Here is a 142,372-nt window from a genome sequence, read left to right on the forward strand (position 1 = left end):
AGGAGAAAATAACAAAATAATTAAAAACCCTCAGTGCCCCCAGAACTGCTGGTGTCCCTCTGGGGTGCTGTCAACCCTGGCATTTGGGATCAGGATGAGCACAGGGAGAGGGAGCTGCGGGCAGGGAGGGAGGGGCGGAAACGCTGCAGCAGGAGCTGTGATGGGACACGACGAGTTCCCCCAACAATCTGTGCACAGAAACTCCCTGGGATGAATTCCCAGCTCCACATTTACAGCCTTGAAACCCACACTGTAAGGGAAAAGGTTGGGCTATTTTTTGTTTGTTTGCTCATTTTCTGAAGTGGCAGCTTGGATTAGAGCTGATGCCAGGAGGATAAGCACTGAATCCTGGGCTGAATATTTCATTTCCACAGATGCTGACATCAATTTGGTTACAAAGGCACTCTTTTGCTTTTTTGGTTTTGTTTTGTTTTGTGTTGCTTGCAGGCTTTCATTTAGGGGTATTTGTTTATTCTTTTATACAACCTCCTGCTAAATTTTGGGGTGGACAAGGGAAAATATAATTGAGCTCAAAAAAAAATCAACTTGCAAGCAGAATGAGGTACATTACAAGTAAAAACAATCTGAAGAAGAAAAACCCCATTACCTCCTCTTTCCTACAATTTTCATGGCCTTCATGCAAGATCGAGGAGATCTTTGCCCTAATTCATGGCAAAGAGGAGATTTTGCTCCAGCAGCCCCAGAGATGGGGTTCAAATTTGGGCAGAAGGGAGTGGGTCAGGGTAGGTCTTTCAGCTTGTTGTCCCTGCTCCATGACAGGCATCCCTGCTGTCAGAGAGCCCAGCTGGGACACGCTGGGCTCCAGCAATCCCACAGGTGTGCTCCTCTGCCCCTCAGACACTCAGGTGATGCTGCTGGGCCAACAAGCAAAGGGCAGCCAAAGGAAGGAGTGGTGCTGAGCAGCCACAACTCCCTTTTGCTACATTCCAGAGCATCGCTGGAAAACTTCACAGGGGAAATGATGTTTATGCTTCAGTGCAGTGAGCAAAAAGCATCTCATTTCCCTGCTCTGCCATTCAGGCTAAATCCGGCTCTCCCTGACACGGGTCCATTTGGAATTCATCCACTGAACTTATTCTGGATTTCTGCAGCAGCATCTGGGAGTGGAGCACGGAGCCCTATTGATTTATTTATCAAGGCTTCTGTGGGTATGGGATTTGTTCCTGCAGGAGGAGCCTTCCTGCCCGTGCTTTATGCTGGGCTGGGGAGGCCTCAGTGCCCATCCAGGGGGACAGAGCGGTGACAGGGCTGCCCTGTGCCATGGCACTGCCATCCTCCCGTGGCACTGCCAGCTTCCAGAGCCCTTCCCAGGGTTTTTCCTGCCTGGGCTGCCTCTGACGTCGTCGGTGTGAGGTGAGGGAGACACGGAGGATGAAAATAGCACAGCTCTTATCGGCTCTGCTCTGAGCTCTGCTGCCATTTGAACGCCTTTGTTGGGAGAACAAGAGCACAAGCCTTTGCTCTGAGCAGCTCTTTTACCTCCTGGCTGCAGAAACATCTCGGTGCCAGCAATAACAGAGGCCAAGGCACTACAGAGGCACTGTTTGGCTCCTGGGGATGCTCCCAAATACTTTCCAAGCACAGCCCAGTGCTGGTGGCTCAGTTTGAAGGTTTCACTGGACAGCAGTGAGATCAAAGCAGCCAATCCCATCCTTCTGCCCCAATTATTTTGGAGTAAGGGCCAGCCTACACAAGAATTCTCATCAGCCTGCTGTGGTCAGAAGACAGTCTCTGCATCTGAGTCTCTGAGCCTCTGAGTTCCAGTTTCACCTTATTTTTGGGGCCAGTAGCTCCCTCTTTTTCTCCTTCCCTCACTTAGGAAAACAGCCATAAATAGTCCTTCCTACTTGGCAAAAAGTGTCATCTTTGAATGCAATTTTCTCTGCTTTTGTGCAAGCTGGGATCTTAGTTAGACTGGCACATCAGGTTTTCCCTCACAAGCACATTTAGGTGCTTGGTGCTCCAGAGCTTGGGCACATTCAGTCAAACAGCCCAGCTGTACATTGTTGTAGACCATGAGAGTGCCCCCAGTGTCTCCTCATCCCAGCTCTATCCTCCTGCCTTCCCACATTAGACACACAGAATTCCCACAGAACCTAGGGTGATCCTACACTGGGTTTGGTCCCCACTCTCCCTGTGATTTCTGGAAAGTCCCTTTGCCACCCATGGTTGTTTTCAAGCAGGTGACCCGATAATGCTGCTAACCTTTCCTTCTGTGTGCTTGAAGTGGGGCAAAAATAAAAATCCAAGGCTCTTAGGCAAGCATGGTTTGCTTCTCTCTGCCTCTGAGTTTTCCTTCAGGAAGACAGGTTGGAAACCCTCACGCCCTTTAGTTTGGAGTTTGCCTCAGCAACACCCCATTTTACAGCACTTTGAATTGAGGTGTTGCCAAAAAATTCCTTCCCTGCCAGCCCAAGCACATTTCCAGTAAATATCTTCCCCCTGCTCTGGAGACTACAGGAAAGTGAGAGCTGTGTGTATCATAATCTCTCCCCCACAGCACACTGAATGTGGTTTCTTGCTCCAGTTCTTCCCACAGCTTTTTTGGCAGCAACATCTTGAACACATCTGCACCCCCAAAGGGAGGCAGGCCAGGGAGGCTCCAGCTGAGACACCCAGCAGTGCAAATTGCTGCTCACAATTGCTGCTCACGCTCCTGCGTGCCCGGGCAGCTGCACCTAGAGCACCTGGGGACCGAGCCTGCAGCTCGGGTCACACCTGCAGCAGCACAGCAGGGTCTTTGGGGCTTCCCAGCAAGGGAAACGGCCTTCAAGGACTCACATCTCAAACTCTGGCTCGTTTCAAGCCAGATTCCCAGCTCTTTGGGAAGCTTGTGCAGCAACAGAAACCTGAGGCCTGGCGCAGCCTGTCCCAAGCCTGAACTGGGGTCTGCTGAGGGAAGGGCTGGGACTAGCTTCACTAGGAGGTACATGGATGATGCCTTTTGGGGCTACCTGAAAACAGAGGCCAGACAAAATTAGGAGAATAAAAAGCAGTTCTATTTATTGAAGTGCCTTCAGGTTCATTTAGGGTAGACAAAGCCCCCTCAGGGGCTACACACAGGAAGTGGATGACAGGTCAGGGGTTTTCACAGTTTGGTCCATTTGCATATTGGAGGTTAATCTTCCAATTCCATCTTCAGGTAATGAAGGAATTGACCCCAAGTTTGCTTCCCCCAGCTCCCTTTTGTTTCCATTTTTCTGTTCGGAGGCAGTGAGGTGTCCTTGATTGACAGGCCTGGAGAGGAATTGTTATGTCTGCCCCAAAAAGCAGACATGGGAAATGGGAAAGCAGCAGCTCACACTGTGTGTGGACTTTAGAGTTACACACTAAAGAATGGCAGGATTACAAATACATGAAAATATAAAAGCTAAAGTCCTAAGGCATCATGGACAGCCACTCCTGTGCCCAGCTCACGTGGGCTGTGCTGACAGAGCCCAGCCAAGAAGGGGGAAGGGGGAGAGACACACCTGGACCTGGCTCTGGAAATGCTCCTTTTGCTTTCCCAGGGGAGTCTCACCCACGGAGCCACCCCCTGCCCCAGCTCAGGAACCCGAGCCCAGGGCTCAGGATTTGGGGGATGAGCTCCTGTGTCCCACTGTGAGGGAAGCTCTGCCTGTGGGGGAGCTGGGAGGAGCACAGGCAATGGGAGAATAAACCATCCCAACAGCAGGCAGGGTGCTCCCAGTACCTCTGCTCCAATACCTGCAGGCTTCCTCATTGCCCCCTCTTTCCTCTCCCTCCTCAACTCCACGTTCCTGCACTCCCACTAGGATCAGAAGCTATTTTCATGTCTCCTTCCCCTCTTTCTGGCAGTAAATCTCACTGAATTCATGAAAAACCCACAAAAATTGAGCACATTTAGCACATAGCTGCCTGTCTCTGGAGAGCACAGGAGCGAGAGCAGGAGCTGCACCACGGGGTGCTGTGGCAGAGCCCCTGGGACCCCTCCTCCCCTTCCCTGGGGATGGGGCTGCTCTGCTGACGTGCTTGCCTGGCATGAGAAGGTTCATTAGAGGCTTCCTGCAGGCCCTGGTCATGGTGGAGACAGCTCACCCTTCACTCCCTCCCCTCTGCATGTCTGGGGAGGGCCTCACCTCCTCCCAGCCTTTCCAGAGCCATCCCTGCTCCCCAGATGCAGGTGATCACTCCCTGTCACCCACCCAGCCCTGCAGCACCCTGGCAGTCTGTCCTGGAAGGGGGATTCAGGATGGACAGCCTGAGTTTTTGTGGAACTGAGGTGAGGAGCTGTGCAATGCCTGCCCTCCTCCGGCTCCTGCCATGGAGTTGGCAGGGAATTGCTGTCCCACTTCACTCTGAGGGGCTTTCCAGTCCTTCTGTGACTCTCTGCACCCCTGGCTCCCACTCCCGTTGTCCTCCCTGTGCTCTGCACACCCCTCTGACACGATTATCCAGGTTTCTGCCAGCTCTGTTCCCTGCTGGCATCAGCTGGATGGATTTCAGCTCTGGGCCTGAGCTCTCCATCAAAAAGGAAGGGGTTACACATCACCTTGTCAAGAGCCTGGGCCAGGCACGAGCACAAGCAACATTCAGCTGCTTAAAAGATGATTTCAGCAGATGGAAGTGATTCTGCCCAGCTGCCCATCACTGCTGACCACAGCTCTCTGTGAAGCAGAGCTGACAGCGTAAATTTTGGGTGGGAACAGCAACATTTGCTCATCGTGGCAGTCAATGCTTTTCTTTTTGTGGTGCTGTTTCCTCGTTGCCCCTGAATCCTGACCTCACCACTGAGCTGCTCCCTGCTGGGTGCTGACAAAGTAGAGCTGTGTCCTGAGTTGACTATATGATGCTTTTATCCCCAATCGTCTTGTCTTGTTTATACTGAATAATAAGTTTTACACCTTTAAGACTCTCTTCCAGAGAGTGAAGAGGGGAGGATGATGAGCAGGGCTAGCCCTCACAGCCTCTGGGAACGGGTCCTGGATAGTGTAGCACAAAAATACTTATGTGCAGATGATCTCTATATACAGCAGACACGGTGGAAGACCATAGAACAAGAAATCCAACGCCTGAGAAAGATGGCAGTGGCAGAGCTCATTTTCTCAGATGATATAACAACTAGAAATCCAGACCAAGTACCATACACACCTGTAATGTGGAGGAAACTTGTGCGACTTGGGCCATCTGAATACGCTTCTGCCCTAACAATAATAAAGCGGGATGATACATATAAGACTGTACTCGATATGGCGAAGAAGCTTCGAGCGTATGCAAATGCTGTGCATGGCCCAACACATGCCAGAATCGCAGCGGTAAAAACACGTCTGCAGAGATTAGAGGATAAGATTGAGGAGAATCATAAGAAACTCAAAGAAGAAATTAAAGAAGACCTTCTCCAAATCTCAGCAGTACAGATCAGAGGTTCTGGTACCCAACGCAAACGTTCCCCAAATGGAGAAAGAAGGTACATCCCACAAGCTGAGCTATGGTTCTTCCTGCGCGATTGTGGAAAAAACATGAAGAGATGGGATAGAAAGCCAACTGCTGCTCTAGCCCAACGGGTTCGTGAATGAAGACTCAGAGAAAAAGTTCCAAAAGAGAAGCAGCTCCAGTGGCCCGTAACCAAGCTGCCATAAATGAAGATGATGCCAATATTTTTGATCCCCTTGAAGGAACCTCTAAGACATATGTCCAAAGAAAGAAAGATAACCAAGCTTAGAGGGGCCCTGCCTCTAGCCAGGTAGAGGCTAGGAAAAATCGTGTTTTCTAGACGGTGTAGATTCGTTGGCCTAGCACATCGGAACCACAAGAGTATGAAGCTTTAGTCGACACTGGTGCGCAGTGTACCTTAATTCCATCAAGACATGTAGGGACTGGTCAGCAAGACCCATTCACCTTTCAACAGCCCCATCTGGCCGGTGCGTAAATCTAAAAGAAAATAGAGATTGACTGTAGACTACCGTGCATTGAATGAAGTGACTCCACCACTGAGCGCTGCTGTACCAGACATGCTGGAACTCCAGTATAAGCTAGAGTCCAAGACAGCGAAGTGATATGCCACTATCGACATTGCCAATGCATTTTTCTCCATTCCGCTGGCAGCAGAATGCAAGCCTCAGTTTGCCTTCACCTAAAAAAGCATGCAGTACACTTGGAACCAGCTGCCCCAAAGGTGGAAGCACAGTCCTACCATCTGCCATGGACTGATCCAGAGTACACTAGAAAAAAGTGAAGCTCCAAAACATCTGCAATATATTGATGACATCATTGTATGGGAGAAGACAGCAGCAGAAGTGTTTGAGAAAGGAGAGAAAATCATCCAAATTCTCCTGAAAGCCGGCTTTGCCATCAAGAAGAGCAAAGTCAAGGGACCTGCTCAAGAGATCCAGTTTCTGGGAGTCAAGTGGCAAGATGGACGGCGTCAGATTCCCACCGATGTCATCAACAAGATCACAGCAATGTCTCCACCATCCAACAAGAAGGAAACACAAGCTTTCCTAGGTGCCATAGGTTTTTGGAGAATGCACATTCCTGAGTACAGTCAGATCGTGAGCCCTCTCTATCTAGTCACCCGTAAGAAGAACACTTTCCACTGGGGCCCTGAGCAACAACAAGCCTTTGTCCAGATTAAGCAGGAGATCGCTCATGCGGTAGCCCTTGGCCCAGTCAGGACAGGACCAGATGTGAAGAATGTGCTCTACTCTGCAGCCGGGAACCATGGTTTGTCCTGGAGCCTGTGGCAGAAGGTGCCTGGGGAGACTCGAGGCCGACCACTAGGATTTTGGAGTCGAAGCTACAGAGGGTCTGAAGCCAACTATACTCCAACAGAGAAGGAAATTTTAGCAGCCTATGAAGGAGTCCAAGCTGCTTCAAAGGTGATAAGCACTGAAACACAACTCCTCCTGGCACCCCGATTACCAGTACTAGAGTGGATGTTCAGAGCAAAAGTTCCCTCTACCCACCATGCCACCAGTGCTACATGGAGTAAGTAGATTGCTCTCATAACACAGCACACCCGTATTAGAAAACTGAATCGCCCTAAGATTCTAGAAATAATTACAAACTGGCCAAAAAGTGAAAACTTCAGTCTCACTGATGAAGAAGAACAAGAAGTAACACGTGCTAAAAAAGCTCCTCCATATAACCAACTACCAGCAGAAGAAACAAAATACGCTCTTTTCACTAATGGTTCCTATCGCATAGTAAGAATGAATCGAAAGTGGAAAGCAGCTGTATAGAGCCCCACACGACAAGTCGCAAAGGCCACTGAAAGAGAAAGTGAATCAAGCCAACTTGCTGAGCTCAAAGCTGTTCAACTGGCCTTAAACATTGCTGAAAGAAAAAAGTAGCCAAAGCTCTACCTCTACACTGATTCATGAATAGTAGCCAATGCTCTGTGGAAGTAGCTAAAGAAGTGAAAAGAGGCTAATTGGCAGCGTAGAAGAAAACCAATTTAAGCTGCTGAAGAGTAGAAAGACATAGCTGCCAAAGTAAAGAAGCTACCTGTAAAAGTCCGCCATGTAGATGCCCATGTCCCCAAGAGTAAAGCTAATAAAAAGCACAAAAACAATGAGCAAGTAGACCAGGCTTCAAAAATAAGAGTGTCCAAAATAGACCTAGATTAGGAGCACAAGAGAAAGCTATTCCTAGCTCGATAAGCCCATGATGCCTCAGGTCATCAAGGTAGAAATGCCACGTATAAGTGAGCACAAGACCGAGGAGTAGATTTAACCATGGACAATATTTCTCAAGTTATCCATGACTATAAGACGTGTGCTGCCATCAAACAAGCCAAAAGGGTGAAGCCCTTATAGTATAGTAAGCAGTAGTCCAAGTACAAATATAGAGAAGCCTGGCAAATTGACTACATCACACTGCCCCAAACACGCCAAGGCAAGCGCTATGTGCTCACAATGGTAGAAGCCACCACAGGGTGGTTGGAGACCTACCCTGTGCCTCATGCTACGGCCCGTAACACCATCCTGGGCCTTGAAAAACAAGTCCTGTGGAGACATGGTACCCCTGAGAGGATTGAGTCCGACAATGGGACTCATTTCAAAAACAGCCTCATCAACACCTGGGCCAGGGAACATGGCATTGAGTGGGTGTACCATATCCCCCTGGCACAAGGAGTAGGAATCCTCTGGCTGGAATTGCAGCCTGGCCCCACCACCATGTTCAAGACTTTTCTCCAAACATCATTTGTGCCTGAAGAAATCTCCATTCTGATGTTTTGCATGTTGGGGGCCTTAGATTGCTCCTTTTCACTGTTCACTCAAGAAATCCAAGAGGGATTTCCCTTTCCAGGCACAAGAAGCATCCTGGTGATGGGGGCAGCCTCGGGGGTGTGATAATTGCTGCCCACATCTGCCTCAGGACCGCAAACCATGCAGGTGCTGGATGGGGGTGTGGAGAAGGCTGCTGTGATATTCCTTCAGCTGCCCTCTCCAAAAACCAGGCCTCTCCCTGGAAAAGCACCCACTGGTGAAGAAAAGGGCTGCTCTGAGTCACAATTCTTTCACCACACAAAAATAAGCTGCAAAAACAAGCAAACTCCTGAGCAACCACCTCATTCAATTAATCCCCACAGCTGCTGGACCAAAGGTAACCAGGGGAGAGGAAAGCAGGATGATCACATCCCTTTGCAAAGGATTGTTCCCCATGCAGGAAAGACCCCTGCTCCCCTCCCTCTCCAGCTCTGGAAGAATTGCCCACACAGATTTTATTTGGTGTTTTCCACCTCTCTCCTTCATTTCAAATCCCTCAGCTTGCCCCACCTTCTGTGCTGGAAACAAAGCCATAAAAGAAATTGGAAGAGAAAGGGAAAAGACAGCCCACTGATCCCCCAATTAGCACGGAGTGCTTAAACAGTCAGAACTTTGCATTTTAATTGTAATCAGTCCAAACACAAAAAGCTGAAGTGACAAACCCCACAGCTAATTGCAGCTGATTAAATAACTCGCCATCCCAACGCCGCCGTGTGTGTTTCTGGTTTAATTCCTGGCCTCTGGACACAGCCCCACTGATAAAGGCAGTGCTTTATTTTTACTCTCCTCCACCCAAATCAGTTTGCTTCACTGATCCTATTCCAGAGTGATGTCTGCACATCTGAGCTCTTTCCCCTGGTCAAGACCATGTCCTTGGGTGCCAGGGGCATCCCCAGCACTGAAGCTCTGACTGTCTGTGAAGTTAACTTGGGTCTTCAGGTCCATTTTGTCAAATAACGAGTAACTCCAATTAGAGAGATCCCGCTGCCGACCTGGGCCTGTGATTTGCTGGCTGACTGCCTTTGCTATGGAATTTTTTCCTTTTCTCTAATAGAGCTTCTTCTCTTGCAATTCTGCCTTCCATCTCCTTACTGTGACAATTAATTAGGAACAAATTAAATGAGAAAGAAACTCTGTGGACCCAAGAAGAGCTCTCAATCCTTTGTGAAAAGCAGGACACACTGCAGAGCCTCAGCTCAGAGCACAACAGGCACAAACCAAGCCACAAAAACAAACTTCCTGGGAGCTGAGCTCCAGATCCAGCAGTGTGGAGAGAGCACACCAAGAGAGAAGATTCTCAAGAAGCAGCTGTCCCCAAAAAAGGGGAAATCTTCTCTTTCCAGTATTCAGTGTGGACACTTCAGTGTTGGATTTTCTGAGATGCTCAGTCCACTCTTCCCACTCCCTGCACAATATAATGCCCCCTTTAAACCCCTGTGAAAACAGTGACTCTTTCACCAGATCAGATTGCTCAGAGCCCCATCCAACTTGACTTTGAGCACTTCCAGACACCCACAACTTCCCTGGCCAACAGGCTGTCAGGGGACAGCACATCTAAGGGCAGGATCAGGGTGTGAACTTTTAATTGTGAGGCTGGCACATCCTTTTGAAGGTCCTGAGAAAGGTGGGAGAGGCACTGGGAGGAAAAAGAGCTGTGAAAACTGTGTGAGGCCAGCACAGAGCCCTGGAACATGTTTATTAAATGAAACAGCAGAGAAGCAGGCAGGAAGTGTAAGTCTGATGTGACATTACACAGGAAACTCCTCCTGAAGTGGAATCTGAGGGGCAGAATGCCTGGGACCCCAAAATGCTGCTTTGGGGTAATCATGAGCCTACAGAGGAGGAGCTGGCTGCTGAAGGAGGCAGAGGACTGAGGGTTTGATGACCTCTCTGGTGCCCATTGTCCCTGCTGCTTCCTCACAGGAGCTGGAATGAAATGTCAAGTTGGTCTTTAAAGCTTGGAAGCAACGAGGTGCTGTGGCTGCTGTAGAGAGTTCACACAAGGATTTTCTTTGCTTATTGTTGCTTTGTAAATTAGTTCCTTTAATCAAAGTGCTCCTTACCAAAGAACAATTCTTAAAAGCAAAAGTACCAGTGGGAGTGAGGGCTGTGCTCTCCCCTAGCACACATCCCTGTCTGGTGCTGCAGCTGAGGGAGGGGCAGATTACTGCTCTGTGCTCCTCAGGAGGACCAGGGATGCCCAATGTCACCTTGGGGCTGCCCCTTCCCATCCTGCAGGTGCTCCACACCCTCAGGAATAGGTCTGGCATACACTTCAAACATGTCCCATTTCTGGATGTGGGATATCTGGAACTCTTGGTTTAGGACAATGTGTTCAAGGATATCAAAGCCCCAAACTGTGGGCAGTGCTGAACTTTCATTTCCTCCTGTAAGTAGGGCTGTGCTCACGCAAACACTCTATTTTTTGTTAGTCAAAGTGAAGAAGCAATTCTCACAGAAGGGTGGGAGATGAGGAGTGTATGGATTTACACTGAATCAGATATTTCATACAGAAGGCTTAATTCTTTTTTTAGCCCCATAGGAAGAAAAGAAATGAAGAATCTAAGTAGTCTCAGAGAACTGGGGCAGAAGGAAAAATCCTGATCCCACCACAGGCTCTGCAGTTAGTCACACTCAGCTCCCTCCTCTGCCCCAAGGGGTTGGGAGCAGCAGGTCCCACATCTCTGGGGTGGGCAGGGCACAGCAGACTGCTCCATCCCTCCTATTTCCATGGCTCTCCAGCTTCCCTGAGTGCCAGAATGGTCACAGGAGGCAGGGCTGCATCCCCAGAGCGAGTTCTCCAGCAGCAGGTGGGGAGTGGGTTTGACCCTGTGCCTAGGAAAGGACTGGGGAATGGTAGGAGGCAGACAGGCTGCACACCCCCTCTGCTATCCCACTGGCTGCCTTGAGGCCTTTTTGGCCATGGTCAGGGAAATTCCTGACCTGTGGGAACATCATGAGACAGCACCATATGGAAAAGGTGCTGGCCAAGGGAACCTGCTGATCGAGGAAGGAGAGCACCTGCACAGCTCTCCTCCCAGCTCAGGGAAAGGCCCCAGCCTGCTCAGATTTCTCCCTCCCCAGAGCAGCACAGCTCACACACTCATGCACACTGTCACTATGTGCACTACAAGGTCACCACACCTGGGGACAGCTCCTCAAGCCTCTCTGCCAAGGAGCCCAGAAAGAGCTGTTATCTACAAAGAGCTGACACCCAGGCACTGGGCAGTATTGATCTGCAACTGCTGATCAGGCAGGAGGACAGGAGTGCCCTGGGCACAGCTGGGGTGAGGAAGTCAGGCATCCTCTGGCCACTGAAGGGAACCCACTCTGCTTATTTCAGTCCCCTTCCTCGTCTCTTGTTCTGTATTTACAGCAATAATTAATTTCATTAATCAGCCTGAAAGGGGAAATAGAAACCCCATTGTAGTGAATGGATTTCTAGGGACAGAAACCCAAATCCATTACTGGAGCTCCCCATTCATTCATCTCCATTAGCAAATGCCTTTCCCTGCCATTCCAGGCCCTGGCCCCAGCTGCAGTGCCTGCAAGAATTATGTGGGGCATTTAACAAAGTCCCATTTTTCACCAGCTCCTGAAGAAGGCAACACAGCTCTCCCATTTCCACATTTCCCTGTGCAAACCTGAGCCCTGAAGTCCTGGGTACCACAGGGCATGTTTACCTCACCTGAGCAGCCCTGCAGTGAGCTCATGGCTCAGTCCCTGCAGCTGAAATGGGGAGAGCTGGGGTTGAGTTCACAAGAGGTTTCACACCCCAGGGACACAAAAGAGCAAAGACAAATCTCCATGGGCAAGTTTTGGGGGTGAGTACACTGCGGTATTGAAAAAAAATGGACAGATCATTAAACAAAACAAAGGTGTTCAACCCACCAAGGACCCTGGCTCCTGTGACCTGGTTGGCTGCCACTGGTACCAAGTTCTTCCAGCTCCAGTCTTACTCCTATTTATTTATTTTCTAACTACTCTGCATGTCCTTCATTCCATCCATCCAGCCTTTTTCCCCTTTCATTTTTATTTCTGCTCTGTACTTTGCCTTTGTACTATGCATCCATCCTGTTTGCCTTCTGGCTGAAACACTTATCCAGCTGAGGGTTCCCCCTCCTAAGACTTTCCCATCCTCCTGGAAAGCTTACAGAAGTGCTGAGGCTGCAAGCTCCGTCCCTATCAGGAAGATGCATGGAGCAGGTGGGGCTGCTGTCCTGGGACTGTGGGCTGCTCTCAGGTTAATTTGTGAAATTACCTTCAGACTCAGCAGCTGCTGGGGCTGTTAGTACTTCAAGAGAGAAGAAAAATGCTGATGGGAACAGCTGCCTCTATGATTTATAAACCGTACGAGAACATCTAAGCTCTGGAGGGAGCTGCATATGGAAGGGGATTTTCTTGTGAATGACCTTCTTTAAGTAAAAGTACCAGGCACAGGTTTGAAGGGAAATTGCAAAATACTCCCTCAGCAGTGAGAATTTCATCTTCCTTTTGCCTGTCTACACATCAATCCCCTCCCTGCCATGAGGAATGACGATGAAGTGCTGATCTAATTTCCTAATCCTCTTCTGTAAGACACAGTCCACTCACCGCTAAGGTCTGCCAAGATGCTTTTCACTATCCCAGCCCCTCAACATGAACTGGGAACTTTGTGTAGTGGCAGGTAGGACAATGTGTGTGCAAATGTAGGGAGGTGAGGTGATGGTGAAACCTCCTCTTCTGTTTGATCATCAGATCCCAGGATGGTTTGTGTTGGAGGGGACCATCTTGTTCTACCCCCTTCCACTGTCCCAGGTTGCTCCAAACCCTGTCCAGCCTGGCCTGAGACACTTCCAGGGATCCAGGGGCAGCCACAGCTTCTCTGGGCACCCTGTGCCAGGGCCTGCCCACCATCATAGAGAAGAATTTCCTAAAGTTTAAACTTTAAATCCATTATCCTTCCTGACACCCTCCTGTGGACATCCTGTTCATACAATTAGGGCGACCTAAGGTGCACAACAGCTTCTGCCAGCGCAGCACTCACATTGCCACTATGGGTTATGGGAGTTCCTCCCTAACGTGCCCAGCAGATACCTCCTCCTGCCTCCAAGGAATCCAAGGAGATCCATGTGGGCAGTAAATAATGTTGTCTCATTGGGATGCAATGCTATCTCCTCCTTTTGAACCAGAGCAGGAGCAAACTCTTCCAGCAGGAATCTGGGTACCTTCCCCACCAAGACCACAAACACTCTGACTCTGCCATGCTCCAGTGGAGTGGGATCTGCACCAGGGGGTTTGCAGGCCTGCGCTCTACAGTTCTGCATTTTCTGTTTATACCATCCTTGAGTGGTCACTCTTGCTCTGTCCTGAGGCACCCACGTGCTCCAGAATGTGAATCATCTTCGCTGTTTCGTAACGTGAAGCCAGGTGGAAACTTCATCCAACGAAAATGTAAACAAGAGCAGCCCCGTGCTTCTGTGCCACCCTGGCTTGTACTGCATTAATTACACTTGCTCCTTTGTCCAGCCAAGCTGGTCACAAGTGCTGTGCTGAGAGAGTCCAGGAGGAGACAGTCATATTCTCCTGTGGGGATTTGGGGCTGGACACTTATATTTATGTTGCAGGGAAAGAGACCTCAGGAGGTTTTGGACTGGGTACACAAATATTCAGAATCATGAGTTATTTGCCTTTCTCCTTCTTCAAAATCTTGTTTTTGACTTGAAACCTATTACCTCAGTAATAATCATTTAATGACAGATTCTTTTAATTTATCTTCTGGTAGAAGGCTCCAGCAGTCACATTTATGAGAGTCTGTCTCCATGACAGAAACTTACTTTTTGTTTTTAAATGCAAACACAGCCCTGGATTTATTCCCGTGAATCTAAGAACATGTTGTTGTGATTTTCTTTTGAAGAAGGACTTACAACTAGGCTCATGATTAATTCACCAAATTAAATTAAACCAGTTGGCAACTCTGATTTAAAGTTGGCTCATTTTCACACATCTGACTTCAAAATGGCAGAATGGATTTTGCTCAAAGTTTAGTATAAAAAAAAAAGAAAATAATTTGCTTTTGGAAAAGGACTAAAAATATGAAATAATAATAGTGTGTTTCCTCCAATGCTAAGCAGAAGCAGCACCTTGCCAGCAGGTGCACAGCAGGTGAGGGATGTCTTTGCCAGCCCACGGTGGTGTCCAGGTGCAGAGCTGAGATGCCCCAGCAGTTCTGCCCCAGCAGGAGCATGGTCAGTGCTGCTGAGCACAGTGCTGACCTCCTGCCCTGCCCTGCTGTGGAAACCCAGGGCACTAGGAGTATTTCTGTGTCTGCTCTGGGGTGCCCTGACCCCCAGGGGAGCGCTGACTTTGACCTTCATTCATGGAAAAAGTTTCCCAGACTTCAAGATAGACTAGATCCACAAAAGTGTGAAACATATTATAGAGAGCAGTGTAGGTGTGTCACTGGTTGAGAAATTTAGGTTTTGGGATTTTTAGTATGTTGTGGATGGAAGCAGGATGGAGGGCACAGGGTGCTGTCCTGGGTTTCTTCTTCATGTTTCTTCTTCCTCCTTCTTCATGGGTTTGGGAGGCATTTTGTAATTGGGCAGAACAGTCTGCATTGCAGCTCTTTGGGATCAGTTATTGGGTTAAAAGGGAAAATAATCTAGGTGTCCGTTCTTAATGACATAGTTTAGTCTTAAAAGACCTTGTAACAAGAGATAGTTACCCATTTTGTGCCTTGCTGCAGAACTCAGGGTTGTGAGACTGCTTTACTGATAAGAGATAATAAACACCTGAGTCCCAACATGAACTACCTGTCCTAGAGTGACGTTATGATGCTTGTATCCCCAGTCGTGTGTTCTGTTGATGCTGGATTTCATGTTCTGTGCCTTCAAGACTGGCTCTGAAAAGTGAAGTTTTGTGTTGTTATCAGCCTGCTCACTTCCTCACAGTCGGTGGGACACAGAGACGGGGCAGTACCTAGTGCTGCTTTTGCTTTTTGTTCCTGCTTTAGCTTTTTGCTCCTACTTTTGCTTTTGCTTGTTAGTCAGTTTAGCTAGGCAGTCCGAATTTTCCCTGGACTGTTTTTCTTTCCTTTTCTTGGAACCACTGGAGCCTGCTCCGGACTGGCACCTGGGAAGCACCGAGTTTGCACCTTGTGGCTGCAGCAGCCATCCCAGAGGGAGCAGTAACAGAGCGACCACCAGAGAGACTTTCTGAATTTGTCGTCTTTCACAGAGCCGTGAAAGAGCATTGTCATTCGCTGTTGTTCATTTTGTGTGCTGGCAGGTGCTTTGCCTGTTAAATAAACAGGTTCTTTCCACTTCTCTCCGAGGAATCCTTCCTGAACCGGTTGGGGGGAGGGTCCGTGTGGGTTTGCTTTCTGGGGGGGCCCCCTTTGGAGGTTTTCTCCCAAATTTGCCCTGAACCAGGACACTACCATCTCAAGTGCCTTCAATCCAGACGCAGAGAAACTGGTACCCTGCAAACAAACTCCACCTGCAGCACAGCCTGCAAACCCAGGATCTGGCCAAGGCCGCTGTACTGCTGCAGCACCCCGGGGAGGGTTCCTCTGTCTCCCCATGGCAACGGGGAGAGGATTCCAGCTGAAAATGTGCTCATCCTTCCCGGCAAAGCGCGGAGTGAGAGCGTGCACAGCGGGAGCCCGTGGGCGGGTGAGGACGGATGTGCCCCGTGGCACCAGGGATGGGCGCCTGGGCCCTTTCCAAGCTCCCGGCTCTGGATCGCAGTGCCGAGTGCTGGGCTTGCTGCACCCAGCTCTTCCCTCAGCCTTTCTGCTGCACAGCTTTTGGACGTGGTGGGTGAAGAACAGTCTCGTGTTATCGAAAAACAGGGTGCCCCCAACCAGGGCATGACTGGGGTCTGACTGCAAGGCTTTGGAATGCTGAGCACTCGCTTTATTATTCTATACTATATTACATTACAGCTGTGAGAGGAATAGCGGATTTGTCTTTACAAACAAGCTGTGGGTCTGCTGGTAGTTAAAACTATCACTGGGAGATAAAAGAAACAATGGCAAGGATTCCACTGATTGATGAATGCAAAAAGATATTTGCTTTTACAAATAAACTTTAGGTGTGCTGATAAATGAAATTAGACATTGAAAGATGAAAGAAACAATGGGGAAGAAAAACCCCTAAATTTCCTAAGAATTAAAAATTAAAGGGAGGGTTATAGATTAGAGGGAAATCTTCAGCATCAGGTGTTTTGCGAAGTCTGTACCTCTCAAGTACCTCAGCCAATGGGGAAAGAGAGAAGGGAAATGTGGATGGGAAATTGGGATAAAAAAGGAGGCTGTGTCCTCCAAAAATTTGAGATATCCCAGGGGAATGCCCCATGGCCTCTCCCTTTATCCGAATAAAGTAAAAGTACTCCTCTGTCTTCTTTTTGGACATAAACCTCTGCTGTTTGTGGATTAATTTTCCTAGCAACTATATTAAAGAGAGATACTGTACTACACTATATCATACTTACCACTAACTGAAAACCTCATGACTGTCTGCAGACGGACAGTCCACACAGCTTGGACTTGATAGGTTAATTAACATAAACAATCTCTACTAGAATCTAATTACTAAATCCTTTCAGGTAATCAATCTTCTTAACACATTCCACATATGCAAAACACCAGGAGCAGCAAGTAGAGATAAAAATTGTTTTCCTTCTGTGCTTCTCCAGGAAAAAACCTGAGAGAGAGAATTATGTCTCTGTCTGTTCAGAGAATGTGAATGCCACATCGTGTCTGCCTTGTCTGCTGGTATTTATTGTACTGGCTTGCACTTTCTAGTTGTTCTTGCATGTTTACCTGACACCTCTCACTCAGAGACTGCTGCAGATGAACTCTTCTGTTGTCCCACAAGTGCAAGGACAGTGGAAAGGTATGGGGTGATCTTTTTTCCACAGGGTATAGGATCCTGGCTGAAGGCAGACCCTTCCTTGACAAGGTATAATGAGCTTTAGGGAGTTCTTCTAAATCCTGGTCTAGGACCTGCCCTATAAATACACAACACACAAATGAGATAACATTTCACATATAGGCTACAGAGGTGAAGTTTTGATGCTAGAGTTGAGATGACCATACAAACCCACTGACATAAATCATGTTTTTAACCAGGAACTCCTATGGAGACTCCTTCTCCAGCTACAGACTTTGCTTTTATAATTTGTGCCTTCACTGTTGCAAGGCCAGGCTCCTTCACTGTGCCCAGTGTGGTGTCAAGACTCAAGCAAGCTCATTTTCCAAGGCTGGTGCAGACCCTGACAGGATGCTTGTCAGCAATGTCTGTTGCTGGGTTGTTTGTCCCTGAGCACATCAGCTTTGTTTGAAGCAGGGTTTTGGGGGGATTTGGCCACATTTTGGAGGTATTAGTTCTTCAGTTTGATGGAGAAGGAGTCTTCCTCCCTTCAGCAGTCACAGCCTGGGATGCTGAGTGTGTTTGGAGTCGCCTGCCCAAGCAGACCCTGGAGCTGTGGAAAAGCCCTGCCTTCCCACACAGCCTTTTGGTGTGAGAATTGGAATGTCAGAGCTGGCTTTTGGACAGCAATGTGGGCTCTCTCCAGGCTGTTTCTGACTGCACAGCTCTGTTTGGGGGGAAAATCCAGGAGTGAGATTGGAGGTGAAATCCTCTGGCTGGTCCTGCATTTCCCCGGGTGGCAGTAGCACGTGGAACTGTTAATATTTAAACTGTTGACAGTTTAATAACAGCGCCTGGTGGAGGCAGCTGCTGCAGCATCATCCTCCTTTGGAGAAATCTCTTGTCTGGGGGAAGGCTTCAGGATCCAAAGCAAGATGCCAGCACAGAATGCCCAGGCTGCCCCAAAGCAGGCACTGGGGCTGCAGCTGGGCCAAGTTGGTGATTTCTGTTCTCCAGGCTGAGAGTGGCTTGCAAGGACTTTGCAGCACAGAGTCTGTCAGATGACATTTTACAAGACAACTGGCTGGATAATGTTGGCTGGGTTTTTTTTTCCCTTCAAAAATCTGCATTTTGTCAAAAAGCTGTAAAAAAATGTCAAGTTGTGGTGATTCAAATGAAATGCTCTTCAGCTGCCTTGAAATAACAGACTTTATTTCATTTAAGTTTCAGTATCAACTCTGCTCTCAGTTTGTCTCTCTCTGAATTTCCATTCTTCTGCCTTTGCCTGCCTGAAATTAGACAATGAAAATGGTGCTGATACAGATAAAAACATAATTGATTCCTGAAGACAAAATGTTACAAAGACATACCAATAAAAAAAGAAATCTTTTTGACATTGAAGATTTCACACATATTAAAGATATTACTTTTAAATTTCCAAATAACTCTTCCTTTCTTTTTAGAATCTCTAGTCTCTCCCGTATTGAAGAGGTTTTTATTTGCTTTAATGCATGGTAGCTGGCAGAGCAGTGCACTAAACTCTGCCTTGTTGCTCCCTTCCAAACTCTTGGAGGTTGAGCTGCAGAGGCGTTTCCTGCAAATGGAGTTAGGAGAGCTTGGACTGACATTCTTCCATGCTGTTATACAAAGTGATCTTGAGGATTTCTTCTTCCCAGCCTCAAGAAAATTTCCAGGATAAACCAGTCTGACTATGCTTTAATGTCTTTACAAACTCTGCATGTCACTTTGGATATTGTTATTGTGCAACTTAAATGCCCAAACCATTGAAAAGCCAGAGGAACCTGGATACTTTAATCACTTAAGGACTTGTAAAAATGTGGAGCTCTATCACTGTTTGAATATTCAATGTTTCCCAGCACCATTAATGATCTTTAATTGCCTTTTGTTGGGGAGCACAGTCTCTTTATATTCCATCTATGCTTTTGGAGAGGATGAGACCTTCAAGAGTCTGAACACACAAGACTGAGGACCAGATGTCCAACTCCTATGTCAGGTTTCAAATAACTTCACCTTTCAGCAAGCATGGAGTCAGTGCTTTCTGCTGATCCCATATTTGCTTAAAGCTGAAGTTCCACAGGGAATAAAGAGGCAAGAAGAGAAGGCAGTGATGCTCCCAGGGCTTCCCTGCTGCTGGGGCTGCAGCTGCAGCCTCTGAGCTCAGCAGGGCTTCAGGGCTTTTAGAGACAAGAAATGGCCTAATGGCTGGTGAGGAGAGAGGAAAGTTGAATTGGCAGATTTGAAGAAAAGAAGAAAATGGTTTTGTGTTATATATAGACTTCAGTGAAAGAAAATAAAGTCTAAAGACAAAAAGAAAGAAACCTTCATCCCCATTACCTGTGAAATATCAGATTTTTTTTGCTGAGCGGGTGGTGACTTCAGGGGAGAGGAACCAGGACTGGATTTCACATGCTGGGTGCTGAATGTAGTTCCTAGCTTGACTTTTATCCCTGCTTTTCCATCCATCAGCCACACTGATCACACTGGCAGTAGGTCCAGGCTGGGAAGAGCTCTGGACACCGGGATGCCCAGTTAGAGCATTTTAGGCACTGTAAATATTCCTGTTTTCCTGCCTGAGCAGGGGGGAGCAGCAGCTCTCTGCTTCAGGGGTGCAAGGATGGCCCTGTGAGTGGCCAGCACCCTGCCAGCAGCACCCCTGCCATTGCTGGTTTTGTATTTCTAACCTTGCATTTCTGCTCACACCACAGGGGTGTGGAGCAGACCAAGCTGGAGAACAGAGCCTGGGTGGGGAATGGATTTTGGGCTGGTAGCATCCCTTTGCAGCCCAGGGAAGTGGGTATTCAAGGCCAGCTCCCTCCTTTTCCTGCCATCATCACTGACCACAATCCCACCCCTGCCAGCATCCCCCATGTCCCCACAGTCCCTCCATGAGTGACAACAGAGTCCCCCGCCCCCCTGGCTGGACAGGCAGCCTGACTTGAACATCCACAGACCTCTAGATGGCCTTTTGAACTTTCAGAAATAAATTTGGGAGCTAAAGTCTGGTCATTAAATACCTCCATGTCTTGCTGGAAGTGCATCAGTGATTTCTGAAAAAGGTCCTGTCTGTTCAGCATGGCAAAGCCTACAAGGGCTTGAATATTTCACTTGCTTTTGGAAATAGGACTGAAGAGCCCTCGAAAATGAAGAATTCCTGATCTTTGTTCCTCATAGTTAGGGTAAGTCACTCACCTTGAGGTGGAAAAAGAAGTGTGGAATTTATTCTGATTTTCCCCTCTGCCCTAGGCAGTGTCATGGAGCTTGAGCACATTCCAGCTCTTGGTTCAAGCCAGCAGAACACTTGGAAATGCAGAAAACTTTGCTTTGGTCTTAGCAAAGTCCTTGGGACACTCTTTCAGATTAACACAGCTGTGTTTAAAGCTCAGGACAAGTTGGAGTCCTCTCTATGGCAAGGCCTAAAGACAGTGCCTTGAAAATGGAAGCACAGAGAACACTCAGACCAGCAGAGAGGAGTTGATTGTTTCACCTTCAAAGGCTGTATTTTATAAGTGTTACTTTTGTTCTGGGTAGGAAAAAAAAGCGCAAACCCAAAAGGCCAAGAAAGATTCCTAAGCAGTTAATAACCAACAGTGTTCAAGTACATTTATGTCCACATACAGTATTTGTTAAAAAAGAAATATTTTTTTTGTGTTTTAACACCTTTTTTTTCAAAAAAAAAAAAAAAAAGAAAAGAAAAGAAAAAAGAGAGAATAAATTAATGTAATAAATTAATGTACACATTACATTATTTTGGCACTGATATGGACCATTTTTAAAAACATTTGCTGTTAGTATTTATCATTTATCATGTTTGTACAAAATTGTAAACTATTTTCAAGTTTGTTGGTTTTTTTTTTTCACTTTTGTTCATCGTCACCTTTCAAAAACTGTCACTACAGGAACGGAAACACCCCAAACAAAACCCCAAAAGAAAATCAAGGCAGCTGTCCTTGCCCCTCTCCACCCTTCCCCCTGCCCTCCTGCCCACTGTCCCTAGAAGGAGCTGAAGGAGACAGTTTTTGAAAGCACCTGGCAGCAGTTGGTGACCACGTCCTTCCCAGAGCCCTCCTGGCTCCCATGGACACAGCAGAAAGTGCCACCCACCAGTCACACCTTCCCACCTCTAGAGTAGACAAAGATGGCTCTTTAGGTAATTTTATTTTATTTCTTTGTTGCTTTTTTCCTTTTTTTGTTGTTGTTGTTTTTTTTTTTTTTTACAAAAAAATTCTACATCTAAATCACTTTGCTAGAAACATTATTTTTCTTTCCTTTTTTTTCCTTTTTTTTTACATTAGTTAAAGCAGAACCTGCTTTTGTGAAAAAAGACAAGGATCAAGGTCTTATTTCATGCAGAAAATGCAAATTAAAGGTCATAAAAATGGGTGGTTTGTTCTGGGTTTTTTTTTCCTTTTTTTTTTTTTTTTTTTTTTTAATAATGCTGTACAGGATGCAATGCAGCCACTCAGAGTATGTTAAGATGGTTCACAGCAGTCCCTTTGATAGCACACATTGACACTGACATTGATCCTCCTGCCCTCTTGTTGTTCAGCTGTTTGGATTTCAGGCCACAGCAATTATCCCCAGCCAGAGAAGACACTGCAGCTTCTTCGTCTTTGGGAGGGAGATGGATGGGTGCAGCTGGAGAGGATGAGCCAGAAATGGAACAGATTTTCCTGGGAAGATGCCCCAGCCTTGTTTTCGTGTCCTTTTTGGTACAACATCCCTGTAGTGAGCGCACCGTGAGAGGGTGTTTGCCCTCCAGGAACTGGGTTCTCTTTTGGCAGGGGATGTGATTTCACACAAAGACACAATATTATGACGTGCCAGGCAGTAGAAAAAGAAAATAAAAGCAAAACAACCCACCTCACAGACCTCACCACAGCCCTGCCACCTGGGTCACGTGTATCTGCCAGAGGTTGGGATATTTCTGGGTGACTCCAGAGGCTTTCCTTTATCCCCAGTTTTTCCATTTTCTTCTCTAGCACCTAGCTGCTCATCCTCCCAGATAACAGAAACCCTTCTCTCTGCCAACTGCTGAGTCTTTCTAGGGTTTTGCTCCCTCAGAATCTTCCTTTTTGGCCTGCCAAGCACACTGACCCCAGCCCAGTGAAGCTGTCAGGTCCAGGCAGGATTTCAAGGAGATGTGCAGTTGTCAGGTCAGCCCCTGTGCTCAGACTTGAGCAAGACATCGGGCTTTGCTGGGCTGGACCTGTGTGGGTTTAATTTCTGCTTTGCCCATCCCTTTCTTGCTTCAGTGCAAGTGAGATGGGAGAGGGAAAGGTTGCCAATTCCCTTGCTAACCTTGCTAGCCTTGGCAGGGGCTGAAACTCAGGGATTTGTGCCCAGTCTCTACTTGTGAGAGGCTCTGGGACACATCTTCCTTCTGTCTGCCTCAAAACTCAAGTGGCCACAAGGGTGACAAGATCTCTAACAAAAAACAAGATCTCTAACAAAAGCTGCACTAGCAGAAGACCTATTCCTGTCCAAAACAGCCACCGTGGGTCCCCAGCTGTCCCTGAGGCAGGTAGCACAGTGTCCCCAGGCTTTCAGGTTCTGCAGGACACTGTTTCTGGGGAAAAGAGGTTAGAGCATCACCAGCTGTGGCAGCACCAGCTGTCCCACAAGGTGCACCTTGGGCTCCCACCTGACATGTCACAATATTGTGCAGCAGGAGTTCCCTGTTTGCGCCTGCACTGAGACCCTCTGGCCTCGCTGGGAATGGCCATTGCAGGGCTCCAGCCTAGCCAGGGGGTGGTGGTGGGGGAGAAAAGCCCAGCCAAAGGCACCATCCCCTGCAGGTGAAATGAGAGGACTCCCTTACAGCCAGAGCCAAGACAAGCAAGTTCATCCCAGCGTGGAGCAGAGCATCTGTCAGTGCAGGGGCAGTGCCAGCTCCCTGCTCTGCAGGCAAGAGACCAGCCACAGAGAGAAAAGCCTCTGCTAACCTGAGACAGGCTGTTCCTGCTGCTGGAAACCTGGCCACTGCCCTTGCCTGAGGCCCCAAGGGCCATCGGCATCACAACAAAGGCAAGCACAGTTTCCTTCCTTGCTGGCCTGGCTTTTCCCAGCCCATGGATCCCCAAACCTTCCCTGCAGGCTCATCAGCACCAGGGCTGGGCACCATGAGCCGTGTGATGGCACAAACAGCAAAGCACACGCTGGGCAAGGCATGTCCAGAGGGCTGGGAGAGCCAAGGAAAGATCTTTGGTCTTCGTGCCTGGACACTGTCCATCAGACACCCAGCAAGGTTTCCAAAAAAAATGTGGACCCAGCATCTAATTAAGTGAAACAATTAACTCTGGTGCTTCCCCACATCAGAGCACTGAGAGCTGGGAGTCATTAGGTTTCACAGAAGGCGAACCAACACTGTTTAAAACACATAGTGGAAGAGAAATTATCATCCCCTTCAAAAAAATAACGTTACTCACCGCTATACTGTTTCATCCTTTCTGGGGGAAAAGTCTGCCAGCATAAATGCCAAGCTCAGCCTGTGCAAATGATAAAATGTGCATCCCTGGATCATAAATGGCTCTATCACCACGTCTCCTCTCCTCACTTTGTCACACACATATTCAGTATTATTCAGTGAGTGCTTTCTGCCCCTGGCATTGGCAAGTTGTGGCTATCTTAGATGGGGCAGACAGTCATGGTATGGAGCTGGGGAGGGGAGCTTTGGGATGCTGTGGGTCCATTGTCTCAGTGGTGACACTCCCACATTCTGGGAGCAAGGGACTGCACTTTGTGGCAGAGCACAGTGCAGTGTCGGAGCTCGTGCTCACACAAGTCCCCGTTGTTTCCTCTCAGCAAAGCACCTGCCCTTGGCTCCCCCCCAGTGCTGATGGCCTGGCCAGCAGCAGAAAGGGCTATGGGAGCTCTGGGGCTGTTCCGTGTTGATGCACTCCAGCCTTTCTGCTGAAGAATGGCCTTTCCTAAGAGGATTGAGACTCCCCTTAGGTCAGCCTTCCACATCAAGTGTTGGTTTGCTTTGTTTTTTTTTTCTTTCTTTTGGTCTTGCTGCAATAACACAAACAACAGGACATTTATGGGCTACAGCAGAGAAGCCACACTTTCTGCCCCATGGAGGCAAGACTGTCCTCTGCTTTTTCAAAGCACTAAACACAAGGCAGGCAATCCCAGTTCAGGCTCCCACTGCCTTTACTCCATCTGCATTACCCCATTTATCCAAGGGACAGCTGATCCCTTCCTCCCCTCCTCACTACCTCTCCAGCTGCAGTAAGGCGTGGTGCAGGCTGGCTCTGGGAAGAGGCCCTGTGCACAAGAGACTGGGATATAGCACACAGCCTCCTCCTGCTGGCCTCAGGGGTGGTGGGATCAAACACTGAAAAGTTACTTACATAGCATCACTTCCACCTCTACTGCCCACCTCTTCTGTGCTGCACTCACAGGTGGATCAGGGAGCCAGCCCCAAGGTCACCATCCCAGCACCTCTGTGCAGGCACAGGCACAGGCACAGGTCTGCCCTCCAATCCTGTGGGAAAAGTCTGGGGAAATGGTTATAGTAGCCTGAAGGTCAGTGCTTCTTTATTATACTTGTCACCTTTCAGCTGTTCTTTACTTCTGAATGTACAGAACCATTTTTATTTGGTTTACATCAAGACATTAGAAATCAAACAACTTTTTTTCTTTAAAAAAAAAGGAACAAAAGGAAATGAAAAATAAAACCCAACACTATATACATCTTCTCTTCCCCAGTCTCTGCTCCCTTCCCTCCCACCTTCCCACCCTCCCTCCCTCCCTCCCAGCATCTGCGTTAGGTCCTGCTTCCAACACATTGGTTTCACATCTCTCACCCAAACCGTGCCCCATCCCAACTTTCACATCTACTGTAAAGACATCCTGCCCTGCTTGGTAAGCCCAGTCTCCTCTCCCAGAAAGCATTTGGTAACCAGCAGGACGTTTCTTGCCTCGTTGTTTCTGGTGTGACACCAGGCAGGGCTCAGCCGTGCCCCAGCCTGGGGCAGTCACTCCCCTGCACATCTCAGCCCAGCTCCTGCAACTTTGTCTGGATGCATCTGATTGTCCCTGCCCCCAGGGACTGAGCTCTGCTGATGGCCACACACCTGAGTCTCCCTCTTTTCCCTGTTCCTGACCTCCCTGTCCCCCAGAGAGGACAGGCTCTGCTCACCAGGGACTGCTGCCATGGCTGGGCTTCCTGGAGTGCTGCCTGCAGCTGTACCCAGCCTGTCTGACTCAGGGATGTCCCCAGTGCTCCAGTCCCTGCAAACTCGTTGTATTGCACATATATTTTCAAAAGCTCTCTCCTATTTGCTCTGCTTCTGAAGTTACAGCTCTCTCCCACCAAGCACCTTTTCCTCAACCCATCCTCTCCATCAGGATTCCAGTAACCACCTTCCCTAAAGCCGCTGTCCTTTGGTCTGCAGCTCCAGAGGCTTCTCTTCTGTCTGAACACAGCTCAGAGATTTAAACTCCTTCCTCCTCCCCACAACAAAGAGAACAAAACCAGCTCCCTTCCCTACCCCGTATCTCCTCCTGCCAGACCCTCTGGAGCAGATCTGGTCAAACAGCCTGGCCAGATCAGTTCCCTTCCTGGCTCAGTTTCTGGGAAGTGGATGTGCTGTCCATTGGACAGAGGAAGTGCCAAGCCTTGGCAGGTTCCTTACTTATTTGCAAGACATAAGCTGCTGGCGTGGTGTCCGATGTGCATGCAAGAAAGTTGGATGCCATTTAAAACCTACAGTCCTGTTTGTTTCATGCACTGTCAAACTTATCCTATATACACTAGTGGCTGGTTTATGCTTGAAGCCATAAATATAAAGGTTTACATCTTCCTTTTACCTTAGTAACCAAAGCTTTTCTGTCACCTGTGGAATAGCAGGGGTTTGCTAGCAGGGCTTGTTTCCCTCTTCTGCACTTCCTCTCAATGTCTTTTCATCTCTCAACACTCAAGGCAAAGGGGGGATAGGAAGGGGACAGGCAGAATTACAGTCCCAAGGTCCCAGTCACTAAAGGTCCCTGAGTGACAGCACTATACAGTATCAGAAAATGAAGCAATAGAGTTGTGTTGGCCATGTATGTCCTGAGAGAGATTTCATTTCTATTTCTGCTCCTCCTTCTCCTCTTCCACATGCCTTCCCTAGGCTGTTACACATGGAAAAGGTGCAAAACATTCTCCCCCAGCCCAACGCCCTCAGGCAGAATGGAACACCCCTCATGTTCAAATGCTGAAAAGCACAACCCAGCAAGCAGCAGTCCTGCCCCAAGCTACCAACAAACCAAGCCCTGAGCATTGCCTTCTGCGCCACTGCAGCAAAAGCCAGAAGCAGCTCCACTTTGGAAAAGCACTCACAAACACTTTTGATGCCCTTTCCCCTCTGTGAAGAAGAGGAGGGCAGCAGTGGGCACGCCAGATGCAGCATGGAAATCCCCTCCACCTTTCTGGTAACACTCATGCTTGCGATGGCTTGAAACCTCTGAGCCTTGAGTATCAGTAAAATGTCCTGTTTTTCCTTCACTGTGCCCTTTCTGGGTCACTGGAGCTCAAAACAAGACAGGGGTTTGTTGCCTTCCTTAGGGGTGGAGGCAGGCAGCTGTGGAGGGGGGACACGGAGGTGCCACCTCACTTAGTGAGCAGAGCATTCCTAAAGGCCTTCAGCATCCTTCCCTCCCATTTCCTATTCCTCATCTCACTCCCAGGACTCTCTGTTGTTCTCCAGCACTCTGCCCCATCACCAGCAAGTGTAAGGCAGCTCCTGAACTGTGACCAGTCCTGACCACACACTCTTTGGCAAAGATCATTGTGTTGGACCCAAAAGTCCAGGAGTCGGGGTGTACTGACTCTGTGAGTAACACTGACCTGGTAATACCAAGTTAGAAACATTCAAAGAGAGAAACTAGGATGACTCCTGATAAGAAAGAGAGCCCAGCCAACAGAGAACTGAGGCCACAGCACAGGAGTCTGGCTCCCAGCAGGAGAAGAATCTGCTAAGCAGAGCTTTTTTCCCTGGAAAGCTTTTGGATTGTCACTGGGCTCAACCCTGCATTGAAGCTTCAAATATCGAACACAGCCTCCCTGTGCCTGCTCTCCGGTTTCTGGAGGCTGTACCTGCAGGGCACTGGTTGCTCAGGACCCCACTCCCTGTGGGGCTCAGCTCCTGAGAAGCACAGAGCATCCCTGGGGTTTGCACCATCTGTGTGCTGCTGGCCCTGCCAGCCTTTGGGGCCAGCTCAGACAGCTTTCAGGTGCCTAACTCATGGCACACATTTGTCAGGCTTTTACTACAACTGTCAGATTCCTGGAGTTCCTGAGTCATCTTCCTCAGCTTCAGAATTTCTTACCCCACAGCCATTTGTTTTCCCCCCAATCTTAATAGGCTTTTTATAACTGCCTCTTTTTCTCCCCATTTTATCCCTCTGACCACCCTTTACATTGCAAACACATATATAAAGGGTAAATTTTTATATATTTTATTGACTCCCCTTGCAAACTGGACCTGCTGATGGGCAGTCTCCATGTGGGAGCTGCAGCCATGCCATGCTGATATCCACTGACATTCTACTGCTGCTGTCATGAAGCACAACTTCATGACTTCCATTAAAGCATTTAAAAGATATTTCTGAATACAATCACACTAGGAAGTGTAACTTTCTCCACTGGCCAAGCTTTAAATTCCTGCAGATCAGGTAGACAGAACTACCTGATCCTCCAGACTCTTACTCCTTGACAGACCCCTACAGACCATTAACTGTTTGGGGAAAACCCATCCCCAACAGCACTGCTCATGGATGGGGAAACCAGCAGGAGACTGTTCTGCAGGGCAGGGGAGAATCTAAGTCTGATTTAACAATTGTGCTAAAACCTTGGTGAGTCCAGGGAGGCCTGGCCCAAACATGTGCATGCATGAACATGAGAGAGGGGGACAGACACATGGGGAAGGGGGGATGCTCTACTCCTATGCTTCAGATTCTGCATAAGACACATTGCTGATATAAAAATAACAATAATTACTCTGATGAGGCCTGATCCTGCTTCAGCCAAGTCCAGGCAAAACTTTCCCTGACTTCAGTGTTACTGGGTCAGGCCTGAAGTGATTCACATTTTCATAGTACTGTACAGACATAAATTAGTGAATGAAAGATGTGCATCAGGGTCATCTGAAAAACAGGAGTTTCCCTGGTCTCAGAGGATCACTCTGCTCTCCCAAGCAATGGGAATCAAGCAAAAGGAAAGAGAATGCTAGGAGGAAAATAAAAGGATGGTTGGCTAAAGGGCAACGTGGGTGTCCAGGGGTCTGACACAAAAAAACTCTATCAGGTAAGAACAAGGTTCTCATCATTACTCCAGGATTGGCAGAATGACCCTAGCGTTAACGTTTTGCACTTGTGAATTTAACATTTTCATGGCTTTTATTAATAATATAAGGGAGATTATCAATCATCAGTGATTGCCAAAGTGGCCAATAATTCAGTGATTTTCCTGAAAGTCACTGGCTCCTTCGGAAAAGTCTGACCTTGCTGTCCAAGGCCAAGTTCCCCTCCTGTGCCATCCTCAGGAATGCCTGTGGATGGAAGCTGCTGGAGACTCAGGGGCTTCGAAAAGCACCAAGCTCAGCATTTTCACTGCAACCTTCCCCCTGCCCAGCTTTTGGAGACCATCATTTTCCAGCAGGATGATGCTCCATGGACCTCCACCTCATCCTCAGCTTCATCATCTGAAGGAAGGGCACAGGGTGATTTTTTCTACACTCTCTGCATCTTGACAGCCATAAAGTGAGGCCTGGTAGAAGCATCACAGATTAGAGGTTGCCAGCCCACCATTCGCTCCTGAACTTCTTAGGAAAGGGGATCATTATCATTTCCCTATTTTTTTTCATCCTGAAACATAATGAAGTTAAATGATATCCAGCCTTTCCTGAGCCTTGATGCAGGCTATGGTCACTCAGAGGGCTGGAGTGTGGATCCATTGTCTGGCACAAGGAACAGGGAGAGGGGGAATGGATTGAATTTTTAGAGTCTTTCAATTGCTTTTCTCTCCAGGCTCAGTAAGGAAGATGCAGGGTGGGGATAATTAGGAACAACCCCTCCTCTGAGGGCTGAATCAGCTTAGTCTCCTCGAGATCAGCTGCCAGCAGTGACCAGCATCACTGCCCTATTGCTGATCCCCAAATCCCTCTCTTCCCTCAGCAAGTGCCAATTTGCACACTGCCTCCCCAGCTCTGCCTCTGGAGCTGGGACCCCGACCTCCAACCTGGTGAAGCTGCAATGAGCAAACAAACCCCTGCTATTCCCCCCCCCCACCCCCCACTCCCCCCCCCCCCCCCCCCGACAAACACACTGCCAGTTAAATGTCATCTGTGTTCTCTTTCTACAAAAGATATTACAAAAGCCCCCTCCCCAGCCCCCCTCCCCAGAAAACATGCTTGCACACACACATCCATGGACACACGTGCCCACACACACACACACACACACACACAGATGCTCCACACACGCACATTCACACAGGAAAAACAGCTTGCAAACTCCTGAAGGTGGAAAAAGGCATCTTGCAAATGTGCCTTGGTTTTGATAAGTTCCCTCCTCCCCCCCTCCCATAAACCCCATGTTGCCCCTTCCCTCCCAATTAATTGCCTCATCTTCCCCTCCCTTCCCTTCCCAGCTCTTCCAAAATAAATATTCTTTTTATTTGTTGGTTTAAAAGACTCTTTTAGGCTTGTAAGCAAGAGAGAGGGAGAGAGAGAAAAAGAAAAGAAAAGTCTCTTAGCGTGAGAATGAAACCCCATCATCTCAGGAATCTATGAAAGAATAAACATGAAGGGGTTAAAAGCAGTGACAGAAGAAAGATTAAAAAATATATAATAGGACTGAAAAGTGAAAGATGAAATTCAGTAGTGAAATGGAAGTGAGGATAGAGCATGAGTGAGCACAGCCTATCGCCCCCACCAGTTTTTTACTCAATTTCTTTAAATCTCCCCCCCTCTTTTTTTTTTTTTTAACTTTTCTTGGTTTTGGGGTTTTTTTGTGTGTTTTTTCTTTTTTTTCTGTCTTTTTTTCTTTTTTCTTTCTTTCTTTTTTTTTTTTTTTTTTTTACAATGGTGTAAGTCCTTCAGCAGGAAACCAAAATCAAGACAAACACATCCCTCCCTGAAACCAAACCCCCTCCCATACCTTTCTCTCCCTTTACCCCACCCCACACTCCGTGGTTCTACATGTGCTGAAAAGAGAAGAGTAAGCTTAGAATAAATCTAATGAACCATAGGAATAAATGACAATGATAGTAAAGAGTAAAACCCAAACCCAAAAGACCACAACACTCCTGTGTTGTCATTGTCTGAGTGTCTGTCCCTATTATCTCTCTCGGAGGCCGCAGGCATCAATTTACATAGTACAACCAGTAAACAAGGTTGAAGAATCCAAAAGTGATTGGAAAAATGATCCGTGACCACTTGTCAATGGTGCTGACGTCTGTCAGGTCTGGGATTTTGAGCTTCAGCTTGGACGACCGCCGGCGCAGGCGGCAGTTGGCGCGGTTGCGGGCGGCGGCGTGGTGGGTCAGCGGGACGTGGCGGTCCAGGGTCGGGTGGTGGCCAAAGCCATCCCGAGAGGCCAGTGGCTTGCGGAACTGGATTCCTGAGCCTTCGAAGGACATGACAGAGTTTCGAGAGTCGCCCACGCTGCTCATCATGTCCGTGGCCAGCAGCTCGTTGTTCATGTCCAGCGTGCTGAGGAGGATGTTACCGTAAGGGTCAACCTGGAACGGGGAATACAGACACAGAGGTACTGGGTTGTGGCATTCACATTCTCTGGAAAAGTCCCTTCACCCAGGATTTTTCTCCTGGGAAGATGAGAAGCCTCAGAGAAAAGGAAAACAATTCTTATCTCATCTGCTTCTCCTCTGTTTTGCTCCTTTGGAATGTGTTTGGAGATTGTTTCATTGGATTCTAGTGTGAGTTGTTTTGACTCTTTGGCCAACTGGGGCCAAGCTGTGTCGAGACTCTGGAGAGAGTCACAAGGTTTTATTATTATCTTTTAAAATGAGTATTCTTTCTGTATTCTTTAGTATAGTACAGTATCCTTTAATATAATATAGTATTATAAAGTAATAAATTAGCCTTCTGAGAACACGGAGTCAGATTCATCATTCCTGGCTTCGTCAGGACATTTCCCAGAAAATACAATAGCGGGTGTCCTGTGTACCATTAGGGGTGATTCTGAACAGATTTCTGGGGAGCAATACTGTTGGAAATTATATAACTTATAAAAAATTAACTTTAGTCATGGGTTGGTTTGCCTTTGCCAAAGGGGGGTGGAAATTAAGGTTTCTCTTCAAAAGATTCTGTTCACCTAGGGTTTGAGTCTCACTAGGTGAGGCCTCAATCAGCAAAAAGAAGATTCCTAGATTCTGAGAGCTTAATATCTACGGGGTGGAAGTAGTCAGAAGACACATAGGAGATAGAGAGACATTAACAGGTATTAAAGCCCTGGCAGGTTCCCAGTCTGGGACAAGATTAATAAGATAGTCAAAGAATGAGAACCAAAAATAGCATTGAAGGAATCAATAGCCAAGAGGAGATCAAATACTAAGAATTGTGCAGTGCAGAACCAAAGAAAGAGCAATTTCTTTGGGGGGGGGGGGGGGAGGGAGGTGGTTTAACGTGTAAATATGTGAAAATTCTGGTAAAGAATCACATGTGGTTGGAATGATTTCCACTGCACATCCTGGCCAGAATAAAGTAATGCCTTTAATACTTAAAAGATGATCTTGGGGAGTTCCTTTTCTTCCCCAGAGTTTGGTGACTGTACCCCCGATGGGGTCATTTGTGAGCTCTGAACATGCTGCATTTGAGGGTTGTCCTCTGCTGCTGGGATAGAAGGAGCAGCCACCTGTTCTTGCAGCACATTTTTTACTGGGGAAAGTGTGGTTCTGCCAACACAGGAGGACAAAAAGCCACAGAGGGACTTTTGGCTACACCTGCCCCACGCAGGAGGAGGGCTCTGATGCGACTGGATGAGGATGATCAAGGCAAAAAATTCCCAGTAATCACCAGACAAGGAAAATTGGGATTCATCTCTCGTGATGAGCACAAAGGCTGCTCTGCAGCTCACCCAGTGGAGAGCCTGAATTCTCCTGCCACAAGGAAAGGAGAGGACAAACCTGCTCTCTCACCCTCTTCTCCTCATAGCGGTGGCGCTCGTTGTTGGCCTTGCTGACGCGCTCACTCTGCTTCTTCTGCTGCCGGGGCCCTCGCCCGAAGAATATGTAGTTGACAAAAGCATATTCCAGGAGGGCCAGGAACACGAAGACGAAGCAGCCCATGAGATAAACATCAATAGCCTTGACATAGGGGATCTTGGGGAGAGTCTCCCGCAGGTGGGTGTTGATGGTTGTCATGGTAAGCACCGTGGTGACCCCTGTGAGGAGAGGGCAGGCGCTCTGTTACCCACTTGGGATGGTTTCCTGGAATGCTGTCCTCTGCTTCCACATCCCTCCTTCCAGCTGGACAGCCTCAGGAGGGATGGGAGCAGTACAACTGGGAAGGAAGCTGTCGTTATTCTAAGCCCACATGCCCACTCCAAATTGCTGCAGAAAATGATCCAGCAGCAAACAGCTGGAGAAAGTGTCAAAGCTGAGCATCACTAGCATGATGGGGATCAGCATCCCTGTTTCTTTAAGTCCCCCTGATCTTCTCTCTTTCTCTCAGTGTGGTAGGAAACATTCAGTTTTGCTCTTTTTTACCCTCTTCTCCTCACTTTTTTCTCCTTCATGAACTCATCAGGCTTCACTGTGGGCGACTGAATGCCTCAGCATCCTTGGCATCATGAGTTTATAAAACTGCTGTGTCTTTCAAATGCCATGAATTGGAGAAAAAGTGAAGAGATTTCCTTCTCATGGCATTCTCTTTTTTTTGCCTGCCTTGTAGGCTTCTGTCCTTGACCCCATCAGTTCCCACCTTCCTCTCACCAGCTTTACCATTCATTACATCAATTATCGCTTATACACATTCCTCCCATGGTTCTCACACTCTCCTTTTTAGGCCTCCTCACATTTCTTGCATCTTAAATGAGCATTTTGTGAACACTTTTGTCCCCATCTACTCAGTTCCGAAAGCCTGATTCACTATGATTACTCTCACAGCTTCAGTCCTCTTCTTCAGCTTCTTCTCAGACTCCTCCCTTCTCTGGACTGTGCCTCAGACCTGCCTCTTTGACAGCCTTCTGCCAGCTCCAAAAACACGGCAACGAGCCTTCACACTTCTTTTTTGGAGTGGTAACTCTTCCCCTCCAACCCAGTCTTCCTCTGCTTCTCTAGCTGTTCTTACTACCTTGCTGATCTTCTTTTCTCCTTTTTCCCTTCTCTTCTCTCTGTTGGCAGCTCTAATAATCTCCATGACCTTAATTTGCTCCTGTGGTTTCAGCCCCACCTCTACAGTGATGGCTCTCTGTGCACCCTGGACCTCTGCTTGCTCTGCTTCCCCTTCACCCTCGCTGTGCTTTGGTGTCATTCCTGATAAAAGACTGAGAGAACTATTAGCCTTCAGTTGGGTAAACAGAAGGGAGATATATTTGTATACACACAATATGGTCTATATTTAGGCAGTAGTCTAAATATACAGAAATCTGAGGCAAGGAAAGGGAGAATAGAATGTTCTCCATGTCTCCATTAAGAAGTGGATGAATTGCAATGGAGACTTAGGGCAAAGAGGAGCTCTTTGACTGTGCAAGCAGGTAAATCTGGAGATAAAGTGACCAGAGGAGGCTGGGGAGTTTCTTTTTTTTGGAGCTTTTTATGGATAACTTAGGTCAGGAACTGTCAGGAATAGTTTAGAGAGAGCTGTTGCAGTTCTGATCTACAATGTTCTTTTTCTGTCTTCTCTCCAGATGTCAGCAGAAACTCAACAGCTGTGTATCTCACCTCCACCCTCTTGCTTGTGCTTCCACAATGTCTGCCATGGTCTCTTTTTCTTCTCTCTCTGATTACACTCCTGTCAATGCAACTTACACTTTGAATTTACCAATTTCTTCTTCTTCCCTCCCTGCTCCAGCCTCTCCAAGCAGGAAAAGCCAAATCACCCCTTTTATACCTTTCTACAACCCACCCCTCCTCTGAGTCTTCTCAAACTCATTCTCCTAGACCTGCTTGAAGCACCCAGGCTTTGCTGTAAGACCCAGCCTGTACCTGAGCTGCACTGCCTCTCTGAGCCTTGTCCCACTCACAGATCCAACCTGCTCCTCCTGACCTCTCCTACTGCCCTGGAACTTCCCCTCGTGTTGCACAGCCCCATTCTCATATGCCAGCCATCCCCCTTCTTCTGTTCCTCCTTCCAAACCCTCATCTGCCATCCACCCCCACTGCCCTTCTGTTGCTTAAAAGACCTCATTTCCACCCCCCTCTTATAGGAAAACATTCCTATTTAGGGAGCATGTGCCAAAGAAGGACTTGGACTTTAACTGCTGTCCCACATTTGCCTTGGCCATGAAGGTCTTTGTCTGCAGAGAGTGTCTGTATGGGGCCTGAGCTATCAGAAAAACGTGCAATGCCCCTTCCTTTATTTCTTTCGTCTTTTAATCATTCCCATACAACCTTTTGGCTGTCCAGCCTCAGCATTAATCACACAACTGGCCACTCCTGGCACACCTGCTGACAAAGAGGGGCCCAGATTTCTCTTCTCAAGAAAACCAGTGCAAACCAGAGTGAAGGAACTCAGGACATGTCAGGGTCCCACGTTCCTGAGAATCAGTGGCCATCTGCGTTTTTGTTTGGAGAGTTTAAACACACACCCAGGACATTTTTGGTAGGACCTTTACTGATTCAATTAAACAGGCTCCAGTTTGGGAAGTACTAATAAACAAAACCAAAACAAAACAAGTAACACTTCTGACTGAAAATTTAAATTTTTTTCAGAAAAAAAATTTATGTCCATTTGGGATGACGACTTTGACAGACTTGCTTAATTGCTACCTCGTAAAGAAAAGGGATTTTCTTTGTTTCAGCTGATCTCCCTCAAGAAAACAACTCTGAAATACAACAAAAATGTCCATACCCAGTGCCACTCGTGCAGCAGAAGCATCATAGTTGATCCAGAAGGAGACCCAGGACAGGATGGTGATGAGGATGGATGGCATGTAGGTCTGCAGGATGAAGTAACCAATGTTCCTCTTAATCCTGAAACTCAGGGATAAGCGCAGATACGAACCTGCCAGTGAGACATCAAAGGAGGATGTGGTGTGAGAGCAGGGCAAGGCTGGATTTGTGCTAAGAGCTTAGGTTAGGAACTGAAATTTTATTTGGACAAAGTTCTCAAGAGGCAGGAACAATGAAAAATCTCCTGTTTTCTGCAGAGGGTTTTGCAGACTGGTCAGTTTTTGCAAGGGGTCCCTTCAGAATTTGCTCAGTTGCCCCAGAGTATTAAGAAGAAAGGAAACTCTACATAAGTGACATTATTATATCAGCCATCGTGGCAGAATGGCTGTTCAGTGCTGGAATTGCTGTTGTGGTGCCAGCCAATATGATGGAGGCTTACACAGGAGATTTTAACCCTATATTTGGGTGCCACTAGATGATTTTCCAATGTTTTGTGTGCCAGCTCTGCCTCCAAACAGCAATGAAGATCTGAATCATATTTTTCCCATGCTGTTCTAAAAATGGGTTATGGTCAGACTGGGCAAATTCATATGCAAATAGAGTACTGTTAGTTAATCTGAAGGTCTCTTTTTTATTATTTTCCAGTTGTTGCAACTTCTTACTAATCTTTTAGCAAACCTAATGAGGATAGTGAGGACAATAAGTACTTTTTACAGTCCTTCCACTGGAGCAGGCTAATTTTGACAGGGACAAAGCAGTGTCTCTTTCATTGCTGTGAGACAAAGTCCAAATAATTTCTCCTGCCCACCTCTGTCCCTCAGGCAACACAGGAGCCTGAAGTATGGGTTTTCTTGGTAATCCTGGCTGGCAGCTAAAGTAAACAAGAAAACAGCAGTTTTAAACCATCAAGGATATAGACTGGGAAAAAGGAGGTGTTGTTTTCTCACCACCATGTGCCATTTGTATGGCTTGAACACAATATTTCACCAGTCTTTTTTTGACAGGTGTGTGCTGTGCTGTTTTGGCAGTGAACTCCACCTCAGACCAGCAACCAAAATCCAACCCCCTCCAACTTTTCAGCTGGCAGCATGTGAATCGTCCCAGGTATTCTCTTGAAACCTTTTTATTGCCATGTACAGATGGGTTTGCATCATTTCATAGCCCACTTGCTTCTCAATGGATATATTTTCTCCTTACTATTGCACCTACATTAGCTTTGAGACCCAGATGTAAACCACATAAAAAATCAGATGAAGGCTGAGAACCTTCTGAAGAGGTTCTGAGCTCACTCATTATTTTGACTAAGAAATGGGAAAAATTGCAGTGGGGAAAATGATCCTGAAAGTCTTTGAAGAGAAGCAGACATTAAAAAAAAAAAAAAAAAGAAGAAGAAGAAAGAAAAAAATAAAATGAGAAAAAAGCAAAACTGTTGGGTGCAGAAGACACTTTTTTATAGAGGAACCCCAAGGTGAAGCCTAGATCCTGAGTTAGTGCCCCAGCATGTGAACCAGAGGGATTCAGACCAACTGATCAGCAGCAGGCTTGCCCATTCCATGCGTCCCTTCACCAGAGACTCACCAGTGGTGAAGACCACTTCCCTGCTGACCAGCCTCTGCTCGATGATGGTGAACTGGGGCAGCTCCAGCACCTCCATCCCCGTGACAGCAGAGTCATTCCCTTGCCAGAAGAAGACAATGTCATCCACCGTGTAACCATCTGCAGGGAGGAAGGAGCACACAGGGAGAGCTGAGCTGACAGGCTGGACCAGAGGACAATTCCATTTGCACTAAAATGATCTGGAAAAGTATCCAAAAGAAAGCCCACACCAAGCCTAGCCGCTCCTTGCTGATGTACTTTACTTCTTCAGCTCAGCTTGGCAATACAGTCCCCAGGAGAGGAGATAAAACTGGCCAGGACTCCCACTTCTGGCTAGAATTCAGAGCAAAGGTGAGGCATCCAGCCTCGACTTGCACAATGTGATCTCCATGGCTGATATGACAGGGACTTGGGCACCAGGAGCCTCTGTCAAATGCACCAAACGCAGCATTTTGCTTTTTAAAAACTGCCTCCTTTTACCAGGAGGGGGAGACCATACAGTGCAGAGTGGTGGGACTGGGTAAACAGGGCAGCTCGGTATTAAAAATTCCCAGAGAGGAGAAGATCTGTAGCAGCAGTTGAAAAGAAGTTGGAAGATCAGAGCACCTCCCTTTTCTAAGCGCTCTCAGTCAAAATTCAGATCGAAGAAGTGAACAGAGTCTCTGAGGCTGGGGGCTGTTTTACCAAGTGCTGGCTGAGAAGAGCAGTAATGAGAGAAGAGAGGAAGGGGAGCCAGCCTCAAATATTCATCCCTTACATTTCAGGGCCATGGGTTTGCTAACTCAGCCAAGCTTCTTGCTTTAACCCCAAAATATACGCGGCAGGCAGGGCTGCATGGGCTGGAAATGTGACCCCCAAGTGCTCTGGACTCGTGGGGGATGAGGGCCGGGGGATGAAACACCTCACCCACCAGTGCCTGTCCACAGCCCTGCCCTGTCCTTGGGGCAATGATACATCACAGCTTGAAAATCAGATCTCTGTATGTTTTGAAGCCCTTTGGCTGTAGCTGCACGAGGGTGGTCTCAGATTCAGTAAAGCTTCCTGGGAGCAGTAAGAAATGACCAGGCTTTGGTGCAGCTCGGGGCAAGGCTGCCTTCAGAGTGTGAGCCCCACGTGTGCGCACAGACAGCCTGTGTTCAGCACTGCACTGCAGCACAGCAGCCTGCCTTAGCCACCCACCCTGGCAGCACAGGCCATGCCAGGCTCACAGCCACTCAGCAGAGTGCCACCACACCCAGCAGCTGGCATCAGGGCAACGAGGGGCTGTTGAATGCAGCACCGAGGAGAAATTCTTCTTTGGGGGCTAAGGGTTACCCCAGATCAGAGGTGAGCCCTCGAGGACAGTGTGATCCTGAAGCTGCTGAGTGGATAAAGGGCTCAGCAGTCCGCTCTGATCTCACAGCTGACTCTGCTTTGAGCTGCAGGCTGGACTAGAGACACCCCGAGGTGTCCTCCCAAATGGAATTATTTGATGAGTGTGCAGTCTCCAAGCCCACATCCTGCGCTCTCACTCATTACTGCGCTTATTCATGGGTGCCAAAATACAAACCCAATCTTCCAAATGCCATGCCACATCTGCTTCTGATGGAAATCGGCTAAGCCAGGGCTCCTCCTCCTCCCCCAGCTGGCATGTTCCTGCTCCCAGAGTGGCAAACCCTCACACCTTCGAGCCCCCAGGGTTTCAGGACCCTTGGTTATCCTGCTCACACTCCATCTCTGTGCACAGCACCTCTTTTGCATCACTCAGCCCCAAGATGGAACCAGCAGGAAACACCAAATCCCCTCCACTCCTGCTGATTCCAACCCCCTCCCAGCTCAGAAACACTGTGCATGATTTCATGTGGGAATTTATCTGGCTCAGACCCTCAGGCTCCTGTGGTTGTTCCCAATTTCTCCAGGAGGTTCCGGAGCCCTTTCCTCCCAGAGTTCCCCCTCTGCAGAGGTGAGACCAGCCTGGAAACAATTCACCTCTGCACCTCCTTTGCAGTAAACAAACCACACTGAGCTGTTGAGGTTTCTCACTCACTGCACAACATGTGCTCCAGCCCTTGAACCACTTTTCAGCATCTTCCCTCAACCTCTTCCGATTTCTCAGCTTCCTCCCTAAATTTTGGAACCCAAACACAGACAGAGCCCGTTTCCCCATCTCAGTGACATGTTCAGAGGCCAATCAATGCGGAGCTCTGACTCACGGCTCCCCAGGTTTATATAACAGGGCTCTCTCCAGCCCTTCCTGCCAGAGGCACAGAACCTCCGGCCTCCCTCAGCTCTCCGTGTGGCTCCAGCCCCGGGGATGGCCCTGCAGTCCTGCACACAGGCCCAGAGCTCACAGAACTCGGCTGTGTTCAAAGCCCTTCCGGATGGATTCCGATTGGGAAGAATTCAAATGCGCAGCGAGCGAAGCCCCGCACGCTGCTATCTTCATCATCCACAAATTTAACAGCAGTGACTTCAAATTTACTTCCTGATCAGCAATGAAAATGTCAAATTGCAGTAACTAATTTTAGGAGATCTCACAGTTAACTAGCTCTATTCCATTTATTCTATGACCTGCTGGTGCTGGGTACCAATTTTTGTATTTTAATTTTTTTATTATGGCATTATGCAATATGAAATCGAGCATGTTTTTCATGAAGCCATTTTTAAAAAGTGTTTCTAAAGGGAAAGGTTGCTTGGTCTAAAAATAAATGCTTCACTTTGATTTCTAGCTTTAAAGAGAAAACCAAATTTCCATTTTACTTCTAAAAAGTAAACGAACTTTCACAAAGACAAGTTATTTCCATCTGAAATATCGAAAAGTATTGATGTGACGTCTTAAAATGTCAGATTAGCAGTCTGTTTGCAGCCTGCCTCATCAGGTTTTTGTTGGATCCTGGCATGCAGATAGGCAGGGTATACGTGGTTAGGGTTATTTTTGGGGTGGAGGGATGGGATCAACAGGCAGTGCTTATCTCCTACAGGTAAGAGCCCTGAGCTGCTTCCCAAACCCAGCATCCCTGCATCAGAAAAGGGCTTTTTCTCTGAGGTTTGGGTCGGTGTTTTTTTTAAAGTACATTGTTTTTATAATCCAGCCCTGAAAGGACTGATGTTCCAGAGTCAAGGGGAAACAAAGAAAATGGAGCCCTGCAGATTGCAAATGTGCAAGTGTGTAAAAGACAAAAGCTCTGAGGGAGGAAACAACTGGATCTCCTCATCTCGGCCTGGGTCTCAGGAATATTGTGAGGAAATGTAGCTTTGGTGAACAAATTGGCTTGACATGACCCATTAAGAACAAAATCACAACACGGGGAACTGTGGGTAATTCCCTGCCTTCTGTTCGCTTGGTTCTACTGTAAATGGTTCCCAAACTGCTGAGGAGTGGCAGAAATGACATTCTGGCACTCGTGCCTGCAGCAGGACCTCATTTCCATCCCCTGACCCTGCACGGGTAGGATGGGGAAGGCAGTGCCCAGCCAAGGTGCTGTGGGAGCTCCCTGATGGAAGGAGCAGCTCCCAGATCCCTCTCTGATGGAAGGAGCAGCTCCCAGATCCCTCTCTGATGGAAGGAGCAGCTCCCAGATCCCTCCCTGATGGCAGGAGCAGTTCCCAGATAATCCCCCCGAGGCTGCCCCGGGAGCTCTGCTGCCCCTCAGCCCTGGAGGGAGCCTGCCGTGCATTTTTATCAGGGAGAGCTGCACCTCCTCTGCCAGCACAGCTGGAAGAGGATTTCCATGGGCGTCCAGGGAGCATCCAGGCAGGGATGAGGGCTTGGGTGCCACCTCCCACACGGAATGAAGCCAGCCATGAGCCAGGACAGCTTCCCATGGCTTCTTTGAGGCTAAGGGAGGCTTCCCCCACCTTCCTGGGGCTGATTTTAATGCCCAGCCTGCTGCCAGAGCCCCGTTTTCCCGGGAATTTCCCCCATGGGTGAGGAGCCCGGCGCTGTGGCAGCCCTGGGAGGCATCCCCAGGAGCGGGGAGCTGTGGCCGGGGCGGGTGGCATCAGGTGGCACCGCGTGGCAGGGGATGTGCCCGAGGCATACGCACAGCTCTCGATCTCCAGCGTGCAGTTCTGCTGGTCCAGCGGGTACCTCCGCAGGTCCATCATGCAGGCGGCCGTGGTGGTGATCCTGAAAGGGGAAGAGGGACAAAAATGAAAAATAAAAAAAAAGAAAAAAAAAAAAACGGAATGAAGCCAGCCATGAGCCAGGACAGCTTCCCATGGCTTCCTTGAGGCTAAGGGAGGCTTCCCCCACCTTCCTGGGGCTGATTTTAATGCCCAGCCTGCTGCCAGAGCCCCGTTTTCCCGGGAATTTCCCCCATGGGTGAGGAGCCCGGCGCTGTGGCAGCCCTGGGAGGCATCCCCAGGAGCGGGGAGCTGTGGCCGGGGCGGGTGGCATCAGGTGGCACCGCGTGGCAGGGGATGTGCCCGAGGCATACGCACAGCTCTCGATCTCCAGCGTGCAGTTCTGCTGGTCCAGCGGGTACCTCCGCAGGTCCATCATGCAGGCGGCCGTGGTGGTGATCCTGAAAGGGGAAGAGGGACAAAAATGAAATTAAAAAAAAAAATAAAATCTGTTGTGTCTGCTTTTTTCTTAAAAAAAGAGAATAAAAGGAGAAATGAAAGGCATAAGTGAAAGTCAGGCAGCATTTGGGGCCGCTGTTTCCCTGGAAACCAGGGAGATCCGGGGTGGGAGGTGTGCAGGGGGGGGCTGCTGCGGCTCACCCCCAATGGCACGGCACAAACCTCCGTGACTCACGTCAGCAAGGCAGCATCTCTGCTAACGGGGTGGGGAGGGGTCTGTGTGCCCGCTCTGCCTCTCCCTGGAGAGAGACAAAGAGCCCGGGAGCAGGCACAGCTCCGGCTTGGGGGGGAAGAGGGGAGGCTGCCGGCGTGGGTCGGGGAGACAGCCGTGTCCGTGAGGCTGGGCATGGGCTGGCTCCATCGCCCAGCAGTGACCTATTGCTGACGGCATTATCACCCCCCTTTCCTCACAAGCTGCCCCAAACCCCCTAATGACAGCTCCCCTTCCCCGTGCCCCTCCGTCGTGCCCACTTCGGCACTGCCAAAGCCCAAAGCCCAAAGCCCAGAGGGCTCCGGCAGAGCCCTCCCGCTCCACGGCCCCGCTAACGGAGGCACCCGCGCACAAATCATTGCGTGGTCATCAAAGACACTTGGGGGATGTGTGCGGGTGTGTGTGCATCCCCCAAAAAATAAATATGGGGAGAGGACGAGGGTGGGTGCTGCTTTGGGGTGTTGGAGCATGGGGAGGACACAGAGCAGCGCGGTGCCTGCGCTGAGGTTCAGCTGAGGATGCCAGGAGGATCTGTGTGTGCTGTACAGGAATATTGTACGTCTCTGGGATGCGGGATTTTGGGGTGGCATAGATGAGGGCATGAGAGGCAGGGACAGAGTTAACTCCCCAGCATGGCAACAGCGCCCTGGAGTTAACAGGCTGCCCCTGTTTCTCAGATCTATTGCTCCCCTCACCCTTTGATGCAGTCTTCCCGTGCGATGGATGTGTGCAGAGAGGGGGGAGAGATTGCTGCATTCTCCCCCTATTTTTTCAATTAACCATCTGGAAGGCATTAATCAAGCTACACATTTTTTACTATGTAGGCATAACCAGTGAACTGTTAACTAGAAAGCTTTATCTTCTGAGCCCTGTGGCCTGAGAGAGAGAAAAGAGAGGGAAAAAAAAGAAAAACAAGAAAGCAGGGAGGATGAGATGGCGAACCAGTGAAAGAGAAGGAAAAAAAAAAAGAAAAAAGAAAAAGCAAAAAACATCAATGGTAGAAAAAGAGACCAGAAAGGGGGAGAATATGGGTGAAGCTGGACATAAAATTGGAAATGGGGAGGAGGGGGGAAGAAGGGAGGGTAGAAGAAGGCGGAAGAGGGCTGCCCCAGTGGGGGTATCGGGGCAGGGGCTGTGGCGGAGCAGGCTGGCAGCCCCGCAGAGCTGCTGGCTCTTTAAGAAATCTCGTGTGCTAAATTTATCTTCTCTGCTGTCTGTGAAGTCTGTTTGTAGGAGATGAAGCCTTGAGGAGAGCCTTTGCCACTGCCTGCCGTGCTATAAATAGATCCGAAGAGACGAAGGGAATTTATATATATCCTCACTGGGTCTAGATACAACACTGCAACTGCCCTCTCTCCGAGCAGGGGGCCCGGGCGAGCTCTTAACCCTTTCATCTGTAATGCACTTGGGGTGGAGGAGAAAGCTCTGAGGGGGGAGAAGGACAGCAGGACAGGAACAACTTAAAAAATTACCACCGCAGCCTTGCCCTTGCGTGGATTGCTTTCACAGCCTCCCAGCCAGGCAGCTCTAGGAGGGCAGCTGGGAGCACAATGCCTGTCCCACCCTAATCCTGCTGCTGTGCTGGAGTAACTGGGCATTATGGTGGTGGGGGCAAACCAAAAGGGGAGCTGCAACCTTGGCAGGAAAGCCCAAGGTGGAGAGTCCACGGTGGCCGGGCGCAGGGACCAAGGAGCGGGATGAGTCATCCCCCTGTGCTGCGCACAGCATCCACTCCCTGGATTATGCTGCACCCCTGGGAAATCGTGGCCACAAATGCGCTTCCCTGTTTTCCCTAAAGTGTGAGATGCAAAAAATGTATTAAATGAAAATTTTCCACCCCATTTGTGGAGCCCCGCGGGCTAAAACCTTTGCACAGTGTCCATCCCAAAATCGCAGCCTGGCTGGCTGGCTTGGCTGCAGAAAGGACATGCAGGCTGCTCTGCTCACACAGGGACCCTCTCGCCAGGATTTGCTTATCACCTGCAGTGCTGGTTGGAAATGCAGAGCGTGACACAGTGAGAGATGGCTACCACACTCCATGCACCAAACCCTGCTCACGCTGGCAGCTGGCAGAAATCCGCAGCCACGCCAATGATTTTTGCAAGATCACACCAATTTGTATCAGCAGAGATTTACATCAGGGCAGAATTTAGCCCTGTTGATTCAAAAGGAAGGGACAGGTAGGACAGAAAGGAGAAAAACAAGATTAAGAGGACATTTGTCCTCAAAAAGCCAGATAATTTCTTTCTTTGCAATTAAAGGGCAGGTATATCCACACTGTGTGGCTCAGCATCCTCCAGACATACCCCAGTTAGACGCAGATCCCAAACTCTATGATCTGCACATATAAAGCTGCTTGGGCAGGTAAAATTGGAGCCATGTCAGGCTTTGCTGTGGTTTTTGAGCAGAGGTGGCACAGCCATCCACAGCTGTGCCAGCCTGCAGCCACCTGCTCATCCAGAGTGTTTCACCTGCAGTGCCTGCCCAGCCTGGGGACACCAGCACTGCGGGACCACCGGGCATGATGGCCTGGGTGGAACAAGATTCAAGAGGCAGCTGGTCTGGGGCACCAGGTCCAGCTCAGGTCCTGCCTCTGGGCTTCCTAAACCCTGATAAACCAACCCAGCTTGGGGTAGAGCAAGTGGTGTATCCCAGAGAGATGGAGGTGTGTGATTCTTTAGACTTCAGATCTTATGAAGTATCCTGGACACTCTATTCCCTTTGATAGATCCTGCCTGAAGAGTCAACTTTCACCTGCTCCTAGAGGGGCCAAGGAGGGTTTTCTCCAGCTCCTTTGGTGGCTGTGTACCCAGGCAGGTGGGACTCATGGAGGGATGAGAGGCTTCATGCACCTCTCACAGTCAAAGGGGAGCATGAGCAAATCTGTCACCTCAGTGACCTTTTGGGGTCACAGTACATGCTACCTCTGGTCCAGAAGGCCACAGGACTAACCTTTGCCTCATTCTTTCATGGGTATAAATGTATTACGTGGATATACTCTGAGCTGTTGTGTGAAGAGATGGGTTTGCCTGGCACATGGGAGACTGCATGGAGGACAGGACAGGGGGATGGAGGGGGGGTTGACAATCAGGAGCTCCTGTCTCAACAGGCTTAAGAGAAAATCAAGGTGGAAGGAAAGTAAGAGGTGGAAAAATGAGGAGAGATGATGGCATGAGCACAGCTAGAGAAGGCAGGAGTGGAGATGACAGAGAGCAGAGCAGAGAGCACAGGACAGAGCAGCAGGGTAAGGTAAGAGAGGAGGATGATCAGGGGACACACGGGGTAAAGCAGCCTGAAGAGGAAGATCTGGAGGAGAACGAGAGGTTAAAAGAAGGAAAGCAGAGGAGCGGATACTCACTCAGTGAGCAGGGAGATGAGGAGACAGGGAACAAACCATCATCCTGTAAACAGCTCTAGACAGAGCACGCTGCCTCCAGAAGACGTGAGCACAGTGAAAGGGAGCAGGGAGCGCGGGGACCAGAGGGAACGCCAGGGAAGGATGCCACCTTCCCCGTGGCGCTAGCATGAGGCGCTGGCGCCCGGCCAGCCCGCATCTTCTCCCTCCCCCTCCTCCTCTCCTGCTTCTCTACCCACCTCCCTCCCCTTTTAAATTCAGAAATTTGTGTGGTGTGAAATTTCATCTGCTTTGACGGCGATTCACGGAGACACTGCCCGTGGAGGGGAGCGGCTCCCGCGCCGCACGCTCAGCGAAGCGTCCAGCGCCTTCCACACCGGCCCGGCCACCACCACGGCACCCTCCGGCTGCCCTCCCTCCCCCAGTCCCTGCCCACCCCACAGGCCTCGGGGTCAGCCCCTCACAACCTTTACAGCTCCTTCCTCACAATAAAAAAAAAAAAAGCCATTTGTGCCCTTGTCCTTAATTGTTTTTCCTGAGGTCTGTAGGCAGTTGTGCCATCCAAGTAGCCAAAGCCTGACTGCCCTGCTACTCCAGTGCACAGCTGGCAGGCAAACACGGGTCATCTGGGGGAAACTGCTGTGGAGAAAGCACTGCGCATCTCACAAAACAATAAAATAATAAAAAAGGAAAAAAGGGACATGGATGAGATGCTGAGGAACTCAGGCAGGCTGATGGAGATCCCCTTCTCTGCCAGCATTGAGTGGATCAAGCAGAAGGCAAAGCAACATGGATACTTCACCCTGGAAAGTAACCTCGTCCCCAGGAGACGTAGAGACCACCTCTAGAAGAACATCCATGGAGCTCTAAGTCACACAGGGCTAGTTCTGGGTGTCCGATTGTTACAGTGAGGAAAGCTCTGCCCTCTTGAAGCTCATATGGCCAGAGCAGATGCTGGCATGGGGAGGGTGGTGCAACCTCAACTGCTGCTCTGCACCAAGCCTGGCAGCAGCAGAGCATGACCCCACCACAGCTGCAGCTCAAAAGGGAGCACTCGGGCTGCTGCAAACCATCAGTGCTCCACAAATAGTTCAGTTCTCTGACATGAGCACCACCAGCCATTTCATTCCCCCTCTGATCCTCCTCATCACTGTTTACTTATTAATGGCTTCTTCTGTCTTATCTAGAATGATTATATAAGTGCACAGGCATAGAGCAGCATAGAGCTCCAAGCTGCCATTAAACCCTGCGGCGGTCCAGGGTCCCCTTTCCACCTCCTCCTTACCCTGGTGCTGGGCACCTTCAGGGGAGCTGCCCATCCAGCTCCTGCCGCAGCCACATCTCCCTCTGCTGCAGGCTCTGAAAACCCTTGGCCACCCATTCACCCTCTGCATCATCTCCAGAGTGTTGGGAGAGCCACAAGTGTGAGGGGCAAAGGATCACTTCCCAAAAATGTGGCCTGATTGCAAAAGGAGCAAGTCCAGGCTTTCTAAGGAGGATTGAGTAGGAAACAGGATAAGACCATTACCTTTGAGGCATTGCTATACTGAGTGGGGGGCTTTCCCCTTAAAGTTCATCCTCACAAAATAAACTTCTGCATCATGACTGGGTCTGTCCCAGCAAATTAAAAATGCCTGGCACTGTTTTCAGAGGCCAGTGTCAACTGGCATGGAACAGTCTTGGTCTACATTTCAATTTCTACCCCACAGAAAAGGGTCTGGCTGCATGCAGAAATCCTGTTGGGAATGGTCACCAGCCTCTGGTGGGCTCTAAATGGGGATGCCCAAGGGACTGTTTTGGACACAGAGCAAAGCCAGGAAACAAATGACTGTGGAGAACACTGATGTTCAGTGTCCAGGAATATTCCCTGACACCTTTGGCTTGGAAAGGACGCTGACTAAAACTTGGTACGGCTGAGAACAGGAGGGGAAGAGCACAAATCCCCCCACCACTGCCTTTCTAATTCCAGGGGAGACACAGCTGGCAAACACCTCACCCTGTTTCCCCATTATGGATGAAGTGCCACGATGCAGGGACTAACACAAACACTCTCACAGCCAAAGACAAACATTTAAGTTGCTGGTTACAACTTTCTGGATTTCAGATCTCCTGAGAATCTAAAGATGCTTGCATTCCCTCGGGATGCAGACTCCCAAAGCTCACAGCAGTTTGCAGCAATAAGGAGAAGGGATGGAAGCTCAGGTTCTGCAGGACCTATTCAGGCTCGCCCCATGGGGCAAGTTAGACTCCTACGGGAATTCTGGTGACTAAGAGTAGAAAGAGAGGCAAAATTACTGTTTTGCTAAACATGGGAATAAAACCAAAACCGAGTTCTTATTCTGTACATTCTCAAAGTCAGTCATAAAAAAACATGCTGGCAAATGTCACCTTCTGCCTGGCAGTAAGCACAAACTTCCAAGGGCCTGCAGGGATTTATAAACCCGTGGTGAATTTTGCCATTCTTTTAACACAGCCTGATCTTTGCAAACTCCTGGAGGTCATGATTGAACCAAGAGCAAGGCAAGGATATGGAATATTTTCCCCTCATGTCTGTTTGCCTAAAACTGATTCCACAAGCCTTGGCACAAGGCTGCTAAGGTCACTCTGTTTCCAAAAGCATCTGTGCTTGCATAGGCATCCTTTGATAAATAACAGTGTGTACACTGCAGTCAGGTGGGAGAGGAAAAGGAAGTTTTTCTAAACCAGTGCTCAGGGTACCACTCCTCTTACCAACCATTTTTCCACCCTGGCAGAGTGCAAACTGAGCTGCCTTGACTGCAAGGCTTTGTTTTCCTGCCCCTTTATTCCATCCCAAATGCACTGTGCATTTGACCAGCTGCCAGCTGAACTGGGGGACAAGAGAGTGGTGGAACAACTTTGAACAGTTTCTTTCCCTACAGTTGTTTCAGAGGTCAGTGACTTGCACTTAGCAGAGCTATCTCCTTTCAAGAGCATCAGGCTGGCACAAGTTGCATTAATAAAACAGCAAAACTTAAACCTATGGGAGGTGGCAAAGAACAGGCAGAGCCCAGGGACAGGCTTAAGAGTGGTGGCTGGGACAACAATATGCAGGAAGATGAAGAGATGCTGCCAGGGTGAGCTCGGGGCTCAGGGCACACCAGCTGCCTCAGGAGACAGTGGATGCTGCCTGACCTCTGTTTCTGCTAATAAACAACTCAGACTCAGAGGAGATGTAGCACAGGCAGCAATTCCAGCCAGGATGGTGCTTGCCTTTGTTCTTGCAAAGATGCAAGTATGGTAAGGATGGAGGAACAGCTTTGGCTTTGCTGCTTTGTCCTGCTTTAGTAAGCTCCAATTTCTTCCATGGGTTCTAAGATTATTGAGAAATTTCACATTATTAAAACTTTCTTCAAGTGTTTCCTGTTAAATCCATCATCCCAACCCTAGGAGACAAAAATGCAGGAGAGGATCTGTCATTAACCTCAGCTGGAGCTGAGCTCTTAATTAAACCCTGATTTCACCTCACCCACCTAAGGAACTCTGCTCCAACCTCCACATCTTTGTGCTAAGGAGCTGGCCCAAGGCAGGGCTTGGGGGTGGGAGCAGGACAAGGCTCCAGGACCAGCTCCAAGGGGATGGATGCATGGATGGATGAATGGATGGAGGGATGGATGGATGGATGGAGGGATGGATGGATGGATGGATGGAGGGATGGATGATGGATGGATGGATGATGGATGATGGATGATGGATGGATGGATGGATGATGGATGGAGGGATGGATGGATGATGGATGGATGGATGATGGATGGATGATGGAAGGATGGAGGATGGATGGATGTGAGTCCAACTTTTTGCACCCCAGCTGCCACGGGGGAGATTTCTCTTGCCTTTGCCTAACCTGCAGAGGGAGCAGGTAGAGCTCCCAGAGGCAGGGTAGAGCCTGAATCATCTCTCACATTTCCAGAGAAAACTCTCTCAGGGAGGGAAAGGGAAGCAAAAATAGTGAATTTCTTCCCTGCTGGCCTGTGAGATGGGAGAAGAAAATTGCTCAGTGGTCTCAGCACAGAAAAAAGCTCCTCAGTGTTAAAAACTCCTGTCTTAACCCATCAGGCCAGATTCTTGCAGAAAATCAACGAATACCCATGGAGAAAACAAGGATATGGCTGCAGACAGCAGCTCCAAGTGAGACAGGAGCAAAAGAAACCTTTTTAGCTCTCCTACTGGCTGGAGAGCTAAATGACCTCAGGCTGGGATGTGGGGAATGCAACACTGCCAGGGCTGGATCCTGATCAAGGGCCAGATTGGGCATGGGGGCTGTGGAGAAGCCCCCAAGAGGAGCCCCAGCCACGGGGAGCAGGCAGGGCAGGCTCTAGGGTGGCACAGGGGGCTGTGACAGTGTGACAGTGTCCCCAAGGCTGGATGGGCCAGCAGGTGGGATGTCTGACATCACCCTGCTCTGCTCCACAATGCCAGGTGAGCCAGAAGGGATGTCCTGGCTGCTGCCTTGCCCAGCAGCGAGGTCTGGTCCCCACGTGGGTCAGCAGTGAGAGGGCTGGTGGCCCCAGGAGCAGCTGACTGGTGAGAAGTCACCATGGAGGGCAGAAATGAGGTGCTGCCAGAACAGATACACCCAGCATCTCTCAGCTTAAAACGTTTTGAGGTGTTTGAAGCATGGCAATTCTCTCCCTCTTGCTTTAAGGGATTTTTTTTCACTGATGAGAGGGTTCTGCCTCCCCGGGAGAGCATTCCTTGGGCTCGGCACCCCACGGTGCCTTGGCACCTCTGCGTGCTCCTGAACTGACTCATCCCTCAAGCACACCTCGTTACATCACCAGGGCCAGGAATAAAAACCCCCACCTCACACATGCACACGTTCCCCAGCACCACCCCCACCTTCACAGGAGGAGATCCCTCCTTCCCTCCGCACAGGATTCAGCCTCCACCATCAAATTCCTCTGCAGTTTTCCAGTTGCTCAGTTTACACTGCTTGGGCTCTTTGCCAGCCAGGCATCGTCCACGCTGCTCCCTGCCTGCTTCCCAACATCCCAGATTCCCCACCAGCCCAGGCAGGCAGCCTGGCCTCCTCAAATCACCTGCTTTGCCAAAAATCCAGTTCTGCCTCTAATTAGAATGACACCAAACAGCTTCAAGATTTCCCTGAAGGATGCTTTAAAGCTGGTTTCAAATATGATTTCCCAATTACCACATGAGAATTTCAGCATTGTTACAGTGGTTGCTATTTTTAGCTCTCTGAAAACAGACAGCAAAATGCTGGTGACATCAGCACTTGACAAGTGTCGACTTGTTTCACTACCAAATGGATGCTGCATGGTCTGGGCAAGGAAATAAAAATCCCAGACCAATATATAGCTTGAATGTGTGATAATGTAAAGCTTATTGAATATTGGGGCAGGGCTCCAGACAGTGTCTGGAGGTCCAGAGAAAGCCTTGGCAATTCTGTTACTCAAACATCAATGGTGGTTGTAAGAGTGAGAGAAATATTGACCTAAGTGAAACACCAACATGCACTGGCATGGTTTTTCTTAAATGAAAAAAATTCTCCCTAATTTTTTGTTCAAAATTTGATGGAACCGATGCAATTCCTGACCAAAAAATAAATTTTAAAAAGCCACTAGGTGGAAAAATATATAAAATTCAGCCAGTGCTATCCAGATTTTCCTCACTGTTTTATCCACCTCCCTCCACCACCCAGCAGCTTTGTCTTTGTGGGTAGCACCTTCAAGCCTCCCATTCTGTTGCAGGATTTCCACATCATTTTAGCACTCCCCTGTTTCACGCCCTGGGTGAGCATCCCTCCTGTGCTCCACAGGCACTTCTCACTCCAGCAAGGTGTTCAGGGGCCAGGTGAGTGCAGGCACCATGTGCCAGGTTACACCTCCTGCATCCTCCCATCCCACCGGTGCTAGCAGAGCTGGGACTGCCCTCTGGGCTGGCTCTGTTTGGCCTTCTGGGGTTTGTGCCATCTGGTAACTGCTTGGGGAAGGGGGTAGGAAACACCAGTCCTGCATCCCAGCATCGCTGCTGCTGTTTATTCATTCCTTTTGTTGGAGACCTGGCAACCAGCTATTAATGTGAGCCCAGTGGGAATTAATTTCGGAGTAAGCTTTTGTATCGAACGCTTCCCTGAGAAGGAGCTGGATTGCACTTCCTTCAACCATTAATTTGCTAATTCCACCAAAACCAAGAAGAATATGCTTTTCTGACACCCAGCTCTCACAATGGATTACAGGGCTTCATTTACTCGTGCAAACAAGTTATCTGGAGTCTGCTCTTGTTCTCACAGTAGTCAGGAGCTGCTCATGACTTGGGTGTGCCTTCACTTGGACCATGGGGTCTGGTCCAGGGATTGAACCTGGTCCTGCTGGTCCCTGGAATGCTTGCTGAAGGCAAGGCCTGCCAGGATGTCATCCTTCCCTGCTCTCTGACATCAGAGCCTGCTGGAAAAAAATTACTGTTGTGCCACAAATAGCATGATTGAGTCACTTTGCTACAGGATCAGCTCAGAGGAGGGGGAAGCGACTGGCGAGAAGGGAGAGGAGCAGGAGATGTGGGATCTCGCTCGAGGGGAACTGGCAAACAAAGGAAAAGAAACAGGTATTGCCTCCTTTGGCCTTCTGCCATCAGGGTGACTCCATTTCATAAATTCCTCCACAAAATGCAGGGCAAGAACAGGCTCCAGAGCACAGGGTGCACCTGCACCTCTCTTCCTGTTGGCAGGGCAAGCCTGGCTGCATATTTACAGAGAGGAGGGGAGCTCAGGTGAATATTCAGGGACTGTTTTCTTTCTTGCTTACACTTGCAGTGTATTTTTGAGCAGGATCACTGTTATTTGCACCTGGAAAAAACTGGACCTAGTACTTGTGTTTTCAGCAAGAATGCAGGTCCAGGAGTCAGTATAGAAAGCAGCCCTAAAGAAATCCTTTTCCTACCACTGTGAGCAAAGCTAGAGGGGCTTCAAGCATTCAGGGCACCCAGTTTATAACCCCAGTGCTTTCAGCAAGCCATCCTGACCTGAGGTACAGCTGGGAAGAAGCAGCTGCCATTGCTCAGAGCTTCACTTTTGCCATTGTCATTTTCTCCAGGGGCAAATGAGCAGCTTCCAGGAAAACCAGCCAAAAGTTAAACCAACACAGGCAGCTCTTACTGAGGCCCTGGAAATACCGGGCAAACAGCTGTCATTTTCTTTCATTTGGCCTGGGTGCAATTTTCCTCTTCTCTCCCATTTGCACAGGTCATTCCAGGAGCTGGAGTGGGAGGAGCAGGCAGAGTGGCCCAGCTCGAATGCAAACCCTCTAAGGACTTGCACTGCCTATCACCCGTGCTGCTGGGTTCACACTGCTCGTTCTTCAAGCTAAATAGCAGCTGATAAAAATACACCAGCACTTGTACTTGTGCTGTGCAGGTGTGAGCAGAGATTGCCCACCAGCCTGGGGGAGGCAGCTCTGTGCTCAGGTGGGCTGATCAGCAGCAAAGAGCAGCCTGAGCTCAGCAGCACTCTTTGCCCCCTCCTTTCCTGAATTTATACTCCTACCTGCTTCCAAGTCAAAACATCTTCCTGCCTGCCCTTCACTCCTGTTGGGATACAATGAGGAAATCTGGGGGAGGCAGCTGTGGGACTGCTGCAGTCTCTCTGGTGGGTCAGCAAAGCCAGCTCGGGGCTCTCTGACAGGTTCAGCCAAACAACATCACTGGCAGTGGAGAGAGATGGGTGTACCTGTCCTGGGAAGGGAGAGGCACAGCAGGGACAGGGTCACAGAGCGGGTTTCTTGCATCTTTTGCCATCTCTGGGTCTGGAGCAGAAGGCTTCCATTAATTGAAAGGCAAAACCAACCCAGACATGACCCCAGGGACCCCAGGGTGTCCCTCAGCACCAGCAGTGCTGCTGCTCCTTTGTCTTCCCTGGGCTGTGCTGCAGGGAGAGCACAGGGCACCTCTGGCAGGATGATGTTCTGGGCAGCCTCCTGCTTTGCCATGCCTCCACCCAGCCCTACCCTGCCCAAAACAGCCCTGCCACTCAGAGAGGTGTAAAGTAATCCTAAAGTCACACTTTGCCACAGAACACAAGAGCTGAGACTGCATATGGGAAGGGTAGATGTACCCTCTCTGAAGGGGAAAGGTCTTTCCTCTCCCATTCCTCCCCCCTTTCCTTCCCCCTTCCCTCCATCTCTGGGACAAAAGCCCAGAGATGCTATCACAAATATTTGTGGAGGCAGGTCAAAAGAGCCAGCTGTGAATTTGGTAATTGAAAAAAAAAAAAAAAAAAGACAAAAATAAAAAACCTTCACCAAACAAACCCAACAACAACAACAACAACAAAAAAAACAAAAAAAAACAAAAAAAAAAACCAACACCCAAACAAAAAAAAATTACTGAGAATAAAGCAAACAAATACAGTGTTGGAAAAATTGCTTCCTGGATTTTCAGCTACAGCATCCTGCAGCTGCAAATTTGCAGCTTTTCACCCTCTGGCTCTCCATTCATCTTTATTACCTACCCTGGTCCCTTCACATACCCAGACAACAGAGTAAGACCAACCTTTTCTCCCTGCACTTTGCACATGCACAGCAATTTCAAAGGCCTTGGACTTGCCTATGTCAGTTTGTTCCAGACACCACAAAAAATCTCCTCACTGAGGACCATTCTCCTACCAGATATCAATTTTCAAGACTCCATCTTCAGAATTGTTCTAGTAAGCAGATATTTTTCTTGACCTTACACAAACCTATCTTGAACACAAAATTGACTGAAGTGGTTTGACTAAAAGGCTACAGAAATTTAGTCTTGGATACCACAGTAACAAAAGCTCATCTCCATAGCCCAAACTTGCAGAAAATTATAAGCAATTGAAAATGAGTGTTTCAAATGGAAGTGTTATGCAACGTGAATGACAGTGACCTGAAACGCCCAGAGCAGACTATTCCCCTCTCCAACATCCATCTATAGCAGCACAGGAAACGTTAGAGGCCTGAAAGAAACAGCCACACAAAACCGCGTAGCACTTGAGGATCTTTTGGGTCCTTGCCTTGCCAGAATATTTTTAGAGACAGGAGAAGTTCAAATGAGGTGTGGTTTTTGACAGGAGCCGTTAAAGCAAACCCTTGGACTCACCTGAGGCCGTAGAGGACGGTCCCGTCAGGATGGAGGCGGATCATGCGGTTCTTCACCGTCACGCCGTGCAGAAAGGACTTCTTGTCGTTCAGGAAGTAGGTGTCAGGCAGCCACAGCTGGTCAGCCACCCGGTTGTCCAGGGTCAGGTTGAGAGGAAGGTCGTTGTAGGCCAGGCGTTTGTCCCGCCAGCTCTGCTGGAAGTACATGGTGATGGTGTAATCCTGGCGGAGAAACGGGCACACGTCAGCCTGGGGCACTGCAGCTCCAGCCCTTCACCAGCCACTGCCAACACCTCCCCCAATTCCTTGGCACCCAAATGCTTGGGTCCACACCTCCAAAACTTTTTTGTAAGGGTTCTTTTGGGGAGGTTTTTTGTTGTTCTTTGTTGGTGGTGGTGGTTTTTTGTGTTTTGTTTTGGGTTTTTTGTTTTAGTTTTGGTTTTTGGTGGGTTTTTTAAATTTTGTTTTGGTTTGGGGGTTTTTTTCTCTTTCTCTTTTTTTGGAGGGGTGTGTGCTGTGATTTGTTCTGTGAAAATGGGAGCAAGCCCAAGTTTTACAGGGGACAAAATGCCATTACATGTTTTGTCCCCTGTTTCTGCTGTCCTTGCCATTTATGTTTCCAATCAAGAAAAACTGCATCCAACTCCTGCTGTCCCAGCCTGCTGAGAGCTTTTCTGTACCACCAGCAGCAGTTCAGGCTATGGGAGCACCAAAGGGTGCTCAAATTTATGAGGAATAAATTTTAGCCAACAGTGGCTATCCAGCAAAGACTTCCAGGGCTGTTCCCCACTTCCCTCATACAAAGGTGACAAAAATAAAATCCACCCATGTCCAGGCACTGCTCATTAGTTGGTAATAGCCAGCTTTGTTTCAGCAGAAGCTGAGGCTGTTCCAAAGGGCACAGGGAGAGCCTCACCTCGAGGCCAAGGTTGGAAGGTTGGGCCAGGCCAGCCGTGACAAGCCCTGAGCACTTGCCTCCGTATGGCAGCTGAGCTGGGAGTTTGTGGTGGTTCTCAGGAAGGGACATATGGGGACAAAATCTGTCATCAGTGGAGCATGATTCACTGGTAAAGGGGCAGTTCCCTGAAAAATTTCCCATAAATTTGCACATCAGGAGGAAGTTCTTCGTGGAAAGGGGTGTTAAACATTGGAATGGAATGCAGTCCCTATCCCTGGAGGTGTCCAAGGTACAACTGGATGTGGCACTCAAGGTCATGGTCTGGCTGACAAAGCAGGGCTCAGTCACAGGTAGAACTCAATCTTAGAGGTCTTTTCCAGCCTAAATAATTCTGTGATTCCCAACCATCCCCAGCCACCACAATGCCATACAAACCTCCTGCTCCCCTCCTGTCCAACAGAGAAAAGCTGAGACTTAAAACTGTTGCCCACACAAGAATTTTATAGAAGGGAGCAGGAGCTGTTGGTGGCTGAAGCTCTGCAGAAACCAAACCCATTGCTGGGCACAGCCAGGGCACATCCAGAGGCCTCGGATCAGCCTGTGCAGAGGCACAGTGTGGTGCCACACAATAGAACAGCTTCTTCTCCTCAGGTAAACAAGCAGTACAGGAAGGAGTCTTGTACACACCAAGGACAGGAAACATTCTCAGGAAACATTCTCACAACAGGTCTTAAATAGATTGGGAGACAAGATTTTTGGGGTAAACCAGATGGCATTGAAATCTATTGATTGATTAGGGAGTGGGCACAAGTCCTGTTGACAGTGACCTTACAGAAGTCAGAGATTTTTCCCCAAATTATTAAATAAAAAGCATTTTTGCAAATTATCTAGAACAGGTGGGATCACAGACACATTGTCTCTTCTCAAGCAGTCCCTGCAGTACCACAGGAATCCCCTTGACCACATGAATTTGCAGGATGAGCCTTTCTGCTCTGCAAATCCCAGCTCTGTGCGAGGAGCTGGTGAGGATCTTGCTCACGCACCAACATCTGGGCTGAGCACTGAGGCATCTGCCTGTCTTCTCCCACAGACTTCATTCAGAGCCAGGTTTGATTAACACCTCTGAAAACAAGCTCAAATAATCCCACATCATGGATAATTCCAGCTTTTGGGTATCAAACTATGATTCAGAAATCCAGACCCACATGCACATCCGAAAGGTCACGGCGTAAAACTGCGGAGCACACCAGATACAGAGCTATACCTGTCACTTTCTGTGCTGTCTTGAAAAGAACAAAGACACAGTGACAGCTTTCTGGCCAAGGAACTGTTTTTTTCTGCTTTTTAAAGGATTGTAAACTCCTGCCTCAGAAGCCTCACAGTCCATCTCTCAGAGGCACAAATATTCTCATTTCGGTCAGGACCCTGCAAAGGAAGATGTTGTCCTCAGAATCCCTCCCAGGGTGCTTGGGGCTGCACTGCAGTGAGAGCACAGAGGAGCAGAGCACCCAGATTCCTGAATCCCCTTACTCCTGCTGGTAAAAGACTGATCCCCTGCCTGTGGGACACTTGGCTACAGAGGCATCCTTTCCATCCCCCCCTTTGAGAACTCCACCCACACATCTTGGCAAGCTCCTTCACTGACCTGCATTTCCCTAATCCTTGACAGAGCCCTGCAACACCTCACCCCTAACCAGGCCACCCTGCTGTCACTGCAGGCTCCTGCCAGCCTTCAAGCAGCAGCAGGCAAGAGGTGGCACTGATGTCCAGAAGACAAAAAGGGCAAACTGCTTTACAAAGTGAACAATGTACCTTCTAAAACACATCCTCCGTGTTCCCAGGACTGATGGAATAAGTTCAGAGGGGTGCTGACAGAAAAGCCTACGCCCTAGCCATCAGCTAGAGGATGTTCTTCAGGTGCAGAAACCTTCCTGGGGAAGAGCAGCCAGCCCAGCCCAGGGCTGAGCTCTGTTCTCCAGCCTTCCTGGGCTCCTTGGCACAGCAGAATTCTCTGGGCAGCATCATGGAGGTGAGCACTTCATAACCATGGTTCCTGCAGGGCCTCAGGTTTCCCTCAGCCTCTCTCTCTGCTGATTCCTCTGCTCTTCTTGTTCTGCTGCTCTCATCACATTGCTGAGCAGCAGGCAGGATTTCAGGGCAGGTGTCCACCCCACAGTGGGCAGCCCTCCCTGCAGGGACAAGGGGCACTGACGTGGCACAGACAGAACCAAGCCATGGGGAAGAGGGACAGGGCAGGCACAGCTGGGGCTGGAGGCAGCACTGGCAGGGCCCCTCCAGCAGGTGAGGGGCAGAACCCAGGAGAGGAAGCAGTGAGCTTGCCTTCCCCCTCATCCCCCATTTCCTGGCCAGGCAGTTATGGAGTACCCATGTGCCACCCTTACATCACATTCTGGCCAGGATCCAGAGCTGCTGGGACCTTAATCACAGCCTTCCTTCCAGAGCACATGCAGTAATGGCCAAGGGTGACATTGCTCTGCAGAAACAGAATGGCCAGATGGAGCCAAGGCATGCAGGGGTTCACAGGTTCAGGAATCAGAAGCAATGAGCCTGATTTTCCTCCAAGCCTTGGATGACAAGGCCTTTATTGTGGGGTTTTATCTGTCACTGGGCTAATGTGAGGCTTTCCCAAACCTCCCACTAATCCATGACACTCACAAGCCCACTGATGCCATGGATATGACAAAAGCTGGGTTTCCCAGAATCACCAGCTGACAGCAGTTGGCCAATTTACCAGATTCAGTGAAGAACTCTGAATTAAACACACCTGGAGCTCACACACCCCTCCAGCTCTTCCTTCCACCTCACCCCTGAGGCACCTTGGTGGGAGAGCAGAGCTGGATCTCCTGCTGCCTGCCAGGGGTAAGTGAGGGGTTTTCCCTCTGCACACACACACAGTAAGCAGAGTTCTCCATGGGGCTGCTGGAGGAGCAAATGAGAGGTGCAGGAAAATCTCACTTTCCCCTTGTCTCTAAAGGAGAGAGGTGCAGGAAAATCTTTTCCCTTGCCTCTAAACTGGCAGTCTAGACCCTCTCCACCCTGCATCAGGGCAGCTCCAGGAGCAACAAAAATGCTTCCAAATGATGGATCCCACTGGTCTTTGTGGAGGACCACAGAATGCTCAGGAAGGGCCAGAGTCTGGCCATGGCCATCACAGCTGGGACAAGGATGGCAGAGCTTTGTGGGGAGCCCCCACTCACCCTGCCAAGGTAATCTGCACTGGGATAGAAGGTAGGATCCACACTGGAACAGGCACACATGTGCCAGGCCACCCTGTGCAAGCTCCTGCTTCATCTGGTGCCTGCTGGGGGAGAGAGGTGAGGCTGGAAGTAGGGAGGTACCACTCCTCACCAGAAACTCCCTGCAGGTTGCACTGCACTTTGGAAAGTGTTCAGCATGACCCTGGAATTAATTTTTTTAAAAAACAAAGGCTGGGACAGGACAAAGGGAGCTTTAGAAGGGTGGATATGACCAGAAATTGCGAGCCTCTCTTGTTCTCCCTTTTTCCATCCCAAGGGAAAGCAAGCTTTGCAAAGATACCTGCAAACTCTGCCCAGCTGGGCTTTGCCACCAGAGCTGAGCTGGCCACATCAGGCTGCCCTGCCCAGCATCCCACTGGAGCATGCCAGAATGAAGAGCTTTGGCCGGGGGGAAGCTGCTTCAGCCCTGCTGAGGCTCACTGACCTAAAAAGCAGGTGCCTCTTTGCTAAAAGGGCTTGTGTGTTTCAAAGAAGCCTCTCCTCCCTCTCTGCCAGCCCAGCAGATCCCTCAGTTTGTCCCCAGGGTCTGGTACCCAGCAGCTCCCAGCTCCAGCACCACTCCCAGGACTTTCACAGAATCACTGGGTTGGAAGAGACCTTTAAGATCATCAAGTCCAACCCAGCCCCAGCACCTCAGCTAAACCTTGGCACCCAGTGCCACATCCAGGCTTTGTTAAACACACCCAGGGATGGGGACTTCAGCACCTCCCTGGGCAGCCATTCCAGAAATTTATCACTCTTTCTGTAAAAAACTTCAACTCCCTGCAGCATCCCTGAGCTGCCCTCCCATTCCAGCTGTGTGTGGGCAGCTCAGGGCACCACAGCTCTCCTCCTGCAGCCCTGATGGCCCCTGAGCTGCTGGAAAATTGGGGAGCTGCTGAGCCTGGCTGTCCCTGAGGCATCCCTGCACTTGCCTGGCTCTGCTGAGCAGCTCTGTCCAGCTGCCAGCACCAGCCCCCCACGCCCCTGCTCCCAAGGCTTCCAAAGCCTTTCCAGAGCTTTTTTCTCTCTCCTCCTTCCTGCTCAGTGAGGCACACAAGGCAGAGGTGAGACCTGGCAGACATTCATGATGCAGAAGTGCTCCACTGTGAGCAGAGCTCACCTAGAGGGACACAAAAAATACTGCAAAAGGATGAGGAGATTACCTGGGAGCCCCACATGTTGGGATGATGGGGTGTCCTACCAGCTGCTGAGGACAGGAATGCTAAAATCCATCTCCAGATGAGAGGATGTTGATAATTACAGCCTCTCCTGAAGCTCAGCTGAGCCCCCAAAACCAAAGATGGTGTACTCTGTGAGCGGCTGGAGTGTTGACACGGCAGGGGCATGAATGGAGGAAGGTATTTCCTGCAGAACCCCAGAGGCAACAAACTCAGCCAAGCATGCACAGGGATTCCCCAGACTCTCAGAGGACAGGGCAGAGAAGTCTGAGGGAACAGCAGCTGAGTCACAGCAAGAAGGGAAATAAGCTGGCACTATTGCTATGAGTTCAAGAATGAATTTCCACTGGCACATTTTCCAAACACCTTTATTAACATCTATCCTATGAGCTGCCTCTCCCCCTCCACCTCACAGAGCCCCTTTTGGGTATGAAATGTTCCTTGGGTAGCAAACCTGGCCTGGCCCTGGACCCCTCCCTCTGGTGCTGGCTCTGTGCTGGCCGGGAGCAGAAATGAACCCACTGTCACACGACAGCAAAGCTGCCTCTTGGAGGAGTGTCCCAAGCTAAGATGCCAGGTCTGAGCACAGGAACAAACACGCTTGTGCAGAGGAAGGCAAAGTTTGGGGGGACCAAGGCAGTGAGAGGACTTGTGAAGAGGACTATTGCAGGAGAGGAGCCACAGGCTGGGTGCTGCTGAAGCAGTGACACCGGGGAGGCAGCAGGAAGATGGAGATGGAGGTAGCAGATATTATCTGAAGCCACCATAACTCAGTGAGGACACAGAACAGCTGGTGGTGGGCCAGCCATGGCTGTTAAATGGTGTGCAGGGATGTGCCCAAACCACCAAGGCCCTTCAAGGAGTCAGCTCAGGAACCTGAACCTCCCTGTCCATGGACCAAGGAACAGCAAGGGGTGGGCGGGAGCAGTTAAGGCACCACAGGGCATCGTGTCCCCTTCTGTCACTGCAGTGACAGGAGGGATACAAAAGTGAGGAGCCCCTCTTCTCCTGCAGTCCTGTGTCAGTTTGCAGGATACAAACATGCTCTGAACTGAGTGCAGTTCTTAAAAATGTATTTGTGCTGGCTTTGGAGGTGCAGTGTGAGACCAAAAGTCTTTATACGGTCATAGCCTGTCTTCAGTAACAGGAAAGAGAATGGCAGGGAGGAATATAAGTTTAAAAGGGTCTTTGTTGTGGTACTTAATTCTGCAGCTATTTGGACTTAAGGATCTCCTCCAGTCAGAGCTGATACCTTCTTAATTGAAGACACTCAGTTTCTCTTATGAGAGCTTATCTTATTTCTCAAAATATTCAACCTTTGGCATCTGCAGTCTTGTGGCTGTGAGTCCTTCACTGTATGCACATCACTTTAAACAGGTAGAAGTCAGGTTTTCTCTTTTCCAACTCCCTGTAGTGCATGTATTAAGCTGGTAAACAACCACAACCTTGTGCTCTCAGGCTCACAGCGTCCCACCTCCTTTTAGACACTTCAGGGTTACTCATCAGAGCACAAATAACGACAAACCCTCTCAAAACCAGTTGAGAGGCTCTGATAGAGGCAGAAGACAGCAAGGCAGGGAGAACTGTTGCAGGGGTTAAGCACAGAGCAGAGCTCTGGCAGAGTCTGACGTTCAGCAATGGGCTGTTGCACAAGAATAGACTGAAGGCAAGGTAATGGAAATAACTTTCCACAGAGCCTGTGCAATTAGATGTTACAAAAGCATGAAGTCAGGAACATAAGAATATTTTGGAAGGTCTAAGCATTAATATGGAAAATAAATTCAAGTTGTTATGGAAAGGAACTCACAGGAAAGAACAGCTCAAGGATGCTGAGCCTGCTGCTGCAAGGCTCCATCTTCCAACTGCTTCCATGTTTGAACAGAACTCCCAGCAGCTGCTCCCCAAACCCCCAGCACAGCTCCTGAGAGACACACCTCGTGGGCAGGCTGGGTCAGATAATTTTCCTTCGTGCTGTGACCTAGAGAACCCTCAGCACTGAACTAGTCCAGGGGCAGAAGTGTGCAGGCTCATTAGGGGCTCCACTAGACCCAGGCACCAGGACCAGAAATTGAAAGAATAATGTGTGTGGAGAGGTCAAATATTTGCTCAGAATACAGCAATTCTGGCAACACAGATATTGCTTTGTGCCTGGTCCATTTTTGTGGATGACAAATGAGTTGGATACCTTTCAGTGGGGCTTTGAAAGTGAAGGTGACTGTTCCAGGCTGCTACTGGAGGCTCTTTCACCAAGCACTTGTAAGGTACTGGGAACAATAATTTTCTGCAGAGGAGAGAGTGCACTGCTCTTCTGCTGCTGCAGGGCTCTGGGCGTGAGGGATAAAGGAGGTTTTGAAACTCACCTCCAGTTCTGGCTGTACCACTTGACTTTTTTCCCCCCTGACTTTGATAAAGAACCTCCTTTTGGAGAAGCAACCAAATAAAAGTCCTTCCCTATATAAGCAAATGACTTATGGTCTCCTTGTCCAAGATCACAAAAGAACATTAGGAAAGCCAAGATGCTCCAGAAAGAGGGAGAAAAATGGAACATCTGACTTAGTAAAAACCAAGCTGCCACTGCCAGAGACTAATGAACAGTTTGCTGGCTTCAACTTCTTTGATGATTAAACACCAGCTCCTGTTCCCGTCATTCTTGGGAAAGAAATTAAAGGACAAAGTAGTCCTCAAGTATGTTTCATTTGAAGGAGGGGATAGGAGAAACAAGAGGAATTGTTTTGAAGGGGAGAAGACAGGATCTGCCTGCAGTCAGCTGCAAGGAATTGGAACGGTGTGAAATGTACAGAAATGTACAGGAATGTACAGGAATATAGACGAATGTACAGGAATGTACAAGAATATACAGGAAGGTACAGACATATACAGGAATGTACAGGAATGTACAGACATATGAATGTATGGACAGGAATGCACAGCAATGTACAAGAATGTAGAGGAATGTACAGCAATGTACAGGAAAATACAGGAATGTACAAGAATGTACAGGAATGTACAGGAATGTACAGGAATGTACCGGAATGTACAGGAATATACAGGCATATACAGGAATATACAGGAATATAGAGGAATGTACAGGAAGGACTGAGCACAGTGGCCACAGCCCTTCCTCAGCAAGCTCATCAAAGAGGGCATTGTCCATCTCCAAGCAGAGAAATCAAGGCATCCCAGACCTCAAGGTGCACCAGTTAACCTGCCATCAGTAAATACCTGCCAGCAGCCTTTCCAGCCCTGAGACAGCACAGAGTCTCTTCAGACTCAACTCTCACCTTTGCTTGAGGCAGGAGGCAGCAGTTTTTGTACTTACTGTACTTTTCATGGGGAGAGCATCCTGCCAAAATGCTGCTTTTAATTTCTGTTTTGGTGCAAGTGCCAGTGCCCAGCTTACAAGTCTGGAGTTCTGCATGACAGTTGTTGTACATAAAGTGACAAATATTTCAGATTCTGCCCTTCTCCCTACACTTCAGCCTAGCAGGCAGGAAAGACACAATTTTCCCCCCACCTTCCTTCTTTTTGAATAGCCAGATGTCAGCACTGACTTGGGAATCAGGGAGAGAACTCTTCCAGCAGTGCAAGGAGAGGTTGGCTTCTAGGGTATACTCTATGCCCTTCTGTGCTGCAGGTCTGTGTGCTCTTGAACTCATTTTCTTCAAGACCTGAGAAGTACTTTGCATGGATATCTTCCCCTCACTAATCTGATCTACTTTTGTAGTAATTTGCATGTGTTTAATTGCTGAATGCATGACCAGAAACTGGGACAGGTGTCTGCAATATCCTCAACATCCCAGGGTGTGCGGGGAAAGTGTGGCTTTGTTGCCCTATTTCTCTGCTGCCTGGCCCTGTCCCTGCAGCACCTGGAACGGTGCTGGCCCTGCAGGTGTCAGCTAGAGGACATAGCTGGGTCCTGGGCCAAAGGGATCTGCTGTGACAAAGCCTTCAGAGCCCTGAGCCTGCACCCCTCAGCCCTGTCTGAGCAGGAGGCAGCACCACGCGGCACCAGCGGAGCTGCCCCAGTCCTGCTGGGAGCAGAGAACGAGAGGAAAGAGACAGAGCTGATGGGCACAGGGATGAGCATCACCTGCTCTGTGAGCACAGGCAGAACAGCAACCTTGCTCAGAGTTACAGGCAGCAATCCCAAAACCACCACCTGCAGTACATCATCCTCAGGCAAGTGCTTTGGAAACAGCGCCAGGCACTTTCTGCCCCTGAGCTGTGAAATCTGTGAGCTGATGCACTCCGTTCCTGAGGGCTGCTCTCCTCCCTCTGCCCCCAAGGGCCAGCAGCCAGGCCAATCCAGAGCCCCCTCTGCCCCCAGCTGTCCTGTTTCTGCACCACCAGCTGGATTGCTCTCAAAACCCACCACAGCCTGAGAAATTGCCTTTTCCAGAGAGCAGACACTTAATGGGAACACATTTTTGTTTCCTGCAGCTTGCCATGGCAAACCAACACAGAAGGACACACTTTGGCCAGACACCCACCTAAGGATAGAGAAGCAAGGTCATACATAAATTTTGGGAAAGGCACTACATGAATTTGGCCATTTTGGAGGCAGAAAGGGAGGCTGTTACACAATCTTCTAACCCTAGATGGGCTGGCAACTGATAGGGAACTCACACTTGTGTTTTGCTAGAGCTTCAGATGTCTCCAAATTGCTGCTCCAAGCCTCCCCAAGTCCCTTCTCTCCCTTACCGTATTTACTTAAGGCAAAATCTTAACTGAGTCCCTTTTTTTAACTTCCCCAGGCATGCACAAGGCCACCCATGCCCACAGTGTGGGACACACGAGCATTAATGCCCTGTTTCTGTGGAGTCCCAGAGAAGAATTGACCAGGCATTGCAGAGCTGGGAAAGGAAATCCAAGAACTGCTTTTATTACAAGATGCTTTTTGGTGTGAAGTGCTTGATGATTTAAAACAAATTATGTTGACCCACCACAGAAACCCCTGGTGCTTTCCAAGGTCATCCTCACCTTCTACTGCTGACCTGCACTAATGCAGCCCTCTAGCCCACTGCCTTCCACAGTGCTACTGCCTGAATCCCACCTCTCTGCTCCCCTCTCCAGCTCCCCTTTCCTCTCCTGCCTGCCTCACAGCCTGTGCTGCCAGCATCCTCCTGTACACACATATTGGCATATCTAATATACAGCCATGAAAGCTCAAAAATGCTTTTAATAATTACTTGGTATTTAATTAAACATGCAACAACTGGCCTATTAGAGTAAATTAAATCTGAGTGAGACGTTTGAACAGTGACTAGTGAAGATATCAGTTTCTAAAGCTCTCAGAAGGATGGAGGAAGAAAACTGGATTATGTCAAGGGAAAGTTGATGCTGGAAGATGAGTGATGCTTCCTAAACCTTTCCCCCACATCTCTGGGCAAGTGCTAAATGTGTAAACACAGAAATTATTTTTTCCTCCCTGAGGAAAAAAAAATAGAGCTTGTAATTGCCTGTGCCATCAAGACCTCTAGTGCAGTTTGGGGCTGCAGAGGTAGGAATTCATGTTATAAATAAAGCAATATTATCACTTTACATGGCAAAATAAAATGCAGTATATTCAACTCTGAACATTGAAACCACGAGACTCTGCAACAATATCAAGGCACACAGGGCTTTGAAGACATTGTTTTAACTCAGGGAAGGAAAGTCTCCTGTTTCAGGTTCTGAAAACTGCCAGAAAGATGTCATTTCCCAGGAGTTAGCCAGAGGCAAACAAATCCTTTAAATCATTTAAGACAACTAGCACCTCCTAGGTGAAACCATCACCTCAGCTAGGCTGGCACAGATTGGCTTGACCAAAAACTTATATTGATGTTTGTTTCCTGTAGAAAGCAAAGTTTGATCACGTTGGAAGGATGAAGTAGGTCATGAAGAGCAGAACACGATGAAGATGAAGATGAAGTAGATGATGAAGAGCAGAACATGATGAAGTGAAGATGAAGATGAAGTAGATGGTGAAGAGCAGAATGCACTTCTGGCAGGGGGTGCAGTTAGGTCAGGCATGGTCTCAGCACAGAGGATGGCATCCTTTTCAGCAGGAGCAAGCAAACTGGATGCAAACCATTTCCCCTGCAAACCCTCAGCCTCCTGCTCCCAGAGACCTGGTTCTGTATCTGGGCTGACTTTCTGCACGTGAATATTCTGCACAGCTGGATCTGCCACCCCTCAGGGACAAGCTCAGTGAGAGGGAATGGTTCTAGAGAAAAGGCCAGCAATCAGCTTTACCTGCTGTAGAGTGGACAGAGCACTGCCCAGTCGGGCTGGGACAGCTGGAAAGGGCAGGGGTATCAATGGATCTGTTCCAGGGAAGAATTTCTACTGCCAGGGTTACTGGAAGAAGCCAGCGTGATGGACGGGTGATGGATACCTCCTCCTCCATCCATGGGTTAGTGTGCCCGTGGTTATTCCAAGGGAGCCAGCCCAGGCTGAGGCCAGCAGCAGTGCCCACACATGGACCCCTCTGGCCCTCTCCCACTTCATCCAGCCCAAAGCTGACTGTGGGATCCCAGACCTGATGGGTGGGTGCTGGTAGCACTGAGAACAGCATTCACACTGCAGCTGTAGGAAACACTCCTGATTCTGCTGAACAAGTCAAGCTTATTGCAGGATGCATGAAGGGAAAAAAAAAAAAAAGAAAGAAAAAGAGGTTTCAGCAGGCTGTGGAGGTCCACAAGCAGAGCAGACTTTGACTTCACAGCCAACTGGATGGGGAGAACAAGCTGCAGTCCCTGTCCACGCTGAGTGAGTGCTCGCTGCAGCACCAGGACCAACAGTCCTGGAGCCAAGGAGCTCTATTTGCAGAGCTGGCAGGGAGCCCACGTGAGCTCAGTAAATAAAGTATCCAGATAATAAAAATACCCAAAAGGACTGTTTAATTTTTTTTTTTTCCCTGAGGGATCTGATACAGAGAGTAGTGTAGAGCAAACCCATCCCTCCAGAGGAGTGGAGCAGACAGCACCTGAAGGGTCTGATGGCTCACAGTGGGTACAGCTGAATACCTGACACCCCTTTTTGGGGCAAGCAATAACGAGGCTCAGACAGGAGCTTCTGTATTGTAAAACCTCACATTCCCTGCAATCCTAGCTACAGACTCTTGATGGATAAAAGGGTCAATGCTCTGTGTATCAGTGACCTAGGAAAGCATCAAAGGAGGTGGTCAGGGACACAGAAGGCACAGGCTGCCTTCCCCTGTAGGCACACTGGAGATTCAGGGACGTTGGGGTAGCAGGGTGCTGCAGAGGGAAAAGGAGGTGAGATCCAACCTGTAAGCAGTGAGCATGGTTTGGGTTTGCTTCTCTCCTCACCAGAGCCTCAGCTGGGAGGTCAGCACACCCTGGGAAATGCAGGCAGGGATGTGTGAGATGGCATGCTCAGCCAGGTGACCCAGCACAGCCTGGAGCAGGCAGCAGGAGAGCAGCTGTGCACACCTGGCAAGCAGTGCTGTGGGAGGGGCCAGTGCATCTTGCCTCTTACTCCCTCCTTCTACCATTTCTTTTCTGGCTGGGGCTGGCCTGAGATTCCGTTTGTGCCAGGGCAGCAGGGACTACCCACAGCTCATCCCACATGTGTGCATGCCCTCCTTCCCCAAAATGATCCCTTCGTCTGACTAGAGGACCTCTCTGGATCTCCAAGCAGCTCAGCAGACCCTCTTCCTTCCACCATCCCTCTTCCTTGAATGTTCCTTTTTCTCTGTAGCCTAGCAACTCAGCACAGACTCAGAATATTAACAGCTCCTGTCCCCACACACGATCTTCTCCAGAGGCCTGAAAAATGTGATAGCAGAGAGGCTGAGAGGGGTAGGAGCAAACATGAGAGATGTGGGGAGCGTGCAGGGAGCCTCTCCCAGCATTCAGAAACAGCAGAGCCATTCAGCTGTCGGATCTGCCACCTTCACTTAACATGTACATAACATATAGAGCTATTCATAGCCCCATTTATTTACATATTCAAATAGCAGCACGACACGCAAGCACTCGTATTTGGATTTAGGTTCTATATTGAGGTACTGGCACTCTTGCACAAAATACATTCTCTGTTGCTGGGTGCTTTAAATGTATATATGACAGCATGTCAGAAGGTCAGATTCTCAAGGTCTAATTTGGTTTTCAATCAAATCAGATGAAGCTTTCACTTGGGGGGAGAGCTACTTTAGCATTCTGCAGTAATCCTCTCCAATGCTGCAACATTGCTATTGAAACAGGTGGCAGTTTGGAACATTGCTCTCAAACAGAGCCAGCTTTTTAATACATGTATATATATAAAATATATATATAGGCTGGGGGAGTTTTGCCCATGTGAAAACATGAATAAAAATTTAAGCAAGGCAGGGGGAGGGCGGGGGGAGGAAATTATCCCAGGCAGTTTTCTGCAGTAGGAATTCTAACTACTACAGGAATGCTGGGGTGCAAGCTGAAGTGGTTCATACCAGCACCATACAACACTGACATGTTCAGAGCTAAAGATAACTCGGCTGCTAGAGGAACAGATGGAGCACTGCAATGCATAGCCCTGTTCAGCTGAAGGCACGCTGCAAAGCATCCAGCCACAGCCTCTCCTCCTCCCCAGCACGACTCCTCTCCTGGCGTGGGGTGCAGGCACCTCCCAAGTGCTCAGCGAGGTCTGAGTGCACCCAAACGGCCCCGTCTGGGAAACTGCCTGGTGAGCAGAACAGGGGAACCCTGCTTCTGAGCACTGCAGCAGGCTCAGCTCAGCCCTCCCGAGGCTCAAACGTGTCCTGGAGGACTCCCTGCTCCTCAGGGAGAGCAGCACCCTGGAAAGACTTGTGGTATTCACATTCTATGAACAGAGGGAGAAAGAGAAATTCTCTCTCACAGGATTTTTCCTGGAGAAGCATAGAGAGAAGAAGAGAAAACAATTCTTATCTCTACTTGCTGAGTCTGTTTTTGCACATGTGGAATGTGTTAAGAAGATCGTTTACCTGAAGTGGTTTGTCAATTAAATTCTACTAAAGATTGTTTTGATTCATTAGGCAATCACTCAAAGCTGTGTCCTGGCTATCTCAGACAGTCACAGGTTTTTCTTTACTATCTTTCGTATAGTATCCTTTTAGTATCTCTTTAGTATAGTTTTAATGTATAGTATTAATGTGATATAATACAGTTTTAATAAATCAACTGTTCAGCATTCTGAATCAATAGAGTCAGATGCCAATTACTCCCTAGGTCAGGAGCACCCTGAATTTGATAAATACCCACGCTGGGGGATCACTCTTGGCAAGCATTGCCACCAGGTTTTGTTCATGCTGCAAACCCCAAGCTCTGGGCTGGGAATCAGCCAGTTCACCCCACAGCTTTGCCATAACCCAGAATTTCCCATTGTGCAGACAAAGAGATTCTGCAAACTCTCCCATTAAGATATCAGGTGAATGCTGAAAGATTCCCAGGCAGAAACAAGAAAAGTAGAATAAGAAGCTTCAGAAGCAAGAATCATTCCCTTGTCCAGCGGTTCAGTTTTTCCTCAACTGAGATTTTGCTCCAGTAAGGTTCCCACAGTTCACCTCCTACTTATGGCCAAATTGTGCCATTTGGCCAACAAAAATATTCATCCAAGGTCATCGTTAATGTTGAAAAAGTCACAGCCCATCAGCACAAGCAGAGGGGAGCCCTTTTTGGGGAAGCAGTGGAGCTGTTCCTCACAGGAGGAGAGCCTCAGGCTGCCTGGTGACAGGATTGCTGCTCCCTGCTCCACAGGCACCGAGTCCTTGAGACCTCTGTCTCCAAAGGAATTCCTGGGGCTTTGTGCAGATCCAGCTTCCAGCTGGCCACGGCATTTGGAGAGACTGCATGGTGATCTTTGGCTTGTTACTTAGCAACTGGACTCGCAGTAGTAGTGAATTCTCTGGGCTGTCACTGCAGTCGCAGCAGAACCAGGAGCAAGGGCACGGGGAGAGCTCTGTCATGGGAATGGGATAACTTGTGAACTATTATGGAAGGCAGGCGAGATTTTTCCCTTCTACAAGTTGCCATAAATGCAGTAAATATTGACATATGAGTCACACTGACCTATTTTCTAGCTTTTAAGCCGGGACAATCTCTTTGCAACTGATTTCAGGAGCAGTGAATGGGGAGCACTTAAGGCTCCTTCACGAGTTCACTTTATTCTTGACTATTTTATTCAAGCCCCTTGGAATAACCATCCCCATCTTTCAGGCAGACAGAGGACCACTCCTTGTTTAAACTAGAGCCCCCAATCCCCCCACCACCACCCTGCAGAGTACCCCTGAGGCCAGATGCTTTGCTTGTCCTCACACTCCATCTCAGTCCAAGGGATGTTTCAGCACAGCCAGTGGGAATTCTGTTAAAGAAGGGCATTGTGTGATGTCCATATCTGATCCTTGACTTTCTAGGCAGTGTCAGCGCTGGTGAAAGTCAGCCTAAGCCTCAGAACTCACAGGATATCACTGCTGCAAGGATAACCACAAATCTAATGATGGCAAGTGAGGTGGGTCCCTGACATCAGCTTTGCAAAGGTGTTTCTGGAGCTCAGTGGATTTCTATCCCTGCCTTGTCTCCAGACATGCCACAGAGCAGGCAGTTGTGCCTTCTGCATGCAAACAAGAGCATCTCAAAGCTGCCAAGTCCAGACTGGTTTGCAGGTTGCTCTCCACCCTGCCACAGCCATCTTTTATTGCTCCAAACATCCCTCCAGCAGCAGGAAAAAGCATCACTATGCTGCTGCTTTCCCTCAGCCAGCCAAGTGATCGTGTGTCTCCCACTTCCCACTGCTGGAGAAGCAAAGTGAGCAGGTCCCCAGGGTGCCTGTGTGACTGATGGCAGTGTGCACAGGGATCTTTGCCTCCCCTGTAACTCTCCCCTCCAGGAAATGCAGTTTCACATGTACAGAAGGAGCACTGCTTGATTTCCCAGCCACCCCATGCACTGCAGCCCCACACAGCAGGAGCTGAAGGGACAAGAGCTGTGTCACCCCAGCAGAGGAGGGCACTGCCCTTCCAGCCCTGAAGGAACCTTCCATCCCAGCTGCCTGCTGCAATACCCTGGTTTAGCTCACACAGAAGCCCCTTGTGTATAAGAAAAGCACACCACCCCACCTGCCCATGCCTGCAGGGACAGCTCACCCCAAGTCAGAGCTCTACCATCCTCACCATGAGCAGATCAAGACTCAGAGAATCAATAAGGCTGGAAAACACCTCCAAGGTCATCAGATCCAAACACCCCCATGGCCACTAAACCATGCCACAAACTGCCAGGCCTGCTTGGGCTTTGAGCACTGCCAGGGATGGTGACTTTACCACTTCCCAGGGGAGCCTGTTCAAATTCTTAACCACTGATTTAGTGAAGACATTTTTCCTGATATCCCCACCAAGGCCCCACAGCCCCCTCTGCTACCTGCAACACTTCCATCCCAGGAGCCTCCAGCAGTCCAGCAAGACTGTATTCCCTGCAGCACCATGGCAGGGCACCAGCTGCAGCTCAGCACCAACCTCCTGGTTTTCACATATTTTGGCAGTCCTAAATATTCAGCAGCCTTGAATTCCAAGATGTGATGTATACACACACACAGAGTTTAGATACCACAGTGTCACAGGGCTGGGGATACCCAAGGCTACAGAGAAACATTTGCAGCACTGGAGTGTCACGTCGTGCTTGTATCTCACAGCAAATAACTCCAGAAAACTCTGACTGCAGGATTTAAATGCTTTAACCTTTGCTTTTAAAAAAACATTTGGATACTCAAGGACATAGAGACTGAGAAGTATCTGCATGTCATTTCTCCATTGAAAAGAGACGGCAACAAAACAGAACATTTTCAATTAAGAGTAAGGAAAACTGACACATTTGAAGAGAGTAGATGGTACTAAAAGGCACTGCATAATAGTAGAACTTTCTTCTTTAAAATCTTGTTTTTTAAAGCTCAAGGCATCTACAGCAATGGAAAATCCTTTTCAAGGGCACATTGCAGCAAAGTTGGGTTTGTCCAGTATTGCAATTGTACATATATTCCAGTAAAAACAGAACTGCAAAGCCTGCTCAGGACACATTCCACCACAGGGTCTATTTCAAGCACACCCAAAAGATGGAAAATTTGATGTAGTGAGGAGGGTAATGCCCCACTGATGATGACATAGCAGGTTGTAGGATGAACTGGCCTGGTCAAGAACACTCTTACACAAAACCTGGTCCACTTCATTTTGGGTTAAAAGCCAGTTGAAAACCCTTGCAGCTCATGGTTGTCTGGAGACATGCTTTACATCTCTGGAGCAGGGAAATCTGCCAAACCAGACAGCTTGTTTTTGAAGCAAGCTTCGAGAAGTTGGGAAATAACAGCCACGATGCTTCCTGCTGTAACCTCCAAGAGATCCAGTGCCAGCACCAGAGCAGTCACTCCAACAAGGCACAGCCTGGCAGCAGGGGCACGGGGCTGGGAAGCAGTGAGGCACTGGAAGAGGCTGCTCAGAGAAGCTGTGGCAGCCCCTGGATGTGCCCAAGACCAGGTTGGATGGGACTTGGAACAACCTGGGGTAGTGGGTTTGGAATGAGATGAGCTTTAAATCCCTTCCAACCCAGACCATTCTGAAGCAAAACATCAAGGTCAGCTTTGCCAAGCCCCATGCCCTGACCCCCAAGCCCTCCCCACTGCAGGCTGTCCCCCAGCAAAAGGGATTGGCAATCCCACAGGCATCCTTCCTTTCACAGCCCTATTCCTGCAAATGTTTTTGTCTGGAAGCCTTGTTTCCTACACTAGCCCTCTGCAACAATCCTCTTGTAACTTTTCAACTTGTCACCAGGTTTATAAAACTTTAAAGCTGGTGCTATAACAAACTGAAATGATGTTATTGCAGATGTAGGAGAGCATCTTGGGATGAATAAATTATAGGAGGCACAAAGAAATCATGACTATAATGGCTGGATGCTCCGAGCTGTCTACGGTGTGCAGACACAGGAGGGAGCAGGTTTAGGACTGCACAGATCATAGGGCAGGAAAATTGAAGCCTTATGAAGGGTAACCTCCTCTTATTTCAAATGCATACAAAACTTCTGGTAGTTTTCCTTATTGAAATAGTTCATTAATACTTCAAGAGAGTCTGAACTGTCTGGTGCTAGAAAAATACGTCCCCAGAGATTGCCTAGAGAGTGAAAAGGCTGCTTTGGAAGGATTAGTCCTTGTCTAGTCCCACCATGCAAGAATATATAGCACGCCCTGAGCAGGCCAGTCCTCAGCTGGGTGGAAGGACATCCAGCAGTGGGGGAAGACTTGCAGCTCATTCTGAAGCCATTGATGCTGAACACCATCAGAACTGCACCCCAGAACCAGACCCTTGAGGTGAGTGACTCTGGGCAGCATTCAGGCCACGAAGCACAAGGACAGACACCCCCAGCCTGCTCCAGCTGAGTGTGACATGAGCTCCATACTGCCAGAGCTCCTCGTTCCCCAGCTCAGAAATGCTGCTGGACTCCTCAGTAACCTGGCACCACACCAAGAGACCTGAAAGTGTCACTGCCCCAGAGCCACTGCACACCAACAAGAGTCCATAAACACCTGCAGGCTGTTCCCTTGATGCCTTAAGCTTTAGCTTTTCCATTTTTCAGATCCTGTACTGCATTGTGTGAAGCTCTGAACTCCATACAGAGTGTTAGCAAGCTCTCTTCAGTTTGGTCAGACAGAATAATCCTTCCAGGCCTGAGAGCCAAGCTCACCATCACAGCCCCAAAAAGAACAAACAAAAGTAAATTAGGGGGAAGCAAACTGAGGCAATGTGACTTCATTACCTGAAGCTGTAACTGGAGAATGAACCTCTCATATGCAAACAGACCAAACTTATACCAGCCCAAAGAACTCTTGACCATTGTGCATCTTGGGTGTAGCCTCTGCCAGGCTCCTGCACTGCCCAAGGTGTGCCTCTTAAAGGCCTTTAATAAATACCCACTTTTTTATTTTAACTCTCTCTGGCCTCTGCTCTAGGTAGCAGTCTCAGGCATCACCCTGCTTACTGCAATTCAGTTCCAGGTCACCTCGAAGGAGATGGGCTGGGTGAGTTCTCCAGGAGACACCATCCCTCTGTCCTTCATGGCTCACCTGAGCTACTCAACAGCAGCAGGAAGACATTCCTCCTCTCAGCCTGCCTTCAAATCCCTGACTTGCAAATGTGTACAGGAGATGAAAAGCCTCCAGTGAGGCCTTTCATCTTCATGGATCAGCACTTCCCAGAGGGTCTGCCACTCACATGTGCCCTCCCCAATACCTATTTGGCCTGGCCCCTGGCATCCTTCCCCAGACATTTCAATTGATGTCACTGATCTTGGCTCAGCAAATAATCCTTCTAATCACTGACAAGAACAGAGGCTGCAGCTCAGCTTTGCTTAGCCATGCTGAGGGGGGTACACAGCAAGAAAGCAGCACTCTAGAAAGCGAGCTTGAAGCTGTGGCTGACCACACACAGGTAGCAGCTGCCATGAACCAGGAGGGGACACTTTTTAAAATAAGGGCTGCAGTTTTGGTCTCTCATGACTGGGAGAAGGTTGTCACTGTACCTATGAACACCCTGCAGCCTGGCATGGCACAGGATCTGGGAATGGCCCTTGGGGAGCTGGAGGTGCATCAGCTTTGCGTGTCAGAACACACATGGCATCTACAGGCAGCTGCAGAGCGTTCTGTGTGTCAGAGTGTCTGGGAACATCAGCAGAGGGACATCACTGTGCTGCCTTCTCAGGGAACCCTGTGTCCTCCAGGACAGGAGTGTCACCACGTCTTCATTTTGGGAACACGGCTCCCGTGGGAGTGAGGGCAAGGAGTGCTCGTGAATGGAGCTGGATTGCTCCACAGCTCCACAGCCAGCTGGACTCCTGTGGAAAGCAGCTTTTGGAAGCATGCAGTGTCTGGTCACTGACAGCACTTGTTCCCCACCACCAGGCAGCCAGCAGGCGCCAGGAGTCCCAGGGAAAGGCCTGGGAGAGCCAGGGGCTCTCCTCAGCCTGCCCAGTCCCAGCACCAAGGCCATTGTTCCCAAAAGGATGTCTGAGGATTAATTAATTATCCTACAAGGGGTAGTAAGTAATAACACTCCTTGTGGAACAATAGAAGCCATTTGGTCACCATGACAACCCAGCTTCACTTGTGTGCCTTTAATTTATTCATTGCACAGTTCCTTTCCCAAGCACACATGATGCCAAAAAATTGCCTTGTTTTTCTTGCCAGTATCCATGTCCAGAGCAGGGGTAAAACACAGCCCTTTCCCCGGGGCAACTGTCACACAGAAGAATGATGCACATAAAACCCCTTCAGCCTGGAAACTTACATCACATGAGAACTCTTCTGCTCCCTAAATGTTTGTTCTTTAAGATGATTCTGATTTTTAACCCCTTTATGAAGCTGTCTCACCATGGTGCTCAGAGATCTTGATCCTGAATGAATTCTCACCTACAGCCACCTCATCTCCCATCCCCAAACCTTTCCATACCCTCTCCCCCTGCCACAATCTATATAGGAAAGATCAGCAGGACATTTCTCTTTTCAAACAGAGAGCCAGGAGGGATAATCAAAAGCCTAGAAGTGACATTCCTTCACATCCACAGGAGTGTGGCATGGACAGTGGTGACCACAGCCATGCCACCATCCTCAAAGCACTCAGTGTCCATCACCGTGCTGCTCACATTCTGCAGTAGCACGTGGAGGAAGGTCTATGCCAAGAAATCTGTGCATCACAGAGATTATTACTGTTATTATTATAACTGTTTCTCCCCCAGTTGTGTGGCAGAGGGGAGCAGGGGCTCACAGCAGAGGGGAGAGCACCACATTTACATGGCAAGGGTTGGAAAGTGCTGCTGGGACAATGGCTACTCTGTGCCTGGCCACAGCTGCTCCCACCTGCTGGACAAAGCACTTGATCAGCCCCTGTGGCCCATGGGCACCTCTCCCAGCAGGAGGTTCATCCTGCACCAGCTTCTGCAGGGCTCAGCTGCCTTCACAGAATGGTTGGATTGCAAAGGACCTTAAAGATCATCTTGTTCCACCCTCTGCCATGGGCAGGGACACCTCCCACTGTCCCAGGCTGCTCAAAGCCCCATCCAACCTGGCCTTGAAAACTTCCAAGGATGCAGGGGGAGCCACAGCTTCTCTGGGCACCCTGGGCCTGCCCACCCTCACAGGGAAGAATTTTTCCTAAGATCCAATGTGAACCTACTCCCTTAGTCTGAATCCATTCCCCCTTGTCCTGTCACTCCAGCCCTTCTAGAAAGTTTCTCTCCACCTTTCTTGTGGGCTCCCTTCAGGTACTGGAAGGCCACCCCTAAGCTGTTTTTTTCCAGGCTGAGCAATCCCAGCTCTCCCAGTCTTTCCTCCCAGCAGAGCTGCTCCATCCCTCTGATCACCCTGGTGCCTCCTCTGGATGCTCCTGTGCTTCCCTGTCCTTTCTGTGCTGGGACAGAGCCGCTCAGCCTCACAGGGGCAGTGGCTACAGCTGAGAACCAACCCCTCCCAGTTTTGTTTGTGCAAGTCTTGGTTTTAAGGCACGAGTCCAGAGCCCAAACTGTCCATCCTGGCTCTAGCAGGAGGGTCACATTTGCTCCAGCACCCCACAACACCCAGGTCCAAGCTGAGTCTGGGGGAGAAGACGATCAAAGCTGAGTTGTGGCCTGACAGGCAAGATAGATGGAACTAGGTTAAGCCATGTGGCCCTGCTAAGCTGAGCCTAAACTCAAGCACAGCTACCCAGTGCCTCCGAAGCCAAATCTAGGGCCACACCCAGTGCCCAGTGTCACTGTCACTGGAGTGAGGCGCCACAGGTCATGCAGAGAATTCAGGGGAGGGTGGGATGGTAGCAGAGTCAGCAAAAGGAACTTTCACTCAGGAACACGAAGGTTCATGGCTGGCTCTTCCCCCTGGGTCATTCCAACATGAGCTCAGGCTTTTCAGGCAGCTTGGGAACAAAACCAACTGGTCAGGTTGTGTCACCTCCCTCCTCAGAAGAGCTGGTGGGCCAGGGAAACAGGGCAGGAGAGGCCAGAGACGGAGAAATGGGACAGGAGCAGGGGCAGAGCAAGACTTTAATCGACCTGAACTGCAAGAGTCTAAACTGGCCCAGGATGCTCCTGCACAGGCCAGGAAGGCAGGAACTGGACAGGAGCTGCCAGGAGGCTCCCACCAGCCTCCCCTCCACTCAGCCTCTGGAAAGGAGCAGAGTCTGGAGGAAAAGCCTCTGGACAGGAGGGAGAAAGGCAAGTTTTGGCAATTACAACACAATCTATGTGCTCTGCTGGGTGCTGAGGGCTTCTGAGGGACACTCCTGGATGTGAACATAAACCATGAACAAAGTAATCAAGAAATTTCACAGATTTCACCCCAAACCATTGCTATCTGAGCAGATAATTTTTTTGTTGTTGTTGTTCACAGTGGTATGAAAAGCTCAAATCTATCAATGCCACCCAAAACCAGATTTCCATTAGAAGCCAGATCTCCAAGGAAATGTTGAATTACCACCAGAAAATGAAAATTAATTAATGTTTTTAACTTGGTAGGGACAGACTGACCATAAAGCCACCTTTGTATCAACCAAAAAAATACAATTCATACTGGTTTTTTAAGGCATAAGCTTTTGTGACTTGGGGAGGTGTCTCTGCCACCAGCATAGAAGGGATAAGGATCTACTCTGGGTGAGATGAGATGGCACAAGCTCCAGAGAAGCTAGCAGAGATCCAGATGCCTCCAAGAAACCATTGCCTTGGAAGTAAATCTCAGCCAGAAAATGGAAGAACAGTTTATAGCCGTGTCCCCCCCCCCCCCTTTCTTTCTTTTTTCCCCTTTCTCTTTCTTTCCAAACTTACCATGTTGACTTCAGAGATCTGGTCAATGCTGGAGATGTGGATGCTCATTCCCACTGTGACAGGGTTACCTGAAACACAAATAGGCTGGGTTAGGACCACATTCAAGTCTTCCACTTTTGTCTGCAATATAAGAATTGCCTAGAAATGCACGGATTTGATTCTAAGCAGCCCCACATTCCCTGAGTATCATGGAATTGAATGTGCTCAAGTGATTTGATTTCTCTCACTCCCAGACTTACAGACTCACCCCAAGGAGTAGTGCAGCCTAAGCTTGATTTTTTAAAATTCCTTGAAGTTAATTACCCCCTAGTAACACAATTGTCTCTGGTTATTCCAAATAATCCCTTCAGAGACCATCAGCAGGCTCCTAGTGGGCTCACACAAGGTGGTCCTGATTGACCATACAAAGAACTCAGCACCCAAGGCCATGCAAGCCACGGGCAGGAAACATGCTCCAGCTCTCTCCTCCATCACTCTGCTGGCTCTGAGTACTCAGTCTGAAAGTCCCAAGTGAGTTTTAATACCCAAGGCACCAGACAAGTACAGGAAACAGATCCATTAAATGAAAAAGCAGCATTTGTAAGGTGGCATTTCAGGGCAGAGCTCGGATTAGAGAACAGGACAGTCCTTGCTGTGGGGTTTAAGCCATGTAAAACAATTAAAAATGAGACACCCACTACCAAGCAAACCCAAACCCAGCAAAAACCCTCCTGCAGCTGGAAATGGGGTTTTGCATGTTACCCTTCCCCTGCTCAGGCCCACCACCCCAAAGACAGAGCACAAACCCAATCCCACCCCAAGAAAAGCCCCTTTCCCACACATGCAAGGTGGAAAATGATCCCTTGCAATGCATCACTAGAAAGGGAAAGGCAAGCAGTTGTGCCACTCAAGGTATTAACTCTTCCATGCACTCATTAGTAGATCTAAGTGCTGAAATATTTACAGATAATCATGAAATGGCTTAGAAAGTAATTAGGAGATTGGGGGAGAGGGGAGAACCACACAACTGGAAACGGAGTGATTTTTTAATTATGTGTTACCAGAAGTAGGGAAGCAGTGTCATTAGGGGTGCCTTGTGATTGGGTGTGCTGTTCACCGAGACCCTCTGCTGCAAATTAAGCAGCATTATCCTTTAATGGAATATGAACAACACTGAAAACATCAGAATCAACCACTGTAATTAGGCCCTGCTATGCAAATCTCCTTAAAGAGGCAGTGCAGGCTCCAGCACCCCGGGCTGCCTGACAGGGTGCCCGAGGCAGGGCTGCTCAGGAGACCTCGTGGAGCCTCTGAAGATCCCGTCACAGCCCCAATCCCAGACACATCTTAGCTGTGCTTGTGCCTTCATCCTTCACAAGGGAGCCAGGTGGGAAAATAACCCACAGTCACGCCAGGGAGACACGATCCTCCCGCAGCCGCTTTGTGCCAGAGGCTGACACAGGCACAGCAAAGCTTTTAAGGAAGTCTCACTTTGATAGTTTGTCCTTTTTTCCCCCTGAAATCAGGGCCTTGTGATAGGAGCTATAGCAGGAGGAGGAAGTCAGCGCTGCCCTGAGGATCTTGCAGGCTAATTAGTTACAGGAGGAGAGTCAGGGCCACGCACAGGGCTGCAGCAGAGCCTGGCAGAAGCCACATTCTCATTCCAGAGCCTTCCTGCCATGAGGGCTGCTCCCTCCAAGAGTGCCCCACTGCCTGCTTGGCCTCCAGCCCGTCCCCACCAGCGCTTGTGTCACTGTGGCTGTGCATCCCTCCTTCCCCAGCACCAAGCAGGGCTCTGTCCCCCCTGAGAGCAGGCTGGGTGGTTAGAGCAGGGGAGCACTGGGGACACACAAATATCTGTCAAACCCAGAGCCTGTGCAGCCCATTCTATCCATGCAGACAGTTGTGCTGTGTTCATCACCGTGGTATCTGAGTGCCCCGGGGTCATGCAGTGACTCAGAGCCAGGGACGAGCTCCAGAGCTCCCCTCTCCCAGCTCCGGGAGCAGCTCTGGGCTGCAGGGATCAGCTCCCTGCAGAGTCAGCAGGGCTCCTCTTGGCACTGCCAACTCCTCTACATCCCATCTATCAGAGAATTTGGGAGGCTCCACTGCCCACCTGGGAGCCCTGGGGTGTGCAGCCCATGGGCTCCTGTGTGACTGTCCTACAAACAATGAAATGCAAGCCCTGCCTTTACTGCACCTACTTCATCTTGATGCCAGGGAAGCCATTTCTCTTCTCCAGCCCTGCTGGCTCCCAGTCTGCTCAGGACAGGCATTCAGGAGCGTGGACACAGCCAACACTCAAATATGTCCTGACTCTCAGTGCAGCCCAATGGAAAACCAGGCCAGCTGGTGCCCAACATTCAGACTTTAAGTAGTACAGAAAAATAAACAAAGGACATAAATTCTGCCAATGTTAATAGCTTCAGGCAAGAGGGATACAAAAGTAGGGTATTTCAAGTATGCGATAACGTCATCGGTAGATTTGTCCAGAAGAGACAGAACTCTGCATTTGTGGATCCGAGACAGGGCAGAAGAAGTAAACCTGATATTAAAGGCCCATGCTTTTATCTGTGCCTTGCCAATGGCTACAAAGAACTAGACTTCCTCCCCTTAAAGAAAAAGCTTCTGCCTGGGAAGGATTCATAGGCAAGATCACGAGTGAGGGAGTGTGAGAAATTCTGCCGCTTTTACCAGTGAATGGCACCCTCACACATCCCTGTTTCTCACCACCAATGGAGAGTTCACCAACATTTTGTCCTGAAAGTAGTTTGATGCCTGAGAATAATGCACTCAGGAAGTTGGAAGGGAAGCAGACAAAAGAGTTATAATAAAAGCTGTCCTTTTTCTGCAAGTGATACGTGTCAAATATAAACACAGTCAAGGTAGAGAACAAGTTGTGCTAATCTGCAATATTTTCCCAGCAACCAGTTATTACTTTCACATTTTATTTTATAATGCATCAAACCCCAGCACCTGGAGTCACGTTGCTAACAGAAATAACTCTGCACAAGTGTAGAAGAAAGGCTGTGTTTCCAAGCCTGTGTGTGCCTGCACTCCAGCCAGAGGTGATGGCAGCCTGGACTGGGACATCTTTCCCAGAACTCAGCCTGGTTCTGAGCTCACTGAAGACAAAAGCACAAAATTCAGTGAAACAGGGGGGTGATTACTCAGGTAGCTGCCCGGAGCTGAAGTCCAAGCTGTCCCCTCTTCACTCCTACCCAAGGAAGTCAACACTAGAGCAAGCTTGGGTTCCTCTGCCTTCAGATCTCCAACTGCAACTCAGACACAGCCAAAGAGACTCCAAACTAGTGGGCAGGAGAACAGAGCTCCATTTCTGGGCCACTGAAGGCACATCATTTTTATGAGCTGCAGCCAGAGCTTCCAGGCTCCTGGTTCCTGCATTCCCGACCACGTGGACTTGGCCCTGCTGGCAGAGCCCAGGTTTGCAGCTGCTGAGGGACAGGGATCAGCCTGAAAATTACCCTTTAGTCTCAACTACAGGAACAAAGGCATTAACAGGGTGTCAGAAGCTTCACAGCTTCCCTGAACAATACCTACCCACATTTCACTGCACTGAAGGCTTTTCCTAGATATCCAAACCAAATCTTCTCTGCAGTTTAAATGTAGTTTGGTCTCATCATCCCCCCCACCCCGTGCCTTCAGGGGAGTGCTCCTGTCACATTGTCCCGCTCTCCTCTTTGACAGTGAAAGAATAAATCAATCATCCTTCCTTAACAACAGCTTTTATGTTCTGAGAAACCATGACATCCCCCTCGCTCCCCCACCCCTACTGCCTTGTCTAGATTAAATGCACCTGATTTCTTCAACCTCTCCTCAGAGGTCATGTTTTCTAAAGCTCTGACAATTAGTGTTGCTCTCCTCTGGCCTTTTGCCAATTTGTCTACAGCTCTATTTTAAAGCCTGGTATCCACAAACCAGCCACTGAAGTAACGACACACTCGTAGAGACAAAAGAAAAAGCAACCTCTCCTGCACAGACTCCTCCTAAAACCACAGAAACATCTCCAAACCTGCTGCAGCCATCCTGGGAGCTGCGCACTCTGTGGAGGAGGTTGGAGATGGCAAAGGGGCAGCTGAGCTCCTGCCACTGGAGTGCATAATACGTGCAGAGAGAGGGAGCACAGCCCTGTCTCTTCTGGACAAGAGGAGAAATTATTCAAGACAGCTTTGTGCATGAGCCTCAGCATTCCCTGCTTGCACTCTGCCTGTGGCATCACCAGTCTCTGAGATCCCTGCAGCAGCAGGAAAGCTGCTTTTAGGTCTTCTGCTGAGTAAACAAAGCCAACCAGAGGAAATTAGAGGCTTCAGTTACTAAACCTACATATAGAACAGGTCTGTGCCTTACTCTGCAATGGTAAACACCCATAGGCATGAGATTCCATCCATGCAAAGCCCTGCTCCTCACTCCAAACCCTCCAGAAGCTGAAGGGCAGCCCCAAACCAGCCAGTCCCTGCCAAGGTTGCCCTGCACTGTCTGGTGGAAGTGTTTCTGCACAGACAGGCTGGTGCAGGCAGGAGGAGGGTCAGGTTTGCTGATGAAGCACCATGGCACCACAGTGCTTCTCTTGCATTTTCAGTGACCCCTCACCCAACAGGACCAGCACGTGGGGCAATCTCAGTCTCACCACAGGCACGATGAGCACACAGCCTGTCATTCCACTGCTAGCACTTTTCCCTCCACTCTTCACTCCACGCTCCTCAGCGAGGCAGGGGCGTTCAGCATCCACTCGTTCTTTCTGCAGGAAATGGCTCACCCAGGCTGCTCCTCTGCTTTGTTCCCAGCACTGCACCTGGGGGCAGCCAGGCTTTGTGTTTGCAGCTCAGAGCCAGGGCCCACGTCATGGGCTGGTTACACAAGGCCTGACAGACGTGGTTCCTTGGGAGCCAGGAGCTCCCAGGTAATTGGAGGTGCAGGAGGCAGCACATCCAGCACCGGGCTTGTCGCTGGCTGAGGAGCTGCTGCCAGGAAGAAAACATTCATCCTCTTCATAAATCTCCCCCTGGCCCTCCCAAAACAGACAGCCCTGAATCATTTTTGGCTGATGGACTAATTAGTCCTGTGCCACAGTTTTTTGAAACCACCCAAAAGATAACTCAGAGGCCAGCCTGTTGTCAGGACGCTCAAATTTACTACACTCCAGTGCAGGCAGAATAGAAATGCTCCTGGCTTTTCAGCACACAGGAAGATTGCAAGAGGAGCTCACAAATTGCTGTCTGCATAATAGCTGTGCTTACAGATCTCAGGACCAAGGCTCTGCTACAGCACTGAGAGAACATCTAAAAGATGCCAGCCCAGCAGGCTACACAAGCCAAATCACAAAGAAGTTTCCCAACACTGATTTTCCTGTTCCTTTCCTTTTATTTTAGCTTATGTACAGCATCAAGCACAAACTCAGTTTAGTGTTAACATTGCTTGAGGAACAAGGAAAGCTGACCATGTATCATGAAAGCAGAAATGTTCTGGGAACCACTTTCATCCAGCATCTCTGATTTGCCATGACATCTAGAAGCACTGAGTTCAGCAGGGTCCCTTAAGAACCTACTCAAACTTTTCAAAAAAAATCTAGGTTTAAACATCCATTTAACACTTTCCAATCCTTTTCCCATTTTTTTTCCCCCCCACTCTTATTCCCATGATCTCTCCCCCACCCCCAGCCAATGCTGTACATTTCTTTTGCCAGGTTCAGCACAACAGCCAGAAACATCAAACACATTCAGAGGCTGATATTTGAGCTCTCCCTCTACTCCCAGCAGGTCACCCCATGGAATCCCTTGGATTTCAAAGGGCAAAGCCCTCCATGGTTTTACACTCTTATACATTACCAGAAGGAGAAGTGGTCTCAAGGCAAGTTAGCAAATTTGGCACAGGCTCTTTTGTTGGGGGGACAGGTTATGAGGGACTTGTCACTGCTGAGGAATCTCTCAGTGGAATTTTGGGGCTAAAAGACAGGGCCCTGGCCTCTAGGGTGTCTGGGGATGTCAATGCTTGTTCTTTCCCCACGGATTCATGGCTCTGCAGGGGCAGGAAGGATATCTACCACCACTAGTTCCCATGGAGATTGCAGCTGCTCTCCAAGAAGGTCTGGTAGAAAACAGTTTTGTGGGTATTTCTTAGGTTTCCTTGGTATTTCTTAGGTTTCCTACATATTCCTTTAGGGAGTGCCTGGCCCTTTTTACATCACTGAGCCCATGCCCAAAATGAGATTTTGCCTAACCCTGGTGTGGTTTCCATCCATCTACACCACACCAGGCACAGCAGCACCCTGTGCAAGGAGGATAATGAGGATTTCCAGCCTGTGCCATTGTCCTCTCCTGGCATCCAGGCACTGTCACCTCATCCAGCCAGACAACTGAACTTGAAATATTTATTTAAGAAAGAGGAATAGCTGGGACTTCCCAAGGAAAATGCCAAGTTGGAGGAAGCTCTCACCAGGATATCAAGGACAGCACAAAGGCAGGATAGAACATCCAAGGAAGGGTACAGCCACAGCTCTTGAGCAGACTTTTGGAATATCCAAACATGAACATGGTGCAAGCAATGAGGCTCCTGCTCAGTGAGGAGCCAGGGCCACAGTCCTTGCAGAGCAGGCAGAGCTGACCTCTGTTCCTGCCAGCACTGCTCCCTGAGATGCTCTTTGCAAACACAGCTTAACCTGGATAGCAGCAGCCACAGTCCCAGCCTGTTGTCACATGAAGCCTCCCTACGGACCTGAACAGTCACAGAACATTTTCTCAAGCAAACTGTGCCTGCTCCTGAGCCAGTGCTGAGGGATCCTTCTGGAGGAACAGTGCTTTCCCAGGGCAGATGCAGCACCCGTTCTGGGACTGTTCCAGGGGAAGCAGAGAGTTAAGGAGCACAATCTGTGAGGCACAGTGGATTACCTAATCTATCTCATGGGTATTTTTAATGGATTAGTAGGTATTAGAGTGGGATATTGCAAATATCCCATGGAAATTTGGAAGTGAGAGAGAACAATCAGCTGGCTGCAAAAACAGTGTAAAGGTTGTCCCAGAGGGATTGAAGGATTACAGAGGAAGCTAAATCAAGGTTGATTTTAAAAGATGTTGGTAGACAGCTACCCAAGCTGAATAAAAACAAAGTCTCAAATGTATAGGCTTTAAAATGGAACAAGAGAGTAGACACCAAGCCTGACAGCATCTGGACTGCCAGTGGACCCAGTCCAGCAGAGCATCTGTACACACACACAGGGCTCTCAGCATTAAAAAATAGTTACTGACTACTCAGAACATCATCTCTTCTTGGAAGAGGCCTAGGTCAATATTCAGGAGATAGATTTTTAAAGCTGTTTCATCCTCAGTGAAAACTGAAAACAGTTTTCCAACATCTTCTGCTTGTGAATCTTTTGTCCAGGTGATGCACATTTGGTAAGGTCATAGCAAAGCAAAAGAAGTTCTCTGGTTTGTCAAGCTCTAATTTAGAGACACACAACTGCATCACCTCACCAGAACTCACCACCATCACCCTGGCATTGACCACTGGGTCCAAGCAACAAACTCTTTAAAAGCAACTTTACCAAGAGGACTGAGTGCCAACTCCCATCCATCCCTTAAAGCTGGCAGTGAGACAATGGCCAGCTTGCTTTGCAGGGGTGTCGCTGTCATTGGAGTCTTTGCTGGAGCAGGGACATGGCAGAAGGTGGATCCAGACCTGACCCCTGGCAGACGAAGGCAGTGCTCCAGCCTCCTGGAGGATGGCTCACCTGCCCTCCCCGTGTCCCCAGGGCACCCACAGGGACCAGCTCTGAGGCTCTGCAGCCTGCAGGGCACACACTTGGTGTTCCCCTGTAGGATCCTTCTCTGCAGAGCTGGTGCTATGAAATACCACATTTCCCTGTTTACGCCGAGCAAATCCCAGGAAAGCAGAGACACTGAGCATCCCAGGTCCCTCCAGCTCTCCCAGCAAGAGTAGTAGCAGGAGGACAACGGGGCTTGCCAAGCAAGTGCCTGTTGTAGACTGACAGCAAAGCAACACAAGCCAGGCTTCTTCTCCCCAGCAGCAGCGTGAAGCATTGTGCCCACGCTCATCAGCCACCCCCACATCGCTCCACCTGAGAAGACTTCCCTCCTACCTCTGTCAGGATCCTGGCAGGCAACTGCATCTCTCCAGGGGCCCTGCCAGAGCAGCCCTGGGGCACAGCTCTGCCTGCCTGGGAAGCTCTGGTGGACTCAGGAATAGCCCAGTCCTTCTGCTTTTCCTCAGAGCCTGTGTTTGCCCCATCTCCTAGAGCCAGCCAGGGCACTGCCAGACACTCTGCTTCTCCAGCTGGGGCAGGCTCAGAAGCCTTTGGCACCCTCCTGCTCCTCCTTTCCCAGCCCAGCACCTGTTACCCTGCTTTTGAAGGGGGCAGCTCTTCAGAAAGGATTGCACACAGACACGAGATATCTTGAATCCCTGGGTGCAAAAGTAAGCAGGGTATTTAACCAAGTACCAGAACACACTCACCACAGGCAGCTGCCCCATCTCAGTCTCTGAGCAGACCAACCCCCAGGACTCATCACAGCCTCAAAAACACTCTTTACAATGCAAAATGTTCCATCTCTGTACCAGTTCTGGTGCTACAGGGCCCACAGAGGCACACAGATTTTAAAGCAGGTTTAGGGCTGAATCCCAAGTGCTGAGATACCTCCCCCAGCATCACAACACTCCTTACATAGCCAGGAGGTAGGAGTGCAGCACAATACCTGGAAAACCACAGCACCACCCTCCTCCTCACAGCCAAACCACCCCCAATGGCAGGGGTGGTGCTGCTATGTGTGGGACTCATCCTATCCTATCCTATCCTATCCTATCCTATCCTATCCTATCCCCTATCCTATCCTATCCTATCTTATCCTATCCCCTATCTTATCCTAGTCCTCTGTCCTATCCTATCCTATCCTATCCTATCCCATCCCATCCCATCCTATCCCCTATCCTATCCTATCTTATCCTATCCCCTATCCTATCCTAGTCCTCTGTCCTATCCCATCCCATCCTATCCTATCCCATCCCATCCCATCCCATCCTATCCTATCCTATCCCATCCCATCCCATCCCATCCCATCCCATCCCATCCTATCCTATCCTATCCTATCCTATCCTATCCTATCCTATCCTATCCTATCCTATCCTATCCTATCCTACCCCATCCCATCCCATCCCATCCCATCCCATCCCATCCTATCCTATCCTATCCTATCCTATCCTATCCTATCCTAATCCTATCCTATCCTCTATCCTATCCCATCCCATCCCATCCCGCCCCACAGGATCCAGCCCCTCCCTCCCTCCCTCCCCAGGCTGCTCCAGCCCCTCAGGCCAGGTTGCCAGGGTGGCCCACAGGTGAGGTCATTTAGCATTTTTTCCTGCCTGGCAGCTGTGGAATTTTCTCCCGAGTTGCCATTGGAATGTTTCACTTCTCACATGCCCACTCAGGGCACAAAGGTGTTGACCCAGCTTTTCAGTGCTGGGGCTTTCCTGGCACGTGAGCAATAAATGTTTTCTCCATGGGGAGCTTCTCTCCTGTGTGCACTGGAAATATTCTCTCCCAAAGCATCTGCAGACCTGGCCTGGACTGTGGGATGTGACCTGTCTGGGAAAACACTCTCACATTACCAAATCCTGAGCCATCTAATCCCCTTAGCTGCAAATGAGCTGAGCCAAATTAATTTAAATGGGTTAACACAAGCTCCTCTGTTCACATCAAATCCCGTTCTCTGTCTTAGAAGTGTTTGTAACAACAACAAAATACCTGGACTTGTCATTTTTATCAAAGTGGCAACAACAAGGTGTTTTCTCTTTTTTTCCTCCCTGTTTTCAATTTTTTTATGAGTTAGTCACACCTCCTCATCTCTGTTTACAGACTCTTGTCTTTAAAGATGTAACTCCTGGATTGGATCCAGTTGGACATCCCCAGCATGTGGGAAAAAACAAAAAGAACAAGATGGCCTGGTTGGGACATGGTGCTAAACTTGCATCATGCCCAAGGCTTATGCTTAGGGGCAGTCAGGACAATTTACAGGGCAAGTATTGAAAAAATGGAGTGAGTCAGGTCTGAAAATATCCTTACATTCACACTGAATTTATATCTCGGTTAGGAATCACAAGAAACAAAGCACACACAAAAACCAAGCGCCCCCCTTTCCAAATGTCATCCATGGGATCACAAGTTTTCATCCCTCAGTTTCTGAGGCTCTTGGATGTGCTTTGTTCAGGTGGTCCTGCCCTTTCTCCACAGTCTGAAACAGAGAAGATCTTACTAAATTCAGTGGTGACCAAGAATATAAAGAGTTTTGTAGAAAAAAAAGGATTCTAGGATGTTCACTTCTGAAAGATTGCCCCCTGTGCTGGTGTTTCCATTATTTCAGTAAGGCTTGATTTGCAATAATGTCCGGAACAAAAGTTGCCTTTTAGCCCAGAACCTCTTTATTAAGACATAAAACTAAGTCCCATTTGCTCACCAAAATAATTGCTTTCACTCAGGATGCATGGATGAGTGAATCTTGCAGAGCTTTTACATATATATTCATCTCCAGCAATTCATCAACACAATAAGCACACATTATTAACTTGAGTACTCATCAATTTCTTTTTCCTGGAGCTTCAAATACTAGCAAGGAGCTAGTGTGCAATAGGGAAGAAAAACATGTAGGGAACTTGTGATAAATGTTCTATTTTTGCTGTGAAAAGAGGATAAGAAGAGGAATTCAGCTCATAGCCTACCCTCTCTCTCACTTCCAAAAATGTCCTGCCAAGCTGAGATCCTTCTCCAGAGGCCAGGAGAGTGGGCTTTCCTGCAGACCTTCTCCAGGTGACATCTGTGACCTGGGTGGCCTCCTCTCCTGGCCTGACATCTTCTGATCTTACACCCAGAGCTTTGCCCCTGCCATGGGCACCCCCTTTTTTGTGTATCACCCCTTGAAGAGCCCAGTGTAGCCCTTGGACATGGCTCTTCCCCTGGCACAAGGTTCCCCTGTCACCTGCTGTGGTGTCACCAGCCCCAGGCTCCTTAAAGGGAGCAGGGATCATCTCATAGTGTGTAAGAGAAGAATCAGAACTACTCCAGGCAGCTGAGGGGATGTGTTTGGAGAGATCTGCTGGCCACAAAACCCATCCTGGCTCTGCAGGAAGAGGAAGGGGCACGCTGGTGCTCTCCCAGCTCAGCTAACTGTCCCAAATGCAAGCACAGGGTGACAAAGTGTCCCAGGAACCATGGCTCTCACCCAATTTCTTCCCTGCTCCTGGGCTGTGTCACAGACAAAAGCCCACCATGGCTTTCAGTGCCTGGAATGGCTCTGCAGGCTCAGATGGAGCCTCACATGGGGACAGGGAAGGCTCTGGTGTCCCTTCTTGCTGACAGCCCCTGGGGGATTCACTACAGAAGCACAGGAGTGAAAGCTGAAAGCAGGACAGGACACCCTCCCTGGTTTTCCTACTCTATGACATGATCATACACAGTAAATATATTTTCTGCCATGTGTAGTGGCTTTTTAAACATTTTGCCAATGATCAAATTTACAAAATTTCCATTTTTCTCTGAAGGGGTGTTGAGGAAAGTCCTTCTGCTTCACCCATCAGAACGGGAACTATTTGTTAACAAGATTAATGCCCATTAATTAAGAGCCTTTCCTATGGCTACATCATGGCATTTCTCCACAGCAAGAAGTGGGCTCACCTGTCTGTTCCTTGTGGGGGCTCCACAGGACACCACAGCTGAAGGAGAGGTCACAGTTTGGTGACCAAGCAATGGCCCAGAGCTCAGGAGATGCTAGGTTCTCAAAAATAAAGAGAATAGCAGGAAGCAGAGCTTCCCAGTGCCCTTCCTGGTGCTGCTGTGGGTTTTCACCATCACTCCCAAAAATCTTCCCTCTTCTGGCATCCTCAAGGTGTAAAAGGGCCCCAGAGGTGTCCCATCCTCCCCCAGGTAGTGGTGAGATTTGTTAGTCAATATTTGCACAGCATAGGAGCCTTGCTGATATCTGCCACACCTAATACCACCTGAGAAGAAATTCTGTTTGTGCACACTCAACATCACATCCAGCTCAGCCCTGATTTGAGAATCCTTCCTGGTGAGTGATGATGTCCAGGGCAGAGAGAGCACAGCTTGATTTCCAGAGCCCAGGCTGAGCTGGCAGAGCTGGCAGGTAGAAATATCTTGTTTTGACTGGTAAACTGAGCAAGTTTGACATGGAAACCACTGAGGGAGAATAAATATGGAACAACAAGATGTAATTTTACAGAGTCTCTCTTCCAACTAGAGCTGCACTCAGAGTCATCCCAGAGTTGAACTAAGAGGTCCTGAGGTCTAGGGAGGGGAATTCTGGACACAGTGGTTTGGGCTGAGGCTCACCCCTGTCACAAGCACAATTATTTAACAGCACAAATCCTGCAGGACTGCAAAGAACAGGAGAAAAGGAAGGGGAGGGGGGGAATATCAGAGGGAAAAAAAAGAGTTTTTTGCTATGGCACAGAACCAAGGATAAATGCCACAACCAGAAGAATAGCCTATAGGAATGGTGTGATCAGTGCTGCCCAACCCAGCCTGCTCAAAACAAACAGCAGTGCTCCCACATCCCAGCAGGAAGGGAGAAGAACTCTGCTTCCTTCCATTTCATGAGAACAGGATCAATCCCTGGGTCTCCAGAAAACCTGTTTTACTGACCATTCTGTTCATCCTATGGGGCTCCACCACCCAACTTTGCCCTTTCTCACACGTGATGTGAATTCGTCTGAAAGACCTCGTGCCTTCATTAAACACATCTTTTGTCTTGTCTATGTTTCTGGTCATGCTTTAACAAGTGCTTGATGTTTCACGTGAAATGTCAAGATATAAAATCCTCCAGCAAGGGCTCTCTGCAAGAATGGATTTTTCAGACCAGACACTGTCAGTACCACCAGAAAACCCTCTCACATCCAGCCAGCCTGACGCTGTAGCAGCCTCCAACTCTTTTTCTTTGAACCAGACATGGGTGAGAAAAGTAATTGCACGCACAGAGTCTCTTTCACACAGCAGCACAACTGCAGCACATTCCTTGGCTTTTCTATTTCGTGTTACATGGATTAAAAATACTTCTCTGCCTAACTGGGATCCTGGGAGTCTTAGGAGATGAACAATGCAGGTATGTAAAGCTGCTCTGATGAACAGCTCCAGGGCGGTGAGAATATATTTTGAGCAATCAAAAGGACTTCTACTAATGGATTTTACACTCCTTTCACATTGTGCTTTCAGTGGCAGTCCCTCGAAGGCAAGTTTACTGGCAGGAATAATCTCAGAAATGGTGAGTGTTACGTAGATGTTTGTCACGGAGGAGCATGCGTCCAGGTGATGTGGCAAATCTGGCTATAAACAACAATCTACTTTTAGTCAGTTAATTAATTAAGAAGTATTGGAATTATTCTGCTAATTAGTAACTTGAATGTATTGCATCTTGATGTAAAAAAAAATCTATGACTAAGGGTGGAGGCAAAATTCCTGGAATAAAAGCTTAGTTAAAATGATGATGACGTCTTTGTTTTAAGAGAGATCTCTGAGAGGTCCTTGCCAGCCCAGGGCCCTGCCATGGAGTGGAAGAGCAGCTGTGCCAGGGCCTGAGCAGAGCTGCAGGGAGAGGCTGCACCAGCCAAGGGGGAAAAGGAAGGAGAAGGGCAACCAAGTGCATTTATCCCACACAGGCTTGGGCACGAGACTTAACATCTCCTCCAGTTCCAGTTGAAAATGGATGACAGTGAAACTTTATGCTCCTCACTGGACACCAAATCCTGAAAAGCAGGCACAGCTCTGTGGCAGGCACACAGCTTGCCCAGAAACCCAAGGCCATTTTTGGGCTGAGGCTCAGGGGAACTCATCTCCATTGCTGTCTTCTCCCAAAACTGCCTCCACTGCTCTGTGCCAGAGACTCCTATCTTGAAAGGAGGATAATAAGTGTGGCCACACCTGAGTGCACAAGGACGTTCAGTGTGCAGCAAGAGGTTCACAAGCTCTGTCACACTGGAGGAAGCGACTGGTCTAACATCCTAAAATATTATTGCCCTCAAGAACAAAATCGTAAGGAAAACAAAATGGATGAAGGTTAGGTGGAAGGATGCCCACTGCTGAATGGATGTTATGGAGCCAGTTCTTAATTAAACTGTCCACAGCATCCTTGCTCATTCCTTTTCCTTGATTGATAGAGGATGGATTTGCAGGAGGGCAGCGCTGACAGTGCCCTGCCCACCCTGCAGTGAGTGAGGGAAGCCCACAGGAAAGGGAAGATGTTTTTGTGGCTGTGTCACAGGGTTCCTCTGTGCTCTGTCCTACCCCAGTCACCTGGAGCTCCCGGGTTTCAGCGAACTCTTGTGTGTCTCTCCCGGGGCACTGGGCCTGAGTGCTCACAGCTGTGGCTGAAATCAAGAGAAGCTGTGCTCCAAACAGGCACTGCCTGCCTCCAGTGCTGCTGAGCATCCTGCAAAATCACCCCCTCACTGGGCACCCCTCAGTAGGGGATACCTTTGGCTCCTCGGGGGAGAGGTGTGAACACGCTCCTGCTGTACTGCTGTGCTTGGCAGCACTCACAAAAACAGCTGAGGCTGTGTGGAGAGCAGGTCTGAGCACAAAGCAGCCAGGAAAGCACAAGTCCAAGATGGACTTGGGGTGCTCAGTCCCAGCCTTTGCACCAGACAATCAACCCACCCTAATCACCTGCTGTGGCCACCTCGGCTGTCCCCACTGCCATGCCCCCAGCCTGTCCCCCTTTGGAGCGAAGGGAAGGAGAAAACCAGGTCCATGTGTGAATGGCACCTTGGAGTGCTCTGCAGGGCTGCTCAGGAGGAGGCAACTCTTGGACCTTGCCTTCTGATGCACCCTCACAAGGGGACCAAACATAGATCCCTGGAGAAACCCCAATTCTGGCTTTTTCTGAAGTCTTGTGTGACTGACTTTACAGCCTCCAAGTCCTTTTCGCAGCATGTATTTCATATAAAAAGAGCAAAGTGAAAAAAATAGAAATTCCATCATGTGGCAATGTGTTAACATCCACATATGTCCCAAGAAGGACGGGATCCTTTCATTTCCTGCCACTTCAGTTAATGAAGTAAGACACAACAGCAGGAGGTTGTCATCTTCCTTCTGGATTAGCCCTAGAGAGGATGTGACCTATGGTCTGGAGCCAGAAGTCACATAAACTAGGGAGGAAGTGAGGGCTGCACAGCTGCAGCCAGTTTTACTGACCAAGAATGGCCTTTTCTTAATGCTCTTTATTCAGGAAGGAAAGTGAGACTGCTGACAGCCCTAGTAGGTATTCACCTTTCCTTTGGCCTTGAGTGACACTGGGGTTTACAGACTTCCCAAACAGCTTCTGTCTCTCCTTTCTCAATGAACTCCTTTCCCCAGCCTGATCCATAATTACCCCTCTGCTTTCACACCCAGAGCTGCTCTTCTGCCCAGCCACGGTGTGGGGACAGAAGGGTGACATTTCCTGGTGGAGTCAGGCTCTGTGAAGTGCAGCGTTTCACATTCACCCTGTGCCCAGCTCTGGGCAAGTCCTCCCGCGAGCAGGGAAGGAGCTGTCCCTGGTGGGACGAGAGCCTTCCTGCCAAATCTCAGCTCCCTGCCCCAAAAGGGCTGGCTCAAGGCATCTCAGAAGATAAAGGAAAATTGAATCTAGCTGCTCTGAGATTTAAATATTTTTTGCCACAGAAGAGGGGTGGAAAGCTGAGAACTAAAGCCTAGAAAGGCAGGTGAGCCCCCCCAGACAGGCAGCCCAGGACCAGCACCCACTGCCCTCTTCCAGCCCCACACCCTGGTCCTCCTGCAGCAGCACCACTGCTCTGAGGCGCTGCCCTGGCACCAGAGGCAGTGGGAACACAGCCCTTGTGCCAGCCAGGTCGCTGGTGGCCCCGGGGACACGCCTGCTCCCCATGCACAGGGGCCAGCCTTGCAGTAGGTGCCGTCAGTTTCATCCCCCAACATTCTAGGACAGGGAAAAAAACCCAGCACGTACATGCTTTGGCTTGTTCTCAGAAATTTCTGAATCACTTTTCCTAAAATTTCTCCCCCTCCCCTTCAAAAATCCAAAGCAATCTAGCTGCCTGGAAAAAAACCACCACCTGACACGCAGTGGAAAACAGGGACATTTTTGGGAAGGCTTGAACAGTACCGCCAGCCTTGACCATGGAAGAAACCAAATTCCAATTCCTTCCAGCACAGGACCACTAAGAGCAGCAGCTTCCCAGGCACACAGGGCTGGTGGGCCAGGGAAATAACACAAGCACCCCATCCCCTGCTGCTGCAGCCGTGCCAGCCGGCGCAGCCGCTCAGCCCCGCCAGTTTTGGAGCCCTGAACCACTGACGATGCTTCACTGCAACACTTTATGCATCAGCAATCATTTATTTTTACAATTCTGGCTTTCAAGTGATGCTGTTACACAGGGAAAGGCTGAGGATTTCACCCCCAACTCCACTGAATCTGGAGTGGCCACTGAAGAAGGAATACTGGGGAATAAACAGGACGTGGGAGCAGGGCTGGGTGCCCAGGGGGGTGGAGGTGTGATGGAGCAGAGAGGAGCTGAGAGCAGGAGGGGCAGGGCATTGAAGGGAGGAAGGCCAAGATATTGCAGCAAAGAGGGGTTTGGATATCCCAGATGAGGGTGATCAGAGCTGGGAAGCCTCATCCGTAACACAAAGCAGATGAGGAGCAGGACACAGGCTCATTTCAACCCAAGACCCCTTAAATGCTAATTTTTCTTAGGGAAGTTTGAATTTAAAATGGAGCAGGGAAATCTGCTGGATCCACAGGCATGAAAACCCAGGATTTACTGTACAATCCCAAGGGCTTCACGGTCATTCTGTTTCACCAGACATTTCCAGACACTTGCATTCCCCCCAGGAGAAACACCAGGAACCCTGCACTCCAGGAGGGCTGGCAGCAAGGAGCAGAGAGTGCCCTCACCTTGCTTTTGGCTACCAAGACCTGCAAATTACGCTGGAAAACCATCGAGAGCCATCTGCTTGGAACTCTTGCAAAGTTTTGGGCTGGAAACGTTGCACCAACAGAGAGCAGCTGAGTCACTGAGCTCAAGTAGGATCTTCCTGCCATTCCTTCATTGCCTTCTCTACCCTGGGGCAATACCATCTTAGTTTGCTTTCTTTTCCTTTTTTTCCTCCTATGGAACTAATGCTTCTGAAAGTGAGTGGCTAAGAGCACTTAGAAGAGCCAGGGTGCTGCTCTGAGATGATTCCCAGACATAATCTGCAGCACTCCCTGCTCAGCCAGCCCTAAGTCATGGACATCCTGCTCACCTGGTGGTGTAATTAGTGTGCTATATAAATCACCCCCCAGGCTGTCCATCCCTCAGGGCCAGCTCACGGCACCCACCTGGGATTTGAAGTCCAAAACCCTCTCTCTGCATTGTTCTGGTCTTGCAGTACCAGGACAAAGATCTCTCTCTTGGAGGCCTGGCTGCATCTTGCTGCTCCCTGCACACCCCTCCTGAAGGCTGCTCCAGATCCCATCACAACCCTGGCCAGACCCTTTGGACTTGTTTGCCACCACCCCCTCCTGCCCCTCAGTGCCAGGCCCTCTCCTGCACCAGCCCCGTCCCACCCTGGCACTGTCCCACATCTCTCCAGCACGGGGTGACACTCCAGGGCTTGGGGACAGCAGCTGAAACACGAGAGGGCCTGTCCCTCAGGCTGCTCCCTCCTAACCAGGGTGGCTTTCCCGTGGAGTTGCTCCCAGATTTTTCCGTGATCCCCACACGGCTCCAGCTGTCCCCCCCGCTCAGCCCAGCTCCCCAGGTGAGCACATGGCACTCATTGCCACTGCTCCACCCCTGAGAGCTGACCTGCTCATCGGCCTAATGGGTTTGCAGGGGGGTGGGGAGAGCGAGGAGAGCGAGAGGCTGATGCTTCTCAGCCACTCAGCTCGGCCCAAAGCTAACGAGGCATCTCAAAATTAAAAAGTGAACTGCAATCCCCAGCAGGCCTGTCCTCCTTTTGGCATTAGGCGGAGTTCTCTTTCTCTTTTTCAAAAAAAATTGAAAAAAAAAAATTAAAAAAAGAGACCTGGGGAGCCACGAGTTGTGTTTGGAGCTGTGGAAGCAACATATCCTGGGCAGGGTGGGGGTGCTGGGATGAGCCTGGGGGCTCTCTTAGAAAGATTGTGAGGGGCAAGAACTGCCTCAGCATGGCAGGTGGTACATGGGAACAGGTCCTTCCACGTGCCTTTACACCCAAAGGATCCCAGTTGCTCCTGCTCTACAGGCAGGAGTGAATGGGGGAGGCACCCCAGGGCGTGGAGCTGGGACATTGTCCCCAAGGCTGAGAGGGTGGGGACAGGGCAGGGTGACTGCCACTGATGTGGGGACAGGACAGCAAGGAGGAAACAACTCTGCTGCAGGAGGAAAACATGGGGAAAGCAGCAGGAAAGAGCAGGGAAGGGAGAAAGGGAAGCCAGACTGGTTCGTCGTGTCTGTAGGTTGCATTCCTCATGTGGGAATCTGTCTGGGAAGCACCTGGCTGTGCCCACACCTCCAGGGAGCCCAGCACTGGCTGCTGTGACATTCCTGCCCCTGGTGCCTTGTCCTTGAGCCACAGGGAGCTGAAGGCTCTGGCTTTAGAGGCACAGCTCACCCTGGTTCCTGGGCAGCTGAGTGGCAGCTGCTTTGCTCCACTCCTCGCCACTTGGGCAGGCAGCTGCCTGTCCTCCAGACCCCTGGCCACTCTTGGCCAGCCCTGAGCAGCTCCATGACATCCCTTTGGGGCACAGGGCTCCCAGCAGGACCTGCCACCCCTCCAGGGTGCCACCTTGGCCATTCCCAGCTCACCCTAACTGGTGTTCCCAGGATGGGAGCACAGGGGGTGGTGGGATCACCTCCCACCACAGAGAGGGCCTGCCCAGCTGGGAGGCAGAGGAGGGGTGGCAGGTCCTGCAGGGCAGTCCAGGTGGAGCACAGGGCAGTCCTGGAGAGCAGGCCAGTCCTCAGGATGCTGGAACTAGAGCTCAGTCCCACACGGCCCTGGGGACAGCAGGGCTGCACACACACAGCCCCCAGGCCTTTGCCCAAACTGTGCCTTTTCCGTAGAATCACAGCACATCAGAGCAGGAGGGCACCCACAAAGATCACCCAGTCCAACTCCTGACCCTGTCCAGGACACCCCAACATCCCCTGCCTGTGCCTGAGAGCATTGTACAAACACTCCTGGAGCCCTGGCAGCCCTGGGGACATGACCATTCCCTGGGGAGACTGTTCCACGTTCCAATCACCCTCTGGGGAAAGAACCTTTTCCTAATATCCAACCTGAGCCTCCCCTGGCACAGCTTCAAGCTGTTTCTGTGGGTCCTGTGGCCATGCCACCTGCACACAAGTTACTGGGGAGAACTTCACCCTCTCCACACAGGACTGGGAGCCACACAGGGTTAAACACCTCCTGGCATGACCCCACTGGATTTCACCTAGAAATAGGTTTGATCCAAAAGCCCAGAGAGCTGGTGAGCTCTGGGTACAGCAGTGGTACAAGGAACCTTCCACCCCTTTCCCTGGCCTTGTAACACCAACAGTCTCCAGCTTCCAGACCCTTGTGTCAGCCCAGCTGGAAATACTGCAGGAATTTTGCCTGGATGAGCCTGTCCTGGGGAGGGAGCCAGGCATGCTGATAGTTTGGGCATCCCTGCACCACGAGCACCAAGTGCTCCCCACCAGGACCTGGCTCTCATGAGCAAAGGGAAGGACAAGAAAGGGTGAAGGGCAACAGTGGGGCAATTACAGGGAAGGGAGTTATGGTCATAATTCTATTTCTTTTCTTGAGTGAGGAGAAATGCAGCTTGCACTACAGGAATTCAGAGTAAAATCAAATGAAATGCCAGGGCTGCCCAGCCCCATCCATCCTGCAGTGCCTGCTGAGCCCAGCCCCAGCACGGCACAGATCTGTAGGGTCAGCAGAGGAAGGGCCCAGCCCTGTCCTGGATGCCCTGGGGGCTGGAATCAGGGAACAAAAACCTGGTGGCCCCAGCCCGTGGCTCCCTGTGCTCCGTGACTGCAGAGCCAGCTCTCCTCCTGCTGCACTGGATCACAGTCCCTGCCATGCCTTTACACCCTGCTCCTCTTCCAGTTTTATGTCATCTCCACGGCTCTCCCCCTCATAAAATGTGACTGCACCAATTTCTGTGGTCAGGCCTGGCCAGGTAATAGGGACATTTCTTGTTTGCTGGGCAGAGCCTTTAAATCAAAGCCAGCCTATCCCAAGTTCAAAGGAGAGAGGGAAGATCTGGAAGCCCTGTAAGCCTGCAGGATGCTGCAGCCAGAGTGTCTCCCCACTGCCCCGGGTGACCTCCCAGGGGCCCCTGAGCACGGTGGAGGGGTGGGCATCATCTTCCCACCCAGAGCCCTCAGTGAGGCCAGGGCCCAGCAGCGCCTGGTGCTGCCTCCCGAAAGCCCCTGCTCCAGCACGGGGTAGAACAAGGAGATGAGGGTGGTGGGGATGGTGTTTGTGGGGTGGAAGGGACTCTGCTGAAGGGTACGGGGTGGTCAGAGCATGGGGCAGGTCTGGGTGAGGTGCGGGGAAACCAGAGGCTTCAAGGAGAGACGGGTTCGGTCATGGGGAACAGCGATGGTGCCTTCAAACCCTGCTGAAAGCAGTGAGGGTATTCCTTCACTCCCAGCTTCTGGGAGCCACGGAGCAGCCCTGCTGAGAGAAAACTGCTCCCTTGAGCAACTACATAATTGTCCCTGGGCTCTCTTCCCCCTGAGAGCACAGGCATGAGCCTGTTGCCCATCAGTGCCATGGAGAGGGACACCTGGACGTGTAGCTGTCCTCCCGTGGGCTGAGCATCGCCCAGCCCCTCACATCTCCTCATCAGGAGGAAACAGCATTGCCCAGAAAATACTTAAAACAGCCAGGCTTGGCAGGCTGAGTCCAGAAGCCCTCAAATCCCCCTCCCTGTGCTTTTCCAGTGCCTGCTCCTCTCCAAGAAATGGACCTCAGCTGGACCTGGGAACACAACAGTGCCCAAAGATTTTCCATATTTCATCTCCACCAGGCCCTTGTGGTTCTCCTGCTTGCTCACAGGACCCAAGGGAGGAATTGAAGATCCTTGCCCCTCCTGCTGAGTGGCAGCCAGGCCACCAGCTCCCCAGGGAATATTTTATGCCTCACTGTTGCTGAAGGAGCAGGTTTGCAGGCCGACCAACAGCCCCACCAAACAGACCCTCTGCAAAAAGGAAAAGAGCCAAAATATCTGGCACTGGGAGCACAAATGGAGGAGGGGTGACTTGTTGTCCGTGATGGAGGAAAGCTGGGAGCAAAGGAAAAGCTGAGTGTCTCTTTTGTGGCAAAATATCCCCAGAAACGTCACACCAGGGACAGCCAGCTGCCTGCAGAGATGGGTGAGGCTGGAAGGAGAGCAGCCAGCGAGGGCAGAAGGAAAAGCAGGAGGGGCGACAGAAATGTGAGGGAGAAGGACATAAGGATGTGAGGGATAAGGTTGGAGATGTCTGAGGGGAGCACTGCCCACGGTGTGAGTACCAAGGGGCCAGCACAGGCAGACACAGACACAGCCACAGCCCCTGCCCCTGTCCCATGTCCCCTGTCCCCTGTCCCTGCCCCTGCCTCACCGTACCTCCGAAGTCAGGCCTGAGGCGGACGTCATAGCCCTTGAGCAGTTTGTCCACAATCTCTTTCACCACAGAAATATTTCCAGTGGAGGGGCTGAAAGACAAAAGGAGAGAGTTCTCATCATCCCGTGTGGCACCAGGGGTCCCGGCCAGCTACCTCAGCATCCGTCACACCCCAGGGCACCGGGGCACCTCAGCCACGAGCAGAGCCTCTCTGTGCTCTCTCTCACTCGTGTCTTCTGTCCTTGGCACAGCTCCCAGCCCCCCACCTGCCCACGACCCCACAGGAGCCCTGAGCTATCCTGGGAGGGGCTCAGAATTCTCAGCAGTGTTTTGGCTCCTCTACTGTAGCTCACCCTGACTCCAGGGCACCCCAAGCTCTGTCCCTTGGTGCCCCTCTGGTTTAGGCACCCCAGGGGTCCTGCTGCTGCTGCACCCCTCAATGAGCATCCTGAACACTGACCCACACACCCAGGGGGCTTCCCTGTCTGTGCCTACAGAGGGGTGCACAGACAGAGGCAGAAATTGTCCTTTCTGTGCCCCAGGCTGTGCTTGGGGCAGCTGCAGCTCTCCCTTGCAGGTCTCACTCCCCTTCCTCAGCCCAGCTGGGCTCTTGCTCCAGGTCTTACATCAGCCAGCACAGACTTGGCACGTCCCAAGGTCCCCACTACACGAGTGGCGCCCAGCAGGCACCCTGCCCTGTCACACAGCCCAGTGCAGCCTCTGCTTCCCACAGCACCCAGGGCTTTCTTCAGGTTACTGAAGCAAACAAGGAAGATATTGAAGAAAACAATATCTCCTTCTTCTCCTACAGCCTCGATATACGGTTGATCTTTGCCATGTAAAAATTCAGTTTCTGTCACTCAGCATCACTGTAACTTCTTAGCAACGCAGATCAAGAGGCAGAGCCAGGGAAGGAGAGTCCATCTTCCCCTCTGTGTGCCAGAGCAGCAATCCTTTCCCTGGCAGCCCTTTAACCTGCACACAGAGGGGGCAGATGTCCTCCCTAACACCCATCCAGCCGTTACAGCCAGAAAAGAGCTCCTCCTGAAATCAGCCCAAGGGCCAAACCTAAACTGAAGGTGGGAAGCCAGAAAGCAGGGGATGCTAAAAATACTGGCCCTATTGAGTGCTGCGGGGTGTATCAGGTTTTGTGCCTGAATCCCCAGCCTCTGTGCCACCCTCGTCCCCTGCTTTGCATGAGAATAGAGACCCTGCCGGTGACAACTGCTGCTCTTTGCAGTCACCCACCACAACAGCATGTCTCCCTGTCAACACCGCCTCCCACATCCATCCCGGGCAACCTGGAAAGCTGCACCACGGCACTGCCTCTGCCAGCCCCGTGCCAGGGGCTGCCGCTGGCATGTCCCTGTGTCTGCACACACAGACACATAGACAGACAGACAGACAGACAGGCGTGCTCCCCTGGCTGCACGGAGTGGGTAGGGACTCTCTGCCTGTGCACACAGACACAGGGGAGCACTGGGTGAGGTTACAGAACACACACAGAGGTGCGTGCATGTGTGTGACCACCTCCCAGCAAGGGCCTGGAGGTGGCTGGGGGTGCAAACCTTGCTCCGCTGGGGTGTGATGAGACACTGGGCTGTGGACACGATTTATGAGGAGAACAGAAGCAGGCATTTTTGGGTCTGGTGATCCAGACTCTCCCTAGAACTGTGGGTAGAGGCACGTGGGACCACCTGGGAGCCTGGGCAGCTCTCAGGGCTCTGGATGTGCAGGAATTTCTCAGCAGGACTGGGATGTGCAAATGTGAGGCAGCACCCAGCTCTGGTGCATGCACAACCAACGAGCCCTCATGCTGGCAGGGGAAGGGGTCTGAGCTCCACTCCTGAGCGTGCTCCTGAGAGGGGTGCAGCTCTTCCTCGCAGGGCTTTAATCACTGTGAAAAGGCCAGGGAGGTGTGCGCAGGTGGGCGCTTTCACAACGCCGTGTCCAGGCTTGCAGGGTCCGCTTGCACCTGTGGATTTCTCTGCAGGTGTGTGAGGTTTTGCAGCATGCAAAACACAGTCCTGTCACTGAGCACTGGGAGCGTGCAGCAGCATTTGTTCATCTCCAGACAGCAATTCCTAGGTACACAGACTCCCATATTCATAACGTGGACACTGTGCATTTCTCAAAGTATTTGGACACCTCTGCTTGGCTTCCTGCAGTGCATAAACTCAGGAATCAGTGTTTACCTCATTAATATAAGAAGGGAAATTGAGGTAGAGACAGCAAACAATGTGTCAGGGACCCTGTAGAGAGGGGCAGAGTGGGAAGAGGGCCACGGGGACTCTTTCCTCCTCACCAGCTACAAGGTGGCCTAGTGAGAGAATAAACCATCATGATTAAGGACAAGGTCTTTTGCCTCCCAGTGCTCCCTGTGATCCAAAAAGCCACATCCCTCCCACTGAGGAGGCAAGTCGTGCATTTGCCCAGCTGTGGGCGAGCAGCTGCATGCCAGTGCTATTCCTGGCGAATGTGGGTCTGCATCCGCTCGGGGAGCACACACAGCCAGCCTGTGATCTGAATTCCAGAGTGCTGTGCCCCTGATTCTGTGTCAGTGGCCATGTGCTCTGCACAGCCACGTACCCTTGCAGCCAAACATCTCCATCCCAGCACCCCGTGCTGCTGGCTGGGGTGTGTAGGAGTAGCTGGAGGCTCGTGCACATGGAGAGTGTTTTGTCTCCGAGCTGTGCACAGGCACACACGCAGACTACGGGTGAGAATCGGTGCTGGACAGACAGACACACATGCAAGGACACACGTCTGAGCAAAGGGGCTTGCTGTGGGCTTTGAATGTCACACATTAGCTTGGCCAGTGCCTCCCAAGCTGCCTGCGTGTGTGTCCCCACACAGCAGGACCACGCATGAATGGTGTGGGCAAGGTGGGCGCGCCTGCGCCTGCGTGTGTTTATAACCATGGGAGCACAAATCTGGGCACCCACAGCCCTGCAAGGACCTGTGAGTGTTTATAACCATGGGAACACAGCCCTGCAAGGACCTGTGAGTGTTTGTGACCATGGGAGCACAATCTGGGCACCCACAGCCCTGCAAGGACCTGTGTGTGTTTATAATGATGGGAACACAAATGTGGGCACCCACAGCCCTGCAAGAACCTGTGCGTGTTTATAACCACGGAAACACAAATCTGGGCACCCACAGCTCTGCAAGGACCTGTGCGTGTTTATAACGATGGGAGCACAAATCTGGGTACCCACAGCCTCACAGAGTGTGTGTGTGTGTGTGTGTGTGTGTGTGTGTGTGTGTGTTTATAATGACAGGAACACAAATCTGGGCACTCACAGCCCCAAGAGGAACCATGCATGTTTATAATGACGGCAGCACAAATGTGGGCACCCACAGCCGCACAAGGACTGCGTGTGTGCGCCGGGATCGCGCAGCTCCCCGAGCACGGCTGGGCAGGGAGATGCCAGAGCTCCCCCCGCCAGCGCGCAGGGACAAACGCACCTGCCCGCAGGTGTGCGGAGGGAGGCAGGGAGGGAGGCAGGGTGAGCAGCAGCAGCAGCAGGCAGCGCTACCCCCGTGCGTGAAGGAGCGGATGAGCGAGCAAACAGGTGCGCTCCGCACACCTTGGCCTGGCTGGATGGGCGCCCGCAGCTCCGGAGCGCCGCGAGAGCTCCGGGCACAGCCCAGGAACAGCCGGAGCGGGCAGGGGAGCGGTGCCAGCTCTGCCCGGTGCCACGCAGGGCAGCTGAAGCTGCGCGCTGGAGGTGCGAGCGAGTGACACACGGGTGCACGGCTGGCTGCGCACACGCAGGGCCGGATCCGGATGGATGGCACCCGCGGAGGAGGTGTTGCATGCCACCGATCCGCGCGGGGCACGGCCGTGGGCATCGCCCCCGGGGCTCCGCAGAGCCGCGGCTGTGGCACAGCGCAGCCCGCACGGATGCGAGCGTGGCTGCGTGTGCACGGCCAAGGCAGCCCGTGCCGGGCGCGCAGCGCAGCTCCGGGGCTCCTGCGGGCACCATGTTCCCCAGCAAAGCCCTTCGCTTGGCCATTTTCCCCCGGGCTGGGCAGGGGGACACGCACACACGCTCTGCGAGGTGGGCTCCGTCCGCAGAGTCTGCTCCACATCTCATGTACGAGCATCCCTCCTCCCCCCGAACGGCGCGGGCTGGGGAATAACAATAGCAGACGGCAGGGGAAGCGATTTGGGGAAAGAACCCCCTCCTCTTCCCCACATCCAGCTCGATGGAGAAAAGCCCGACCAAGACAAACAAGCCCTGTGCCAGCCCCCCGTCCCTGCAGCCTGGGATCGCAATCCTTACCTTTGCGCACAGCAGGCGAGACAAAGAGCTGCTAAAGCAGAGACAATTCCACTCAATCTGTCTGCCTGAAATGTCCACATTTCCACAAAGACGAAGGATGAAAAAAAAAATCTTTGGAGGGGAGGGGAAAGAAAGATGGATCTTCTGAAGTCCCCCTCCAAAAAAAGGGGGGGAGGGAAAAAAGAAACCAACCCCCCCCCCAGTTAATGATTTCCTAGAGAAAAAGAATAATGACAAAAAATTAAAAAATGAGGGGGAAAAATATCCCCCCCGGTGCTTCAGTGCCAGTCAAAGAATTCGTTTCTTCTTCCTTTCAGCATCCTCTCAACAAGAGACATCCTCTGGCAATGGAGAAAATCCCAAGAGAAAGAAAAATAAAATGCCCCAAAATGGGCTCAGCAAAATGTGAAATCGAATCTCACAGGTACGCGGCAGAAGAAGAATGAAAAATTAAAAAAAAAAAAAAAAAAAAAAAAAAAAAAAAAAGGAAAAAGAAAAAAACCCAACTCAGTGTCCCCTGAGCACTCCACTTGGATTATTTTTCCTCCTGCTCTTTTGCCATCCGGTTCTGCAGATGTTGCATGGCTCCTGCTACCCACCTTCAGAGAGGAGGAGGAGGAGAAAGAGCGTGTGTGTGTGTGTGTGTGTGTGTGTGTGAGAGAGAGAGAGAGAGAGGGAGGACGTGTGAGTTTTCGAGCAATATGATTTTATTCTGGATTTTACCTATTTGCTCCCCCTTTCCTCTTTATTTTCCAACGGGGGAAGGGGAAGCCACCCAGCCCCACTGTGCAGTTATTTTATTTTAGGGAAATCTCAGGCTCGTCACTTGGGAGGTTTGGGGCTTTTGTGAAAAGGCTAAAAAGAAAAAAAAATAAAATAAAAAAGGAACAGCAAATGCAGCCCAGTGAATAAAAAAAATTACATATATGCATGTGTAGAAAATAGATAAATCCCTGTCTGCAGCAGGGCTGCTCTCGCAGGCAGGGCTGGATGTCTCCCTAGTGCTGTTGCCGCAGCTCCTGTGGAGTTTTGCTGCTCATTGCAAAGTCACAAGAGGAGGGGAGGAGAGAGGGAGTTTGTGGTTGGGGAGGGGGACTCTCCGGACAAATTGGGATCCTGACGTCATGGCTGACAGCATTAACCCCTGCTGGCTTGCAGAGAGGATGGATGAGCATTTTTGCTGAGGTGGATTTTTGTTTTTTTTTTCCCCGGGGAGGTGGGCACAGGGAAGATGATGGGAAAGGTGATGGCATTTTGGCAAGAGGGGGGCTGTGCCTGGACAAGAGTGGCTCAGCTGTGAGCGCTGATGGGTGCTGTGGCTGCCTGAAACACTGTCATCAGCACAGGCTGAGCTTCCTCCTGCAGCCACAGAGATGGAAAATGAGGTGATTTCCTCAGAATGTCTCCATGCCACAGAGCCCAGTGGCCTGGTGGCCTCCTCCAGGGGCACTGGGGGAGATCTGGAGGCTCTGCTGGGGCTGGAGACTCCCCCAGGCTGGGGAAGCCCAGTTCAGGAGGGATGCTCAGCTCTCCCTGAAGGATGCTGTTATGCATACAATGGAGTTTGTGGGAAAAGGGAGCCTGGACTTCCAGAAATGCTGCTGAGGATCAGCTCCTGGTGCTGGGGCTTTGCCTGCTGGAATGGTAACAGCCATTGAAATCACCACGGCCTCCTGTGCACCAGCCTCTGATCTTTGTCTTAAAAAATAATATAATGAAGGAACTCTCCATCAGGCATGCAGTAATGTACTACCAGGAAGGATTTTTTTTTTCTCTAGGAAAAAGAAGAGATCCAGCAGCACTGTGAATGCAGAGCAGAAGCCACAGCTCAAGGAGGAAACATCTGAGCTCTCACCAGCCTGGATGGGATCTCCTCTGCACCTGCCTGGCAGCTCAGAGCAGCCCTTCTGAAAAGGTACATCCTGGTTTGCACCCGTGTGTAGATGGTCTCCAAAGCCCTCTGGGACAAGGGGCAGAGCACATGTGTCTCTGCAGCTGGGCAGGACCAGCTCCAAAATGCCTCTGAAGGGGCACAGGGCAATGTCCAGTGGCCACTGGGGAGCTGCTCTGTCCTGCCCTCCCTGCAGGGAGATCTGGCCAGCAGGAGCAGGGAGGTCACTCTGCCCCTGTCCCGTTCTGTGTGAATCTGAGAGCATCCTTCTCTCTGGGATTCCTAATGCTCCTTTCCCTCATACCTGGCTTGGCTCTACTTGGTTTCCTCATCAGAGGCATCAGATCCTGTGCTCCCAATCTCCTTCTCCCAAAAAGCCTGGTGGGGAGTGCCATTTCTGAGGAGCTTCCCCCTGGCAGGCCACATGCACTGTGGCCGTGCAGAGCCACCAAACCAGGGAACAGCTGAGTGCTGTGCTGAGCTGGCCTGGAGTCACTGGGGACACTGAACCTGTGGGGCTCGTGGGGCAAAGGAAGGCTGGGAGAAGGTTTAACATCTGCAGTGAGGCTGGGCTACAATGAGAAGGGAGAAGTTCTTCTCACTTACTCCTGAGGCTGGTGGGAAATGTTCTCTGCTTGGTTTAGTGCCCAGACCACCCCTGCTTGTCCAGACTTAGCAAATTAAGCTCAGAGCAGTGATCTCTACTGCCTTCCCAAAGACCAAAGCAAGTAAGTGGCACTTGTCACCTGCCAGTGAATGTGCCTGCCCCTGTGGAGTCAGGGCCATGTTGCCCATGGCTTTCACTGCTGGCCACTCACTGTGGCCTCCACAGGGAATGCAGGGTGCAGGGACCTCCCCAGGACACCCAGCTGGTGACATTTCACTGCATGGCAGCACAGAGCAAGCCTGTGTGCCTGGGCTCCCAGTGCTGGCCCTGCACTGTGCCCTCAGGATGCCCCTGGGCTCCCACACACCAGGTGTCACAAGCAATTCATGCTTTGTCACCATCCCCAGGAGATTGTGGCTCCCTAATTCCTGTGGCTGAGGGGTCCATGGCCAAAGCTGTAGGGTTTCTCCACAACTCTGTTGAAGAAGAGGAGCCAGCCCAGCAGATCTGATCTTGCAGGATGTCCCCACGTGCCCAGGATGAGCTGCCTGGTGCCATCAGGTGCTGGCTGTGTACAGGTACAGCATTTACCTCCTCTGCTGCTGCCAGCATGCAGAGCTCCTGACAGCACGGACTTTCTGAAGCATTTATTCTGATTTAAGCTGCTGGGCACCAGGGAGGAGCTCTTGGGGAGATTGGGCACCAGAGGCCCCATTAAGCCCTACCTGGTCCCTTCCTGTTCTGCCCCCTTTGCTCTGCTCCCTCCCACCAGCCATGATTGCAGGTTACTGGCAGGAAAGGTAAGTGAAAGGCAAATGTCAGAGGCACACATGAAGAGGAAAAATTATGCTCACAAATGGTGACATTTGTGCTTGCAAGTTCTCTCAGTTGGGAGCAGAAACCGTGTCACATGAATTATCTGACCACTCAGCCACAACAGGGAACTTTGGAAAGCCCTGCTTGGCAGGGAATGCATCCAAAGGAGCTTCTGGGTGCTGCTGAACACGCTACCTGGAGCCATGTTCTGGATAAAGGACTGCTCTGGAGTTAGTGCCCACCTCTGCTGGCTGTCGTGAAGGCTGATGCAGATGTGCCCATGCTCACTGAGGGGTTTGTTCCTTGCTCTCCAGAAGATGGGCCCCGCTGGGTGCTGCTGAACACCCTACCTGGAGCCATGTTCTGGATAAAGCCTGCTCTGGAGTTAGTGCCCACCTCTGCTGGCTCTCGTGAAGGCTGATGCAGATGTGCCCATGCTCACTGAGGGGTTTGTTCCTTGCCCTCCAGAAGATGGGCCCCTCCCTGAGCCCCAAAAGCTGTGTCTCCCTCCCCTTCTGGGGGCTGCCTGCTCTCCAGGGAGGGCCCAGTGATGGGCTGTTCTGAAGTTCACATTCTGACCCTGCCAGTGTCTGTGAGAGGCTGCAGCTGTGGCTGTAACCACCCTACAGAGGCCATGGGCATGGTGTTTGTGGCCATGTGCTGTCCTCCACTATTAAATCACTCATTTTCACTCCTCTGTTACTTCCTGATCTGCTGAAATCTCCACACCCTGGCCTCTCTTCTTCTCCAGTGGTCACTACCAGTTCCAAGCCCCAAGTGCTGCTTTTCCCAAGGGCTTGCCATCAAGGTGAAAAATCTCCCTCACGCCCTCTCCCAGCCAGCTGGAGAGCTGGGTCTTCTGCCCAGCCAACAATTCCCAGAAGAAGATGGTTGTTCCTCTAAAGCAGAACAAGAACAAGAGCAGAGAAAGAAAAAGAACTTTTATAAAACCAGAAATTTAATGGAAGTCCTGCAGAAAAAGAGAAAATGCAGTCTTACAGCTGGCATTTCTGTGCAGAAGGTAGAAAACAACCTGAAAATAAATGAAGTGCACTTCATGAGGTGGAAATAGAGACAAGCAGAGGCAAAGGGAAGTTTTCCCATCCTGTATAGAACACAGACTCTGTGTCCTGCTGCAGCTGCATCCAGGATTGAGCTCACTAAACCAAAGAGTCTTTGCAATTCCAGTTCCAGGTTCCTGCAGGAAAGGTTTCCCTCGAGCTATCCTACAGGACAAAGGCTCCATCATCCCCCCCAGGGCCATCTAAACACCCTCAGCTGCTGGCAAAGAAAGACCACAAGTCACAGCCCCCTTGGACTGGTGGGGCTGAGAGCTACCATCAGCTGCTTGGGCAGCTGTGACTCCTGTTTTAGTGACTGCATCCTCTGATCCACAAATGCCTCCTCATGTCTAGCCTAGGAGCCTCTCTGCCTGGACACACCATGTGCTAGATGTTAGATATTCCTGAGGAAATGCCTCAGAGTGCATCCACAGGGCTCCCCATCTTTGCTGAGCTAAAGATCCTTCACCACTTTGCAAGGTAGTCCAGAGTATGTGGGAATGTTGACCATTCTTAGGAACTGTGAATGGAGGAATTGATGAGCAGAATTTACCTGCAGTCCTGTATGTCCCATGTGCTCAAATCTCTCCAAGCAGAGCATCAAAGTGTGGTGGGAAGGGACAAAGGATTGTCCTTGGAGGTGGCTTCATGCACCACCTCCCATTCCAGCCTGTCTTTGAGCTGAGGAGGCTGCAGACAATGTTCAGTTTGGGCTTTCCTTCATTTGGGAAATGATCTGGCCTTTGAGCAAAGGTCCTCTGGTTAGGAGTGTGCAGAAGTGCTGTGCTTGCTGGGGTTGTTGATAGCTGTGGTGGTTGAGGTTTAGCCCTTATGTCTACAACAAAAGAACATCACTCCCAACAACACAGCCTGCAGGGTGACAGTGACACTGTCCTGGCCTGTGGCACAAGGACAATGTGCTCCAGCCACCCCCGAGGTGGGTGACAGGGAGGGCAGGTGGGTCAGGTGTGCAGGGCAGCCTCGGGGCTGCCACACATCCCCAGCAGAGCTGTGGTGCCAGGGGAGCTGTGGATCCATCCCTGCCCACGTGCTGAGGGGTGCAGAGCCCAGTCCTGTGGATCTGTCTGTCTGTAGGCTCCCGGGATGATTTCCTCTTTGCCTTTCAATGACTGTGCTCAGGAGGGGCACTGGCATTTCTGATCCTGTTGGGACTGGCAGTGTGAAGGGCACAAAACAAGGAAAAGGCCCTTCAGCCCCTGCAGAGAGGTAGGAAGTGCCCAAAAATGCCCCCCTGCTCATTATTGTCAGTGATGGAATCTGTCCCCCATTAGGCCTTCCCATTTCAGAGGGAGTCCCACTTCTCACTCCTAGGGATGCTCCTGCCCACCTGTGCCAGCAGAGGAGTCCCCTTCTGAGTCAAAGCTCCTGGTCTGAGTCATGGAGCTACAACAAAAACATCTGGAAGCAGCAGCAGAATGGATGAAAAAGATCTAAGTAAAAAATTCCTCTCCTGAGCACCACATGGAGGTGTGGATGGTTTCATCTCCTTTTTCTCCCTCTGGCCCCACAGCTCTCCTGTTCTAGGGCTCAGCACCCAGGACGAAGGGGCAGCTGAGAAGCCCAGCTGCTGGTCCCTGCTGGACAAAGTGTTCCCAGAGCAGGTGCCACCTGCCTTCCCTGCAGCATCCAGCACCTGCGCCAAGGGGACACAGTAAAGGTCACAAGAGAGGCTCCCTGGGGACACCTGCACTCCATTCAGCCTCAGGGGTCAGGCCCAGATCTCCTAGAGTCCTCCCCTGTGTTTATCCCGTGACAAAGCTCGTGGTGTGTCCTCCACAGGCAATGCCCCTTCCTCCAGGTCATGGCTGAATAAATTTGAATAGGACTGGGCCCAGTAGTGTCCCCTGGGGAGCAGCACCAGTCACAGGCCTCCAGCTGGACCCTGTGCCACCATCAGAACCCCCTGAGCTCTGCCACCCAGCCAGTTCTCAACCCACTGTCCAACCTCAGCCTCTCAGCCTCCCACCCTCCCTGTGAGGAGGTTATGGGACAGTGTCGAGGACTCTGCTGGAGCCAGGGCAGACAGGAACCACTGCTCTCCCTCACCTACCCAGGCAGCCATTCCATCCCCAAAGCCTATCAGGCTGGTTGAGCATGATTTCCCCTTGCTGAACCCGTGCTGACTGCTCCTGGTAACCTCCTTCTCCTCCCCATGCATGGAGATGACATTCAGGATGAGCTGTTCCATAACCTTTCCAGGGATGGAGCTGAGGCTGGCTGGCCTGCAGCTCCCTGGGTCCTCCTTCGTGCCCTTTCTGAGCACTGGAGTGACTTGGCTTTCCTCCAGGCCTCAAGCAGCTCTCCTGTTCCCCATGACCTGTAACTGTGATGAGATTATGGCTCTGTGACCACACAGAGATCTCTAAATCTTCTTGTTTATGCCCCACGCCGTGTGCATTGCTGCACAGGCATTTCAGAGAGCTAATGGAGCCTGAAAGGTCCCAACAAAGGATGCAAGAGGATCCCCATAGCTGTCAGTCTGCACCTTTCCAGCGTCATGTCATGAGGGAGAGAGCTGCTCTGCTCAGTTCTTTCTCTGGAGCAGATCAGGACCCCCTTAACCATGTTCTGGTCTCCATTGGTAGTGCCCCATTCCCAGCTGGGAGGTTTCTGACCTGACAAATTTGGTCTCTCTCAGACACCTAGCAGGCTTCTTTCTGTGGTGAAAGCTGGGCACTCTTTCTGTGGTGGAAGCTGGGCACTCTTTCTGTGGTGGAAGCTGGGCACTCTTTCTTTCTGTGATGGAAGAACTGGACACTCTTTCTGTGGTGGAAGAATTGGACACTCTTTCTGTGGTGGAAGCTGGACACTCCCGAGTCCAGCTGCTAGTGTGGAAATGCAGGAGGACACCTGCAAAAAGTGCTTTCTGAAGGCACATCCTGCTTTGGGAGAGGTGTTCTTCCTTCCTCTAGCATTCCTCCTGCCTGGGACAGGGCATTTGCAGCACATTCCTCCTGGGAACACGATGTGTGCTCCTCTCTGGCTCATGGGATAACCCATGTGTGCTTTTCCATGGTGCTTCACCCCTGCAGTGGCTACAGGAGGCTTTGGCTGACAGCTCTAATCAGGTGGGTGAGTGCTGAGTGACTTTTATGACCTGAAAAGGGTGATAATTGTGCCAAAATTAGCTCTCAGGAGTGTTATATGGCTGTCAGGAAACACGGTTTGTACATTATGGGTTGGGACACAGTGAGACGTGTGTCCTGCCCCTGAGGCAGATCTGACAGTCCATCAGCCTGCTGACAGCAGGCAATCTGGGGTCGTGCCTCAACTTCTGAAGCCATTTTAGCCTTTGGAGTTGTGAAAACAAAGCTCTTGTGTAATTCCCCAGCCCTGGGCAGTGTGAGGGTGGGAGAGCTGAACAGCAATTCCCTGAGGGAGACAAGGATCATGGCAGGGCTTGCCACCACTGCAAGTGGGCTGTGCCCAGAGGGAGCCCCACAAACCAACTAACCTTCCAACAAAACTCAGTGTGTGCCCTCCCAGGTGCCAAGGTGGCAGATGGGGAGGCAAAGCGAGGAGCTGCAGCAAAGCCAGCAGCCAGCAGTGACCACTGGAGACCCCGCAGAGCTGCCAGGGAGGCAGCTGAGGTCCCTCTCTGGACGAGCAGGAGGAAAATCCCCTGTATCTGCAGTTTGTTTGGGAGCTTGGGAGTGAAATCCATGTGATGCTGGGTTGCCTGGCAACAGGCTGAGAGTGATGGAGCACAGGGCAGGTCTTCTCCAGGCTGGGGAGCAGCAGCTCCAGCCACGGGGCTGCCTGTGTGTGCAGGGAGCAGAGGGAAGGGGGACAGGCACTCGGAGAGAAAACGGTCACAAAAACCTGCCAAGAACCAAGGGGGAGATAAAAGCCTAACTGAGGGTAGGGAAAAAGAGAGAAGTCAGGGGAAAGGAGAGCCCAGAGAAGACATCTGGGCACTCAAGGAGCTGCAAAGGCTGCTGGCTGTCACCTCACAGGGACAGCTGCTGTCTCTGCTCAGGCTGTCCCAGCTTTGACAGAAGAACTGCAGCAAAATGCAGTTTTCCTTTGAGCACCTGTAGTGCTTCTTCAGCTCTGAGGGACATGCAGAGTGCTGCTGCCCTCAGAGCCTCAGACAAGTTTTGAAGCTGATTACACTGGTTTGGGCTGAGGGAGCTGCTCTGAGCACCAGGTGACACTGGGAGTGACACCAGCTCCCAGAGAAATCCCCAGGAGGGTTCCACTCCCACTTAAAGTGTTCTGAGGGGGCTAAGGCATGGTCAGCACAGAGGTTGTGAGAGTAACCTTCATTTCCTCCACATTTAGCTGTTGGGAGAGAGAAGGAAGGAAGGGAAAAGAAAGAGAGAGGAAAGGAAAGGAAAGGAAAGGAAAGGAAAGGAAAGGAAAGGAAAGGAAAGGAAAGGAAAGGAAAGGAAAGGAAAGGAAAGGAAAGGAAAGGAAAGGAAAGGAAAGGAAAGGAAAGGAAAGGAAAGGAAAGGAAAGGAAAGGAAAGGAAAGGAGAAAAGAGCAAGTGGTTTCCATCCATACCAATTGCTTTTGCTCTTCAAAATCTCTCTCAAACCCACAGATCTCCCTGTACACCTGTCCTTGCATTTAATCCAGAGCAGAGGGGATCCCTGCCAGACACTCCCAAGAAATGTATTGAAGTGCTGCTTTGTCCCACACGTGAGGTTTGCCCAGCTCTCCCTGCTCATTTCAGCCCATTTTGGGTCAGGATGGAGGCTCAGCTCAACCCCCCACACCTCTCCCCTGACACCAACACCGGCCCTGCACAGAGCACATTGCAAAAAATGACATCCCCATCCCTTTTTGCCACCCTTCCACTTCCCCTTTTGCTGTTTTAGCCTACCCACACCTTCCCACAGTGTCCTCAGGAGGAGGAATTCATCCATGTTTCCTCTGGGACACATAAAACAAGGTATTTTGCTCATACTCACATGGTGAGGGAGCAGTAGGGTTGTTGATGGGCTGTGATTTCCCTGTTCTCAACTCTAGACTCTTAATAATTAAAACTTTTACCTCAGTACTTTCCATTTTGGTGGTTTTTTACCCAGTCTGACTATAAACAGTGCTGTAACAGAACTTTGACCTGGCAGGAAATTCCAAACCCAGCAGTTAATTGATCTCAATATGAAAAGATGGGCGAAAATATTTTATCTACGTACAGTTGCTTCTGAAATGTCAGGATAAAGTTTTGTTTTCAGCTGTACCTTTCTTGTCATTTATAATAGGAGGCAATACTAAATTTACCCTGATAAGTACTGCAACACTCATCAGAACAAAGCCTATTACAATTTTCTATCATGAGTATGGAGGGGGAAAAAATCATCCTCTCTCTGCAGAACATCTCCACTTTGTGCCATATTTTCTGAGAAAATTAATCCTCTTGCTCTCTCTTCAAAAATTCAGGCTCAGCAGAGCACCTGAGAGCAGCAGGGAGGCAGCATTCCTGGGAGCTGCTGCTCCTTGCAGGGGGAGCAGCTGGAGCCCAGGACGGGCACAGCTCACACTGCCTGTGCCAGCTGCTCTGCTGACCACGGCTGTCCTTGCCTCGGCTTCCCAAGGAAAAGCACTTTTTTTTTTTTTTCCTTTTTTTTTTTTTTCCAGGAGTAATACTCCAAAATCTGTTTAGAGGAGGGTTTCAGCATGTTCCCTGTGAATCCTCTCCCAGCCATGCCCTCTCACTCCACTGCCTTTTCCCAGGCAGAGCTATCTATAACTGAAGCAATAGCTGTAACATCTGATTTTCCACCACCCAACACCTCCTGCTGCAGCTAGCACCAGCCTAAGGTGAGTGCACAAAGAGACATAACACTTTAGTAACATGTTACATTTGCTTTTTGCTGGTGCCAGCTGCTGCAGAAGGCGGTAGGGAGTGAGTTGGAGCTGGAACAGGAGATTTTGGGAAGCTGTTACCATAAATCCAGGTCACATCTAATCTTAATTTCCTTCACCTTTAGCTGTTTGGAGAGAGAAAAAGAGGTAAACAGAGACAAAGAAAGAAAACAATGTAAGAAATCTCACCCAAAGGGTTACCCCAGGCATGGATATGGGGGTGCAAGATTTCTCAGTTCATGCCCATTTCTTCCTCACCAAAAGGTGTTTCTAATTATTTCCATTCAGGCTGGAAACTGTTGTTTTCTGTCCTCACCAACTCCACTGAGGGGGACTGTTTCCATCTAAAGAAAGTCCATAGGGGAAATTAACTTTTCCAAGGAAACAGCAGGGAGGCAAGAGAATAAAGCAACTGGAAGGAGAAGTGCAAAGCATCCTGCAAAGCTGCTCGCTGCAAACCTTCAGGAGGGCAAGGCAGCTTCCTTGGGGGTGGAGAGCAGGAATGGCCACAGAGCTCAGCTTTGCTGTGGGATGGGCAGGCAGGGCTTGCAGGTGGGAGCTGGCACCCAGCAAACCCTAAATTCCCAGTTCATGGAACATCACCTTTTGCTTGCTTTGGTGTTTCGGGTCCTCACCTGCAACTCAGCAGGCTGGAGGAAATGAGCAGGGGCTGGGTTAAACACAGGCAGGTGTGGCCAGGCAGAATCACGATCTCAGTTGCCCATTTGGCTGGTCATGGTGTGCCACAGCCAGCAGCTGCTCACAGGGGGCTTGCAGATACCCGTGGTGCATTTTTGCTGGTTTCTTTAACTGGATAAAAGCAAATGCCCCTGCTGCCCTCCCCAGGGTCCCAAGGGAAGTGAACTGCCAAGGCTAAAAGCCTCACAGCATGAGCTCAATTCAGTGCTTCACATCTTCTTGGGTCCTCTTTAAAGGAGGACACAGCACACCACCACACTCACTGAAGTGAGCTGACCTGTATTTCTGCTCTTCCCTTGCTCCAGTCTCTGTTCCCCAGAGCAGGGGAGGCTTTTCCTCCATGGTTGGAGAGGACAAAGCACTGCAGATAAAACCATGAGGGCCAGGCTGCAGAGGCAGGGCCAGGGGCAAAGACAGAGCTGGATGCTGGTGTCCCCAGGGAACCGGCACCTAAGGTGCCTTAGCCATGTGGTAAACAACTGTCCACTTTTTAAAATTGTAAAGCTTTATTAAACTTTAACAAAAAAAAAAAAAAAACAAAACAAAAAAAAAAAACCCAAACAAACAAAAAAACAACAACAAAAGGACTAAATAAGGAAAAACTACAGCACCAGGAGCCCCTGTGACTACCAGCCACGTACTCGTCTTCAAAATGGATGCTCTGCTTTTTATACTTCTAGCTCCTCTTAAAGTCTTGTCAGTCAGCTCCTTCTTTGCCATCCAGGGGTGGAGATCACTTTCTTACACCTTGATTGTAGGGCAGGTGTTGCCACAGTAACAAACCAATCCTTCCCAAATTGCCCAATGACCACGATAGCCAGCACGGGGAGGACACATTGCAGTAACATAACTGCACATCTACCAAACTTCTCTTAACACACACCTAATGTTCACCCCTTAATTGTGAGCCAACCATCTCATTACTCATCTGTAACAGCCAGCACCCACCCTGCAGAAGGAAGAGCTTCTGAGTCTGCTTCCAGGCCACCATTCCAGCTCCTGGATGTGAAGTTGTTTCCCAGACCACCAACATAATTCTTCCAGCAAGGACGGCCCAGCTCTGCAGAGAAAACTGAACCAACAAATCAGTGATGCCCAGACATCCATCACAGAAACACTGGTGGCAAGAGTGCCCTGGAGATCGGCCCAACCTCCCCTCACGCCGTGAGCCATCCACACAGCATAGGGCAGTGCTGATCCAAGGGCATTCCTACTTTTCCAGGCTCAGGTAGCTACTGGTTGATGTGTTCCGGCTTTCTCTGCCAGCACAAGCCCCGTGCCACATCCCCGCCTTGTCACACTGGTGTGAGCTCAGGAGCAGGCAGCAAATCCACTGCTCCCCTGTCCTTGGAGTCAGCCAACACCCCGAGGGGGTCTGTGGTCTCCTGGTGGTGCCACTCACATTTACACCCACAACTCTCCAGGCTTTGAGAGAACTGGAAAAGCTCTTTGCTTTATTATGTCCAGTTCACAGTGGAAGTGCAGGGGTCAGGAGGAGGCTGCTTTTCGTGCCAGGATGTCCTGATTAAGTCAAGCACTGGCGATGGCATCTTAAAAGCGCTGAAGAGAGGTAAATCATCTCGCAGCACCGGAGGTTGTGGGGGGCAATTACCGAAGAATGCACTTGTTAGGAGTCGGAATCGGCCAGGCACATGCACAAACCTCTGCCAGGAGCCCGTGGCTCCCAGGAAAGCGGAGTGGCCCCTCACGACACAGGGGCAGGCTGGCTCTGTTGGCATGGCAACGCGGGATGCTGGAGCAGGGGCCGCGGGCGGCAGTTTGCAATCGGCAACACGGAGAAATGTTTGATAGATTTAATAACGCCAACCTCGCACACTCGCGTTCTCTCCTTCCCTCCCTCCTGCCGCACTCACTCACTCCACCTTGTGCTGCCAGGCTGAATAACGACGGTATTGTGGTGGGAGAAAAACAGCATCATCTGCACCTCGGCTGGCAGGGAGAGGGGCTCAGGGGCTGAAGCACTTTTTTATCTGCCAGTCCCCCACTTCCTGCCAGTATCTCTCCCTGTGGAGGCAAAGGCAGGCGGTGCAGAGGGATTGCGGTTCCAGCAGGAGGCTCAAGCTCTGTTTGTGCTGTGATATCCCACATTTCTCATCAACACTCTGGAGTACTTTACCCTCCCCACTGCAGGATGAAGAGAGCAACTCTGACTTACCTTTTTCATTTTTAAATGGTTTAAGACCCTGGACTTTTCAAGCATTAAGTAGTTCTTGTTCACTGTTAGAACTCACACAGAGTATTACCTAGGGAGCTAGGAGGAGTGAAGAGGCAGAGGGATTAAAAAAGCAGATTTTTCTGCATAGCCAAAACCTTCACTGCTTCCACAGGGGATCTCTGGGATGCTGGAGATGGGATCAGAACTCCCTGCACCAATGGCAGCTGCACAAGTCCCTGTTCCCACTCCAGGGGTGACCTCCCCACCCAAAGGATTTTGTCCCCCAGCACAGCAGGCAGGCACATGTTACCCTCCTGCACGTGATTTGGGACAGTGTGACAACCACACAGTGCCCCACGGGTCTGGCTATGCCAGGATTAACACCCTGCTGCTTTTTGTCTGGGTACAATGCCAAGGGGACGCTTCAGTGTGGTTCTGGCTTATCCCTGGCCAGGGCTGCAGGCTGATCCAGGTCTCCTGCAGGGGTTCCCCTGCAGCAGCATCCAGCTCTGCAATGGCTCTGGGAGCCTTGTGCTTCACACCAGGGCTTTGTGTGCTGCTCCTCCCCAGACCACCAGCCTCGAGTGAGAGGTGATCCTGGGAAGAGTCACCTGTGACATCTGGGAATGCTCAACCAGCAGGACATCCAACCCAAAAGTTTTTCCCTAGGGTGCTACAGCTGTGTAACAGCTCTGAGTGCATCACCAGCCCCAGCTGGGGGATGGGATGCCCACCTCTATCTTCCCCAGCACAGAGAGGGGTGCTTCTCTGTGGATCACCCTGCAGCTCACATCCAAGGAGGAAGGCAGACAGCCGAGGTGCTTCTGGAAAGAAGGTCCCAGCTGACCCCCTACAGTGCAATTTCTACTGTAATGCCTCCCAGCTGGGCAGAGCATGAGCCAGCTCCTGCTCCTGATCCCTCCTCAAGGTAGGAGTGAAGGTGACCCTTCCCTTGGCAGGAGAAAAGAGTAATGTTCTGAGGTCACCACACAGGCCTATGTCAGAGAGCAGAGTTTTGTCACTATAACAAACCTTGAACTCCACACAGGCTTTAGGCTCTAATATTTTGCACTTAGATGTAGTTGAGCATGATCTGAATGGGTGAGGAGACACTTGTGTCCTTTTCTCAGGAGGGTGAAAAGGAAGAAGGGGTTGGTCAGTGGGAACCGATGCCTCAGGTTTTGGCGTTTCTATTCTTCAGATTCTGTGCTGCTTTAGTGTGTGGGTCTGGGCTTCACATTAGGGGATGGTGAGCTCTCTGCACAGAGCAGGGAGACAAAACAATTCCTGCTCTAGGGGACCAAGGACAAATGATCCAAATCTCAGACCCAAGAGCACAAGCAACGTGGACTGAAGGGAGAAAAAAAAAAAGGATGGGACTTCATGAGCTAGAGCTGGAATTAGACAATTAACTCCAATATGCAAATGGACCAGAACTTATAAAAATGTGAGATCTCATGACCAAGTCCTCTTCTGCTCCCATCTTGGAGCCATCCAGGCAAAACCACAACTGTGGCTCTGGTACTGCCAGGGTGTGGCCTTTGAAGGCACTTCAGTAAATCTCCTCTTTATTCCCCTAAACTCCATCTAGCCTCTGCTGCAGCTCCTTAAGGCATCAGCAGAACGCAGGTCCCATCTCCTGTGCTGCCTCACCTGCAGGAAGGAGCACGACTGCTCTGCAGGACTGGCTGGTGTCCGGTGTCTCCATCGGTGGGGACAGACAGGACCCTCCCATGCCTCAGGGGGGTCTCAGGCACAGCAGCTGATGTGTTGGCTCTCATTAGGAACTGAATTTTTGATTTCTCAGTGCTCTGCTGGTATAGCCCCCTCCCTCCTGAATCTTACAGAGAGCACCAATCCCCCTGGATTTCCCTGGGCAGAGGCTGTGTGGTTTTGTGCGAGCTCAGCCCTGGCAGAGGCAGGAATCCCCCATCTCTGGAGGGGAGCAGAGGGGGATGGGGCTCCTGTTTTCCTCCAGCTCTGCTTGATGTGCAGGGAAGAGGAATCCTCTCCAGCAGCTCGTCACTGTGCCAGCACCAATCGCAGGCAGCACAGGGAATCCCTTTGCAGGGAGCAGCTCTGCTGAGCCAGCTCCTGACAGGGATCCTCCACACACACACACACACACAGCCCCCCTGAGCAGCATCCCACCTCCTGCCCCCCCAGAGGAATCCTCAAAGCCTCCTCTCTCCTCTGTTCTTTTGTGTCCCCCCAGCACAACCACCTCTCTCGCTCCTGAATTTCTTCTGCCTCGCTCCACACTGCTCTGCAGCTTTCTGTGCTCAAAATAATTTCTGCTCAGGGAATTCCTCTCCCTCCCTCCCTGCTCTCCTGCAGTATTTCTCGCTGGCCTTTGCCCTAGGAGATGTAGTTGAGCATTAGCCCAAACATCATCTCCCACTGGTGATCTGTAGCAGACTGGATGACTTTAAAACCCTCCTGCAAAAGCATCCTGTTGCAAAACCAGAACATGAGAGAGGAAGGCTTTGCTCTCCATGTGGGGTGTTTGCTGAGGAATTATTCTAAGCACTAAATATTGGTGAAGGGCTGTGTTCACCTAGGGCCTGAGAAGGAACAAAATCTGGGCTTGGGAGCAGCAACCTTGGCACTGCTGCCAGCATCCAGCTCCTCTCCAGCCTCCCGTGATCCTGGAGAGAGCATCTATACCCACCCCATAGACTGCAGTAAAATCATCTGCAATTAAGCACCTCCAGATCCCAATCAGCATATTTACTGATTGATAGGTGCTGTGCTTCTGTGAGAGGTGTCATAGGCTGGGCTGGGTTAATTCTGGCAGCAGAACTGTGGGGCAGAGGTCTCTGGGCTGTGATGAGGGACTGAATGTCAGCAGTGCAACCAAATGCCCCCAGAGATGGGTCTAAGGCACTGCAGAGCCTGGGTTTTTCATTCTTTGCTGTAATTAGGGATTGTTTCTTGCCTCTGCCTCTTGTTTTAGCCTTCTTCCTCCTGCCGTGAGCTGCTGAGTTTTGTGATTCCTCTGCAAAGGGCTGAGGGGATGTGAGCAGTTACTGCCCCATAGCAAACGGGTTGGGTTTTGCTTCTTGAGTGGACCTAATACTGATGAGCCTTGAGAGCAGCCTGGTTGCCAGGGTGTTGTGCATGCTGTAATGTGCATGTGCTGCAGCTGCTCCTGAGATCCAGTGGGGTAAGAGGAGGAAGCTGTATGTTATAACCTCCCTTTAAAATACTACAGCAGCCCAATGTGAGCTTGTGATGGGGAAGAGCAGCTATTTTTAGCAAAACGCTTCAGGTGAGTCGAAACTTTCCCCTTTGTTGCCTGCATCTTCAAAGCTCTCCTTGCAGCCTGCAGAAACAAGGCTAATCAGCCTCTGTGGCTCCCAGTTCTCCCAGCAGCGAGGCTGCAGGCTCTGGGATGCTGCTGCCAGCACAGCCAGGGGTGCAGCCTGCCCTGCTCTGTGCCTCAGTGCTGGGCCATGAAGTGAAGGGATAGAGAACCACCATGGGCATAAGAAAGCTGGGAAATGCCCTGTGAGGCCTTGCCTTCCCAGTGGGCTGGGATGATTGGAAGCTGCTCCTCGGGGTTTCTCCAGACTGTGACCTGGATTAGCTGGGGATAGGTGATGCTGGAGCTGTGGGCTGTGGCAGGGGGTGGGGAGGGTGGCAGTCACCCAGAGACTCTGGAGAACCCAGAGAAGACACCAGAACAAATATCCCCATGGGACCAAGAGAGACATGAAGGCTGTGTGAGGAATGGGTGGGCAGACAAGCCCAGGGGTTGCTTTGTTGGGGTCCCTCCCTGCCTTGAGCTGATGTGTTGCTGTGCCACAATTCAAACAAAAAAACAGATGTCTGATACTCTACTCTGGGAAACACGAAGTGGAGCCAGTAAGAAAATACTGTCTGGCAGTGAGAATGTGGAGTGTAGGGAGCCAAACAGGGAACCTGTGAAGGACCTTGGTCCCAGCACTGACAGTGGTGGTGCAGATGTGACCCCAGGAGTGGCATCAGAAGGCTCAGATGGGAAAGCTTGCTTTTTATTGTGGAATGTTGTGGAATGTCCTCACTCAGCTGTGCCAGTGGACACAGGGGTCTGAGAGTGCCACCCACCCAGTGCTCCCTGCAGAGGAGGACCATCAGGGCCACCATTCTAAATTCACTGGGTAGTGCTGAGGATTGTTTGGCTTTTCTCTAAAAGATCCTTCTCCCCAGGTGACTGGCAGAGGCAGCCCCCCAGGGAGAGCAGTTCTGTCTAACCCACTTTTACACCGAGCACTTAATGCAATGAATCTCCTCGCTTTTCTCCCAGATCTTCACTTACAACAAGATCCCTTGGCACACTCTTTAAAAAAAGAAGCCTTGCTGACATGCCTTTATTGGGCTGCTCTTAAAGCTGGCACAATTAAACAGCACAGATAAGAGCTGTTCTGCAGCCTGCATTCAGTCAGTAAATATTAATGCTGGCTTTTTTAAGGTGAGTGGTGTGCTCTTATGCTGCTGGCAGCTAGCTTGGCTGCTACAAGAAATGGGCTTCACTTTTGATAAGGGTTCAAAGAAGGTTTGAGCTCTTGGAGTTTGAGGCCAGAAGGAATAATTTGAATAAGTTGGTTTTTTTCTATCTAGGGTATCCTGAAGTTTCAGCTGGTTGACACTTCTCAGTTGATGAGCCCAATAACTTCAGCTGGATGAAGGCAGATGAGGTGTTTGGCAAGGCCAGCTTATTAGAAGGGTTGTATTTTGATTTATAGATCTCTTGAAAACAGAAGATCCGATGCAAACAGGCATGGAATGCAGACACAGACAATGCAGTGCTGCCATTAGAAATGTGTGCTTTGTGACTTATTTCCCCTGGCTAACTTCAAGCTCTGGAGGTCACTTCTGGCAGAGAAGTGTTTCTCCATCCTCCAAGCAAGCATTGTTCCTCACCTTCTTCCCCTCTCCTCCCCCAGGGTCAGACTAACCCAGCTTTACGCTGAATTTAGAGGGCTTTGCATCTGCAGCTTCATTGCAGGTGTGAGCACCTGCAGTGTCCCACCGTGGGCACAGGGTGTGGAGCTGCTTCGCTGGGAGAGCAGCTCTGCAGCTCTGGGACTGTTCACTTGGCATTTAAGCCCTCTCTGGCGGGGATGTCCAGAGCTGTCCCTCCAGTCCAGGGGATTACAAATGATCCTGTGGAAGGCCTGAGGTGAAAGCCAAGCAGTCCATGCTGTCAGGGGGTGGTGTGTTAAAAATGCAGCTTATCATCACTCCAAGACTGTGTCTGGGGCCCAAGAGGTCACAAAAGGGAGAGGAAATCTGGCTAAAATCTTACTGGAAGGCAGATGCTAATTCTCAAGGCTGCCACAGGCCCTAACCTGTAACAATCTGGTGTTTTATTTGCTTTGTGCTACCCTGAGGCTGCCGGGGAGGTGGTGAAGGTTTCTTGATCTCTCATTGCACCTCCTTCATTCAATTATGCACCTGCAGAAACCAGGGTGACTTTTACCTCATCAAAAACCTAACTGGACAAAAAAACAACAGCAGGGCTTGGCAGGTGAGAGGCTGGGTTGGGAGACTTTACAAGGAAAAGAATAATAAAAATATTTATATAAAGAAGGCAATTTATGCACTTCTGATACCTGCTAATGTAAATCCACATTTAGCACAGAGGGAATTGCTGGCTTCGTGGGGATTGAGGGCTGTTTGGCAAAGCAAGCACTCTGCCATCAAATGAAGAGATCAGCTACGCTTCCTGGAGCCAGCAGCCTGGGTTATATTTAACCCAGCAGTTTTCACACTGGGAGAGTAAGTACATACTTTATATCTCATTTCTGTCCTGGGTGCCATGGTGCATCACAATTGTGGCAGGGGTGATCCATTCCCCATTAACACCTTTACAGGCTGCTTAGCACATCTGAGGCTCCTGGAGGGTGGAGGAGAGAGGAGAGGGAGGCAAAAGCACCTGCAGAGCCTGAAGCCTCTGATCCTGGCTCTCCTCCCTTCCCTGCTGGCTTCCTGACATCCTCCCAGACCTGCAGGGAGTGGTCAAACAGAGCTGATTTCTCTCTGGAACGTCAGGAGTGCATGAAGAGGTGAAGCAAATGGAGGAAGAGGTGCAACCTCCCCATCTGAGGAGTCTGGGACAGCTCTGTGTAGGCACACAGTTTGTGGTGATTGGGATGGGACGGGCTGGCCCAGCCTCATCCCCAGTGGCACAGCTGTGAGCAGCACTGACACCAACGAGCCATGGAGTGCCCAGGGGTGCTGAGCACCCACCAAAGGGAGCAGGGGGCACACAGGGGCAGTGCATCAGCATCAGGGGTGTAAAAGGCTGGGCTGAAGAACAAGAAGGGCAGATGCTTGCAGGCTTCTCTGGTGGTTTGGTGTTACTCTGTGTGGGCAGACACCTGAAGCCTTCTGGAGGGGTCTGGTGTCACTCTGTATGGATTGAAGCCTTCTGAAATGGTATGGTGACACTCTGTGTGTCCTGGCCATCTCAGCTGTGACAGCTCTGGAGGCTGAACAAGTGCTGTCCTACCCCTTGCAGGGTTTGGCTTGCACCAGAGTGGTCACCACTCCCTCTTGGGCCACCTAGTTCAGGATGGGAGTCACCTTAACTGGCCAAGGCTGAACCACAGAGTGAGATGAGCAGAAAGGACCAAGATCTGTGATTGCTCTCCTGTCCTTCCTCTCCCCAGCCTCTGGTAAATGCTGCTCCATGGAGCTGGTGTCCAGATCTTGGCAGCCTTGGGGATGGCTCTGCTCAGGGCCTGCTTTCCCAAGAGCACACACACAAGAGCTGTGATGTCTCAGCCTGGAAAAGGGGGTTTCTAGTGCTGGAGCAGGGAAGGAGAGCAGATCATGCCTGGGAATGCTGATTCCCTGCCTCACCCCAGAAGTGAGCTGTCCCCTCAGGCAGGGCTGAGGCGCAGTGCTGTAACAGCAGAGGCAAAGGGGACCTCAAATGTCACAGTGCTCATTATTCCTCTGTACCCTCGGGGAAGGTGTGGTATCCAAAGTCTTCAATTAACACTAATCAACACCCTCAGGAGAGCCAGGAGTGGAAGATGATGGGGGAGCAGGAGCAGAGTTGGAGGGTGCAGAGCTGCCACTGGGGCCTGCCACCTGCCCTGCAGGTCAAGGTTTTCCTGCCCCTCCCAAAGTCTGTCCCATGGAATATCTGGCATCAACAGCTCTGTTTACAGGTGTACATGGAGAGCTAAAAATGCTTTACAGGAGCAGGCTTATAGACCGGGTGGTCTTAAAAAACAGGGGGAAATGGGGCATGTTACTGTAGCAATGTGCTCGATGTGGCAGCAGTCTGATAGCCAAGAGCACAGACCTTGCAGGACATTAGGAACCCATCCTGAGCAGGTCTGGGAGACTGTGAGGGGGCTGAACCCATTTCCTGCAGGGCAAAGGCAGTGTGCGTGCCTGCTGAGGCCTAGGATGGGCTGGAGGTGTGGAAAAGAGGCAAGAGAACAGGGTGTGGAAGTGGCTGGCCAGATGTGTGCTGTGAAGGACAGAGCGTGTCCTGCCTGCAGGAGAATTGCTCTCTGAGAAACGGCACTCGGGCCATGGGGTGAAGAGAGGGGCAATGCTGGCAGCTTCATTTCAGGTTAATGAAAACATGATTAACAGTTGTAATTAACTGATGAGATGGTGACTAGTTCTCTGCCCCCTCCTGATGATTGATGAGGTGAGGAGACTGCCTGTGTCCATGGTTTCTGCTTATGGCAGCACTCTGCAGTAGTTCAAACTTTCTGCCTCTAGCCTGGGTCTGGAGGGGTTTCTGTGGCTCTTGCTGCTGAGATGGGAGTGTGGAGCTGCCCTCTTGCTGAGCCTGAGCCCAGCCCTGCCTGCCTGGGAGGTTTCATGGCAGGAGTGGGGTGAGGATGTTGGTCTGTGGTAGAGCAGCTGCTCCAGAGCCAAGCTCAGAAATGGAACCTCACAGAGGGCTGGAGCTGAGCTGAGCTGCAGGAGGGGGCATTTCCTGACCTCAGGGGCTCTCTGTGCCTCTTGCTGTGTGCCCTGGAGCTGTGACACACGCTGAGCCTCGGGCCAGGGGGATTTGGGGTGTGCTCACGGGTGGAACCTGAATGTCCCAGGTTCGTGCTGGGCTGGGCTGGGCTGGCTGAGCTGCTGTGAATGATTGCCCGAGGGAGGGGCTGACCCGGGCACAAAGTGCTGACCTGCTGCTGCATCGCCTGCTCAGTGAGTGCCCCTCTCCTGTCAGCAGCACGGGCGTGCCAAGGTCACAGCTGCCAAGTGCCAACCACGAGTGATGCTGCCTGCCTCTGTCTAGTCCCGGCAGTGATTATTAAACTGTATAAAATAGGACTGAAAGTACCCATGGAGCTGAAACTGCCACCTTAAAAAGCTGGATTAAAGGTGTAGAACTATGTGGGAGCAATACTGGAGGAAGCACTTATGAGTAGGGGAACAACTCTTGTTTATTCCTGTTTGAGGGCAGCATTTGTCCCTACAGTGAGGACAGATGGCACCAGAAGTGCCCAAGGCAGGTCAGAAACTGGTGCTCTGTCCCCCCCGTGAATGGCTGTTGCTTTCTCTGGAGCAGTGGTGAAGGATGTGCTTTTTGCTGTAGAGGGGAGGAACGGGGCAGGTGAGCTATATTTTGTTTGTCTGATTACATATGCATGATCTAAAAAAAGTGACTCTCCATTTTCTCCAAGGATACCTGATGAGCATTAAAAATACAATTGCAAGAATAATCAGGTCAGACTTCAAACAAATGCAGGGAAACAGCTCTGTTCAAGAAATAGATACCCTGTTATGTCACACTTTGTCTGAACACTTCTTAAAAAATTATCTTCCTTTTGGAGATGAAACCAAAGCTTTTCAACCCAAAAGCTGTGAGTAGCCAAGGAGTTCTAGGAGGGAAGAAAGCAAACCCCACAGTTTTATGGGGCCTCTGCAGAGGTATGGCCGGTGCAGAGCTTGTGCCTCTGTGGTGTAAAATAGGTGCAAACAAAGGGATAGGACCAGAGAGGGTGTGAGCATGGCCCTGAGGGCAGGGGACTGACCCCATTCCATGAGCCCTGCTGCCTCTGGGGCAGGGGGAGTCTGAGCAAGGAGCCTCTTGCAGCGAGCCCGTGGTGTGTCTGTGATAGCCCAAGCTTGGTGCAGAGTTGCTGCCTGTATCTGGTTTGGAGCTGTTTGGAGTGATAAAGCTTTTTTGTGAGGGAGCCTTTTCTTCAGCAGTGTCAGGGTCAGAGGTGCTGCCAGCTCCTGTGGGGTATTTGCACAGGGGCAGGGAAATGAAGCTTCTCCATCCCTCCAAAACAAAGCCAGCCACTCCTCAGGTGTCCAGCTGGGACAGTTGTGTAGGCAGAGAACTTGTGCAGATCTGCAGGTGGGTTTTAGCCCCCTGCCTTTGCTCCTTACCTTGCTGGGGAGCTTGACAGGCTGGAGCAGCAGAGCTTGTAAGTCTAAATCTACTGAGAAGCAACAGCTTGAAGAAGGAACTGTCCATAGCTCAGCTTGAAAAGCATCCCAGATACATGAAAATGCCATCTTACAGTCACTTTACCTGCAGAGGGACACTTTCATGCATCACTAGGATGCAAATGCTTGAATAAGCTTCAGTTTAAATGGGAGTTTATCTGGGAAGGGAAGGCAGAGGTCTCCTGTGGGCATTCCACTCACCAGGAATGCACTGGGTGACCTCAACAGCTGTGGCATGTGTCTGCAGGTGACACTGCTATTGTTGTACAGCTTTTCACATGAGCAAGTGAGCCTTGCAAAGACATCCTGGGCTGCCAGAAGTCCTGCGTGAAAGGAGGGGAGTGAGGGAGGCTGCTCTGTGTCCATCTCATTGGAGAGCTTTGTCTCTACTGGAGTCCAGAGAGTGGCTCTGAGAGCATTCTCCTTCCTCAGAGGCCAGGGAGTTACACCACATCTCTACAGGAGTACGTATGTGTTTTAGCACACCCAGGTCACTGCTGCTGTCCAGCAAGTGCTGTCAGTGGGCTGGGGCTGTGAGGGGCCCGTCCCAAAAACAAAAACCTCGTGCAGCGCTGCAGGCTTGGGGCAGAGCGGTTGGGAAGCGGCCCGGCAGAAAAGGGCCTGGGGTTGCTGGTTGGCAGGGGCTGAACATGGGCCAGCTGTGCCCAGGTAACCCCAGAAGACCTGTGGCACCTGGCTGGCATCACGAATAGCGTGACCAGGGCAGCGTTGTCCCCCTGTGCTGGCGCTGCTGAGGCCACAGCCGTGTCCAGCTCTGGGCCCTCAGCTCAGGAAGGACATGGAGCTGCTGAAGAAGTAAAGCTGGGCAAGGGTCTGGAGCACAAATCCCGTGAGGAGAGGCTGAGGGAGGTGTGGGGGCTCAGCCTGGAGGAATGGGGGCTCAGGGGTGCCCTTATCGCTCTCCACAGCTCCCTGGCAGGAGGGCGGAGCCGGCGGGGTCAGGCTCTGCTCCCGGGAACCGGGACGGGATAGCGGGACACAATCTCGGGCTGTGCCAGGGGAGGTTCGGGTTGCACATCAGGAGTAATTTCTTCACAGAAAGGGTAATTAGACCAATTAGGGTGATTGCACTGGGCTGCCCAGGGAGCTGCTGGAGTCACCATCCCTGGAGGTGTTTGAGCAAAGACTGGATGAGGCACTCGGTGCCATGGTCCGGTTGGCAAGGTGGTGATCCCTCAGAGGCCGGACTCGGCGATCCCGGGGGTTTTTCTGGCCCAATTGATGGATTCTGAGCGATCTGTGCCGGGGCTGCTGTCGCTCCCCCCGCGGCGGGCAGGGGGCGCCAGACCCCGCGGAACGGGCAGGGGACTCGGGGGACAGCGAGCCCTGCCCCGGGGGACACGGGGGACAGCGAGCCCTGCCCCGGGGGACACGGGGGACAGCGAGCCCTGCCCCGGGGGACACGGGGGACAGCGAGCCCTGCGCCGGGGGACACGGGGGACAGCGAGCCCTGCCCCGGGGGACACGGGGCACACGGGGGACAGCGAGCCCTGCCTCAGGGGACACGGGGGACAGCGAGCCCGGCACGGACTGCCCTGTGCGGGGCGGGCAGCTTCCTCACAAGGGACAGCACCAGCCTCTGCTCTCTGTGCTGACCCGTGTCAGGACCCGAGGGAATGGCTGAAGGCGTGTCAGGGGAGGTTTAGTTGCACATTAGGGACAGATTCTTCCCCCCAGAGGGTGGTCGTGTTAAAAATAGGTTAGAAACTGTTGTAAAATAGTTGATAACTGTTAAGCCTGTACTGTTAGTTTGGTTGTTATATTGTAAAAGGGGTTGAAAGGGTAGTTATAAGAAATACGGTACTCAACGTACCACAACACACCTAAGTAGTGCACCACCCCCAAGCGAAGTGAGCCAGCCTGGGCAGAACTGCAATGGGCCAACCAAGCACCTAAAACCTTCATGCAAACGAAGGATCCAAAAAAGAAACCAATCCAAACAGACAAAAAAACAGGATAAAAAAGGGGATTCTGACCCACTGAAGCAATGCCACTCTGTCTGGGACATCGGGGACATTGCTGCTGAAAAGCCCCAGCATGGCGCTGCAGCATCCTCGACAGGAACGCTCCTGCTCAGCCCAGGCCCCCTTGCTTTAGGCCTTTCCTTTTTCTTATCATAAATGCTGAAATCACTTTAGTACCGGGAGCCTGCTCTCGTTTTTATCAGTTGGGCACTGGAACAGGCTCCCCAGGGCAGGGTCACAGCAGCAGCCTGACAGAGCTCATGGAGCCCTTGGACAATGCTCTCGGGCACAGGGGGGATTTTGGGGCGTCCTGTGCAGGGTCCTGAGTTAGACTTTGATCCTTGTGTGTCCCTTCCAGCACGGGATACTCTGTGTGATAATTGTTGCCCTTGGGTTGCTGGGGCTGGTCAGAGCCATGGGGTGGCAGTGCCTGTTGGTGCCAGCCCAGTCCAGATGTGGCTCCTCCACTGGACCCCTCTGGGACAGCACCCCGGGCTCGGGGCTGGCCTGGGCTGGGCACTGCACAGAGATTTTTCTCTCCGGAGCTGTTGACTCCAGGCTCACATTGATTTCCATTTGAGTCAGGCACTGCCTAAAAGGCCCAGAGGGAGCTTGCACAGCATCTGTATTGCTGCAGCTTCCAGAGCGAGCCTTGCCAAGGCTCTCAGGGTGCGAATAGCTGAGGGAATCCCTCTGCAGGCTCCCTCTCAGGGATGCCTTTCTAGTCTCCTGACACAGGGTGTTCTGCTGATTATCAGTGCCAGAGCAAAGAGGTCCTGCCCTGCACAGCCCAACACCTAGCCAGGTGTGGTTTCACTTCCCTGGGCAGTGCAGAAAAATGTGCAGCTGTTCTCATGACAGAGCCATGGAATGGCTTGGATTGGCAGGGACCTTAAAGATTGTCTCAATCCAACCCCTGCCATGGGCAGGGACACCTCCCACTATCCCAGCTTGCTCCCAGCCTTGAACATGTGCAGGGATGGAGCAGCCACAGCTTCTCTGGGCAACCTGTTCTGGTGCCTCCCCACCCTCACAATAAAGAATATTTTCCTAATATCCAATCCAAACCTTTTCTCTGACAGTTTGAATCCATTCCCCCTCGTCCTGTCACTCAATCCTTCGGAAATTGTCTCTCTCCATGTTTCTTGTGGCTCCTTCTGGTACTGGAAGGCCACACTGAGCTCACCCCAAAGCTTCTCCTGTCCAGGCTGAGCAATCTCAGTTCTCCCAGCCTTTCCTCCCAGCAGAGCTGCTCCATCCCTCTGATCACCCTGGTGCCTGCTCTGGGCTGGTTCCAGCAGCTCCAGCTCCTGTGCTGGGATCCCAGAGCTGAGGGCAGCTCTGCAGGTGAGGTCTCACCAAAAGATGTTCCAGCAGCAAGGATTGTCACCTCCCAGCACCTGAGTACCTGCCCAGGTGTGCAGTCCCCCTGTAAAACACCTCCTATGGATTTAGGAGGTGTTTTACACCCAGCCTAAACAGGCTGGGCCCTGTTCTGCACCAATCAATGCTCAACTGCCTGCCTCCCGAGCCTCTGAGGTTTATCTTTGCCGTTTCTTTACTTTGCAAACTGGTTGCTATTACCAGCCCAGGTTCAAAAAAGTATCTTTAACAGCAAGTTAAACCCTCTTCTTTTTTATTTTTTTTATTTTTTCATGAATAATGTCTCAGTACAAGAGTTGAACCTGGTTCAAATGGGTGGTTTCTTATCCATTTTCACATGACAAAACTTTTTTTTCTTCAGGTTTATTTTTTTAACCTTCTAATGTGAAGACTTACCAGGCCTTTCCACCTCCCTCAACGTGATAAAAACCCCTCATTGCTTTTCAGGCTGGTAAAATGGGAGTGAAGAAAGGGACTAAGGCAGTAACTACTTGCTCAAATATTCTGACTTCTTTGTCACTCAGGTGAAAATAGAAGGATAAAAAGGAGAAAAGAGCTGAAAGAGATTGTTCTGTTTCCTCTGAAAAATTCATCTTCTTTATTGCTGGTCTGGCTTGTAGAGAGCTTAAAGTGGATACATAAGACCTTACAGAAAAAAATATGTGGGTTTTTCAAATGTTTCATTTTACATTTTTAAAGTAAAAAGCGTTGGGGTTTTTTTAGAGGAAAGGTAAAAAACCTCCAGTGGAACAGGAGACAAAATACTGGAACACAAAGGTGTCTGGAGCAAGGTGCTCTGAAGATGGGGCATAAAGAATCAAACCAAACTACCTGAGGGTGACTGGGATGGAAAGCAATCTGCCTGCAGGATGGGAAGGGCTGAATTCCCTGAGGAAACCAAGTGGCTCAGGGAGGCTTTGCTGTGGTCCATGGGCACCAAGTGCCATGTCCAGAGCAGAGGCCACCCAAGTGCTGCTCCCTGACCACACGGTGGCTGTTCCACACCCCCCATCGAAAACATCACATGGAATGCAGAATATTAAATCCACATGAGGAATCCTCTCCTGGCCAGCAGCAGTTGGCCATCCCCAGCTGTTCCAGATGTGTTTGCTGTGGGCTGGAGGCCAAGGACAGCTGGCTGCTGCTCTGCCAGGCTCAAGCCGCAGCTGCGAAATCCAAGCCAGGCAAAGGCATCAGATGGCTGAAAATTCCTCCCTAGAGCCTGTGGTGAGGCCTCAGTGGTGAGGCAGCCGTAGGATGGGTTAGCAGAGCTTCCTGGGGGTGCTTTTCATGGTTTTTGGGATGTCTGGAGTCAGCTTTCACAGAACTTTACCAATGTCAGCCCTGCTTTCATATGTGTGCCCACTGTTCCTCTCCCCTGACCTCTCCATTCTGGATATCTTTTCTTTTACAGCCAAGGGGTTTGGAGTAAATGAAGTACTGGCTCTTTGATCAGCCTTTTCAGGAAGTTGTGCTTCCTTGTCAGCAGCTGAGCTTTTTTGCAAACCTGGTATTCTCTACCTTGATTTCATTAGTCTTTTTGGCCTAAAAGTTTTCTTTTGCGGTGCTTGGGTTCTTGTTTGGTATTTTGCTTTTGTTTTCCTGTAGTGTTTCTGCTGTTTGTGCTTTTTTTTTATTTGGTTGGGGGTATTTTTTCCTACCTTAATTTTTAACCTTCTGCTCTTTGCCAAGCTTTTCTCTGCTATGCATCCTGATGTTACTGAAACATTTTAGCAGTGAAACCTGAAGTTCAGGGAGATGAAAATTGAATCTGCCTCTCTTACCTTACCCCACCCCTCGCTGAGCATATGCATCAATACAGCCCAATTATGTGACCCCCACTGCTCCTCTCCCCAGCACCTCTGCCTCCCTGAGCACTTGCATTCAATGTGGCTTTTAGGGGTTTTTCTCTTCCCTATTGTACAATCTGCTCCTTTGCTCGGTAGTACTCATCACCATTGTATTAGAGTGCTTCACACATGGTAATGAATTTAATTTCACACCACCACTACTGGAAGACAGGTTATTTTTAGCCTCTCTTTAAATTTGTGAGAATTGACATGCAGAGCTTCAAGCAGGAGAGCACTGGATGCTTTTGGCTGTCAAGCTGGAGATCTCTGGTGTCGTGATTTTGGAATACTTCATCCCAGAGGGTTCTCTGCAGGCAGCTGCCCCTGAGGAAGAGTAAGGGGGGTCTGGGACACCCGTAAATCAGACCCAGGATGTCTCTTACACCTCTGTGAACCAAAGCAAGTGGCTCCCTGTGGAATCTTGGGATCAAATCCTTCTGTAAGAGCCAGAGGCAGCACCTGCTCCCACAATGTGCCCTCCCAAAAGGAGCATCCCCTGCCTTCCTGCAGCTTCATGGCTGTCTGCTGTTTGTCCCTCGTTATCAGCTACAAATAGCAGCTCCCTGTAAACAGGAGCTGCTGCTCCTGCGTTTTGCTGATTCCGTCTGGGACACACATCTGGGACACATATCTGGCTGGCTGCAAGAGCTGGAGGTGCTGGGGCGGGGGTAAGGGGATTCTGTAATTAAACACTCTGGTAATTTGCTGCTCTTCTATCTGTGTGTGAGGGCATGGGGCTGCTCTGAATGCTGGCACTCCTGATTGCAGTGCTTGACTCCCTGACCTCGTGGATATTGCTTCTGGAGAGGCTTCACAGGCTGCTGGCAGCAGACACTTGTGACCATGGCGGTGTTTATGGGCTCTGGTCCCCTCCCCACGTTCCCTGGCTGCTCTTTATGACCCAAAATCCTGTGTTTTCAGCCCAGCATTTGACCAGTGTGGCCTTGTCTGAGCTGTTCTTACGTCCCCCACCAATCCCAAAATCTCTGTGCTCACAGGTAGAGCTGTCAGCCACTGAATTCCTTCTTGTCCTTTTCAATTATTCCAGGTCTTCCCACCCCTCCAAATACCTTCCTCAGCTTTCTGTGCCAACTCCAAGGAGACCCTGCTCTCACCACAGCTGGAGAAGCTGAGCTCAGTTTACAGCTGCCCCCAACAGCAGCAGCCTCCTGGCACAAAGGTGCTGGAGGATAAATCCTAAATGTGAAAAACACCAATCACTTTTTTTTTAAAAGTTTAATAGTAATAAAATGGTTTTTAAAATAGTAATATAATTAGAGTAGTAAAAATTTGGAAAATAAGGATTAGGACAATACTAGACAATAAAAACAAAGAATTATGGATGTTTGGGTACCTTTTTCTGAGCAAAATAAGCCCAAAAAAGGACACACATTAACAGAGGAGTAACCCTTAAAAACAACGACCTGTTGCATATTCATACACCTCATACATGATGCATAAATTCCATTCAAAGGATTCTGTCTGGTCAGTGTCAACTTCTTCCTCTTAACCCCGATGGCATCTTCAGGGCTGTGCGAGATGGGAATAAGTTACTTTCTTCTGATAATGGAACAATAAATTCTTCTGCTCTGAAAGATTTAGGTGTCCTGTGTGGCTGCTATACCTCATTCCTGTCTTTAAAAAAAATATCCCACATACATAGTTTCTATTTTAACTCTAGAACTTACATTTTAACTACAAAACTACATTTACCATACTATTAAAATGTTAGTACAGCACTACTAATCAGTACGACATAATACATATAGTGAATATCTGAGTAGAGCCAATATAATATGCCCTTTTCACACTAAAGGAAGAGGGAGCTCTGCACTCAGGACCTACCTGGACACTGAATGTATTCCACCCAAACCAGATTTACCCCCAGCGTGGGTGTTCAGCATGTGCTTTTTGAAGGGCACTGGGGTTGCTCCAGGCCTGAGTGCAGTCCAGATCCCTGCAGCAGTACGGGAAATGTGTGTTCCTTTGTCCCTGGCATTTCTGCTCCTGTTAATAGTGGTGTTGGCCAACACTCTATCAGGGATAATGATATGGACTTCAGGCAATGCCATGTGATCCTTTTCCTCGTGGATCGATGCTGGGGTTGGCTCGGCAACACAGCCACAGAGCTGGGATGTCAGCGAGGGATGGGAGAGCAGTGCAAGTGAAAAGGAAGGTGGCAATTCCTGCTGGAATATGTGACTAATTGCTGTGCTTTGAATCCAGGGGATTTGAGAAATGTCTGTACAGAGGCTGATTAATTAGTGGTGATGTCATTCTACTGGCAATCCCAGGGCAGGCCGGCTGAAACATCACCTTTGGATGTAGATATAATCCTCAACAGTGTGTTCTGCATTGGACTGCATAATGTGGAGCTGCTTTAAGGCTGCCACAGAGAAGCTGGAAATGTTGCCCTGGCAGGGCAGGGAGAAGGAGTTTGCCCTTTTGTTTTGCAGTTTGATTGAGGAGTGTGAGTCTGTGCCTGTCTCAGGGTGATCACTTGAACTTTCTGAGTTCTGGAGAAGTCACCTTCATCAGGGTACCTGCTGCTCAGCAAAAGCTTTCCTGTAGCATGACCCTCCCTGCCTTCTTTGGCATCTGGAGACTGCTTTACTAAAGCCCTACACCCTCAAAAATACAGGAAAGGGTGAAATTTTGTGTTTATGTTGTTGGGCTGAATGCAGGGCTGCCTTGCTGAACTTTACTGCCATGCCCTGCAGAAAAAAAGCTTGAATTTGGATGAATCTTTACAGGTTGACAAAATGGCCCTTTGGTAGAAGCTTTCTCATATGGGGCAAAGCTTCCACCATTCCTTCCTAAGGGTGTTGAAGTAAAAAACATGGGAGGGCTTCTCTTCCTGCAATGGTCTGCCAAAGCCTTTTCTGCCTGGAGGTTGCTTTGGCTTTGTGGAAAAAGGTAGAAATAAGCAAAGGACTTCTGGGGCTGTTGGGGTGAAGTAGAGCCAAATCTCCTCCTTCCCCCACAGCTTCTCTTCAGTGTCTTTTCTTCTCATAGGTTCTGCTTTCTTCCCACTTGATTTTTTTTTCCCTCCTCTTTATATAATTTTTTTCAATTTTGTTGTTGGCAGCTCCTCTGTTTCAGATCCTCTTCAAACTTAATTAATGTGCTGCTTATTCCCTCTTCCAGATCGGTAATTATTATATCTAATAAGACCAGATCTAGTCCTGATCTGTGCGTTACCTCCTGCTATCCCAGCCCTTTCCAGCTTGCCAGCATGTTACAGCTCACAGCAATGCAGCAGCACACCAGCCCATGCAAAAAGGTCAGAGGGGCTTCCCTGGCAAATAAAGAGCAAAAATTCACCAGACCTAGGGAAAGCCAGCTTGTGTTGTTAAACAGAGGGTGGAAAGAGAAGGGGCTAGAGGGGTTCATTCCCTGCCCCTGACACGTTGGATGGATCCAGATTTGCAAATCCACAGAGCAAGGTCCCTTCTGCTGCTCCTGGCAGAACACGTGAGCCAGCTCTCTGTGTGGAATGGGACTGTGGGCTCCTGGAATTCAGCAGAGCTCTTTCTTTTCTCTCTGCCTTCCTAATTATCATCTCTGCATCTGTTAATTGTCAGGTTTGCATCAAATCTTGGCGGTTTGTACGTGGAGAAATTTCCACTGATGGAAGAGGGGGAAAAAACCCCTGTCCTACTGACAAGCTGTCTGGGGCCCTTTGAGGACCTTGGAGATGTTCCACAACACCAAACGCTGCCTCCATCGCCTCCTCCAGACCAGGGAAGCTTCCTGGGTGTTACATAGCTAATGCCTAATGCTTCTCACTGATCTTTGTGTAAGAAAAGTAACAAACTAGCCTGATTAACCAGGATTGAAGGAATTAAGCCCGTGTTTGTGGAGATAGTGATCAATGAGGTCCCTTTTAACACCCTTGTTACTCTGGGCTTTGTTTGATTGGCATTTCAGGAGCTACACACCATAAATTACCTTGATGGATTCCCCTGTGCACCTGAATTTAAAAGAGATGAGGCAGAGGGTTATTTTAGTTAATATTCCAGTGTGTGACTTGCCAGGTACTGTGCAGCTCCTGCCTTGACTCATAACCTCTGTTCTTTCACTTCTCAAGTCCTGTCCCACAGAAATAGCACTGCAGCTGCCCTTGAACCTGCCTCTGGGCTTTCTGGAGCTCCCATATCCCCTGACCCAAGAGTCCTTTCTACCTGGACCTTTCCTTAAACAGTTTGTGCCTCGAGGAGGGAGTAAGTGCTGTGAGGCTGAGGCAGATTAATTACTGACAGAAACTCTTGGCAGGACCTAGCAGCTACTCCCAGGTGACCAGCTGGGGCTGCTGGCATGGAGAATTAGCTACAGAAATGTTCCTAGGTGCATGTGGGTCCATGGGAGGAATTTTGGTGCCCCCCACTGCAGCCCATTAGCTCAGTGAAGTGAGAGGCTGCCTTCCTTGGATTAGAAAGCACTTGAGGATGTCATTTACTCAGGCAGATTTCCCAGCTGACTGAGCATTCTTATTCCACTAATTACAAATCAAGAGGGTGGTGTGTGCATTGGCTCCCAGACAGGAGGAGCTCTCCTTCGTAATGTGGGGCTGGCTGGACTGGGGGAAGCAGAAAGGATCCTGACCATTATTATCCTCTCCCCTCCTATCAGCTGGAACAAAGTAAAGCTCACTCTGGTAAATCCTGCGAAGTTTGGAGCTCAGATGCTGCAGCCTGGTGCTCTCTGTATTGCTGGGCCCAAGTCCAGCAGGTGAATTCTGCATAATGAATGCAGGTGGATTCTGTCAGCACTGGGGCTCACTCAGAGCCAGGACCCCACTCACCCTGCCTGCTGCTGTGGAGTCACCAGAACAGCCCAGCACCTCACAGGAAGGAAACAGCTAACCTGAATCTTTGGTAGCTTTTGACCAATGTTGTCTTATCCAAACTGCTCTCAGCTAGTGTAGGAGGGAGAAGACAGAGGAAAAGTTGCTGATTTAAGTTTCCTAGTACTGAATGCTGGTGGGCTTTGGGATGTGGAGTGGAAACCTCACAGCCCAACCAGCTTCAGGGCTTCCTGCTGTGTAGGGCTGTTCTGGATCACACAGCTTGGCCTGTTGTGACTATTGCTGGTCTGGGAGAAGTTACAGCATCTCTTTTCTCATTTTGAGTGCCCCTGGGTCTGTGTTTCCCTACTTGGCTGAGGCAGGCTGCATTTCCAGAGGCTCCATGTCCCAGGCACTGAGAGCAGCAGAACATCTGCCTGTCTCCGTGCCCTGTGGCGCTTCCTCCCATGCAGAGCTGCTCTGTTCCTCCGTGAGCCTTCTTGTCACCAAAAGCACAACTCCCCTGGCTGTTTGTCTGTGACCTGTTTACACCAAACAGCCTCTCCTGAAGCAGGCAGGCCCTGGGAGAGGCTGAGGATCAACTGTACACGTGTAGTCACAGCTCCAGCTGGAGCCTCCAAAGCGCCGTGCCAGGGAGGAGCTCCAGCCTCTGGAGGCCCTGGTACCCACAGCCCCGTGCCTGCCTCAGTGCTGGCCCAGTTCTGGCAGCCAACTGGTGCTGGGGAGTGTAATGCACCTGACTGAGTGTGTTCCAGAGACTGGGGGTCTCCACCAGCCTTGGGGAAGTGAGGGAAGGCCAGTCCCCCAGCCCCAGCACCAGCTGTGCAGATGGTGCAGCGTCAGGAGCTGTGGGTGTAACAGGAGAGTCCTGGGGCTCTGAGCTGCTCCTTTTGTTGTGCCTTTCAGCCAGGACAAGGCTAACACACTAACCATTTCTGAGAATGATGCCTTAAGCTTTAGCTTTTCCATTTTTCAGATCCTGTACTGCATTGTGTGAAGCTCTGAACTCCATACAGAGTGTTAGCAAGCTCTCTTCAGTTTGGTCAGACAGAATAATCCTTCCAGGCCTGAGAGCCAAGCTCACCATCACAGCCCCAAAAAGAACAAACAAAAGTAAATTAGGGGGAAGCAAACTGAGGCAATGTGACTTCATTACCTGAAGCTGTAACAGGAGAATGAACCTCTCATATGCAAGCAGAAAAAACTTATATCAGCCCAAAGAACTCATGACCATTGTGCATCTTGGGTGTAGCCTCTGCCAGGCTCCTGCACTGCCCAAGGTGTGCCTCTTAAAGGCCTTTAATAAATACCCACTTTTTTATTTTAACTCTCTCTGGCCTCTGCTCTAGGTAGCCATCCCAGGCATCAAGAAGTTCCTCCTTTCATTAACCAGGGAGCTGCTGGGTCAGCCTCAGCTTCCATGAGGGTGGCTCCAGCAGCCAGGGCTTGGAGAGGCCTGGCCCTTGCAGCCGCCTTAACATCATGAAGGGCTCTTATTACCTGGGACTCTGCTGGCTTTTTTCAGCTAATTCACTGTTAGGCATTGCCTCAGCCTTCCTGTGCTCCCTGTAAACTTCACCAAAGGTGACAACATCTGAATCCTTCCAAGGACCATGGCACAGACAGTGTGGTGACATTTAGAGTTCTTGTTACAGGAGCAGGTTCAACTGAGGTCTTTGGGAATCTTCTGCTCTGCTGCTGACAGTCTCTGTCCACAACCACACTGCATGGGTGACTCTCGTGCTTGATGGAGAGGATCCTGAGATGGCTGTTTTGAGAGAAATACACTCAGAGCCCAGATGTGGTAGGTCCTGAGTGCACCAGAGTTCTCTCTTCCCTGGGGATTTTTTCTCCTAAAGGCCTTTGCACCCGAAACTCAGCAGCATCTTTGTGTCAGAAGGCTGCTGGTATAAACTGAGCTCAGTTTATCAAGCTGTGATGACACCAGGGTCTCCTCTGAGTTGCCAAAGAGAGCTGAGGAGAGTATTTGGAACGAAGGCCTGGTATCACATATTGCATGAAACATGAACAGAGGGCATTTTCCAAACGCTTCAGCTGCCGTTGTCAACCCCAGCAATTTTTAGTGTGAACCTCCTGATATCTGGCCCTGTTTCAAGTTCTAGGTTTTGGCTCCCTGCCACTCGATTCCTTCTGAATAAAAATTGAGTTCACAGCTTTGTGGGTGCAGAGAAAAACTCAGAAGGACCCTGGATCAGAAAGAAACAAGCACAAACAGGGAGTCTCAAAGCCAGCCTTCGTAAGCACTTGATTTAGGTGTTAGGTATCTAAATTGTTTAAGAATATTTGGAGTTGACAACCATGTGCAACGTTAGAAATAGAAATGCTGAGGCATGGAAAACCTTATGACTCCACAGGGGGATCTTTGAACTGATGCTGCTGTGGTAGCTGCAGAACAGAAAACAGGGAGTATGTGAACAGGTCTTTCTCTCCAGGTTTATTTTTGCTCTTGCCAAGGGACTGCAGGACAAATACAGTCTCTTTCAGGCTCATTAGCTTTTATGAATTTGTTCCATTGCCAGCACATAGCTTTTGAATTTCGAGGCAGCTCCCCCTGCTAAAAGAGCTCTGGTACTTCTGCATGGAGTTGGACCTGGCTTCTGGAGATTTGGATGGCACGTTTTGTCATAGAAACGAGACTCCAGCTCTCTGCTTTACCAGGATCTGCCTAGACACAGCCCTTGAGCTCTGCAGTGCCTCGCAGGAAGGGATTTTTAGCTCTGTGAGGTGTTGTCTGGGTAGGCATGTTGACTATCTGTGTGACATGAAGATTTACAGCCATCCTAATGGTCATTGCTGGGTTTCCTTGGGCATGTCTAAGCTATTGGTAAACCCTCAGATACACTGGAACCCTCATCTAAGACAACAAAGATTGTGGTCTTGTGTATAAACACTGCAAGCACCTCTCAGGATTATATATCAGTACATACATCGATCAGTTCCTCTCAGGGAATGTGGAAAGGTGAGGAAAAAATATCTTTTCCACTAGTGCATGTTTGGTTGTGTATTGTGAGTGGTTTTAGGTGAGCCACTGGATGGCTGTGTCTTAAGCCAATCACCTTCCCACCAGCACAGTCCTGCAGTGCCCCAGCTGCTTCTGAAAATTATCATTTTTCTCTTTTACTTTGCCAGGCTGCTTCTTCAGTTACCTCAACTTCTGGTGGCAGGAGCCACCTTTGTATTTGTCTTGTCAGGATTTAGTCCCAGCATTATCAGGTGTGTGGAATTTATGGATGAAGTGACAATCTGCATAACTCGTGGGATGCAAAGCAAAAGCTCTCTCCGTTTTCTGAGGTGTAGAGGGGGAGTTACAGCAGCAAGAACAGGTTTTGCTGTGTGTTTGAGAGGGGGAAAGGAACATGTCCTGTAGCCCCTTGCCATGAGGAAAAAGTGTGTGGGAAAAGTCTGTTCTTGTGGGGACCAGCAGATTGTAGTCACCTGCTTTGAGCTGTGCCCGACTAAAACTCTCGAGAGGGCCCAGCATTTTAGGTGGCTTTTGTCCCCTCAGGGCAGGCTTTGAGGGCTTCACCATGGACATGGAGGGGCAGCAGCTGCCTTCCCAAGGGGAAGGACACAGTGCCTTTCTCCCTCAGCCCAGTGCCATCGTGGGGGCTGTCCCTGCACTCTGCTCCCTGCCCAAAGGCAGCAGAGCTCCAGCTCCGTGCTGGTTCGCATGGGCGGCTCCAAACCACCAGCTTTTGGACGCTGCCTCTTTGGATGGATGTTAGACTTTGCTTGGGGGGTGAGAATTGGTGCCACAGATGGCAAAGAGCAGCCCCAGCTGGGAGGCTGGCACAGTGGCATCCCGGGCGAGCCGTGACCCCGCGTCCCACCGAGGAGGAAGGCGGGTGGCTGATTTATGGCACGGAGGAGCCGGGGGTCTCTCCGAGTGGAGCTGGAGGCGAGTTGCCATGGAGATGGGCTAATAAAGCACCGCAGCAGCCGCCTCTGACGCTGCTCCGGTTGCAAAGAGCGGGCGGGTGGAGAGAAGGGGCAGCTGCCACGTGGGGATGGAGAGAGAAAAGGTGACACCGGGAGAGTGGGACAAGAGTTTGGTCAATAAGGCTGTCGAGCTGTGCCTGGGTGCTTTAAGAGTAGAAGGGAATGGGAGAAAAGAGCCCTCCTCTCCCAGCTCTTTGGGAAGCAGGACATCATCATGGTGCTCCTCGGCGGTGAGGGACCAGCAGCTTCCAGGGAAAGGCACAGTATCTTTGTTCTGCCACCTGTGTGCAGGCTGGCTGCTTTCCCTGGCAGCAGGAGAGGGCTCCAAAGTGGATGTCAGCTTGCAGGAACCCCCTCTCACAGGACTGGCACAAAGGACTCCGCTGTGCCCAGCACTGGGTCCTGTTTTCTCCACATGCCAGCTGCTCCATGCCAGGGCGAGTGCCTGAACCCCAGCAGGACATTTGTAACTGCAGCACCCTGCCTGTGCTGAGGATCTTCGGTCCTTGGACGGCTCTGTGCCTCCCAGTGGCCGTGTGGGAGGTGTTACTGGGACTTGTCCATGCTGCCCTCGTGCCTTTCAGCCTGGGGAAGGTCGGCTGTGCCCTGGCTCAGCCCTTCCCTGCAAAGAGCTGCAGCTTCCCTGGATGCTGCCTTTGGCCGGAGGCTGGGAAGAATGGTGATGGCCTGGACTTGTTCCCAAGAGCTGTGTGTCCTGGAGGTTTGCTGCACATCCCTAAGCTCTTGCTCCAACCTGCCCCTGCAGAATGGACCCTCCTGCTTGGCTGCTGGAGGGCTCAAATCTGCAATTCCATTCTGTTCAAGGGCATTGCAGCATGGACCTAAAAGCAAGCAGACTTTTATTCTGGCTTGTTGAGCAGGTTGATGGGAGGGAAAGGCTTTGCTAATTGTTAGCAAGGTATTCCCAGGCTGCTGTACTTCCAGTTTGAGAGATTACTCTTCAATAATATGGTGACAGCCACATTTTAACCTTGATCACCATAAGAAAGGTTTTGCCTCAAAGCCATGAGCTCCTGGACTGTGCCAGAGTTCAGGGAAGTGTTCCAGCAGGTAAAGGCAGAGACAGGGAGGTTAGATAGTTTAAAAAAGAAATTAAAAACCTTATGATGGAGAGATGCATTAAAAGATAATTGCTTACAGGTTACACAAGATGTTTTTATGTCTCTTAAATTGATGAATGTATCCACAGAGACTGATACTCTTAATGGAGGGTTACCTTTACTTCTGAATAGAGAAGAGATCAAAGCCATTACAACTAGATATTGATAACACTACCCGTATCCCCCAGAGAAAAGGTTGTCTAAAATTGGACTTCTTAAGCTACCTAATGCCTGCTTCCCTGGCCAAAGCCTCTTCCTTCCACACTGACAGCATCCCCTGTTGTCCAAACCCCTCCTGTGCTACTGCTGGATAGCCCTTATGTCTTTAATTCCATCATCATGCACAGTCCAGATGGTGGGAGCACTAACTTCCCTTATGGGTCAGTTGGTTTTCAGCCCTGGCTGGGATAAAGGAACATTTCCACAGCCTCCCTTGATGTCTCTGCAGGGCTAACAGGTGGGGTGAGCAAATCAGGAGGGGCATGAAGATTTTTGGGATCTCTGGTGTAGCCTTTCTACTCCAGGAGGGCTTTGACTGGTGGATATTTTGATTAATGGCTTGGCAGCTGGAAGCAGACCTTGCTGTGGTGCACAGGTGCCTGCTCTGCCAAGGACTTGCATGAGCTGATTATGGTGTGGATCAGCACATCTGGAGGGGCAGAAAGGGTTACGAAATGTACATCCACAGACCTCCTAATTTGGGAGGTGTACCTATCTTGGGTACTGCACCTCTTGCTCTGCTCTCAGCAGCTCAGGGTTCATGTTGTGCTTTCTTTTCTGTCTGACTCCAGTTAGACTCTTCCCTACCTTTGTAAGAACCTGGTGTATGCTGTGGCTACAAGGGGAGGGATTCAGCTTGATTTTTAGATTCTTGGAAAAGCTCTTCCAGTGAAGGGACATATGCCCAAGACTCGCTCAGGCTGCTGGCAGTGTCAGAGACCTCTCAGCGGGAAGGCAGCGTTTGGAGAAGGCATCTCAGGGAAAAGTAAGAGATGTTGCTCCTGGGAAACTGGGTATGACTGTTGCTTGTGGAAGAACAGGTCTCAAGAGAAGCATGGTTTTCATTGCCTCTGACTGTTGTTAGCAGTACTTAAATGTGTAAATCTTGGAATGTTCTTCAATACCAGCCATTTAAAATCCTGAGTCACTTCTGTCTCCGGATATGCCTGTCTCACTGATTCTGTTTCATGCCTCTTCTCAAATCCAAGGCAGCTCATGCCAGCAGCTGAATCAGTTTGGAAAAGAGGAAGAACAAGCATGAGGACTATTTCTGCTTTCAGCCTCAAGGCCATCAATGTCCTTGAGTAGGCCATGTCCCCTGACTGGGCAAGGTCAGCCTGGTGTATTCTCCAGTGGAGAAGCCCCTCCCAGTGGGAAGATGGTGGGCCAGACCCTTGGGGCTCTTAGCTAAGGGAATGGTGCCTTGGGACTCCCTGGGCTCTTCCCGGTTCCCTTGCCAGCACTCTTTTGTTCACAAGCATATAAATGAGGAACAGAAGATGTGGCTTGGAGGAAACGTGGATGTAAGCAGGAATTCCATGTGAAGAACTGTGGCCAAATTGTGTTGCTCAGTGGCCTCTTCCTTAGCTGACCATGCCCTGAGCAGGACACTGGATTAGCTGCTGGTGTCCTGAAATCTCTTCCAATTCAACTTTTCCTGTGATCCTATGTTTTGTCCTAGTTTGGAGACCAGCAAAAAGCTCCTCTGCTGGCATGCACACACAGCTGTCTT

At 50.3% G+C, this 142,372-nt stretch overlaps 1 protein-coding gene across 2 annotated transcripts; it reads right to left on the bottom strand.

Moving 5' to 3' along the window:
- Positions 1–30,398: 30,398 nt before the first annotated feature.
- On the bottom strand, positions 30,399–103,325 carry LOC121346484 (gamma-aminobutyric acid receptor subunit beta-4). Of its 2 annotated transcripts, none has more exons than XM_041424345.1 (9): positions 103,027–103,325; positions 98,740–98,828; positions 77,144–77,211; positions 54,002–54,222; positions 41,202–41,284; positions 36,762–36,899; positions 35,143–35,295; positions 32,268–32,512; positions 30,399–30,851 (listed from the first exon to the last, which is right to left on the bottom strand). In XM_041424345.1, exons 1-9 carry the CDS (start codon positions 103,104–103,106, stop codon positions 30,474–30,476), a joined length of 1,455 nt encoding a protein of 484 aa, XP_041280279.1. In that variant the 5' UTR covers positions 103,107–103,325; the 3' UTR covers positions 30,399–30,473. The 2 variants fall into 2 exon arrangements, with proteins under 2 accessions (XP_041280279.1, XP_041280278.1); XM_041424344.1 differs by having other exon boundaries at positions 32,256–32,512.
- Between the last annotated feature and the right edge of the window lie 39,047 nt (positions 103,326–142,372).

Source organism: Onychostruthus taczanowskii, unplaced genomic scaffold (assembly GCF_017590055.1).
Source record: "Onychostruthus taczanowskii isolate IOZ18803 unplaced genomic scaffold, ASM1759005v1 scaffold81, whole genome shotgun sequence".
Lineage (NCBI taxonomy): Eukaryota > Metazoa > Chordata > Aves > Passeriformes > Passeridae > Onychostruthus > Onychostruthus taczanowskii.

Excerpts from the sequence above, each read along its gene's own strand:
- LOC121346484 (XM_041424344.1), bottom strand. The coding sequence starts at position 103,106 with ATGTGGACATTTCAGGCAGACAGATTGAGTGGAATTGTCTCTGCTTTA. Across the intron at positions 36,900-41,201 it reads CACGCTGGAGATCGAGAGCT|ATGGTTACACGGTGGATGAC; the intron begins GTGCGTATGCCT and ends TCCTCCCTGCAG. Across the intron at positions 32,513-35,142 it reads TGCTGCACGAGTGGCACTGG|GGGTCACCACGGTGCTTACC; the intron begins GTATGGACATTT and ends CTCTCCTCACAG.